Source organism: Panthera onca, chromosome B2, assembly GCF_046562875.1.
Source record: "Panthera onca isolate mPanOnc1 chromosome B2, mPanOnc1 haplotype 2, whole genome shotgun sequence".
NCBI classification, from domain to species: Eukaryota; Metazoa; Chordata; class Mammalia; order Carnivora; family Felidae; genus Panthera; species Panthera onca.
Genome location: NC_138343.1, coordinates 141,602,320 through 141,746,204, shown reverse-complemented (window position 1 = coordinate 141,746,204; position 143,885 = coordinate 141,602,320). Strand labels below are relative to the sequence as shown.

Below are 143,885 nucleotides of genomic sequence, written 5' to 3'. Positions count from 1 at the left end.
CAAATGTTGGAAAGTGCTGCCTAGACTTCTTTTAATTTCATGAAAGGTAATTTTTTTAATGACAATATTTGCCTCCTGCATGTATGCATGTAAGAGAAGTATTTATATCAGAATTATTTGATAATATTTTATAAGCATCCCTAAAATTCACTTTGAAACATTTAAGGATAAAGCTATATTTAGGTCTTAGAGTACTTTAAACCAAAAAATAATCCTCACTCAATTCAAAGTAATGAGTATTATGCTTCAACTAAGGGCTCAATATTACACCTAACATTGTTGGGAAACAAAAAGAATTATCTAGTATGGTTCTTACCCACAAAATGTAAAACCTCTAGATAGAATTACTTTAAAATATATACATAGGGGTGCCTGGGTGGCCCAGTCGGTTGAGTGTCCAACTTCGGCTCAGGTCATGATCTCACACAGTTCAGGAGTTTGAGCCCCGTTTCTGGCTCTGTGCTAACAGTTTGGAGCCTGGAACCTGCTTTGGATTCTGTGTCTCCCTCTCTCTCTCTGCCTTTCCCCAACTCACGCTCTGTCTCTCTCAAAAATAAAATAAACATTAAAATAAAATATATACATAACGTATTTTTAAGTCTCTCTTTTTCACACACACACTCTAACTGCAATCTATATACCAGTATAAAAATGATTTAACAAATAACATCAGTCTACAACAATTCTTTCTTCTGCAAAATGAAAAAGCATTAATCTTGAAACCACTCTCCCAGTACCATAGTTTTCCCTAAGGCCCACATGTATAAACTCTCTTTTATCCAAGCACTGTTGGGGACACATACAGCCAACTCTCTGAAAAACTGTTAAGGCCCTCGGGTTTATTTTCTGCCTCTGTGGTTTCCCACAGTGTCTGTGGTTACATGAACGGTCTTTGGAGCAAGCGTCTTCATTGAAGTCCTGCTTCTACCACTTAGGAACAAGTGACAACAAGAACAATATGCCTAACACTGTTTCTTTAACCATAGCTTCAAACAACAATATCTACCTCACTGGGCTGTTGAAAGAATTAAAGGAAATAATTTATGTAAAGTACTTAGCATAGTGCTTGATGCATAATAGGTACTCAATCAAAAATAGCTCAGGTTTATTAAATGCTTACCACAGGACTAACACTGTGCCTTGTTGGTCTTATTTTTACTGTTACTCCTCATGGGTGCCTTCCATCCCCCACTTGACCCCACCACCACCACCGCAGCTTAAGGGGCTAGTCTCTCTCTCTGCCTTGTCAGGATGGAAATAGTTTCCTTATGAGATTTTAACGTGAAGGTGCATTTACAGCAACCTGTTTAATCTGTTGTGAGTCTGCATTTCGAACTTTTTAAAAAGGTTTCTAATTTTGAAATGAAAATAATTGCGTCTCGTCCAGAAATCTGAGGCAACTGGGAGTCATTCAGAAGATGTGGCGATGAGAGCCCTTCCACTGGCCCTTGTGATCCTGCTAGGTCACCAGCTCCCATTTTGTTGTGTTTGTTGTGTCTCCTTTGGTGTGTTTTGTTGTGTTGAGTTTGTTGTGTTTAAATATTAGAAGATTTCCGGGGCCCCTGGATGGCTCAGTTGGTTAAACATCTGACTTCGGCTCAAGTCATGATCTCGCAATTTGTGGGTTCGAGCCCTGCGTTGGACTCAGTGCTGGCAGAGCCTGGGGCCTGCTTCGGATTCTGTGTCTCCCTTTCTTTCTGCACCTCACCCCCCCCCCCCACCAAAATAAATAAACATTGAAAAAAATGTTTTTAATATTAGAAGATTTGGGGTACCTGGACGGCTCAGTCCATTAAGCATCTGACTCTTGATTTTGGCTCAGGTCAATGATCCCAGGGTGATGGGATCGAGCCCCATGACAGGCTCTGCACTGAATGTGGAGTGTGCTTAAGATTCTCTCTCTCTTGGGACGTCTGGGTGGCTCAGTCGGTTAAGCGTCCAGCTTCCGCTCAGGTTATAACCTCGTGGATCATGGGCCTGAGCCCCAGGTCAGGCTCTGTGCTGACCGCTCAGAGCCTGGCGCCTGCTTCAGATTCTGTGTCTCCCTCTCTCTGCCCCTCCCCTGCTTATGCTCTGTCTCTCAAAAATAAATGAACATTAAAAAAAAATTTTTTTTAAAGATTCTCTCTCTCTCAAAAAAAAAATAAATATTAGAAGATTTGGCAACACATTTGAAGAAATAAACCAATCCACAATAATTGTTAAATGCTAAGTATTAAAAGAAAGTGTCTATCCTATGGCATTCATGATTTGACTCTATTAACTGGCTGTCCTGCAGCTCTAAGGTTCAAGTTTGAGAGAAGCCTTTTACTATCCTGCCCAAGCTCCCAAAAGCTCTGAGAAATATGTGACCTTTCTTCAAAAGTTATGCAATCCTTACATCTGCCTTGGGTCACACTATAAGCTCCCAGCTCAAACTGGATCTGATAGACATCCTGGTAACCGTATGACAACTTGGTTGTGACATAAATATTTTCCACTCAACATTTGGTTGTGCGCCTGTGAAGGAGTGTGGGGCTAGGGCAGCCTCTTAGCACCATAGTACTACTCTAAGGCTGAACCCAAAGACACAAGGGATTGCAAGTCACTACCGTGTGCCAGGAATGGTCTCTGCCCTTCTCTCCCCCACTTCTCTGCAGGCCCCTGCTAATCACATTACTGTAAGACATTTAGATACTGGCAATCCAAAATGTTTCTCTCAAGGCCTCTTTCCTGGTTCCCTCTCACCCAGCATCCCTGGCCACATCGTCTCTCCTTCCTGGTTACAACTTAATTCTGAGCCCAAAGTTTCTACTGGCTCAAGCCCTTTAACCACCGAGACATTCAGCATTGGGATCAGGAAACTGCATCCTGGATATAGAGAGCCAGAAAGTGTCCATGGCAAAGGAGCTAGAGTTTTTGGAGAATAAGATCAAGACTTTTGTCTTTTAATGTGTCCTGAGAATTAAAACTGCCCGTGCCAGCTTAGGCTTTGTTGTGGAAATAAGGCATTTAGAACAAGGGAGGAAATGCCCATGGTCCGCTGTACTCTACATAACTAGCCACATCCAGACCATTTCCCTCAGTTCTGGATACTGTCATATTTTAAGAAGGACATTGATAAGTTACAGCAAACCTGTGAAGGGTGACAAGGACTCTAGAAGCTATACTGTAATGTTACACAATTTTATAAACAGCTATTGAAGAAAATTGGAATGTTTAACCTGGAAGAAACAGAAGAACTGGTGAACTTTGTACGCTTTTAAATTCCTTTCTAATTTATTAAGCTCCTACTTTGGGCCAGGCACATTCCAAATCAAGAGCCAGTTGTGTATGGGCTTACAGAAGGGGATTTGGTTCAGATAAGGAAGAGCCTTGCAGTAGGCTCGTCCATCAGGGAAGTGGTAGCCTTGTAAAGTGGCCTTGAGTGCACCCATGCCTCTCTGTTCACTCTGGCAAGCTGGGCTGGGCTGGGCTGGGCACATGGTCATGACTGTGCCAGCAGTCTTCAAGCTGAGAGCCTCTCCTTGGCTAACTGCATTCTCTTTCCCATCGTGCTGAGTGCCTCCCGGGCAAAAGTAACATCTGGGACAATGTCTAGGGCCAAAAGTACCACTTGACTCACCCTGGAAAAGATGGAAAACAGAAGAAAATGACTTTTTAAAAAAGAAAGAGAGCTTTTGGGACACCTGGGTGGCTCAGATGGTTGAGCATCTGACTCTTGATTATGGCTCAGAGTCATGATTTCAGAGTCATGGGATCAAGCCCCTAGAAGGGCTCCATGCTGAGCATGGAGCCTTCTTAAGATTCTCTCTCTCTTTCTCTCTCTCCTCTGCCCCTCCCCCCTACTCATGTTCTCTCTATCTAAAATTAAAAATTAAAAAGAGAGAGAGAGAAAGAGAGAGAGCTTTCATAATCACCTCCTTTCCTACCCTAGGAGCCTGAGGAGGTAAGGAGGCTGTCATGCTTTGTCTACAACCGTAGACTCATTCTCCTTCCTTCCAATCATGTCATCACTGAGATGGTCTTTTAGGCAGCTCTGAGTTCTGACCAGACCCTGTCTAAGTACGTGAATGTAGTTGAGTACACATTTTTCTTTAAGCAGAGTAGTCTTTCAAAGGGCAAGGAAGTGGCCTTACCTAAGCAACTGTTAAGGCAGGTAGGCACCATTGACTTGGGCGAACGTTTTTGTTTTGTTTTGTTTCGTTTTTCTGGCAACGTCCTACAGGTGCCTCAACTCTGGATATGCAGAATTGGTCTCTGGGAAGGAGGAGTGATCTATGACCTTCCTCCATAAGGCTCTGCAGTAAGGCCTGACTGGCTGGTCTGGGCTGGGGCAACAGAGCAGATGGCGTCTGCAGCCTGAACCCAGGCTAGTCGGGGGGATGGGGGGGAAGCTGGCAGGGGCATCCCCGGGCTAGGCCAGAACCAATTTTGACCCAAAACTCAGGAGGCTGTCTGCCCTCTGGGAAGCTGCTGGGAATAAGAGCCATGGAGCTGGTAGCAGAGAGCTATAATGTTTGAGGCTAAAAACAGGAGGGCTCTTGGGTGGCTCAGTCCATTAAGCTTCTGACTCTTGATTTCAGCTCAGGTCATGATCTCATGGTTTTGAGGGTTTGAGCCCTGCGTTGGGCTCTGTGTTGATAGTGCGGAGCCTGCTTGGGACTCTCTCTCTCTCTCTTTCTCTCTCTGTCCTATACCCCCTAGTGCTGTCTCTGTCTCTTTCAAAATAAATAAACTTCAAAAAAAAATGTAAGTAGAAAAATGAGTTTTCAAAGGAGGTAGGCATGCTCTGTTACATTTACTTTCTCCACATCAGATTCATCCAACATACACTTCTTAATCTAGGAAGGCTGTAGAGGAAGAGAGAGAGGGCATTTCAAAATTAAATTTTTATCTCTACCCAATCCTTTCCTTTTCACCCCTTCTCCCTCGCCATCATTTTTCTTCCTTTGACCATGAATCGAAGATACACTTGGTGACCAGTAAAGTCACTAAGAGAACCAATGTTCAGATATTTCTCTATTTTGGAAGAATCTACCATGAATTTTCTGAGAATATAAGTACAGCAAACATCGTTGGTTGTACCAACAGTCATTCTCCCCTCTTGCATTACTGAACCCCAATGTTCCATGCGCTCCACACCCCAGTGTGTTCCAAGAAGCCTGGCCACCCCCCACTCCCTGACTGGTCAAAGTCAGTGGTCCTTAGTGGATCCCTGGATTGTGAGAAGTAGCACCACCCCCAATACCTGGGAATTGTTAGAAATATACATTCTCAGGCTCCACCCCAAACTTCTTGAATCAGAACCCTTGGTGTGGGGGCCTTAGCTATCTGTTTTAACACCCTCTACAGGTGACTCCCCTGAACATGAAAGAATAATTGGTACAAGTCAATCCTGCCAATTCTATTCTCTTTCTTTAGAAATAGGCAAGTGATCCCATTTGGTCCATTAAGCACAAGGGGTAATCTGTTAGGGAAACCTTTTGGAAACAGCTACTTAGCTCTTAAAAAGAAACATAAGGGCCCCGTTTTCAAGGGATCTGTGGGGTCTGTTTTCATAATAATATGAAATTACACTCATATTGTCTCATTAACGTACACTGGTCTTTTCCAGACGTTACATGGTAGGTGATATCACAGCAGACTGAGTGCAGAGGCAGATATGAGAAACCCCCTGTTCTCTATTAAGCCAGACATTATAGAGGCTTGTAAAAAATGTAAAACAATGCCACTCTTCTCACTACATTTGTTTTGGAAATGGTCGTTTTTTTCCCCCATAAAAATGTGTGATTTATGTTAACACATAAAGGTGTATTAGTATTACAAATAAATTAACAAATAAAGATTTCTATATTTTCTCAGTTTTAATTTATAAAATAGTAAATATTGGGGTGCCTGGGTGGCTCAGTCAGTTAAACATCCGACTCTTAGTTTCAACTCAGGTCGTGATCCCTTGGTTTCATGAATTCAAACCCTGCATCCGGTTCCGTGCTGGCAGCACGGAACCTGCTTGGGATTCTGTCTCCCTCTCTCTCTGTCCCTCCCCGACTCATGGTGTCTCTGTCTCTCTCAAAATAAATAAATAAACTCAAAAAATTTTTAGAAACCAGTAAATGTCAATAGACATAATACATATTAAAAAAACGAAAAACGGGGGGGAAAAAACCCTCTTTTAGGTCCTTAATTTTTAAGAGTGTAAAGGGAAGAAGCCCTTAGGAAATCTGATAACAGCTTTTCCAGGCAAGGATGTGGTGGCTGGGGCTGTTGCTGCCATCTTGTGACCAGAGAGGAACCAACTCATGCAGCGAGTAGGGTGGGGTAGAGAACTGGTTTGTGAAGTAGATTTGACCCTCTGAAGACCCAACCCTGGTGTGTATTCTACACACCTTCACTATCTTGAAGCTTCTTGTTCTCTGAGATGATAAAGCCCCTTCTTGTTTAAGCAATTTTAGGTCAAGTTCCCTATTACAAGCTGAAAAACCTTCCTGACCATTATCATTTACATTTAGCTCTGAGGGCCTCAGTGACTTAAACAGCCATTCCACTTATGTTTCCATAAACAAGATTCGTGACACAAGTAAATGAAGTCAACAGAAATCATCAGCTCTCTAAAAACACAGATCTCAAAAAACAGACAAAACATAATGAAAATATATTAGAACCCACCCACTCTTAGGAAAGTAAACCTTCTGATTAAGACTATGTGCTTAAAACTTTGTAATTTCTATTTTGTATGCATGTTAATTTTTATGATGATGCTAGCCATTTTCAGTTTAACTCAGTAAAAAGCTTAGATTTTGTAACTGCAAATTCTGAGACTAGGCCCAATGGCTACGAATATCTAGTCATACCTATATGATTAAGCACTTCTCCATAGAGAATCGCTTATTAGAAACTCAGTAACTTGTTATGTGTATATATATATATATATATATATATATATATATATATGTATTTTTTTTTTTTTTAAAGGTAGAGGAAGAGAATCTCTGAAAGACTTCAGTATTTAAATACTCTTTAAGAATCAGACTACAGAAGAGATCAGTCCCAGCAACGATTTACTTACGGTAGTAACCTTACAGCTGCAAAATAATGCAAGAGTTTGAAATATTATAGCAGAAACGGCTCATTGTCTGCCAAAAGCCCTTTCAAAAGGACACTTTTAACTAAGTGTCTGCCCAGGTAAGGACATTTCCTAAGCCCCTTCCCCTTCTTGCTCCATCCAGGTGGGGCCATAGATGACTGATGCTTGCCTGCCAGCGGAATGTGAGAAGTCATTAAGTCATTAGTGTTCCTTTCGGCCAAGGCAGTTAAATGAGTATACTTCTCCAAGCTCTTTCTTCCCTGTCTACCAGCTAGATGCAAAGAGCTTGAGACCCCAGAAAACAAAGCCACCTGATGTAAAGGCTCTGGATTTCTGAATTGGTCTTAATGGAGAGCTAACTGCCAACAAGACACGCCTACAATGAGACTACTAATGGAGTGCAAAACAAGTTTCATTTTGTTAAGCCTCTGAAAACTATAGCTGATGCTAACATAGTGTCTACGCTATTTTAAAGCATTGAACCTCTAAGTAGCCACAGAAAAGTTTTTGACCTTCAGAGAAAAAAGAGCAATCTCACGTTTACTATTACTACTGTATTTCCCTCCATCTCTAGTTCCTAGAATAGTGGCAGATAGTGATTAATATGTGATGACTAATTGAATGAATGAATAAATAAATCAATAGATGGATGGATGAATAGCGGATAAATAAATTAAGTGTTCATGTGAAAGATATAATAGTTTAGAATAAAATAATGCTAAATTTTTGCGGGAAATACTTCTCTCAAATATTTGTAAGAAAGGTTAGCATGTTAACTAGTATTATTTCTGGCGATTACTTGGTGAGAGTATGACATGATAGAGAAGGTTTAGCTTGGAAAGGTAATTGGACTAATTTTATCTTGATATTCTCTGATCTATTAAATAAAGTGATTAGATATACTAACAGGATTCTATATTTAGCTATTTTAATAATAAGTGCATTTTTAGATTTTTAAATTATTATTTTAAGAAATAAAAATAGATGACGTAAGAAATCCATATCTCTAAATGGTTTTCCAATTACATGCTAAACTAATCATTCTAAATCAAATACACATAACTATAGGCAAGGTGCTCTACAGGAAATTATCAGCTTCTTGAATTCTGACCTTGCAACCCCAAACACATACAGATAATAATGAATACCAGTTGGTATGACAGTAAGAAAAATATTTGTTTTTGATATTATTAAAAAAACCCTTAGATCCTTTATGAAAAATTTCAAGGGATGAAAGAGAAAATATATGTTGACATTCATTCCTCTAAAGTAGAATTCTAAATATTAATTTTATTTGTCTTAATAGGACTGAAAGATGGAATAGGAAGTTGGCTTGGAAAAAATAAGACGACACAAAGTCCACAGGTTAAATAGTTTTCCTACAAATGATTCTATTCAAAATATACAAATACAAGGGGCCCCTGGGTGGCTCAGTCAGATGAGCGTCTGACTTCACCTCAGGTCACGGTTTTGCAGTTCGTGAGTTTGAGCTCCACATCCGCTCTCTGCTGTCAGCGGAGAGCCAGCTTCAGATCCTCTGGTCCCCCTCTCTCTCTGCCCCTCCCCCACTTGTGCTTGTGTTCTCTCTCTCTCTCAAAAAATAAACATTGAAAAATATATATACAAATACAATACACATATGTGTATGTATTGGTCTTAAATGGTACATGTTTTCTACTAACCTTTCCCAGTCTCCTGAGCAATAGAAGAAATGCTATGGAGAAGTAGACTAGTAGCTTAGCAACCTGAAATTAGTGAGAAATGTCCCCTTTCATTGACTTGATTTTAAATCAAGCTCTCCCAAGGGCAACTATGAGATAAATGACGAAAATATAAAACTCATAATGCTAACACCATGCAATGAGCTTTAGGGACAAAGCTGTATATGTAGTCCACATATTAGGATATTGAGGTTGGTTTGGAAGATATTAATTTTAGTTTGGAATATTCTATCTTCTCCCTGTGATAATTAAACTTGCTTAAGTTGGCTCCTACTGGGATACTTGGCTGGCTCAGTCAGAAGAGCATGGGACTCTTGATATCAGGGACATAAGTTCAAGTTTCATACTGGGTGTAGAGATTACTAAAAAAAAAATAAATAAACTTTAAAAAATAAACAAATAAATAAAATGGCTCCTACTAAAGTGGTAACTATTTGAAGAGATGGATATGTTAATTAGCTTGAATGTGGTGATGACTGACTATATATATAGTTATATATATATATATACATATATATATATAAAACTATATATACTATATATATATATATACTATATATATATATATACATATATATATATAAAACTATATATACTATATATATATATATACTATATATAGTTATCAAATTGTATACCTTAAATATCTTTAATTTTTAAAAAATATATTTATTTATTTTTGAGAGACAAAGAGAATCCCAAGCAGACTCTGCACTATCAGCACAGAGCTCAATGCAGGGCTTGATCCCATGAACAGCGAGATCATGACCTGGGCCAGAATCAAGAGTCAGACACTTAACCGACTGAGTCACCCAGGCACCCCAATATATATAATTCTTAATTGTCAAATATACCTCAATAAAAACAAAAACCCTGCACTTCTAAAGACTATGCAGGTAAAGAACAAGTCAAAAGAAAATAGAGAAAGTGTTTTGAATTTAATAAAGTTAAAACACAGCAACAAAGAATGGCTCTTGCTGGTGAAGACATGGCTCTTCAGAGTCTCCTTGTGTGGGCTTTTTTGTTGTTGTTGTTGTTAACAGTAAAGGGAGTATGGAAACAAAAAGGTAAAATTGAGGTCTCAGGCCAAGAAAGCCTTTGTAAAACCTTCCATACAGTGGTCTCCAAAGAGGGAAAAAATATGCAAAGATACCATTTGTAACCCCCAAATGTGAAGATTATAAAGTAGGAAACCACTTTTTTGCCAATACAAGGTAAATGCCTTGTTTCTCTGGTAGGAATTAAGTCTGAAATCCAAATCAGGTTTATTTATTCCAATATACTGCTTCTAAGGAGAACAAATATATTTTGTAGCAGCATTTTATTCCACTAACATGAGACAAGGAGCAAAGGGAAGACGAATTCTAGGGCATAGAAGGTCCGGATCCCCAAGGCATAGACAAAAGCTTTTGTCCGTGTTTTTCAAATGCTTGGTCAGAGCTCCTCCTACTGGAACGACTTACTCAGTACCATGCTATCAGACGTCTGGTCAAGATTCACATTTTTCACAGATGAAACACAGTGCTGCGTATTCAATAAATCACATATTCCCTCTTTGTAGCGGGGGACAGATTTCTCATTGTGATTTTTAAGAACCCACATCACAATTTCCATGTACCTTACAACTGATAGGTATATTGAGATTTGGTTACCATCTATGTAGAACTTAAGACCTGCCTGGCAGAATTCTAAGTGTTTAAGTATCGCTTTTCATTTAACCCTCATAACCACTATATGAAAGAGGGATTGCTTGATTTCATGGGTGAGGAAACAGAGATACATGTATAGATCTACTTTCTAGGTATTTGACATTTTTAATGGCAATTGTAAATGGCATTTCTAAAATTTCATTTTTCAATTTTTATTGCTTCTATGTAATATATATTGCTAATTTATATATATATATATATATATATATATATATATATATATAAACACAATTGATTTTTGTTTATTGATCTAGTATCCTAAATCCAATTACCAGTTGCCTTTTTTTAAGATTTCATAAGGTTTTCAACATACACAATCATGTTGTCTGTGAACACAACAGTGAATAGAACAGTTTACTTCTTCCTTTACAATCTGCATAGCTGTCATTTCTTCTTCTTGACTTACTGCACTGGCTTGGACTTCCAGTATAATGTTGAATAGAAATAGTAAAATCAGATATTCTTGCTTTAGAAAGCAAGAATTAGGAAACCTTAGAAAGTATTTTGCCATTATATGCTATTTGTAGTTATTCCAATAGATGCAATTATCAGATTGAAGGCAGTCCCATATTTTCCTAATTTGTGGAGAGTTTTTATATCATGAATGAGTGTTACATTTTTTCAAACACTTTTTCAGCATATATTTGATGACCATCTGGTTTTTCTCCTCTATTCTCTTAATGTAGTGAGTTACGAGTTAACATTGATTGATTTTTGAATATTAAACTAACCTTGGTCAATTGGTCATGATGCATTATTCTTATTATATGGTCCAGATTTTATATCTATGTATCTGTAGCTGTATCTTTATATATCTCTCATTCTTATATATTGCTAGATTCCACTGAATAATGTTTTGCAAGTATATTTGTATCTATTCTCATGAGAGGTTTTAGTTGATAATTTTTCTTCTAGTATTAGTTCAGATTTGGTGTCAGGGTTATGTTGGCCTTATAAAATGAATTGGCCTTATAAAATGAATTCTCTCCTCCACTATTTTCTCAGAGTTTAGGAAAGTTATTATTTCTTCTTTAAATGTTTGATGGAATTTCAGTTGGGCCTGGAGTTTTATCTGTGGGCAGATCTTTAATTAAACATTCAATATCTTTAATAGTATAAGTGTTCTCAGCTTTCCTGTCTTATCTTGGGATGGTTTTGATAAATTGTATTTTTTCAAGGAATTTTTGCATGACATCTAAGTTTTCTTTTTCTTTTTCCTGAATAGACCTATGTTTATTAAAGAAATTCAAACAATGATTAACCCTTCCAAAACAAAAAGCACCAAGTTAACTGGTGAACTCTACAAAACATTAAAAAATAAATTATACCAATTCTCGACAATCTTTTTCAGAGGATATAGGCAGAGGGAGTACTTCTCTACTCAGTGTATGAGATGAATATTACCCTAGTATCAAAACCAAAGACATCACAAGAAAATAAACTACAAACTAATATTGCTCTTGCACATAGATGCAAAAATTCTTTTTTTCTTGCTTTCTTTTTTTTAATATGAAATTTATTGTCAAATTGGTTTCCATACAACACACAGTGCTCATCCCAACAGGTGCCCTCCTCAATGCCCATCACCCACCCTCCCTCCCTCCCACCCCCCATCAACCCTCAGTTTATTCTCAGTTTTTAAGAGTCTCTTATGGTTTGCCTCCTTCCCTCTCTGTAACTTTTTTTTCCCCCTTCCCCTCCCCCCTAGTGTTCTGTTAAGTTTCTCAGGATCCACATAAGAGTGAAAATATGTGGTATCTGTCTTTCTCTGTATGACTTATTTCACTTAGCATAACACTCTCCAGTTCCATCCACATTGCTACAAAAGGCCATATTTCATTCTTTCTCATTGTCAGGTAGTACTCCATTGTATATATAAACCACATCTTCTTTATCCATTCATGAGTTGATGGACATTTGGGCTCTTTCCATACTTTGGCTATTGTTGAAAGTGCTGCTATGCATCAGCACTCCTGTATCCCTTGGGTAAATTCCTAGCAGTGCTATCGCTGGGTCATAGGGTAGATCTATTTTTAATTTTTTGAGGAACCTCCACACTGTTTTCCAGAGTGGCTGCACCAGTTTGCATTCAAACCAAGAGTGCAAGAAGGTTCCCCTTTCTCCACACCCTCTCCAGCATCTATAGTCTCCTGATTTGTTCATTTTAGCCACTCTGACTGGAATGAGGTGATATCTCAGTGTGGTTTTGATTTGTATTTCCCTGATGAGGAGTGATGTTGAGCATCTTTTCATGTGCCTGTTGGCCATCTGGATGTCTTCTTTAGACAAATGTCTATTCATGTCTTCTGCTCATTTCTTCACTGGGTTATTTGTTTTTCAGGTGTGGAGTTTGGTGAGTTCTTTATAGATTTTGGATACTAGCCCTTTGTCCGATATGTCATTTGCAAATACCTTTTCCCATTCCGTCAGTTGCCTTTTAGTTTTGTTGATTGTTTCCTTTGCAGTGCAGACGCTTTTTATCTTCATGAGGCCCCAATAGTTTATTTTTGCTTTTAATTCCCTTGCCTTTGGAGATGTGTCAAGTAAAAAATTGCTGTTGCTGAGGTCAGAGAGATTTTTTTCCTGCTTTCTCCTCTAGGGTTTTGATGGTTTCCTGTCTTACATTCAGGTCTTTCATCCATTTTGAGTTTATTTTTGTGAATGGTGTAAGAAAGTGGTCTAGTTTCATTCTTCTGCATGTTGCTGTCCAGTTCTCCCAGCACCATTTGTTAAAGAGACTATCTTTTTTCCATTGGATATTCCTTCCTGCTTTGTCAAAGATTAGTATGGTCGACATCTAAGTTTTCAAATTGATTGGCAAAAAGGTCTGTGTAATTTTCTTTATGAATCTTTTAATGTCGGTAGGATCTATAGTTCAAATGATAGAAAATTTGATAATATAAAATACGATTTGTTCTTTCATATATAAAAAATATTTGCTTTCATTTCTGATATTTCTAATTTATGTTCTCTTTTTTTCCTATCCTTTGAAATTCATCGAGACTTGTTTTACAAGACTGTGTATGCTCTGTCTTGGCGAATGTTGTGTACGCACTTGAAAAGAATGTACGCACATACTTCATTTTACTGCACTTTGCTCTATTTATTTAGTGTGCTTTGCAGACCTTGCATTTTTTACAGACTGAAGGCTTATGGCAACCCTGCATCTGTGACTGTTTTCCCAGCAGCATTTGCTCACTTGGTATCTCTGTGCCACATTTTGGTAATCCTTGCAATATCTCAAACTTTTCCATTATTATTATATTTGTAATGGTGATCTGTGAGCAGTGATCTTTGATGTTACTGTTGTAATTGTTTCGGGGTGCTACTTTTTTTTTTTTTTTTTTTTTTTAATTTATTTTTGGGACAGAGAGAGACAGAGCATGAACGGGGGAGGGGCAGAGAGAGAGGGAGACACAGAATCGGAAACAGGCTCCAGGCTCCGAGCCATCGGCCCAGAGCCTGACGCGGGGCTCGAACTCACGGACCGCGAGATCGTGACCTGGCTGAAGTCGGAGGCTTAACCGACTGCGCCACCCAGGCGCCCCTCGGGGTGCTACAAATCAGGCCCATATAAGATGGCAAACTTAATCGAAAAGTGTGGTGTGTGTTCTGGCCACTTCACTGACAGGCCATTACTCCATTTCTCTCCTTCTCCTCAGGCCTCCCTATTTTCTGAGACACAGCAGTATTGAAATTAGATCAATCATTGACCCGACAATAGCCTCTAAGTGTTCAAGTGGCAGGAAGAGTTGCACTCACTTTAAACCAAAAGCTAGTGATGCAGGCATGTTGAAAGTGGAGATAGGCCAAAAGCCAGTCCTCTCGTGACACTTAGCCAAGTTGTGAATGCAAAGGAGAAGTCCTTGAAGCAAGTTAAAAGCACTACTCCAGTGAACACATAGGTAAAAAGAAAGAGAAACAAACTTTTTGCTGATATGGAGAAAGTTTTAGTGGCCTGGATAGAAGATCAAACCAGCCACAACATTCCGTGGAGCTGAAGCCTAATCCAGAGCAAGGCCCTAACCCCTCTTCAGTTCTATGAAGGCTGAGAGAGGTGAGGAAGCTGCAGGAGAAAAGTCTGAAGCTAGCAGAGGTTGGTTCAAGAGGTTTAAGGAAGGAGGGCTTCTCTATAACATACAGGTGCAAGGTGAAGCAGCAAGTGCTGAGGTAGAAGCTGCAGCTAGTTATGCGAAGATTTAGCTAAGACAATGAATGAAGGTGGGTACACTAAACAATTGATTTTCAACGTAGACAAAACCGCCTTCTATTGGAAGATGCCATCCAGGACGTTCAGAGCTAGAGAAGAGAAGTCAGTGCCGGCCTTCAAAGCCTCAAAGGCTGACTCTCTGTTAGGGGCTGATGCAGCCGCTGACTTTAAGCTGAAGCCAGTGCCCACCAACTCTTCCAAAAATTCTAGCGCCCTTAAGAATTATGCTAAATCTACTCTGCCTGTGCTCTATAAATGGAACAACAAAACCCGGATGACATCACATCTGCTCACAACATGGTTTACTGAATATTTTAAGCCTACATTGGGGCCTTCTCAGAAAAAAAGATTCCTGTCAAAATACAGTTGCTCATTGACAATGCACCTGGTCACCCAAGAGCTCCGATGGAGATGTACAATGAGATTACTGTTGTGTTCGTGCCTGCTAACACAACATTCACGCTGTAGCCCGTGGATCAAGGAGTCACTTTGACTTTCAAGTCTTCTTATGTAAGAAATGAATTTATAAAGTTATAGCTGTGATAGATAGTAATTCCTCTGATGGATCTGGACATGAAAACTTTCTAGAAAATATCCATCATTCTACATGCTACTCAGCATTGGTGATTCATGGAAAAAGTTTCAAAATACCAGCATTAACAGGAGTTTGGAAGAAATTGATTCTGACCCTCATGGATAACTTTGAAGTGTTCAAGACTTCACTACAGATGTGACGGAAACAGCAAGAGAACAGAAGTGGAGCCTGAAGATGGGACTGAATTGCTGCAATCTCATGATACAACTTGAACCAACGGGGAATTGCTTCTTATGGATGAGCGAAGAAAATGGTTTCTTGAGATGGAATCCACTCCTGGTGGAGATGCTGTCAAGATTGTTGAAAGGACAGCAAAGGATTTAGAATATGATATAAACCTAGTTAATTAAAGAATGGCAGGGTTTAAGAGGATTGACTCTGATTTTAAAAGAAGTTCTACTGTGGGTAAAATGTTATCAAACAGCATCACATGCTAGAGAGAAATCATTTGTGAAAGGAAGAGTCAATTGGTGGAGCAAACTTCATTGTCGCCTTATTTTAAGAAATTGCCACAGCCACGCCACCCTTCGGCAACCACCACCCTGACCAGTCGGCTGCCACCAACATGGAGGCAAGCCCCCCCCCTCCGCCAACAAAAAAATTATGATACACTAAAAGTTCAGATGATGGCTAACATGTTTTAGCAATAAAGTATTCTTTTTTTTTTTTTTAACGTTTATTTATTTTTGAGACAGAGAGAGAGCATGAACAGGGGAGGGGCAGAGAGAGAGGGAGACACAGAATCGGAAGCAGGCTCCAGGCTCTGAGCCATCAGCCCAAAGCCCGACGCGGGGCTCGAACTCACGGACCGTGAGATCGTGACCTGAGCCGAAGTTGGACGCTTAACCGACTGAGCCACCCAGGCGCCCCACAATAAAGTATTCTTAAATTAACTACATTTTTAATAGACTACACTTTTAGTAGACAGTATAGAATAAATGTAACTTCTGTATGCACTGAAAAACCAGAAAACTCACTTGACTCAAGTTACTGCAATATTTGCTTGATTGTGGTGGCTGGAACAAAACCTGCAATAATTCTGAGGTATACCTGTATTCTGCATTTGCTGGGTAAAGTATTCTGTAAATATCAAATATCACATATATATATATATATATATATGTTTGGAACTAGAATATAAATGGAATTGGAAATGATATATATTTATGTATTTTATATATATATATATATATATATATATATATATATAAATTTATATCATTTCCAATTCCATTTCAACATTCTAGCCTCCTCCTTTCTGTTCTTTCTAGCCTCCTCCTTTCTGTGTTTGTAAATCTCATATAGCGGGAAACCTGGCTTCTAATATCCTCAATATATCTACTTCTTTGCCCATCCAATTAACTCATTTGCTCAATGTAGCCAGTCTCCCTACCACTCTCACTGATGCCTCCTCCTACCTACCTCTGCACCCTCCCTCCCCTGCTCTGTTTACTCTTCTACCAAAGCCTCAGCATGACATCATTCCCTTATTCCCCCAGGTCCTCAGCCACCAGGGCATCACACCATTGTATGGCACCCTCTCCCTCTCCCATGCCACTTCCTCTAGAACTCTGGGGCATTCTGCATTGTAGGTTCTGCGTAGCACCCCCCTTTTCCTCATTGCCTCACTTCCTCCATTGCCAAAGTTTCTGTGCTAGGAGGGAAGGGAAGAAAAGGATGGGAAGGGAAAAATTAAAGAAAAAAATTTTAAGGTCTTATATTTGGCCATATATTTACTCTCTGGTGTTCTTCATTCTTTCTAGCAGATCTGGGCTTTCTTCTGGTATCATTTCCCCTCGGCTGGAAGAAGATATCTTAGGATTTCCTGAAATACAGGTCTGCTTATGACAATTCTCCCAGCTTTTGTCTGTATGAAGAGAGACAGAACATGGGCAGGGGAGGGGCAGAGAGAGAGGGAGACACAGAATTCGAAGCAGGCTCCAGGCTCTGAGCTGTCAGCACAGAGCCCAATGTGGGGCTTGAATTCACAAGACTGTGAGATCATGACCTGAGCTGAAGTTGGATGCTTAACTGACTGAGCCACCCAGGCACCCCCCACTTTCCACATTTTAAAGATATATTTCTGTTGTCTTCTGGACTCCATTGTTTCTGATGATGTATGTAATGAGTATGTTGTTCCTCTGACTGCTTTTAACATTTTTTCTGTCTTTGGTTTCAGCATTTTGACTATAGTGTGCTTATGCATGGCTTTTCTTTGCATCTTTTCCACTTGGAGTTCCAAGAACTTCTTAGATCTGTGGGTTGACAACCTTCATCGATTTTTGAAAAACTCAGCCATTCTCTCTCCAAATATTTCTTCTTCCCAATCTACTACCTCTTCTCCTTTACACATATGTTAAACCATATGAGGGGCACCTGGGTGGCTCAGTCGGTTAAGCGTTGGACTTCAGCTCAGGTCATGAACTGACAGCTCATGAGTTCAAGCCCCACAATGGGCTCTGTGCTAACAGCTTGGAGCCTGGAGCCTGCTTCAGATTCTGTCTCCCTCTGTCTTTGCCCCTCCCCCACTTGTGGTCTGTCCCTCTCTCTCTCTCAAAAAATAAATAAATGTTAGAAAATTTTAAACCATATGATTTTGTTTCATAGATTTGGGGGGTTCTTGCCTTTTATCCTTTAAAAAAATTTCTCTTAATATTTCAGCCTAGATACATTCTTTAAAAAAATTTTTTTTAAGGTTATTTATTTATCTTGAGAGAGACAGAGATAGCATGAATGGGAGAGGGGCAGAGAGCAAGGGAGAGAGAGGATCCTAAGCAGGCTCTGTGCTGCTAGCATAGAGCCTGATGCGGGGCTTGAACTCACGAAACTGCGAGATCATGACCTGAGCCAAAACCAAGAGTCAGTCACTTAACCGACTCAGCCTAGATACATTCCATTAACCTATTTTCAAGTTCATTGATCCTTTCTTCTGTTGTATACAGTTTTCTGGTAAGACCATTGAATTTTAATTTCTGATGTATTTTTAAAAATTATTTTTAGCTTTTCCATTTTGTTATTTTTATAGTTTCTATCGTTTGATTGAATATCCTTGTTTGTTCATGCATATCGCCCACCTTTTGTACTTGATCTTTTGCCACATTTATCATAGTATGTTAGAGTTCTGTACCTGATAAGTCTAAGTCAGGCATCTCTATGTCAATTTCTATTAATCATTTCTTCTCTTGACCATGAGTCACATTTTGCTTTTTGCATGTATCATGATTTTTATTGTATGATTCGTAGTATGAACAAAAGAACAGTAGACACGGAAAAGACATTTAGTCCCAGAAAAGAGCATGTCACTTCTGACATGCCACTCACTGATGGAAGAAGGGGAGACTGATCGAAAATAACCTATAGATGAGCTAGGTCTGGGCTTTTTTGCAGCTTTAGATTTCCCACGATCTTGATGTTTTGAGATTGGAATCAGGACTTTCCTTTTGATAGGGTTTGGAATCTGAGCACCAGTGAGATTCCAGAAATCTCTTTGTTTTGCAACCCAGCCACCACGTCCATGAAATACAGATCTGTGTGCTTTATAGTTAAATGATAGCCTGGTTGGGGGCTACTAGACAGTTCTCTTTTTTTCTCAAGTCCTATTCCTAGCTTTCTGTTCTTGGAAGGTCTCTTTCCACTCTGCTGCCCTAGCCTCAGTTTTCCAAAGGCTACTATAGTGTACTTGGTAAGGCCAGAAATATACTAGAGGGTTTTCTTTCTGCTCTATTGTTTTGTCCCCAGCCTTTGGACAGACACACCACAAGGTAAAAGTCCAGACAGTTTTAATGGAATTTTTTTTTGTTTATTTATTTATTTATTTATTTATTTAGAGAGCATGAGCAGGGGGAGGGGGAGGGGCAGGGATAGAGGGAGACAAAGAATCAACCCCAAGCAGGCTCTACACTGGCAGTGCAGAGCCCAATGCAGGACTTGATCCCATGAACCGTGAGATCTTGACCTAAGCTGAAATCAAGAGTTGGACACTTAACTGACTGACCCACCTAGGAGCCCCTGTTGAGACAACTTCTTAACCCCATTCTCTGCCTCCAGTCCACATCACTCCAGTTCATTTTCCAGACTCCTAACAATGGCCCCTTTGACTCTTTAACGGATACCAGAAACAAATCTATATCAGCACAAATAAAGGCAAATCATGAAATTATCTCACTTAAATATTTCTGTGGCTTCCATTGCCTCCTGGATGAAATTCAGACATTCTATCATAAAAACACAAGGTCCTACGGTATTTCCTCTCCCAAACACACCCTGCCTGTCCCCTAGTCTTACTAAATAGCTTACCACTCTTTGAGCATGACGCACGTTTGCACACCTAATTCTTTCCCCGTGTTGTTCTTTATGCTTGAAATCCCTCTCCTGTCCTGTTGCCTGACAAGCTACTCATTTTTTAAGCTTCTGAGTGTCACTCCTTGGTGAAGTTTCAGGCAGAATTAGATGTCCCCATCTCTCTCATACAGCATGTTGTACATTTTTGGTATTTATTGTGTTGTCATTGTCCCTCTCCTGCACTGGAGTCCAAGCTCTGTGGCAGCAAGGACTTTATTTCTATCTCCTAAAGCCCTAATCAGTACCTAAAACAGTGCCTGTTTGTTGAACGATGAAATGAAGACACTCCGACCAGTGTGTTGTGAAACTAGTAGGGCTTAGACACTGCTGGTGTCACGTTCAGGCAGAACCATCACTGGGGAAAGCATTTTTTTCTTTTAATAAATGGAAAGCAATTTTAGAAACGTATCGAGACATATCATAAACTATAAATATTTAAACCCAGTGACTCTACATCTAAGAATCTTCCTTAAGGAAACGGTCTTAAATTTTTGTACAATCTATTCATCGTTGTATTATTTGGACACTCAAAATCCTGGAGCCCACTTGCATTCCAGCAGGGAATAGCTAGAAATCGCTAAGTAAATAATGAGATATGAGGATACACTGCAGTCATTAAAATCTATGATTTTTTAAATTTATTTATTTATTTACTTAGAGAGAAAGCGCACCTGCAGTGTGAGGTGGGGAGGGGCAGAGAGAGAGGGAGAGACAGAACCCCAAGCAGGCTCGAGCTGTCAGCACAGAGTCCAATGCGGGGCTCGATCCCACTAATCGTGAGATCATGACCTGAGCCGAAATTAAAAGTCAGATGCTTTACCGACTGAGTCCCGCCCCCAGTTCTCCCAAATCCACGATTTTTAAAGGAAATAGTGGGCATGAAGATTAGTTTATAACACCACTGGAGACACATTTGCATGCATACTCCAGTTCCAATGGTCCTCCAAGGGTTGCCCTGGGCCCTAGCTAAGACCAGGTCCGCTGCTGGAATTGTCCGGGACAGGCAGAGCCAGCAACTTAACTAGAGTGTAAACCAATATCCTTTAAGGGGACCTGGTGGTCAGAAGCCAGCAGGTACAGTTGCTTAGTTTATTTTATTTATTTAAAAAAATTTTTTTTTTTTTTTTAACGTTTATTTATTTTTGAGACAGAGAGAGACACAGCATGAACGGGGGAGGGGCAGAGAGAGAGGGAGACACAGAATCAGAAGCAAGCTCCAGGCTCTGAGCCATCAGCCCAGAGCCCGACGCGGGGCTCGAACTCGCGGACCGCGAGATCATGACCTGAGCCGAAGTCGGACGCTCAACCGACTGAGCCACCCAGGCGCTCCCAGTTGCTTAGTTTAAAAAGTCACAGTGCTGGGGCGCCTGGGTGGCTCAGTCGGTTAAGCGGCCGACTTCAGCTCAGGTCATGATCTCGCGGTCCGTGAGTTCGAGCCCCGCATCGGGCTCTGTGCTGACGGCTCAGAGCCTGGAGCCTGTTTCAGATTCTGTGTCTCCCTCTCTCTGACCCTCCCCCGTTCATGCTCTGTCTCTGTCTCAAAAATAAATAAACATTAAAAAAAAAAATTAAAAAGTCACAGTGCAACCTTACAAAGGGAGATCAGTGGGGCGCCTGGCTGTCTCAGTGTGACTCTTGATCTCAGGGTTGTAAGCTTGAGTCTTACGTTGGGTATAGAGATTACTTAAAAATAAAATCTTTAAAAATAAAGCGGGGGTGGAGGGAGGGTGGAGTCAGTGGCTGCAAAGAAGGCAGAATGGGTGAAAACAGAAAGGAGAGTTCAGGCACTTGCTGTGAACATGGTCTTCTGAAGCCTTGAAGTTGAGATGACTTAAAGCACAGGGTGAAGGCAGACAGCAGTCAAATGACGTGATACGTGCATAATGGACAAAGGACCCAAATGCCACCCTCCAGTTAAAGGCAGAGAGGAAACTGTTCTGGACTATACCATCTGGTGAGATGGGTTTGAGACTGAGCCGCGAAGGAACTCTCTTCAGGTCAGCGGCCTGATGATGGACTTGGGGGAGGAAGCAGTTTGGCAACCAGGAAGTGGGGTGAGGGGCAGGGGTGTTACAAGTTGGGACAGCAGCCTAAGTCATTGAGTTAAATATCAATTAAAAGAGCACGGGCAATGAGAAGACACGACGCAGAGAAATCGTGGGAAATAGTAGGGCGGATTCCACGTCAAGGTGCAGGGTGTTTGAAGGCCAGTTTGGACACTAGTTTCTAGAATGTGGTCCATCTTCCCTAAATGTGTGGCCTGGGATATTTCACTGGGCCAAGGGATGTCCCCAGAGCTGTAGACCACACCTGAGAAGATTTGCAGGAAGTACATCAAAATGCTAACTTTGGCTGGATTAGGGTGGTGAGGTTGTGGAAAATATTTTTATTTTCTTATTCTTGTTTATGACATATTGCTTTTAAAAGGGGAAAATTAACATGTGCAAGTAAGAAATGGACATCTACTGACTCTAGATGCAGTGTCAGGGTACGTTCTGTCATAGAATCTGTATACAATTAGCAAAGGAAGCTGTTTGCTCGTCTGGCATGGCTGGAGGGGACTTGAATGATCTTGTCGGCACAAGTCAGTCACCTCGCTGTCCTGTTACGTGTCATCATTACTCTTCCGCACTGCGGGTTTCCAGGTCACTGCTTACAGTTGTGAAGTCTTAGGGAAGAAGGGGCACCTGTTTTTTCATCCAAAGGCACTGACCAGTAGCAAAGCCAGGTACCTGCCACCTTCTGCCAGGCCACACAAACGCACTGGACAGGGCAGTTCCCTGCTTCCCATCTGTAAAGTGAGGCAGCTCAGAACTTCTTTTGCTAACATAACTTTGACCCTCTTTCTTGTGAAGTAACGAGCCTGGCATTATTTTGCTAAGGTGTCTTTGCTGCTCTGTGGACCGGATGACATTATAAAGTTTCTTCACAGTAACACCATACCCATATCACTCGTCTTTAATCCCTACGTTCCTTCCCAGTTTGGGGTGGCGGCAGAAGGGAGTTTCAAGTCACATGCATGAAAGCCAGTAGGTTGATTCACAGCCACATGACGCGTGCTGGGAAGACCGTCATTGGCCCCCTAATCTACTGTTCGTGTGGCCCCCCCAAGTCAATTTTCAAATCCTCTCCCTTGACCCAGACTGGCTCCCTGGCAGTTCTTCTCCAACATGAATGTGCAAAAGAATCATCTGGGAAACTCGCCAAGATGAGCTTTTGATTAAGTTTGGAGTGGGCTCCAAGGTGAGGTCAACACTGCTGGTCTGTGTGCCACCCTCGTTTGATGAGGGCTCTAGGGCCTTCCAGCGCCCCAAGGCGGAGGCTGACACAAACTGGGGGATCTCAGCGTACTTCCTCCAGTGGGGGTCTCTGCTTCTCCGTGTGCATTGTTGACCCTTGTCAGGACATCCGAAAACACTAGCTTAGCAGCTACCCAAACCTGGCTTTCTGGGGGAAGAAGGGGCCACTGCTGTGGTTAATCTGAGGCTCTAGCTTCATAAGGAGAGAAGGTGTAAGGGGAAGGAGAGGAAGCATTTTGTTAATCAGGTTGAGGTCACGGAGTCCGGGGGCTCCGGGAGTGTGGGGATTCCGAAGGGTGGCTTGCCTGGAGACTGCAAGACGGGAAAAGACCGAGCATTTCCTGTCCCTGGGGTGTCATTATTTTAAAATAAGCTCAACTCGCTGACTTCTTGTGCATTTGGAATTTGGAAGCCCTTCTATAAGGTTTCGCCACCTGACCATGTGTGGATCTCAAGATCAGCTGTTAGAACTAGTATTAAAAAGCTTGAAGAGCTAATGTGTCAAAAATTGCCTTTTTTCTTCCCAAGTATAAATGTCACGTGAGTGAATAATGGGATGGCGGGATGGAGTCACCAAACAGAATAAACTTCTATTTTTTTTTAATGTTTATTTTTGAGAGAGAGATAGAGCATGAGCGGGGGAGGAGCAGAGAGAGAGAGAGAGGGAGACACAAAATCCGAAGCAGGTTCCGAGCTGTCAGCACAGAGCCTGACGTGGGGCTCGAACTCATGAACTGTGAGATCAGGACCTGAGCTGAAGTCGGATGCTCAACCAAGCCACCCAGGTGCCCTGCTTCTCTAATGAGCTTTACTAAGTACCTTGTTGGACCTCATTCAGGCTTTAAGAAAACAAAAGTCATTAAGATCTACATATTTCCCCACATTATTCCTTCCTCGTACTACCCCTCTGCATTAATCCTTTCTAAGGATGCAATTTAGAAAATGTGACCTATTAATTTTATCAGAATTAGAATCCCAAGTCTGTTTATCTTGCTGTGTTAATATTTTTGGCTGGCCTTGCTTAATTATCATTGAATTTTGTTCCTTTCTGTCTTCTGCCAGGCTTTTATTTTCATTTTAGAATTTCCAACACGAACATATAAATCAAAATATCAATTTAGCAGAGAGGAAGAGTACTGCTCATAAAATTTTACCTCTCATAAAATGTCAGATTAAATATGAAGTTCTAAATTATGTTGTATGAATATTTGTTCTTTCTTTTTTTACTATTTGTTCTTTCTTAAGAACACTTAACTTTGCCAAGTACTTGGGATTACACTTGGATATTACAATATTTGTGACTTTAAGATTTAATACTTATGAGACCCTTGCCAGGAACAAGCATGCAAGAGAATTCCATATATATGTATTTTCTTAACTGTACAGCAAATAATCAAATAAGCAACCGATAGGTCAATTGGCATATTTGTGCACAGACTGTAATACAAAACTAGTTTGGATTTAGCTTTGGCGGGGGAGGGGTGTATATATGTCATAAACCAATCAGTTTCAGAAACATGAGAATCAAATAACTCATAAGGATGAAGAGAATTTGATAACAAATTCTTTGAAAGGGAAACTGCAATTTTGTTGCATTTAAACATTGGAAGACAAATTATGATATTCGTAACCGATCCCCATGGTCATAGTCTTTGCCTCATTAAAAATTTTTCTTTCATTTTTATTTCCCTACTAGTCACATATGTTAATTGTAGGAAAAACAAATAGACAATCATCTGTACTCTCATCCAGGTGGAGTTTTGGTTTTGTTGTTTATAATTCCACAGTTTTCTTTGCATAGATACATACATCCATTCAAATTCAAGTATTCTTTCAATGAAATGTTAAGCACTCTGGTAATCAAAAATTGGGAACTTGTACTTTTCTTTAGATTTAACCCATCCATCTGACACCGGAGGGAAATGAGACTTTTGAAGGAGGAAAGTGAAGATTTCATTATTTTTTATATTAATGGATTACATACCACTTAACATTTGACATTTTTTTAAGCTTATTTTTTATTTGAGAGAAAGAGAGCAAGCAGGGGACGGGCAGAGAGGGAGACAGAATCCCAAGCAGGCTCCACACTGCCAGCACAGAGCCCGATGTGGGGCTCAATCCCATCAACTGCGAGATCGTGACCCAAGTTGAAGTCAAGAGTCAGACGCTTAACCGACTGAGCCACACAGGCTCCCCAACATTTGACATTTTAACGAAATTGAAGCACTTTCTCTACTGGGACACTACCACAGATGCTGGTGCCAGCAAATGCTCCTTGCCAGAGTAATCCATGGGCTTCTCAGTCACAAAAGGAAGGGTGAATAATGTCAGCTATGATCGTGGAATAAGACAAGGTATGATAACGGAATGATAGTTTTTAAAAAATGTTTATTTATTTTTGAGAGAGAGAGCACAAGCTGAGGAGTGGCAGAGAGCGAGAGGGAGACACAGAATCAGAAGCAGGCTCCAGGCTCCCAGCTGTCAGTGCAGAGCCTGACGTGGGGCTCAAGCTCCCAAACTGTGAGATCATGACCTGAGCCGAAGTCAGACGCTTAACTGACTGAGCCACCCGGGTGCCCCTGGAATGATACTTCTTACTTTGGCATAATTTTTCATTCAAAAAGGATTTGAGTCTGTACCTCCTACTGACTCCAGAAATTAATTACAAATTTATTTACAGACACAAATCTTCAAAACTTAAGATTATGCTTTTACATTATGTACCCACAGCGACTAAGCACGTCTTCTCTGGTCTTAGAATAGAGCCAAACAAGAGGACAACCACTAACAACCACGACAATGACAATGACCACTGTCTTTTGGTGACCGAATCTCAGTTCAGAGGGTTGCCTGATCAGGATAGGATGAGAACAAAGTAAGTGAATGTTCCCAAGGAACACCTGCAGGGAAGGAGAGCAACAGGATGGCCTTCATTTTATTTTTATCTACATAACGTGACTCCATGCCTCTGAAATTAGGGTATGTGCCCTCCTGGGAAGTACCCTGTCAGGTGCTAGAGAATACTTGATGTCACGGGATAAACATAGCACATCCATCTCAGAACATCAATTTTTCTCAAAAGCTTGAGTTTTGAGGGGCACCTAGGTGGCTCAGTTGGTTAAGCAACCGACTTCAGCTCAGGTCATGATCTCACAGTTTGTGAGTTCGAGCCCAGAGTTGGGCTCTGTGCTGACAGCTCAGAGCCTGGAGCCTGCCTCAGATTCTATGTCTCCCCCTCTCTCTACCCCTCCCCTGCTCACGCTTTGTGCCTCTCTGTCTCTCAATAATAAATAAACATTAAAAAATTAAAAAAAAAACCCAAAACTTGAATTTTGAGTGTTTGCATTTTTGTCCCAGGCACAGGTGATAACTGAAAGCTGCCCTCCATGTTGCTAAATGAGGACTAAATCTGTCTTAGTCTACATAACCTGAGCTTCTTATACAGTATCTGGCAGTTAGTAGGTGTGCAATAAATAATTGAATGAATGAAAAAGGCGTGGATATTAATTGGATTTATTGTACTTAATGTTTTTATATAGACAATTTGGTGAAGATAATACTTTTCAAAGCCCATGATTGTCAATCAGCTGGTTGTGGTGACCACCTCCTCTCTGGGCTGTCCACATCCATCTAGGTGGCTACCTGTTATGTTCCTTTTTTTTTTTTTTTTTTTAAATGTTTTATTTATTTTTGAGAGAGAGACAGAGACAGAGTATGAGCTGGGCAGGGGCAGAGAGAGAGGGAGACAGAATCCACAAAGCAGACTCCAGGCTCTGAGCTGTCAGCACAGAGCCCAACGCGGGGCTCGAACCCATGAACCACAGGCTCATGACCTGAGCTGAAGTTGGGACTCCCAACCGACTGAGCCACCCAGGCACCCCTGTTATGTTTCTACAATGCAACAGTTTTCCTGGCCACAGCTGGTTGGGCCAATGGGCCCTTCCTGGAAAATCGGGCAAGGGACCAAGAGATCTTAGCATCAATCTGGCAGGAATCTTGAACGGACAGATATGAACCTTACAGATGTCGGCCACCATGTTCTCTTTTGAATTTAAGAGTGAGAAGTAGAGAAAGGTGATCCTCGGCTGGAAGGAAGGAGGGTGTGTTGGAGAGAGGCCAGGTCTTTGGTCTTAGCTTGTACATGAAGCTCAGCAGCTCCTTGTCCTTGGGTTTTTGTTTTTGTTTTTTTAAAATCACACACTTAATAATAAATTCTTCCTTTTTTTTGCTTAATCTAACTGATGTGTGTTTCAGTTAATTAGAACTGAAAGAGATGGGGTGCCTGGGTGGCTCGGTCGGTTAAGTGTCTGACCCTTGATTTCAGCTCAGGTTATGATCTCATGGTGTGTGAGATTGGGTCCTGGGTCCGGCTCTGCGCTAACAGCAGGTAGCCTGCTTGGGATTCTCTCCTTGCCTCCTCTCTCTGCCCCTCCCCTGCTCCCCCCCCTTCAAAATAAATAAACAAACATTAAGGAAAAAAAAAAAAGAACTGAAAGAGGTAAGTTTGTATGCTGGTGAGGAAACTTTCAAGTTGTTCAGTACTTATTATTATTATATATCTATTATATATTAAATACATTATTAGGAATTTACCCCCAAATTTATTTGAGAACCAGTGGAGGAGGGGCAAAAACAGAGGGGGACAGAGAATCCAAAGTGGGCTCCGAGCTGACAGCAAAGAGCCTGATGCAGGGCTCGAATTCATATAACATGAGTGAGACATGACCTGAGCCAAAGCCGGACTCTTAACCGACTTAGCCATCCAGGTGCCCTGGTTTAATGTGTTTTATAAGACTGACAAAAGACTCCATTCCATGTCCTATGTGAAGTTCATCCAAATCTCTTGTGAATTCTCCATAACACTAAATGAATTTTGTTTACGTTTCTCTCATGGTCCTGCCTTTGCTGTTTTTCTAAGAAACTAAATTTCTCTTGACTTAACAAAATCACAATGTCCAAAGACCTTGTGTAGGTACAGATGTTTCTGAGAGTTTTAGGGAGATAGAGCAGTGACTATTACCATTACGTAAACAAGTTAGCACTGAATTTTAGACATCCCCTCAGAAAGACCCTGCCTGAGAACTGATCTATTGACATAGCTTAATAATTTGCTTCATTAAAAAAAATTCTGGGGCGCCTGGGTGGCTCAGTCGGTTGAGTGTCCGACTTCTGCTCGGGTCACGATCTTGCGGTTTGTGAGTTTGGGCCCCGTGTCGGGATCTGTGCTGACAGCTCAGAGCCTGGAGCCTGCCTCGGATTCTGGGTTTCCTTCTCTCTCTTCCCCTTCCCCGCTCGGTCTGTCTCAAAAATAAACAAACATTAAACAAATTCTGCCACATGGTAAATACCAAATAAACAAAAGACTAAAACATCCTAGGGTGAACTTATTAAGAGTGCTGCCATTACTTTCCTCCATCCAACTGAAGGATCTAAATGTAGCTAACTTCTGTCAGTAGTAAGATTCTGCAACTATTTGGGGAATCGTTTATTTAGTTAGTGGATTTTAATGAAAGCTGCTTCCTTGCTGGATAGGCTCAGCCATCTCCTTGGCAGTGTAAGGGAACAGGTATGCTGACAGATTAGCTTCCTGAAAATCAAGTAAGACCCCCAAACAAAACCTACTCAAAGTCTCTACTGCACACACAAGGCCAGGGGTTCTCAGCGCTGGCTGTGCATTAGAAACATCAGGAAAGCCTTTAACAAATGTCGATTTTTGGTTCCCATCCTAGAACAATTATATCTGAATACTGGGGGCTGAGGACAGGCATCAGTTTTCATTATGCTCCCATGTAATTCTACACTTGATCTTAGCCAAAAGGCTGAGAAGCGATTGGTCCCATGTAATTCTAATGTGTTCAAGAACTCAGAAGAAAAACTTTCCTCTGAAATAGAAATGCTACTTCCTATTTTTAATAAACAAAATATCATGAAAGCAAAAAAGCAAGTGTCAAAGCAGTGTGATCTCACTGGGACAGGGGAGTGGGGACTGTTCCTATATTTTTAGAAAAGGTCTGAAGAGCATCATCAAATTTTAATTAGGGCTACTCCTGAGTGGTGGGATTATGGATGGATTATATTTTCTTTTTTTGCCTCCCTTTCCAATCTACCTGAGATGACTGTGTATTGCTGGTAAAAAAAAAAAAAAAAAAAGATAACTTCAATTAAAAATAAAGAAGATACCAGTGGACCTTGTCTTCATTAAACAAAAACAGGCTGTGACAAGATTAAAGAGAGCAAAGTAACCAAAAACACAGCAACCAAGATAAAGTCCAAGTTGGAAGAAGTAAGAAACAGCTTTTCATTAAAATCACGTTTAGTGACAAATTTGAAAAGCATTCCTGGAACACAGAAAAAAAAAAAGCAACGAAATGATGACAAAACATAGAAGTGTTAATCACAAAGAATTAGCTAATGAATAGGCCAACAGAGGCATGAAAGTTGTCACAGAAAATTCGTTAAGAACCCTCCTCAAAGCTAAATACACAAAGCACCTGAATTTTGAGAGATGAGGAAGATTCATACATGCCAGGCAAAATATACAAGAGACACACTCTGGTCAAGTTTTAAAATTTCAAGGAAATAAACAATATAGAGGAACAGAGAAAAGGGACAGAGTGATTACAAATGAGAGACAGCTAGAAAAAGAACAGTAAGGTAAAGAAAGTAGGAGAAAGGAGTTGAGAGAAACCCACAAGTTTCAGGTAGAAAAGCCATTCAAAAGAGTAAAATCCAAACTGGACTCGGTAAATATCTGAAGCCGATGAGAAAAATGGTCCATTTGATGGAAATGGATTATGACCCAGGAATTCTATACAAGACTAAACATCAAACACAAAGGCAAAGAGGAATGGCCTGGAAAGAGGACTTCAACCATTTCCACTGTGACCTCAGTCTGTACTTGCTCAATTGATGAAGTTCTTATCTCCAGCTTATTTCTTAGCTCCGACGAAAGACCTGGTGGGCAAAGCATCCTGGGATGGGAACTGAAACGACCCCCTCCCCCAAGCAATAGGGAGGGGAGGGCCCTGATGCTACCAAGACCACACGTGCCTGACTCCAAGACAGTGATGGACCTGACCTTTACTGCCCACCGACCTTTGTCCCACATTTTCTTTACATGAACCCAGAAGTATTTTCAGCACTTTAGAGTCAGACCTTGACATGTTAGTCGGCGTCTTCCCGGTGTTAGCGCCAGTGAAATAAAGCCACCATTTGTCTCTCTGCCTGTGGATTTTTGCCAGCAGCCGAATCTGGTTTGGGACCCTCGGAGCCAGGTGCTCTCCCACCCTTAGGCCCCAGGTCCAGCCTCAGGGAAACGAACTGTTCGGGTATTTCCCAACAAAGTTCAAGCTGTTCAAGAGACAGCTTCAAGATCGGTAAAGGTAGTGGGCCCCCACTAGGCCATCTACCCCGAGCTCCTTTTCTAACAATTTCCCTCCTCCCCCATCTGTTGCTTACGCAACACTTTAAAAAAAAAAAAATGTCGGTAGAGGGGGTGGGCGCTGAAATGTCTCCCTGCCCCCTCATTGTGCTCTTCTAGATTCTAAGTAACCAAACCTCAGAATCCTTTGCTTATGTTAACTTACAACCATCCAAACCAGTTTTTGAGGACAGGTGTTCCTGTTTTCAGAGAGAAACTCAATGACCTGTCTGAGATCCCAGAGCTAGCAAGCAGGGAGCAGACATCTGGATGCAGGTAGTCTCTTAATCACTTTCCTAGAGTGAGAATAATGTATTCAGAAAGCTTATTCAGGGGCGCCGAGGTGGCTCAGTCAGGTGAGTGTCAGACTCGCTTTCGATTCGGGTCACGATCTCCTGGTTCTTGAAATGGAGCCCCTGCTCTGTCAAGCTCTGCGCTGATGGCATGAAGCCTGCCTGGGATTCTCCCTCCCTCTCTCTGTGCCCCTCTCCTGCTTGTAGTCTCTCTTCCTCTCGCTCTTTCTCTCAAAATAAATAAAGTTAAAAAGAAAGGAAAAAGCTTATTCAGTAATCTCACCAACAGACCTTTCAGTGTTCTTTGCTGCAAAGGAGAGCTACGTACACTTGAGAATGTTTATTGACTACATTTGCAAATGCTTGTTTTTCATCTCTATATCTTCCTCCTATCTCTTAAGGCAGGAAAAAGTTAAGAGAATGAGTTAAATCAGAAGGAATCATGTCAGAGTTTTTAGTTTCTTTAGAGGTGAGGTTTATTACTCTACAAAATACACTATTTTCCATCTTTTCAGAAAATAGTAAAATTATGTCAGATCACCTGTTAACGGCTCATATTAAGAGCAGTATAATCATCAATAATTTTGATTACCACCTATAGTGTCTATCAGCAATAAAGGGGAATAGTTTTTATTATCAGTACTGTTCAGTAACTGTTCACTTAAAACTGATTCCTCGATATACATTTTTTTACGTTAACTGGGATGCATACTTAGGATGCCTGAAATTTTAAATAATCACACTAAATTTTACAAGGAAATAAGCGTTCAAGGAATTAAGAATTTTTGAGACGCCTGGGTGGCTCAGTCGGTAAGTATCTGACTCGACTGACTCAGGTCACCATCTCACAGTTTTGTCAGGCGCTGTCCTGGGTTTGGAGCCTGCTTAGGATTGTCCCTCCCCCGCTCACGTGCATGCACATGCACATGCACATTCTCTCTAAAAAAAATTTTTTTTTGACCTGATACAGTGTTTAAGAGAAAAACCCTTTATCAAGAAGTAAGTATAGGGGCGCCTGTGTGGCTCAGAGGGTTAAGTGTTGGATTCTTGATTTCGGCTCAGGTCATGATCCTGGGTCATGGGATCAAGCCTTATGGGATCAAGCCCTGCTTAAAGATTCTCTCTCTCTAAAAAAAAAACAAAAAGAAAGAAAGAAAAAAAGTATAACTCTAAATATTACAATTTTAGTACATGGATATTTATGACTGGTCACCTAACTTCGATCCATTAAAATGATTCCTTTTTGCAGTTAAGAAAATTTAAGTGAATACTACCTTTTCACAATATATAGGACTTTATTTTTAAAAGACAGTAGTCAATTTCTCCACCACCAAGCAACCTGCATCTTGTTCTGGACATCTAAGGCATGCCAAATCAGGGGTGCCTGGGTGGCTCAGTTAAACATCCAACTTCAGCTCAGGTCATAATCTCACACCTTGTGAGTTCAAGCCCCGCATGGGGCTCTGTGCTGACAGCTGACAGACGGCCCATTCTATATTGTGTCTCCTTTGCTCTCTGCCCCACCCCCGCCCATTCTCTTTCTCGCTCTCAAAAATAAACATTAGAAAAAAAAAGTATTAAAGTGTGCCAAATCAAATAAGGTTAACCAGATGCCAAGGAGAGTTTATGAAAAATGTCACTTGGTTCTTTGCTATTCTCTCGTAGTTGGACAAGTCAACTAAACAGCTGCATGTAGGGTTCCTAGTTCACAATGTCCCCTTTTTCTTACTGCAATGTCCAGGGACAGATATTTAGCACTTGCCCCAATACTGTTGAATGAAATAAAAACTTTCCTTCCCATAACACTCTTTGCAATCACTATCCAATGTAATTTGTTCCACACCTTTTAAACTGGGATTCTAAGAAAAGTTTTCTCAAGGTTTCATGTTCCTATTAAGAGGTACTAGATGACAAATGCCCGAGATATAGGACTTAAATATGCCTGAAATATAAGATTCAACATTACAGTACAGCTGGAAACTCTAAAGAAATGTATTTTCTACTCAACAAGTTTTAGAACCAAATGTACCAATAACGCCACAAAATTGTTTGCATTGTTATATGAGAATCAATGTTCTGTGGATTGATTTATATTGGTGGGAGTCGTGATGGATGTAGAGTAGTCCCCCCTCATCTAGGGAATTACATCCCAAGACCCCCAGGGGATGCCCAGCCGAGCCCGATGTATACTGTGTTTTTTCCTATATGTACATACCTATGATAATGTTTAATTTATAAGTTAGGCACAGTAAGAGATTAATAACAATTAATAATAAAATACAATAACAATAAACTGCAATAAAGGTTATGCGAATATGGTCTCTCCCCAAAATATCTTACTGTACTGTCTGTACTTACCCTCTTTCCTCTTGTGGGGTCCTCGAGTGAGATGATAAAATGCCCACATGATGAGATGAAGCGAGGTGAATGACGTAGGCTTCGTGACATAGCGTTAGGCTACTACTGACCTTCTTTCTGAGGATAGTGAGAAGAAGAATCATCTGCTTTTGGGCCTTGGTTGAAGGTGGAAAAGCAAAACTGCAGATAAGGGAGGACCTACTGTACGAAACAGTGGAAACGTCCAGCTTGTGTAGTGAGTGAAAATGGTACACAGGTACTTTGAGTAAACACACTATAGGAGAGAAGAGAACCACGTTCGATAGGGTTCTACACAGTGTCACAAAAGTCCTTTTCTCTCTTGGAGAATTCTCATCACAGGAACCCATCCTAGTTAACACTATCTTCAGGAAGGGAAGCAAAGCCCCTATCAGTGTGATCATTTCTGCCTCCAATCAATCACAAAACTATATATGATATATCTTAACCCAATCATGCCGCTTCCCACAAGACTATCTGTTCCTACTTCTGTTCCTTCTTTAAAATTGAAGTAGTCCGACTTCAGCCAGGTCACGATCTCGCGGTCCGTGAGTTCGAGCCCCGCGTCAGGCTCTGGGCTGATGGCTCGGAGCCTGGAGCCTGTTTCCGATTCTGTGTCTCCCTCTCTCTCTGCCCCTCCCCCGTTCGTGCTCTGTCTCTCTCTGTCCCAAAAATAAAAATAAAAAACGTTGAAAACATTTAAAAAAAAAAAAAAAAAATGAAGTAGAGTTGACCTATGATATTCTGTTGAATTTTAGGTGCGCATAACATATTGAATTGACAGTTACATATATTACAAAATGCTCACCACAGTAAGTCTAGTTATCATCTGTCACCATACAATGTTATTACAATTTTATTGACTATATTCCTTATGCTGTACTCTCCTATAATCCTTCTTTTTAAAATCAGTTTAAACAGGGATTCTCATAGGAAATAAGGCACAAATAAAACTGATGTCTTTAAACAAAACACTTGCCATGATGGGAAAGGAAAATGTGACCAAAAAAGCTTAAACAAGGAAAAACTAAAGCTTGCAGAGCAACAGGTCCCTTTCTCATTTGGTTATCTCTCACCCTTTGCACTTTTTTTTTTTTCAACGTTTTTTATTTATTTTTGGGACAGAGAGAGACAGAGCATGAACGGGGGAGGGGCAGAGAGAGAGGGAGACACAGAATCGGAAACAGGCTCCAGGCTCCGAGCCATCAAGCCCAGAGCCTGACGCGGGGCTCGAACTCACGGACCGCGAGATCGTGACCTGGCTGAAGTCGGACGCTTAACCGACTGCGCCACCCAGGCGCCCCCCCTTTGCACTTTTAAAACGCTGTATTTTTAGGGAAATGCAAAGTGTGGTTCACATTAACATTACATGGTTCTCTTCCCCATCTTCTTCACCAAGACAGCTGGCCGGTATGCAGGCATTACTTGCAAGACATAAATATTACCCAAGGTCCCACCGTGGCATATTTATCTAAATAATCTGTGAAGTTTCTAATTAGAACAGGACAAACCACACCCACACTACAAAACCCCACAATTATTAACAGGAACAAGTGAAACAGGTTAGACGAATAATTTAAAAGCATATTCCATCATATTCTTAATGTATTAAAAAGGTAGGAAAACCATTTACATTAATATTTTAATGTAGGATAATAAAAGGCAAATCACAGACAAGCATTAAAACTTTTCTTTCTTTCTTTTTTTACATTCTAGGGTACACGTACTAAAAAAAAACAGAAGAGGAAAATCTGTTCAGGGGCTTTTTTTCTGAACGAATGACATCATAGGTTTTCCTGTAACATGCATCTAAGCAACTAAGTTTAATCTGTCACATAGGACACTGAATGGTGACAGTCTCTCACATTTGTTTCTTATGATTCCTAAGTGGTCAATATTGAGTATTTTCACTTCTGAGTAAGAGAAAAGGCATTTTGGTCCATTAATTCACCCACTCGCTCCTGGAGGACATTAACCAACTCTGCTATAACGAAGACATGAGTGTCATCAATGTCTTGAATGATGAACTTCTTTCCTAGGGCATTTGATTCATCCAAGTACAGCAGGAACTGCTTCATGGCTGGGTCACTGCAGAGAAAACACATAAAGATGAGACGCCCTGTTGTCAAATTTCACGGGAACAACTAGAATTGGGCTTGTAGAATTTTTAGGAAAATTTATAAGTTCTAAACTGTTAACTCAATCCCTCACTCCCTCTCAAGCACTAATGATCTGTAGACATAGCTTCATTTTAGAACTGCTGGTTCAAGTTTTAGACAAAGAGACCGATGATAAGATTTTAAAAGAGTAGTTTGTCACTGACAAGTGAAAAATAATGTTCAAAGCTTGGTAGTTAACAGGGCCAAAGAGTAACAGGTCCCTTCACGGATTGAAAAAATGAATTTCCTTACTTGCCCATGACCATGACTTTTAAGAAGCCAAAGGATTTTCACTACCTTGCCAGTGAAAAACTTATTTACAAAACCAGTCAAACAGTCACTTTGCAAAAGTCAGAACTGCATTCAGTCTCAGCTTTATCACTTACTTGTATTTAATCTCCCAATATGTATTTGTATTACATGTATTTAATCTCCCAAAGCCTCAAAATGAGGCTACAGGGCAGTTATGAAAATTACAGAATAATGCCAAGAATAGGCTCTGGCTTGCAGCAGGTGCCCAAATTATTTTTCTTCCTTAAAATTTTAAACTTTGTAAGTCTGAACTATCATTCAGAATCTTTAAGGGAAATCCTACCAAAATCTCCTAGAGAATACTGAGCTCAAAGAGATCCAAATTTAATTCTATTTATTTGTGGTTTTCACTCTGTAATGAATAGAGTAAGTCACAAAGGAAAAAGGGATATAATTTCTTGGATTTACAGAAACATATCTGTCATAAAAGCTCCGAATCACACAAAAGGGACACCCTTTAGACCTAATGTACAATGTATTTAGCAAAAATTGAACATAAAAATGTCAAGCTGCATACAATTTTCAAATCTTAGAGAAAATGTAACTTTACAAACTCTTTTGGTTTACTGAGGAATGACAACATCAATTGCAAAGATGCTTTAATTCAAAAAGGGTCAGTGTAATTTCCTGAAAACAAAACCAAATTTTAGTTCCTTCAAGTACAAACCAGGTATGAGCGAAGCTAACAAAAGTAAAGGATTTATGGGGCGCCTGGGTGGCGCAGTCGGTTAAGCGTCCGACTTCAGCCAGGTCACGATCTCGCGGTCCGTGAGTTCGAGCCCCGCATCAGGCTCTGGGCTGATGGCTCGGAGCCTGGAGCCTGTTTCCGATTCTGTGTCTCCCTCTCTCTCTGCCCCTCCCCCGTTCATGCTCTGTCTCTCTCTGTCCCAAAAATAAATAAAAAACGTTGAAAAAAAAAAAAAAAAGTAAAGGATTTATTTCAGTCACTAAATGGGTATGGTTCATGGTGTATTACCTATTAATAAAGCCAAGTCTTCCTGAAAAGATGATTTTCTTAATTATTTCTAGTAACTTACCATTACAATGATTTTATGAACATTTTACAATGTAAAATGATGTGAATAAATAAATAGGTCTGCCCTTATCAGATCTGACACAGATTTTAGTTTTTAAAGTGTATTTATTTATTTATTTGAGAGAGAGAGAGAGAGAGAGAGAGAGAGACAGAGACAGAGACACCGAGACCCAAGCAGGCTCCACACTACCAGTGCAGAGTCTGATGTGGGGCTCGGACTCACGAACCATAAGGTCATGACCTGAGCAGAAGTCGGATGCTTAACCAACTGAGCCACCCAGGTGCTCCAAAACTGACACAGATTTTAAAATTAGTTTCTAGTATGTCTGTCATCTTAGGCTTAGGTTCAGAACACTTAAGTTACACTTGTCCACACAGGTTTCGCAAAATTCAGTTATATTCTATGGTTAAAGTATTGGAATGACCATATTAACATGCAGAATCAATTGGTTCAGATGTAAATTTGCTAAAGTTCACACACTCATTCAATAAATATTTACTCAGCACCTGTCATATGCTAGACCCTATTCTGGTCCTGGGGATTCAGCAGTGAAAAAACAATCCAGCACTCTCCTGTTGGGGTGCCTGTCTGGCTAAGTTGGTAGTGTACGTGACTCTTGATCTCAGCGTCATGAGTTCAAGCCCCATGATGGGCATGAAGCCTACTTAAAATAAAAATTAAAAAAAGGAAAAAAAAAAAAGAACCCTCCCTGTTACTAGAGCTTACATTTACCAGTAGTGCTATGATACACACACACACACACACGCACACGCACACGCGCACATGCACAAAATAGGGAAGCAGGATGAGAACTGGCAGTCATGAAACTGCGAGACTCCCAAATTCAAACAGGGGAGGCAGGGAAGGCCTGACTGAGCAGGTGACATCTGAACAAACACCAGGAGGAGGTAGGGAGTGAGCCACGTGACTCAGGCAGAGAGAAACAGCAAGGCCACAGAGGCTGGAGTGCGGTGACTAAAGGGAACAGAAGTGGGAGATGAGGTCGCCAAGTTCGCTGTAGCTGGGCCAGATCACAAAAGGCCTCAGAGGTGATTTTAGCAACTCTGGCTTTTACTGGGAGACATGATTTAACTTGCAAACTGACTTAAATTTTATTATTATTTTTTGGAACGAGAGAGCGAGTCCATGCATGAGCGGGTGGGGAAGGACTGGAGGAGAGGGAGAGAGAGGATCCTAAGCAGGCCCCACATCCAGCACAGAGCCCAACACAGGGCTCCATCTCACGACCATGAGATCATGACCTGAGCTGAAATCAAGAGTCAGACACTTGACTGACTGGGCTACCCAGATGCCCCCAAACAGACTTAAGTTTTACTTTTTAAAATATTTTTAATGTTTATTTTTGAGAGACAGAACTTGAGTGGGGGAGGAGTAGAGACACTGAGAAACACAGAATCCGAAGCACAAAGCTTCAGATCTGAGCTGTCAGCACAGAGCCCGACGTGGGGCTCAAACCCACAAACCGCAACATCATGACCTGAGCCGAAGTCAGAAGGTCAACTGACCGAGCCACCCGGGTGCCCCAAGCTGACTTAAATTTGAAAAGGAAGGATCATACAGCCTGTGGGGTTGAGAAAAGACTGGGGTGGTGGTAGTGGTGGAGGCAAGGGTGCAAACAGGGAGACTGATCAGAAGGTGAATGCGGTAACCCAGGCAAGAGATGATAATGGTTTGGAAGTAAGTGGTAACGGGGAGATGAGAAGCGGTTGCATTCTAGACATATGTTGAACGTAAAGCCAACATAATTTGCCGAGACTAGAGTCCGACTTTGGAAGAGAAGAATTAAGGGGACTCCCAACATTTTTGGTCAGAGCAAATGAAAAAAATGGAGTTGCCTTTTAGTGAGATGAGGAAGTAGGAAGAACAGGTGTGCGGGGAAGATCAAGAGTGGGTTTGAGGCACGTTGCACTTGAGATAGGTTGGCACCCAAGCGGAAAACTGCATAGGAAAGTGGGCATACGATTCTGGATTTCAGTAGCAAAGTCTGGACTGAAGAGCAAAAGTCAGTCATCGAGCCCCAACAAGGAAGTGAACATAGCAACAGAGAAAAGAACATGGACCAAGCCCCAGACTCCCCAACATCAAGAGGTTAGCAGGAAAAGGACAAATCAGCAAAGCAGACTGGAAAGGAGTGACTGCAGAGGCAGGAAGAAAGCCCTGAGTTCTGCAAGGTAAGTGAACAAAGGACATTTGGGGAGAAGAGGTGATCCACCGTGATAGGTGCTGGTAACAGACAGGTACAGGAAATAAGGATTGAAACTTGACTACCAGACCTTGGCAAGAACAGGTTCAGTGGAGTCACAGGACAGAAATCAGAGAAAGTGAATTTGGACAAGTCTTCCAAGAAATTCTTTTTCACAGAGTGGGAAATAGAGCCGCAGCTGGAAAAGGATATGGGAATCAATAGGTTTTGCTCACCTCCTTCCGGGGGCGGGGGTGGGTGGGTATCACAACATGTTTAGAATGCTGATGGGAATGATTCAGTAGAGAAGGAAAAATTGCTAGAGCAGGAGGAGGAGGAAGGCTGCTGGAAAGCTGTCCTGAAATAGGCAAGGAGGGATGGGGTCCAGTTCCCAAGTAGAGAAGCTGGCTTAAGACAGGAGAATGGATACTTCATCATAGCCAGTGGGGGGAAGGGAAGAGTATATGCTCACAGATCAATGGGACAGACTTGCCGACTTTCTCTCCCGATTGCTTTTCCTGTATTTTTGCAGTGAAACAGGAAAGTTTTTGGAGGTAAAAAAGTTGAAGGTATGAAAAACCACATTCGTCTATTCTAAGAAGTACATTTCCCCCCACATTGTAACATCTCCAAAATCAAGATGACTCTTGCAATCAATGGCATGCTATAGTATAGCTGGTAGTGATTTTTCTTGGAGGCACAAAAAATACCAGTAAGTTTTAAAACTAATGAAATCTTGGGGCACCTGGGTGGCTCAGTTGGTTGAGTGTCTGACTTTGGCTCAGGTCATGATCTCACGGTTCGTGGGTTCTAGCCCCGCATCGGGCTCTGTGCTGACAGCTCAGAGCCTGGAGCCTGCTTCGGATTCTGTGTCTCTATCTGTCTCTGCCCCTCCCCTGCTCACACTCTCTCTCAGAAATAAAATAAAAACATAAAAAAAAATAAAAAAAAATACAACTATCAAAATCTTGAATTTGAAGTAGAACAGCTGTATTAAGAGGGGGACAGTAAAAAGACTAAGAAACAGGGATTTGCTGGCTAGCATTAAGGGTCCACATGAGTTTAGGAGTCGTGAATTTAAAGCCGTGGAGGTAAAGGTTCAGAGCAGGTGCAGAGTGGGACAGAATCACATCTGGTTAGTGTGAGAGAGAGGCAAGGGAGCCAACGGTCTTTAATTGAACGAACCAATGCGGCCTGGAACCATGGAGCCTCAGCGGGCTGAGGAGGACGTGGGGTGCTGTTGGGAAGGTCAGGGGAAGGCGGGAGATCAACGGACCGCAGGCCTGGCAGAGCTGAAGAAATTAGAGCGAGGGCATTAGAGGGAGTGAATGGGCAAGAAGGGGTGGAGGTCAGGGAGACGCCCGAAGTGGAGAGAGTGAAGGGAGGGCAATACTGGCAGGGACAGACGAGGGCCGCCCACGGCAGCGGGAAAGGCTGGGACAGGGTGGAGGACAGGCTTGGGAAGAGGAGGTCAGGAGACTGAGAAGTCAGGGTATTGAGGGGACGATCCACGTGGATGCTGAAATTACCAAAATGCGCAGAGGAGAGCTACTCAAGAGTGACAGCCTTCACGGAAAAGCCTTGAAGGGAAAGGGGAGGGTTAGTGAGCAGGGTCCTCTGATGGTGAGAGCTGTGGGTTTCTATGAAGACAAGTCACCATGTCTGAAGTGGCAAGGAGGAGTAAGGCAGATACCTATCCAGTTTCCTGGCCCCAATGGTACATGAGGTACCACAGAGGAGGCAATGCTTGGGAGGGTTGTGGGAGAAGAGTGCTCAGGAGAAAGCTCGTGCTCCCAGTGAGACAGAAAAAGGGGGCTGGGAGAAGGAAGAGTTCCGAGGGGTGGAAGATACAGGGGGTCCTGCCGGGCTAGGGCTCAGAGGGGTGGAGGCGGGAAAAAGCAGATGACTTTTTCTGCTGCAGGTATCGAGTGTCAAAGTGTCCAAGGGGTGGCCTGGAAATCTGTGGCTTTCTGGGTGACTGAAAACAGGAAAAGTAAGGCTAAAGAGTATGAGAATGAGGGTCTCTGGGCAGGTAGAGACATGAGACTGAAGGCCAACAACAGGCAGATGTGGATGCGTCAGAGCGGGGTCTTCCAGAAAGGTAATGTTATAGTCACGGATTTAAGCAGATACAGATAAACTGCACATTTCCAGGAATTCCCTAATTTTGGCAATTACACAGAATAAGAAATTTTTGTAAACCAGTTAATATGTTGTACATTGAAAAACCTCACTGAGGTAGACAAATTACCAATGATTGACAAAAAGGCTGTGAAACAAAGTTAAAAAGGGCTTAAAGAGCAACTCTAGGGCGCTGGTGGCTCAGTCGGTTGAGTATCTGTCTGACTTCGGCTCAGGTCAAGATCTTATGGTTCATGGGTTTGAGCCCCATGTCCGGCTCTGTGCTGACAACGCAGGGCCTGGAGCCCACTTCGGATTCTGTGTCTCCCTCTCTCTGCCCCTCCCCTGCTCATGCTCTGTCTCTCTCTCAAATAAAAATAAACACAAAAAAAGCAATTCTAGAAAGAAGGGGAGGAGGGGCGGCAGGGAGTAACAAGCAGGTTTAACAGGGTTCTTTCAGTTGCAATTACAGAAATGGAATTGAGGAGGTCTACAGAACAGGGAAATCAAAGCTTCAGTGTCTCTAACGCCATTGTTTTTAAAAACTGTGTTGTTTCCCTAAATGTTTCCTTGCCCATACAAATAAAAGGGGAGTGGGGAATAAAAGAGGACTCACTTAACAGATGGGGGTGAGGGACAGACAGAAATAATCGGCTTTAGTGTTCTGCAGCTGGGCCATTTCCCGTCTCTCCCTTCTCTCTCTGCCATCAGGGGACAGGAAGACTCACTCTCATCTCTCACATGGAGGCCCTGGTGCCCATTTTACCCTCAGGTCCCACAAGAATCTCAGTATTTTCTTTCTTTTTGAGAGAGGCAGAGGAGGGAGAGACAGACCCCTAAGCAGGCTTGACATCCAGCTTGGAGCCTGACACGGGGCTCAAACTCATGACCAAGATATCAGGAGCCTACGCTGAGTCAGACACTCAACCGACTGAGCCACCCAGTTGCCACAGATCTCAGTACTTTCAATTAAAATCATTCAGAGGCTTCTTTGAAGGATATTCTTCACACAGCAGAACAATTTAAAATAGATTTCGGGTCCAAATGTGATAGATTACCTTGTTACTGTCTGAGCTCAGCACATTCACAGAGGACACCAATTTATTCTAGTAATTGGCTGCTCTGAGAGGTTTTAGAGATAGCAAAGGTTAAGTGGTTATAAAGACTAATAGATCCCCAGAAATTTTCTAGATGAAATAAATTTACATTATTTCAACGAAGTGAACCCCAAACAACTGAAACTAAGAAGTGTCAGGGGAGCTCACGTCTGTGCTCTGATTCAGCACGCTGGTGTTTTCAAAATTTTTGCCATTTGCATACGATCCCTGGTATTTTAGCCAGATCTTGTAACACCTGCATTACATATTATTTTTTCTCTAAATTGCTTTTACAGCAACTTAAAAAAAATTTTTTTTAAACATTTATTTTTGAGGAATAGAGACAGAGCACAAGCGGGGGAGGGGCAGAGAGAGAAGGAGACACAGAATCTGAAGCAGGTTCCAGGCTCAGGGCTGTCAGCACAAGCCTGACGTGGGGCTTGAACTCATGGACAGTGAGATCATGACCTGGACCGAAGTCAGACGCTTAACTGACTGAGCCACCCAGGCGCCCCTAAATCAACTTTTAAGCCTAACTTGATCTGGTATGAATCATCAGTCATCCTGATGTGTTTTTTTTCCCCCTCAACTAAATTAAACTGGTCATATACAAACTATTTTTGTGTTCTCCCCCCTCCCTTTTGTGTTCCACTACAAATCATCTTGAACACCAGTGGCAGTCCCCATACCTGGGGAAACACTCCTAACTGACAAATGAGATAGTCACTGGTCAGTGAGATACTGAAATGACTATTTCTGTTATTAATTGCCTCAATTAAACTTTTTGAAAGGAAACAGAAAGCTGTCAATTTCAGACTGAATTCTCAAACATGTACCTAAAAAATATAATTTGTAATGATTCAAAAGGACACTCAAAGCTTAGGGGATCTTTGTTACGAAACACTGAGGGACTGGAATATCTTGCCTGAATACAGGGTTATTTATTCCACTTTCTCATGAAGAGAATCTATGGGAGAGTCTGCTGGTAAGAACAAAGCAAAAAAAACCCCAAGTGCCCATAGACATACTCAGTTAAAAAACTGGGATCAGGGTGGCCTGGGTAGCACAGTCGGTTAGCTTACGACTTTGGCCCAGGTCAGGATTTCGCAGTTTGTGGGTTCAAGCCCCGCATCGGACTCTGTGCTGACAGCTCAGAGCCTGGAACCTGCTTCGGATTCTGTGTCTCCTTCTTTCTCTTCCCCTCCTTCGCTCATGCTGTCTCTCTCAAAAATAAATAAACATTAAAAAAAAAAAAAAAAGTTAAAAAAAATAAAAAACTGGGATCAGGGCTAGTGAGCAAGAAAAAAATGTATCTCCGCCCTGGAGATGTGACGGGCAGATGTCAATCAACCCCTTCCTACATAACCTGAGTATAAAAAGTGATTCTAAAAAGTACTGCGAAGTCTCTCCTAGGATGATGTAGTTAGCTATACGACAGATCACAGAATCACGGGTCACCTGCACAAAATTGTCAGCACTGCCCATACCATCAGAATACTAAGATTGGCTCAGTCAATGGTAAACAATCCTTCCTGATAATAATTAGCTACAAGGTAGAATTCCTTAAAAATCTTATACTTACAATGAGTAGGGTCTTAAGAGAAAGAAAGGGCCACCACAGGAGTCATTACATCAACCAGAACGACTGTCCCAAGTCTCCAATAGGACACACAAGAGGTTTATTGTTAAAAAGACGCAAGACACTAAAGAAAACAACTGGGCTCAGCCAAAGCCCAATCCCCACCTCAGTCAAACAAAATATGTATGATCTATAAAATCACTAACCCTCTCCATGCCTTACGGTCCTAGGTAGTAAGATGGAGACAGTGCCACTTATGTTGCAGAGTTGCTGGATTAGAGACTATACCTAAAACACTTTGCTCACGGTAGATACTCAAATGAAGAGCAATTACAATGCCAAGAGTTTCTGGGTGTGTGAAAGGATATAAGTAGAAAGGTTCAAATGACCCCCTTCTATCCCCATTAAATGATTTGCTTGTACAAAAATGTTGTTCTATTATTATCCTGTGAATACATATATTATTCTAAGACTGCACATGCACAAGTCCTTTTACAGAACTTAACACGACACAATGCTTAGTTCTGTGTTAGAAAGACAGATTACATAAGGCTTATTTGCGTGGGTTCTGAAGCCAGAATACTGTGGTTTAAAATCCAATCTTAGCAGCTGTGTAACCCTGAGCAATTTATTTCTCTGTGCTCAATTTCTGCATCTATAAAATGGGGATAATAATACCTATATCTCATAGGGTTGTTGTGAGAACGAATAGAATATTACCAAGTGCTTAGTACGGTACCAGTAAATGTTCAGTGTTACATCATGAAGGCATTCAGCCCTTTTTATTTAACACTGTATCACACAATATCATCCCAGATCACTTGAAATGTTTGCAAGTATTTTAATAGCTACATTATCTGATTAGGAAAAAAGTCACAATGTTTTAAGTTTTCAATTCCAGTTAATGCAGTATACTATTAGTTTCAGGTGTACAATATAGCGATTCAACACTTCTACTCGACACCTGGTGCCCATCACAAGAGCATTCCTTAACGCCCATCACCATCCATTCTTTATAATTAAGAGTCTATTTCTTGATTGTGTCTTTTTCCTTTTGCTCATTTGTTTCCTTAAATTTCACATGGGAGTGAAATCACATGGCACATTCAGTCACCTACGTTTTTATCTGCAGTTCTGGTCACTTCCTTAGGATAAACTTCTGGAAGGGGAATTACTGTGGTAAAGCATATCAATGCTCCAAAACCTATCACAAATTGCTTTCCGTATTAGGTCTTTTTAAAGACTGTGCTTCTATCACCCATATCCTTAGCTCGGTGAGAGCTGCTTTTTAAAAACTAAGACTGGAAGCCAACATTCACTTCATTTAAAAGCTATTTGATGTAACTTGCCAAAAAAAGAGGTCTGGTGCACAAAGCTTTTTTGTACTGAAACTTGAATCCAAGTTATCAGAACCTATTCTTATCTCCACTATTATCACTGTGCTAACAGAGAAGCTCTAAAGGAACATTAATACTCTGGGATTTAGGCTGAGATTACATTCCTTGGCTCAATTATGTTAACAAAATTCATTCAGTACACAAATATTTACTAAGCGTCGCCCATGTATAGTTTAGGCACTCTTCTGGGTAGCCAAGAAACTTCTGTGAATATGGCCCTTCTAAGAAGCAAAGGGTCACAAGAAATATATAAATGCTGCGAAAGAACAGAACAATGGTAAGACTAGTTTTGTCTTAGTTCTTTTTTAAAGTTTATTTATTTTGAGACGGAGACAATGTGAGTGGGGAGGGGCGCAGAGAGAGAGAGAGAGAGAGAGAGAGGGAGAGAGAGAGGGAGAGAGAGAGAGAGAGAGAGAGAGAGAGAGAATGAATCCCAAGCAGACTCTGCACTGTCAGCACAGGGCCCGGCACAGGGCTCAAATTCACAAAACCGTGAGAACATGACCTGAGCCAAAACTGAGAACTGGACGCTTAACTGACTGAGCTACCCAGGCGCCCCTTGCTTTTGTTCTTAATTGCTTCTCCTAACAGTATAGGTTTAGAAGCCAAACCCGTAAATCTAATAAATACTATTTCTTCAGATTCTTTGCTATTGTGCTGTAAGCTAGTTGGGAATTGCACCTTTATAACAAATCATCTTGCTGAAGCACTTGCCGCACCAAGTAACCAAGATAACGGTCGCCCCAGAGGTCTGCTCTGGCACCCGCAACTGGACAAGGCCATTTGTTGGACACAGGCTGCTTGCTTCAGTACTGCTGTGGTTGGCTAGATTTGGGAAATGCTTAGTGTGAGGCTGGCAGTTGACAGTGGTGGACCCCAACAAAGAGGAAGTTTTCACCAACCTCATTGATACATAAAAACACAAATTTATCAACAACAAATTTCAATTTAGCTTTAGATTTTGGCAGTTGATAAACTTTGTGAGGAAAGAATCTTCTTATATCCTAGTACCTTGATTTTTCAATTCATAGAGTTGGGCCTAATGGCCACCACCATAATCTGACTTATTTGCTTCATTTATTAAAGACTCCAAATCAGGTGAAAGGAACTGACAGAGGTGAAATTTAAATAGGGCACGAAGTTCAGCCATTCTAAGACAGGTGTCAAATTAAGACTCCCTTCTTGAATGAGGCCCTACGTGGCCGAGAAGTATTTTGCCGGCTGCCTGAACAGAATGTGTGGAACAGCGCTATCCATGCCATTATAGATGACCACGTATGGTGATGTGGCTGGAATTTGGAAAGAATCACTGCAACAATGAAAGTGGTTTTAAGAAATTCTTGAGTGGTTTGCCTATGAACTCTAGACCTATGAGATTCTGTACTCCACACACCTATAGGCCCCACACAATCCATGGGTATTATGAAGTAAACAGACTTATGCTCATACTATATTACTAAGAATCTTCTTTTTGGCATCAAATACAGACATGAGGGAGACTGAAGGACTTTTCCAGTTACTGTCCCAGCATGGACACCTGATTGTGGAGTTCCCATCAGCCCTGACCATGCCCTTTATAAACCTATTATTTCTTAAGCCTGGAGTCTTTTCGGAAGATTTCTATCTTTGGGAAGACAGTAACCCTCTTGGAAAATTGTGCAGGCTACACTTTGGAATTCACCTTAAAGGAAAAAATTCAAGTTTTGCAAGGACAGTGTCCATCGGCAAAATAAAACTTTAGTAGTTTTGGTGCAAAACGATTCTGCATAGGAAAACTCATTATCAGACTTAGGCCAGTTAAGTGCTTCTCTTCCCAAACTTTAAATGCCTTTTAACAAGTATCTTTGCATGCACAATTCTGATTTAGGAGACTTGGAGCGAGGTCTGAGACTTTGCATTTCTAACAAGTTCCAGATGATGCTGTTGCTGTTAGTCTGGGGATTACACAGAAGAGCAGAGTGATAGAGGGGCCATTGGAGCCTACGTAGAATTGAGGCTTGGTTCCGTGACAGCAAACTGGGCAGAGAGCTCAGCCAACAGGAAAGAAAACTAACACCTCAGGTCCTCTTACAGATTTATACTAGGTCCTCAAGGCTACAATGAAAGCCTACCACTGAGATTTTAATGAGCCTCCCAGGATTCTGCTCTTTAAAATGCAGTCCAGCCATATTTTTTCAAATTAAAATATAGATCTAACACAATCTTAACCATCAGGCCAAAAGGATTATTTTGGAAACAGACTAAATTATTCTGAGGTATTCTTTCTTAATTTTTTAATACTTATTTTTGAGAGAGGGAGAGAGAGAAGAGCTTGCTGAGTGGGGGAGGGGCAGAGAGAAAGGGAGAATGAGGATCTGAAGTGGGTTCCGTGATGACAGAAGGGAGCCCCACGCGGAGCTCTAACTCACGAACCACCAGGAGATCATGACCCAAGCCAAAGTCAGATGCTTAACTTGACTGAGGCACCCAGGCGCCTCCTGAGATTATTCTTGAATAGGCAGCAATGACAAAGAAAAGAAGGGATGTGGGACAGGATTAAGGAAAAGTAGCAGGGAGAGTGAAACAATGTGATAAAAGGCGTATCATTAGAGAAGGGAATGAATGGTGTGAAACACATGTTCAGCTAAAAAAAAAAAAAAAAAAAAAAAAAGGCAAATTCAAATCTTTGCCTAACATGCCCTTCCTCCCAATAAATTCTAGATAAATGAAACTTTACACATCAACAAAAACTAAAATACAAAAATCCGACAAGAGAGAAGTTAAGATTTATCAAATCCAGGGGTGAAGATCAAACTTAAAATTGGAAGAAACAAAAGGGGAAAAGCGGACAGCTGACACTGTATGTATGTGTATGCCGCATGACTCTGCAGACGATGCTTTTAGGCAAATAGGCCTGAGAGATGGAATGTGGAAAGGGCTCACAGAGACCATCTGAATACAAACAGGCCCATCAGGAGATCCACCTCAAAATATCCAGAGGCCCTAACTGACCAATGGGCTACTTACAACCAGGCAGGGTTACCAAAAAGGGGAGAGAGAATTCCTTCCGTTCCCATCCCCACACCTCCTCATCTTCCTCCTTTAAAAACAGCCTTCACTCTCTCTGCTTGCTGCTCCTGTGCAGTGTATTCCATAAACTTGTATCTCCTTTGCTCTGTCTTGGGTGAATTTCCATCCCCTGCGCCATTGGCTTCCACTCGGTGGTCGCCCCACATGTGGGGGCTCCCATCTGACTGGACAGACACCACATTTAGACACCGTATCCTCTGTGTTAAAAAAACAGTAGCATTGAAAGACCAACCAGGAGAATGTTTCTATAATTACGAAGAAAATTTTTAAAAATTTATTTATTTTGAGAGAGAGTGTGATGGGAGCGCACAGTGGGGGAGGGGCAGAGGGAGAAAGAGTGAGAGAATCCTAAGCAGGCTCAAAGAGCACGGAGCTTGATGTGGGGCTCAAACCCATGAATGTGAGACCATGACCTGAGCCGCAGTCAGACGCTTAACCAACTGAGCCAGCCAGGTGCCCCAATTATGACAAAGTCTTAAGAAAAATACAATACAAAAAAACTAGCTTAAAAGTATTTTCCAAAAGAAAACAGCACTTTGTGTTTAGAACTTATGGGACCCAGATCCTGTCCCCTTGCTTTCCCCAGTGAACACCTCTCCTCTGTGAGTAGTTTGTTCTCATCAACATAAATTCTATTCTCTCCATTAAAACCAAAATAACAAGAACCAGATTCCCTTACCATATCCCTCTTCAGCTTTCAATCCAGTTCTCCATTCCTTTGCTTATTATTACAGCAAAACTTCTCTGAAGATTCTCCACTTCCTCATCTTCCTTTCCCTTTTCAAAGTACTCCAATCTGGCATCTATCTCACATTTCCACTAAAACAGCTCTCATCTTAAAACAAAACAAACAAAAAAACGTTGCCTGGGTGGCTCAGTCAATTAAGGGTCTGACTCTTGATTTAGGTTCATGTTATGATCTCACAGTCCTGAGACAGAACCCCAAGTAGGGCTCCCCGCTCAGTGTAGAGCCTGCTTAAGAGTCTTTATCACTCTCTCCCTCAGCCTCTCCCCCACTGGTGTGCGCATGCTCTCAATAGATTAAATTAAAAAAAGAAGATACGAGAAAAATCACTGACTTCCAGTGTCTTCACCTTATTCTATCTCTCAGGCCCACTCACCTTCATTAAACATCCCCTCTTAGCTTCCCTCCCACGTCACTGGCTCTTTTCTTCTACCCTTGTTTTGTCTCCTTTATTCCAAACATTAAATCAACCGGCACTGCTCACCACTGAGCACTTGAAACGTGGCCAGCCTGTGATTTGGGCTGCAGAAAGTAAACTACACACTGCCGTATGAAAAAAGACCTAACACGATTTTGAAATCTTTATCAACTTTGACGATTTAGGACACGTTAAAATAGTTTGGATACACTGGGTTAAATGAAATGTATTAATTTCACCTGTTTCAATTTACTCTTACCGTGGCTAACAGAAAATTTAAGACAACGTGTGTGGCTCACGTTGTATTTCTATAGGACAAAGCTGCTTTGATGCCGAAAGTATCCTAGGGTTTGGCTTTGCTCCTCCCCCAGCCTTAACATCACAAACAAGTGGAGACAGAGCAAGAACTGGTCCGGTAGTAGAGGTCTTCAGGCTGTGGTACTTGGCCCTAGATAGCCTGCTTTGAAATTCAATGCCGCTCATTAAGGTTTCTAGTTTCTTCTTTGGAACGCGTGCCTCGTTTAAGAAACCTTCAATTGACTTTTGACTTTCTTACTCTTTCAAGACCATAGTTCATGATGGTGAAGACTCAGGCAGACCCTAAATTCTAGTCAATCCCTGAGGGTGGGATGACAATGCAAGTACTGTTCCTCCAAAGAGTGTTGATCTAAAAAATACACCTTCCCTGGAGGCACCTGGCTGGCTCAGTTAAGCGGCTGACTTTGGCTCAGGCCATGATCGCACAGTTCTTGGGTTGGAGCCCCACATAGGGCTCTATGCTGACAGCTCAGAGCCTGGAGCCTGCTTAGGATTCTGTGTCTCCCTCTTTCTGCCCCTTCCCCACTCGCGCTCTGTGTCTGTCTCTCTCAAAAATAAACATTAAAAAAAATACACTTCCCCTGACCAAAACGTGTTGGAAATAATGCCACTTACGCCACTGGCCAGAGACACTGAAATCTGGCACAGGAAAGAAATATACCAACAAAATCTGTTCCACTTGTTATATAAGAAAAATGAAGTTAAGAAAGTTGAAAGACTTGATTCGTTTGGATCTTAAAACAAAAACATGGATTTTAGAGGAGGTATACATACATCAAGATTCAACACGGAGATTTAAATTTCATTAAGTATCAAAACTACTAACCATTCTATCAGCACTCCTTTCAAGACGTTGACCATCTTTTCCAAGTCAGAAGGTGATGACCTTTAAAATGCTAATAAAAGAGATAAGGTGACAATAAATTCGAAAGCACCGACTTCAATATACTTTGGAGATTTGCCTCTGAAATGAGACAAAATGTTTAATGTCAGATTAAAGAGTTAAGTCTATGAAAAACATAGGGCTAACGTTAACAAGACATACAGTTATTCTGATTTTTAACAAAATTAAAATGAGCCTATTGGAACATTAATGCTTCTTGCAAATGCTACCCGAGTCGACCCAAAAGAAAGCAAGCCACCTAAGTACGCCTGCGTACCCAAACCAGGTTTAGAACATGAGTCACAATATTTCTATTCCCACCTGGGCTAATGATAAAAGATACGATCCTGGGAAGCAGGAATCACAGAATGGTAGCTCTGAAAGGGATGGTGAGGCCGACCATCTCTTTTCACAGAAGAGCTAGAGCAAAGGGACAAAGCTAAAGCTCCCGGGTTAAAAAAAAAAAAAAAAAAAGAAGAAGAAGAAGAAGAAGAAGAAGAAGAAAAAGAAAGAAAAAGGGGGGAGAAGAAGAAGAAAAAAAAAAGAAAGAAAGAAAGAAAAAGGGGGGAGAAGAAGAAAAAGAAAGAAAAAGGGAGAAGCCAGGTCACCAGATCATGTGTTCCTTTACCAACTAACTCAGTTTCCCAAGGATCTGCCCTAGGAGGAAAGAAAAAAAATCCCACGCGGCAGATGCGAACTTAATCCTTAAACTTCTCACACGGGATGCGAGCCATTACCTCCCCTATTGAATTCCACGGCTCAATTACAGCGGGACAGCCTCCAGGCCTCTTCAGGAAGCGCCCCGAGGCGGTGCGAAACAGGGCCCGGTATCCCAGTACTTGCAGGACCGGCTTCTGAGTCTCTTCTCCCCCTCCCTTCCTTGGAAACCCACGATTTTCTACGCACCCCACTTTGCCTTCTCGCTGGAAGAACTGACACCACGCACCTCTACCCACAGATCCAGCAGTAACTCCGCCTTGCAGCGTCTGTGCCGGCTACGTCATCGGTCAGCGACGCTCTTGTGGGCGGGGCGCGAGCTGGGCCGAGGGGGCGGGGCGCGACGGGGGCGGGGGCGGTATCACGTGCCGCCGGTAGGCGGCTGGAGGGCTCCAGCTGCGAACCGCCGAGAAGGGTTCGCTGCCTGCCGACGGGGTCGGGGGTGAGCGGCTGAGGGCGGGCCGAGTCCGCGTGCCGGCAGGTAGGAAGGGGAGCCCGGGCTCGTGGGGGCGGGCGAGGGTGTCCGTGAAGCCGGCACGGCGGGGAGTGGGGAGGGCGGCGCCGGGGCACGGCTCCCGACCGACCTGCTGACCCGCCGACCCGCCGCCGGGCTTGAGGGCCTCTCTCTGAGCCTGGGCCGCCCGACCCTTCGTTCCCACTCGCTGCCCAGCTCCGGCACCTCTCTGAGGCCCAAAAAGCACCTGCCGGTACCATCAGCCCCGCCTCGGTAGTCACGGAAAGATGATGGGAAGGAGTAGGAAACAGTCCCCTCATTCAAATCGGCACCTGCCAAACCACAGCTTCTAGCTCTGACCGGAGAGGTTGAATACATTGAATGCTCTTAGATTTTTAAACCCGGTAACGGTCATTTTAAAGTGGAAGACCCCAGAGGGTTCTAAAATTAATTCTTTCCCCAAATTTTGATGTATAGTCTACTAGAGCTCTCACTTTATTTTTTACCATTGGAGGGATGAGCTTCTTGCTTAGGTTCCTTAGGTTAAATTGTACTTCCCCAAATAAGTTAATGCTGCATTGTATTGCTTGGTGTGTTTGTGTGATTTATGAACCCAGCTCTTATATTCCGTTTTCCTCTTTTTAGCCCTCAAATTTTTGCCTCTTTTTGGTTTCGGTATTGCTGCTTCCGCGTGCGTGCTCTCTAGGTATGGTTCTTCCAAAGTGTCCTTTTTTATTAATTTTTTTTAAATGTTTGTTTTTGAGAGAGAAAACGAACACAAGTGGGGGAGGGGCAGAGAGAGATGGGGACAGAGGCTCTGAAGCGGGCCTTGCACTGACAGCAGAGAGCCCAATGCGGGGCTCAAACCCACAGATCCTGAGATCATGACCTGAGCAGAAGTCGAATGCTCAACCGACTGAGCCACCCAGGTGCCCCCCCCCCCCCAATTTTTTTAATTTTTAAGATTTTTTAATCCAAGTATAGTTAACATACAATGCCATTATAGTTTTAGGTGTGAACAGTATAAAAATTCAACACTTTGGTCATCACTGTAAGTGCACACTTAATGTCCTTCACCTATTTCGCCCATCCCCCTATCCACCTCCCCTCTGGCTACCACCAGTTCTCTATATTTAAAAGTCGGTTTGTCTTTTTTCTTTGTTTTGTTTCTTAAATTCCACGTAGGAATGAAATCTTACGGTATTTGTCTTTGACAGATTTATTTCACTTAACATTATACTCTCTAGTTCCAGCTCTGTTGTTGCAAATGGCAAGATTCCATTCTTTATTATGCCTAATAGTCCATGAATAGATCTCGTTTGCTTTATCCATTCACCTATGGATGGACACCTGTGTTGCTTCTGTGTCTTGGCTATCGTAAATAAGCCTGTAATAAACATAGGGGTGCCCATATCTTTTCGCATTAATGTTTTTATTTGGGTGAATACCCAGTAGTGGAATTACTAGACGATACGGTAATCCTGTATTTTTTTTTGAGGAACTTCTATACTGTTTTCCACAGTGGCTGCACTAGCTTGCTTTCCCACCAATAGTGTATGAGGGTTCCTTTTTTTTTTTTTTAAAGTTTATTTATTTATTTTGAGAGAGAGCCTATGTGCGCATGAGCAGGGGGAGGGGCAGAGAGAGAGAGAGAGAGAGAGAGAGAGAGAGAATCCCAAGCAGGCTCTGCACTGTCAGTAGGGAGCCCAATGTAGGGTTCAACATGGGATTTGAACTCACAAACTGTGAGATCTTGACCTGAGCAGAAACCAAGAGTCAAATGCTTAACTCACTGAGCCACCCAGTCTCCCTGAGTGTTCCTTTTATTCCACATCCTTGTCAACACTTGTTATTTGCAAGTATGTTTTCTTTCTTTCCTTTTTTTTTTTTTTCCTTGCATGCATTCTACTTGGCCGTTTGGCCCGAAGCCTACACATTAATCACCTGTGTGTAATTCGAAGCACCTCCTCAAAGTGAACTAGTTCTCATCCTTCGCAGTTACTTCAAAACCTGCTTTTCTTCAGGTGTTTCCCTGAATTGTCCAGATTTAAAATCTCCATCCACTTATTCAGCACACATTTTTGTGCATTTGATATGTGCCAGACACTGTTCTAGACACTGGGAATACAATGATGAACAAGCAACTAATTACAGTGGGAGGAGAAAGACTAAAATCAGCGAACAAGAAGGTAGATGGTGATGTAACAGTGACTGGAAAGACTGCTTTGGTTAGAGGGTGTCAGAATGGCCTCCGAACCCCCAAATCCTATAACTTAGGTAGGTTCTGGTGAGGAATCTGCAAAATGATTGTAATATTTACCTGGCAGAGTAAACTAACAAAGAGCTAAGAAAAGTTTGAGACAGAGGAGTAATGTTATAAAAATATAAAACTACAGCATTTAAAACAGAGTGACAGTAGTATGAGACAAAGCAATGGAATCGAATAAACATCCCAGGAACAAAAGAAAAATATGTGTGTATATGTGTATGTACATATGTAGGCATACATATGCATGAATTTATGAGGTAAGAGAAAAGATCACAAATCAATGGAAAAAGGAAGTTTTATCCAATAGTGAAAAAAATGGGCTTCAGGAAGATTTCTGAATTAAAAAATGACTGTTATATACCAGCAATAACTAACTAGGAATTTTAATTTAAAAAGTTACTATTCATAACAGTATTCAAAACTAAAGGTATCTAGAAATAGATCTGTATAGAGCTGTATAGTCCTCTAGGGAGAAAATTACAATGCTCTATTGAAACACAGAAGACCCAAGTAAATGAAGAGATATACCATATTCATGGGTGGGAGGACTCCATATCATAAAGGTGTCAGTTTCCCCCAATTCTACAAATTCAGTATAGTTACAATGAAAATTGCATGTGATTTTTCACAGAACTTGACATGTTGAACCTAAAATACATATGGAAAGCCAATGGACTAAGAATAGCTAAGTCAATTTTGAAAAAAATGAAGTCTCTTCCTCCCAGATATCAGAACTTAATATGAAGCTATAATAATTAAGACTATTTATTCTTAATTACTAGTATCGATTCAGGGATAGAAAAGTAGTCTGATGGAATAGAATAGAAAGCCTAGAAATGCACCCACATATATATGGGAGCTTAGCATACTACGAAATGATCTTATAAAACCAGGGAAAGCATATGCTATTCACTAAATAATGCTGAAATACATGGTATCCGTGTAGAATAAAGACTAAATTAAATTAGGTTCTTATTACTGTCTGTTCACAATAGTGATTTCCAGATGGATTAAAGACTGCCGTATGAAAGATCTATATAATATTTAGAAAAAAATATATAGGAGTCTGTATTGTTTCCAGGAAAGTTTTTATTTTTCACATAAGATTTACCATTTTAGCTCCTTTTAGGTATATAGTTCAGTGGCATTCATGTTATTGTGTAGCTATCACTACTGTCTATCTCTGGAATTTTTTCATCTCACTGGGAAGGATTTCTTAAGTTACAAAAAGCACCATTGAGGTTGCTATTGCATTATTCCAAATGAAAGATAATGTTGATTTGAACTAGAGGGGTAACAGTGAAGATGAAGAAAGGAGGATGGATTTGGGATGTGTTTTGATGGCAGAGAGCAGGAATTGTGCATGGTTTGGATAGGGGGTGAGGGGAAAACAAGGAATCAGGGGCAACATCTAGTATTTTGCTTGAACTACAAGGTAGATCATTTATCATTTGTCACCAAAACCATTTGCTGTTTGGTGACAATGAAGAGGATGAGTGGAGGAAGACTATAGGAAGAAAAAATAGAGAATTCTGTTTTGGATTGTTAAGTTTGAAAGACCTGTTTGACATGGAAGTGGAAATGTTCCAATAGTGGTTGGATAGATGAGTCCGGAAAGACTGTGGCTGAAGGTGCACCTTTGGAATGACTGGCATATAGATATATTTAAAACTGATCTATTAGAATTGGATTTGGCTGCATTACACAGAAAATAGATGATAATAATAGCTTAACTCTGCACATGATTCCATAGGTGGGCAGGCCTTGGCTGGTGTGGCAGCTCCAAGGTCATCAGGGACTTGGGCTCTTCTGTCTTGCTGTTCTGCCATCTTCAGCATGCTACCTCATGGTTTAGATGGCTGCTTTAATTTCATATGCCACCTGCTCATAGCAAGAAGGAAAAGGAAAGATGAAAAGCATATATTCTTTTTTTAGAGAGCGAGTCGGGGAGATGGGCAGAGGGAGAGAGAGAATCCCAAGCAGGTTCACACTGAGCCTGATCAACATGGGCTCACCTGCTCCATCCCATGAGCCTGGGATCATAACTTGAGCTGAAATCAAGAGTCAGATACTCCACCAAATGAGCGACCCACGTGCCCCAAGGCACATGCTCTTTGAAGGACACTTTTCAGAAGTTGCACAGGACATATCCACTTACAGCCCATTAGCCTGTTTTTAATTAGTGGTCACCTTAACTAGAGGGAAAGACAGGTAGTCTTTATTCAGTTACCTGTATGCCCAGCTACAATTCTGGTGTTTTATTAATAAGAATGAAGAGGAAATTGGATATTTAGTTTCAGTTTGGTTTCTTCTTCAACCAGGGCAGTGAAAATGGTGAAAGCCCTGGTGACCCCCCTGTTGTTAAATTTAATGGAGCTTTTGAATATTTGTTTCATTTGGTACTCATAATCCCTCCCTTTTTACTTTCTGTGTCTTTCAGCATTTCTCCTCTGTTATTAAAATTAGCATTTCATATTTAATGCAATCGCAATCATAATCCCAAAGATTTTTTAAAAATCAAAAATTGACAAGCTGACTTTAAAACTGTGTGAAAGTGCCAAAGACCTAGAATAGTCAGTCTTGAAAAGGAAGAACAGAAACAGAGAACTTGTACTGCCTAGCTTCGAGATTTGTAATATAACTCTAATAATCGACATGGTATGGTATTTATATAAGGATGGACAAATAGATCAATGAAACGCAGTGGAGTCCAGAGATACGCCCACACTTAAATAGTCAATTGGTTTTTCAACCAAGGCACAAGTTAATTCAGTGAAGAAAGTAAAAGGTTTTCAACAAATAATGCTGGAACTGTTGGATATCCATATGGTGGTGGGGGTGGGTGGGTAGTGAAACTATTGCATCCAGTATACAAGAACTAATTTGAGATGGATCAAAAACCTATAAGTAAAAGGTAAAACAAACTCAGGAGGATTTCTGTGGCTTTGAGGTAGGCAGCAATATCTAACATAGGACACAGAATGCAATAAAAAAAGATTTGATAAAAGAGACATGAAAATTAAAACTTCTGTTCATCAAAGGGTATCTTTAAGAAAATGAATAGATAAGTCACATACTAGGAGAAGATGTTTGCAGTATATATGTACATATATCTGATAAAGGATTTGGTTCCAGAATGAGTAGAGAGCTAGTAACTCATTTAAAAAACGCAAACAGTCCAAGTGAAAAATAAGTAAAAGCCTTGGCAGACACTTCACGTACAAAAAAATGAATGTAAATGGCTAACACAAATATGAAAAAGTGCTCGACATTGTTAGTTTTCAGCGAATTGCAAGTTAAAAACACAAGGAGATACTGAGGCACCTGGGTGGCTCAGTCGGTTAAGTGCCAACTTCGGCTCAGGTCATGATCTCGTGGTTCGTGAGTTCGAGTCCCGTGTCGGGCTCTGTGTTGACAGCTCAGAGCCTGCGGCCTGCTTCGGATTCTATGCCTCCCTCTCTCTCCTCCCCTCCCCTCCCCTGCTTGCTCTCTGTCTCAATCTCTCTCTCTTTCTCCCTCTCTTTTTCAAAAATAAACTAAAAAAAAACCACAAGGAGATACTACCACGTGCCCACTAAAATTGCTAAAATCAGAAAGGCTGACAGCATCAAATGGTGGTGAGGATGTGGAACCACTTGAACTCTCATGCTCCTTCATTATTGGTTACAGCGTAAAATGGTACAATCATGTTGGAAAAATATCTGGCAGTGTCTTATAAAGTTACACATATATCTGCCTGGTGACCCAGCAATTCCAGTCCTAGGTATTCACCCAAATGTATGAAAATGAAAATGTATGTCTAGAAAAAGTCTTGTATCAGAATGCTCATAGTAGCTCATGGTAGGCTGAACACTGGTCCCTCAAAGGTGTCCATGCCCCAATCTCTGGAACTTGTGAATATGTTATGTATGTGGCAAAAATATTTAGCAGATGGAATTAAAGTTATAGGACTTAAACTAAATTTAGGTTATCGGAGAGAGCCTAATATAATCACATGGATCCTTAAAAGTGGAATAGGAAAGCAGAAGAGTCCGAGATAAGGCAATGTGGAAAGCATAAGCTGTTGCCGGTTCTGAGATGTAGAAGGCTACCTGCCCAAACCAGAGGGTGGCCCCTGAGAGCTAAGGGTGGCACCTAGACAACAACTAGCAAGGAAACAGGGAGCTCAGTCTGACAGCTGCATGGAACTGAATTCCCCCGACAACCTGAATGAGCCTGGAAGTGGATTCTCCCCCAGAGCTTTCAGTAAGGACTGCAGCCCTGTTAACACCTTGGTTTCGACCTTGTGAGACTGAAAACAGAAAGGCAATCTAAAATAGTGCCTAAGAGTCTGCATATTAATGATCTGCTGATAATCTTAAAATGACATTTTGAGAAGCACTTTTTTATACACTGTTTTTCAATAAATTCACCCCAACATATGATTTCAATTCATAGTATGTACTAATGACTCATTCGTTTGTATGGCTTAGACGTGTTTGCTAAACCCACATAATTTAATAGACCTTTTACATGAACATAAGAACCTTATATTGAAATTGGGAATTCATCCTTCTTCTCAAATCAATTACTCTTCCTGTATTTCCCTATTTTGGTCAATGTTTTCCCTACATACTCAGTATTCCAAACCAGAAACAACCATAACCGTCTCCTCCCTGTTATCCATGACTCTCCACCTCTTATTCAAGTGGTTATCCAATTCTCTTAATAGTTCCTAAATCTGTTTCTTCATCATTCTCAGAGCAATTGCTTTAATTCAAGTACATGTTTCTATTTGAATTATCATTATAAGTCTCCCTATTGGTTTTCCCCATTGCTGCTTTGGCTTTTCTCCAACTCATTTCCGACCTTGTCAAGTTAAAAAAAGATTACTTTTATCATGTTACTCCATTTTCTTAAGGTTAATCTCCCAACAGCTTCCCAAAACTCAGGGTAAACTTTAGACTCCTTAACTTAGCTAAAAAGGACTTTCATGATCTGACTAGCCCCTGCCTTCAGTACTTCCATGTTAGTAATCAACAGAATGAGTTGACATAAAATCAGTAAGGAAGAGAAGACCTAAAAAACACTATCAACCATTTTTCCCTTATAGAGATGTGTAGAATCCTCTTCTAAACAACAGTAGAATATACATTCTTTGCAAGTGCATGTAGAACATTCACTAAGGTAGACTGTATTCTGTGCCATAAAACAAATCAAGTTTTAAAAGAATTCAAAATATACAAAGCCTGTTCTCCAGCCACAGTGGAATTAAGCTAAAAATCAGGGATATCTGGAAATTACCAAATACTTGGTAATTAAATAACACACTTCTAAATATGCCATGAGTCAAAGAAGAAGTCACACTATAATTAGAAAATATTTTTAGGGGTGCCTGGGTGACTCAGTCTGCTAAGTGTCTAACTCTTGATTTTGGCTCAGGTCATGATCTCACAGTTTTGTGAATTTGAGCCCCATGTCAGGCTCTGCACTGACCACAAGGAGCCTACTTGGATTCTCTCTCTCTCTCTCTCTCTCTCTCTCTCTCTCTGCCCCTCCCCCTTGCTTGTGCTCTTTTGGTGTCTCTCAAAATAAATAAACTTTAAAAAAACTTGTAAAAAATTTAAAAGAATATTTTTAATTGAATGAAAGAACACTAGTATATCAAAATTTGAAGGATATGGGCAAAGCAGAACTTAAAGGGAAACTCTTAGTGTTATAAACTAACAGAAAAGAAACCTTAGAACAGTGGTTTAAGCTTCAATTTTAAGAAGTTGGAGAAGGAAGAACTATTTGAAATCAAAACAAGCAGAAGGCAGAGACTAATAAAGATAAGAGCACAAATCAATGAGATTGATAATAGAAAAACAAGGTAATTCAGTGAAACTAAAAGCTGCTTCTTTGAAAATATCAACAAAATTGATAAACCTCTAGCCAGAGAAGCTAAGAAAAAAAGAGGGAAGACACAAATTGCCAAAATCAGGAATGAAAGAGAAGACTGCACTTTAGACCCTAAGACCTGAAAAAGATAATATAGGAATACTACTTAAAGAATACCAGTTCTACACAAACTCTTCCAGAATATAGAAGAACATGGAACACTTACCAGCTCATTTTGTAAGACCAGCATTACCTTGATGTGAAAGCTAAAGACATCACATGAAACTAGAGACTAATATCTCATGAACATAGACATAAAAATCCTTAAAGTACTAGCAAATTGAATCCAACAATATATAAAAAGGATAATGGTGTATCATGACTTCAATTTATCCTGGGAATATTAATCAAGTAATATATTAACAGACTGCAGAAAAATCCAATGTTCACCTTAATAGATGAACAAAATGTTTTTGTCAAAATTCAGTGATTTGGGAATAGAAGGGAATGCCCTCAAACCAATAAAGGACATCTACAAAAAAGTCTACAGCTAACATCATTAATGATGAAAGACTGAGTGCTTTCCTCCTAAGATCAGGAGCAATAGAAGGATAGATCTGCCTCACTACTTCTATTCAGTATTGTTCTGGAGGTCCTATCCTGTGAAGTAAAGCAAAATTAAAAAATAGAAGGCATATAGATTGGAAAGAAAGAAATTGAACTGTTTTCACCGGCAACATAATTGTGTATGTCAAAAATCCCCAACGGTCTCCTACCCCTGCCAAAGAAGTCCCAGAACTAATGAGTTTAGCAAGGTCACAGGTTATAAGGAAATACACAGAATCAGCAATTTTCGTATGCTAGCAAAGGACAATTGGAAATTGAAATTTAAAAAAAGGATCCTGGAAGTACTATTTACATTTGTACCAAAACCCAGGAAATACGTAGGTATAAGTTTTTAAAAATACATGGTAATATTTGTATGCTGGAAATAACCAAACATGGGTGGAAAAATAAAAGATGACAGAACAAATGGAGAGATCATTTATGTTCATGGCTTGGGAAACTCAGTATTAATCTCAGAAGAATTTTTTGTAGAAATAAGCTGATTCTAAAATTTATATGGAAAGGCAAACAACTAGAGTATCAAAAACCATTTGAAAAAAGAACAAGTTTAGATTTTAAGATTATATAAATCTACAATAATCAGCACTGTGTGGCAATGGAAAAAGATTATAGCAGTAGACAACATATACACATGGTCAATTATTTTGGTCAATTATTTTTTGGCAAAGATGTAAATAAAGGCAATTAAATGAGGAAATGGTGTCTTTTCAACAACTGATTCTGAAACAATTACACATTCATATGCAAAAAAATTTCACCCTAAACAGAAGTTCCCTTAGAATGTATCATGAGTCTAAATGTAAAAACCTGAAACTATAAAGCTTGCAGAGAAAGTTATAGGGGAATATCTTAGTGACCTGGGGTTAGGCAAAGACTTCTTTTATGCAATACCAAAAGTATGATCCATAAAGTAAAGATTGATTAATTTGACTTCATCAAAATTGAGAACTTCCACTCTTCCAAAAATACAAGAGAATGAAGACAAGCCATAGACTGGAAGAAAATATTTGCAAATCATGTAACAAAGATCTTTTATCCAGAATATGTAAAGTATTCCCAAAACTCAATAATAAGAAAACAAACAACCTTATTAAAAATAGGCAAAAGAGGGGCACCTTGGTGGCTCAGTCAGTTAAGCATCTGACTTCGGCTCAGGTCATGATTTCACAGTTCATGAGTTCAAGCCCCGCATCATGCTCTGTGCTGATAGCTCAGAGCCTGGAGCCTGCTTTGGATTCTGTGTCTCTCTGCCCCTACTCTGCTCACACTCTGTCTCTCTCAAAAATAAAAATAATAAAAACATTGAAAAAAAACTTTAAAAAATGGGCAAAATATTTTAACAGACTTTTCACCAAGGAATACAGACACGGCAGATAAGCACGTGAAAAGATGCTTAATATTATTGGTTACTGAGGAGATGCAAGTTAAATCAATGATGAGCTATTACTACACATCTGTTAGAAAGGGTAAAATAAAAGCAACTGGCTGTGAATAAAGTTTGGCACTTTCTTATAAAGTTAGAATATATTTACCTTTTGACTCACATCTAGGTTATTACCCAAGTGAAATCAAAGCTAATGTTTATACCAAAAAAATCTGTATGCAAGTGTTTATAGCTGCTTTATTCATAATTACCAAAAACTGGGAACAATCCAACTGTCTCTCAGCTGGGGAATATATAAACAAACAAGTAATATCCATATAATGGAATAATAGTTACTGATATTACTGATATAATAACACAAGATATAATATTACTGATATAATAACACAAGATGATTCTCAGTTGCCTTTTGCTAAGGAAAAGAAACCAGACTCCTAGGCTATGTGCTATATGATTCCATTTATAGGACATTCTTAATAAAGGTAAAACTAGGGTGAGGAAAACAAATCAGTGGTTTCCAGAACTGTGTATGAAAGAGATTTGACAAAAGGGCACAAAATTATTTGAGTTGGTAAGAGTGTTTCATATTTTGATTTGATTGCATTTGTCAAAACTTTGGAACTGTACATTTAAAAGGTGAGGGGTGCCTGGGTGGCTCAGTTGGTTGAGTATCCAACTTCAGCTTAGGTCATGAACTTGTGGCTCATGGGTCTGGACTTGTCTGTGCTTCCCGTCTGTGCTGACAGCTCAGAGCCTGCTTTAGATTCTGTGTCTCCCTCTGCCTCTGTTCCTCCTCCATTCACACTCTGTCTCTCAGAAATAAATAAAGATTAAAAAAATTTTTAAGGGGAATATTTAAAGGTGTATCTAAGTTACCATTAAAAAAAGGTGAATGAACAAATTTTTTTTTTTATCACTTTTCCTCTGAAACTGAGATAACCTGCAGTACTTTAGATAGATAACTTAGTACCACTAATTTCCTAGAGACCAAAATTTTAAGAAATACAGATTTCGACAGTGGGGAATTACTGAAAGATTTGAAGCAAGGGAATAATATGATTAAATTTAAAAAGTTACTTTTAGGGACTCCTGGGTGTCTCAGTTGGTTAAGTGTCCAACTATGATTTCTGCTCAGGTCGTGATCTCCCAGTTCATGAGTTCAAGACCCGCATTGGGCTCTGGGCTGATAGCGTAGAGCCTGCTTGAGATTCTCAATCTCTCCCTCTCTCTGCCTCTTCTGTACATGCATGTGCTCCCAAATAAACTTAATAAAAATAAAAAGTTACTTCTAGGCAGCACCCTTGCTTCATGCACATGAAAACTGTAGTTAAAATGTAATGGAAGAACTTGGAATTGTGAGAAGGAAGAGAAGAAGAAACTCAGAAGAAAGTAATAGCACTGAGGGAAGGTTGAAGCATTTGCAGGATTATTACAAACTGATAGAGAACTTAATTACTTGGACCTAAGTTCATGTAGAGTTAAAGATGATGTCTAAAGGCATACACTTTGGGGCACCTGGGTGGTTCGGTCAGCTGAGTGTCTGACTCTTGATTTTGGCTCAGGTCATGATCCCAGGGTCATGGGATCAAGTCCTGCGTCAAGCCCCTCATTGGACTCTGTGCTGAGTGTGGAGCCTGCTTAAGATTCTCTGTCTCCCTCTGCCCCTCTCCCTTGCTCATTTGCTATCTCTAAAATTAAAAAAAAAAAAAAAAGGCATACACCTTCAAGGAGATAGGAATTAGAAAATTTCTTCCCATTAGACTATAGAAATAGTATTGGAAACTTCCTTTTTTTTTTTTTTTTTTTTTTTTTTTTTTTAAGAGAGAGCACTCAGGGGAGGGGCAGAGGGAGACAGAGAGAGAGAATCTTAAGCAGACTCCATGCCCAGTGCAGGACCTGATGCTTGGCTGGATCTCACAACTGTGAGATCATGACCTGAGCCAAAATCAGGAGTCAGACAGCCAACTGAGACACCCAGGTGCCCCAGAAATACCCTTTTTACTAGGAACATGAAAGAGTGGAAATTTGTACTCTAAATCTGTACCACATATGTCTGTGGGGTTTGTATTAACATTGTCCTGATAATGCTGGGAACCCAATTTGAGAAATCTATAAATTGGTAATACCTGTCCTGTTTTGGCTGAGAAAATTTGAATTGCTATAGCTCACGGTGATAATAGGATTCCCACCAGAGATACTCCCACTGAAAATGAGCTCTCAATCAAAGATTACAAAGAATTTAAGCAAACCACCAAGAAGCCAGCCCTAATTATTAGAAATAGTGGTTCTAACAAACTTTAAGATAAGCTTAAAGTGTAAAGGAATGTTCAGAAACCATATGTATCAGTTAGCTAATTGCTGCAGTTTAAATTCCCCCAAAGCCTAATAGCGAAAAGAACCATTTTATTATTGCTTACAAGTCTAAAGTTTAGATAGGGGGTTCGTAGGGACAGCAAGGAGTGAATTAGTCTGGGATGCTCTCACATGCCTGGCAGTTGGTACTGGTAGCTGGGCTAATGGGGATATTGGACCACGTTTCTCTTATCCAGCAGACTAACTGGGCATCTTCACATGGTGATCACAAGGATCCCAACAGCAGCAAAGACAGAAGCCTCAGTGCTTCTCACGTGTCTGCCTGCATCATTTTTCTGTGGTCTTACGGCCAATGTAAGGTATAAAGCCACCTCCCGAATCAGTAGAGGGGGGTACTGCCAAAACCAAAAACTACCAAAAAATTAAAAAAGGAATAACTTGTGACCATTTAAGAAAAAGGACACCTGTTGGGATGAGCACTGGGTGTTGTATAGAAATCAATTTGACAATAAATTTCATATAAAAAAAATAAAAAAAATTAAAAAAAATTCTACCATACATTAAGACAAAACAAAATAGTGTGTCAAAAGGGAAGAAAAAGCAGGCAAGATGAGCCAGCTAGAAAGTTTAAAAATAAAAAAAGTTACTGAAATAGTGGATAGATGAATGGAAGCTTAAATACATTTTTAAAACGAATTGGTGAATTGGAAGATAGATCTAAAGTTCTATCTTGACCCATAATGTATATCAGAGAGATAGAAAGAGGAAGAAATTATGGAAGAAGTCGAGATTTAGAGAACAGCAAAAGAAAGTCAAACGAGAAAAAACTGAAATTTCTCAGCTGGAGGGTATAGCATGAGGTAAAAAAGAGAGCCATAAATGGAAGTCACTGGAACACTAATCTTTAAGGGTCAGGTGGAGATAGCCCCACCCCACTTGTAAGCCCAGTAATGGCAGGGGCCATACTTATTCACATCTTAAGATTCCATCCCTGACGGTTGATAGGTGCTCAGTACATGTTGAATGAGTAATGGGATGGAGCAGCCAGAAATGTGAGAATAAAACCAGAAGGCCGGGAGTCATAGTAGCTAGAGAAGGAGAGAAGTCAGACGCTTCAGAAAAAAACAAGAGGAGGACTGAAAAGTGGATTTAGAAACAAAGATGTCACTCACTGCTGACTTTCGGGAGTGCTATGTCAGTGCTAGAGAAGGACAGTGGAGAGAGAATCTTAGGGAAGGTGAGAGGAGAGGCACTTGGAGGGAGGGAGGTCCCTCCCCCCCAGTCATTTGTGTTCGTGTGTTGATGGGAGAACATTGGAAATCCGGTATTTGAGGGAGGAGGCGTAGGAAGAGCTGAAAGAAAGGGAGTGAGGATTAAGACAAGAAAAGCGTTTCTAGTGAATGAGTCAAGGTCCCTGTGGAAGTGAAAGAGATGAGACCCAGGACAAGATTTCCCCTTGGAAAGGGGATGAGATGTTTTCCTCAGAAACTGGGAAGAACAGTGCAGAAGATCCATTTGGAATCTGGAAAAGGCAGCACAGATGTGTATCATTTGTAGGCCAAGGTGGATTGACCAGAGAGTCAAGAACCTGATGCTTTCGGGCACCTTACTGGCATGGGCCCCTTTGAGTGCTAGGAGTTACCAGGATTTGTAATGTCCTGAGGGGAGAGGGGATGCCAGATTGTGGTCCAGAAACATTTTCCACAGCATTTCTGACAAATTGCCTCATGAAATCTCAGAAGAAAGATATGAAAATTTCTAAGACTTCAGTCATTTGTTATCATATCTTTTCTCATTCTAAATAGCTTTTATTTTAGAACCTAATTTGGCATTTGTGATTTTGTGTTGTTTGTTTGTTTGTTTGTTTTTTTAAAGAACTTCCCCACCACCTTCCTCCCCATGTGAATAAATGTTAGGCCCTTCATTACCTGGATCTATCCTTGCTTATAGGTAAGGATAAGGATAAGGGCAGAAGTTGAGGGAGTTTGTAGTTTTAACTTTCTCAGTGAAATAAGAGACCATTTGAGAAGGACAGAGGTAGGGAGGAGGCTTCGCAGGGAATGTGGGTCATTTAGAGCGGTCGTTGTGGGGACAAAGAGAGAACAGATTAGGGACAGCAGAAACGATTCTGAGAGCCCGCTCCCGATTTGTCTTATTCTCCCCAAACCACTCTCCCCCACTCCACCCCATTTTGGCTGTCCACTTGTAGAAAGAACACATGTTTTCAGATTAGGGTTGCAGGCTACTAGAAAGAGGAGGGGTCTAGCACTGTTGAGGGAGGAGGCAGAGAGTGATGTACCACGGGGTCAAGGCAGGGTGGGGAGAGAAGCACAGCCACAGGACAGGCTGCTCACTCCCAGATGAGGGAGGGATGGGAGGTTAGTTGGGGCCGGAGAGCAGAGAAATCAAGACTCAGTTGAGAGAGAGTTAGAAATGAAGCGGTTTATACTGGAGAGAGCTGCCAGGGCCAGTGAAGTCACCTGAGGAAACGCAGAAGGAAATAAGAGGACGACATACATTTCCAGTAGACTCTAATTTATTCCCAGGATTTAGTAGAAGGGAAGCCTGCTGGGGGAAGCGGGGAGGTATGTGTAAGTTAACAATATAAAGCTTTTTAGGCCAGAGAAGTAATAGCAAAGAGCGTTTGTGTAATGTTTTATAGTTGACTGCTTTCCTAGCGTCAAGATTGAAAGAAGCCATAGGTATTATTGCTCTGTATTTTTGTTTTACTCAAGTTCTCATGTAGTAATTAAAATACAAATCTATACACAAACTCAAAGTAGTTTACATTGCCTTCTGCCCTGGCTTCACGAGCATCTACTTCATTGCAGCCTTTATATCATCTTTACCATTATCCTTGTGTCTCATGGAGAAGTAGTAGCGACCCGTTAAAAAGGTGAGAAAATACGAAACAATGACCTTTAAAGCAGTGACCTTCACGAGTTTACCTTTTGCCTAAATCAGTTGGCTTAGTCATCAGTTGATGTACTGGAATTATGAGAAAAAATATAAAAGTCTTATTTTGTGTTATCTCTAACGGATATTTCTTACATATACACGCCACGTAATTTCCCCCTTATCACTATAAAGCTGCTAGAACTTCTATGTTCAACCAAAGGACCTTTTCTCACATGAGTCCCTGAAGGCACTTTCCTTTCTTTTCCTTTATAGCAATCACAAAAGAAGAGCAGTCTTGTCCAAAAGCAATCTGATAATGATTCCAGAATACTGAGTTGTTCTAGAAACTATTGCATCATATTTCGATCATCTTTACTCAGTTGATGAAGTAGTTGAGTGACAGTTCTCCTTCTCTGATAGGATGCCAACAGCTAACAAAGGATTTTAAACCGTGTTGGGTACATCCTGAAGTAGCTAGAGAAAAGCAGAATGCTTGCAAGGGTTCTAAGTATGTCTTCCATTCAGAGCACTTTTCATTTCTCTAGGGCCTTTGGTCATCATAGGTAAATATAAATATCTTTATCCATATGCATATATATATATATTTTAACAGACATTGAAAAAATTTTGAATTCATATATCGACATTCTGATTAATAATCTGTATTTTGCTTCCTACGAATCATTGTTCACAGTTGGACTCAGTTTGAAGAATAGTCAAAGTACTACCAAAGTATTATTCTAGTATGTCTTTTTTAAGGATGATATTTCTTTTTTAATTGAAAAGTTTTTTTCCTGGTCTTGAAAAACCGAAGTCTGTAGGCAGTCCCAACTGTGATTGTGGCGTGTTCTTATAGTCGAATGTTTTAAATTAGCTGTCAAGTTAAATATGTTATCATTGTTCTAAACACACAGAATGTCCCTGGCTGCTTATTGTATCATCTGTTGCAGAAGAATAGGAGCCTCAACTCCTCCTCCCCAAAGCACCACGTACTGGAGAGACATCAGTGAGTACAGTTTCAACAACAGTATTTCATATGGAAACAGTGATAGAATTATGGCTGAATTCCCCAGGGGGTTCACGAAAAGTTATTTAATCCATGGTAAATCTCACATTTGTTTCTGTATTTTCTATACCAATGGTGCACCCCGAATTTGTGGGCCCAGAGCCATGCCATGCATATTCCTTTCTCTTGAGAATCTTTTTCCTCCCCTATGTTTCCTGTCAAATTCATGCTCATCTTTTCAAACTCGAGTATCACCACATTCTCACTCAGCAGTAAGTTTCTGCAAAAACAAGTGCCAGACACATGTACTGCGTTCTGGGAATTCAGCGGTGAGCCAAGAAGATCGTGTACTTGCCCTATGGGCGGTTAGGGTCTAGTGCTGATTTAGTATCTTTATTTGTAAATCTTTATTTACCTATTTATTACTAACCTTTATTTGTAAAAGAGAAGATAGGCCTAGATCATCTTTCATTCATTTGGCAAATTATTTATTTACCATTTACTCTATGCCAAGTACTATTCTAGGCCCTTACGATACAATATGGATTGAGACAAAGTCCTGTTTTCAGGGAGGTTCTGTTTGCTCTGTAAGATAGATCTTTTTTTTGGGGGGGGGGGGGGATGGGGATAGGTCCTTTTCATCTAGAAAATTTCCGTGATTCTGTTTTTTTTTTTTTAAGTTTATTTTCAGAGACAGTGAGTGGGGGAGGGGCAGAGAGAGAGAGAGAGAGAGAGAGAGAGGGAGAGGGAAAGAATCCCAAGCAGGCTCTACACTGTCAGCCCTGAGCCCGACGCAGGGCTCAAACTCACGAACCACAAGATCATGACCTGGGCTGAAATCAAAAGTCGGACACCTAACCGCCTGAGCCACCCAGGTGCCCTGTGATTGTGTATTTTAAACATAAAAAGAGGGTGGGGAGAGAAAAGGGAGCTTTTTCTCTCATCATTTCTAAAGGATAAACTCAAGAGTAGTGAGAAAAGGCTGTGAGACTGTATTCTGTTCCCAGGGCCTAGTGAAAAAGAAACATAGCAAGTGGTAGCGGTAGAGAAAGCAGAGAGTGGCTCCCAGGGCCTCCAGGGTGAGTGTGGAGGGAAGGCAGTCCAGGAAGCCATCTTGGAAAGAAAAACATCCTAGAGGATCTGCACAGTCAGGAAGCTTTGTCTCAGCTTTGGATCTCATCCCTGCAGACCTCCTGGAACTGTCTCCTTCCTGGTTCTGGAACCACTACTCAGGTCTTAGAGTTTGGGAGGAATGTCCATCTTCCATGCCTGATGCCTAGAGAAGTCAGTTGAGGAGAGTTCCTTATCCCTCAGTAGGGAGGGGAAATATGTTGTCAGCAGCCTAAGTGGAGAGTCTGACAAAGGGCCACCTCTACACATCCAATAAATTAAAGGTTACGAAGGTTTTGCGGACTGGTGGCAGACCCTAACCATCTTGGGTAATGCATCAGTTAAGGTTGTGTTCAGTGCATGCAACAGAAGCTTGACTACAGTGGCTTCAATTAGTAAAGTTTTCATTTTTCTTACCAATTAGTCAAAACAGAGACTGTTTAGAGCAGGAATTGCAGTTTAGCAATCCTCCTATCTTCCTGCTCCGTTATCTTTATTGTCCTCATGGTCACAAGATGGTTGCTGAATCTCTAGACATCCAGAAAGCAGAAAGGCCAAAAGTCATCTTATGAAACCTTGTCTCTGTATTTGGAGAGGGATCTCTACTTACGGACTTGCATTTATATCTGATTGGCTGTAACTGTGTTGCATAGCCAGCCCTAGCTGCCAGAGTCAGGAATTCAAATATTTTTAGATAGTAATCAGGTTGTGCAGTACAGATTAAGGGGCTTGTGTGCATCAGATAGACAACTATCTGTGTTTTCCACTAGGAGTTCTTTTTTACATTAAAAAAATATTTTTATAAGTAAACTTGAAGAATGTAACCATTATTTTTAATTGGGTTATGTACATATGGCACTTACCCAGCAACTATACCATAATTACTTTGGGAAAAGTCACTTTGTGTCCTTATGTCACAAGCATAATCCCTTCAATATAGCCCTAGTAGTGATAGAACTCTCCCCATCCTTCTATTTTACTGGTTGTGAACTAAAAGGAGTCAGAAGGCAAGTTAGCTTCATGGCTGTCACATTCAGTGGAAGCACTGTAGGCCTGGCATTATCAGTAGTGCAGCAGGTCTAGGGTCTCTGATTTGCTGGGAATGACAGAATAAGAGATACAAGAAGGGGAGAATAGTGTGAAATGAGAAGGAGTATGAAATGCAGATTATATTTTTTTACCCAGTGTTTTTTGGTTCGTCTGCATCTGGGGTTAGGAAGCCTTGTGTTGGTAGTAACTGATCATGTTCATGGAAGAATAGCAATGACTTCTTATCCAATTGTATAATATAAGGAGAGACACTTGCCTATTTCCTGTCACATTTTAAAAATGAAACTCATCCCATTGACTTTTTTCCTTTCTTTTTGAAGGAAATATAATAAAGTTTACTGGATCACTTATTTTAGGGTAAGTATCAACTGTGAAATGTTAATTGGCTTCTTTATACTACTATTTGAAATCTCAGTGGAAGTGATTTCCAGGTAGCATAGGGTGGCAAATAGGGTGCAGATTTTGGAATTAGGTGGATTAATCACTGGTTCGACCCCTTCAGTGTTGTCTCGATTCAGTTACTTTACTTTCTGAGGAGTGCCTTATCTTGGATCCAAGGGTATGGGAGGCATTCTACCCACCAGGCATTGTTGCTCTGGGGAGAGCACTTGACACGCATACAGAGCAGGTGCTGGTTAATTAGCTCTCGTGCACCTAAAATCACATCTCGTGTTGAGTTCTAAAGTGGGTAAAAAAGGTGAAAATTGGCTGTAGCCAGAATAATTTTTGAAAACCCTTTAAGTCACCATAGAGCTCTCGTGAAAGGAAATTGAGGCTGAACTGAGAAAACCAACAGATTGACATCTTCCATCTCATGCTCTTCAGAGGCACATGCTTAATGAATAGAGCGACTTTCCTTCCTTTTTTTGGGGGAAAGGGGGGTGTATATGTTAATATATGTCTAATACAATTCTCTATTTGTTAATACTACTTTTTTTTTTAATATTTTTATTTATTTTTGAAGGAGAGACAGACAGAGCATGAGTGGGGGAGGAGCAGAGAGAGAGAGGGAGACACAGAACTTGAAGCAGGCTCCAAGCTCTACGCTGTCAGCACAGAGCCCGACACAAGGCTCGACCTCACGAACTGTGAGATCATGACCTGAGCCGAAGTCGGATGCTTAACCGACTGAGCCACCCAGGCGCCCCGCTATACTACTCCTTTTTCACTGTTATATAGGAGATCATATAGATATATATACACACACATATACAACTCTTAGGTGCTAAAACTATAAAGGAGGCATATTTGGCCTTTTATTCAAACACATACATTTCTCCATGACACCAATGTAAGGCAAAAGACAGATGATTTTTCTCTTTGAATCATTCCAGGCAAAAGATAAATGTAATACACTTTGTCTATTTTGCAATCATTTCGCAGGAATATAGTGAAAATTAATCGCATAGTTTCTAGTAAAGAATTTTGTCTTTCATGGAAAGCATGATAAAAATACTGAATGCATTTGCTCTTTTTGGGTGCTCAGATAGTTCCCCAAGAGAGGAGAGGATTCTTCAGGACCGTCTATTTCTCTGGTGCTGGCCAGGGTCTGGCCTTTCTGTCTTGCCTGCTTTAACTTTAGGGTGGAAACCAAAGATCAGAAGGATGCTTTCTATAACTGATGTCATGAAGCCCTGAGTCCAGACAGTGCAGCCTTTGTGTCTGGATTTCGGGAGCGTGTAGGTCAGTCTGATCAGGGAAAAACCCCTTTACTTCCTTCATTTTGGGTACATAACAAAGAACGTTGTATTTCACATTTAAAAATTGACTTTAGGAGACTTTAAGTTGACTTGAGGCTCTTAGGAAAGGAGAAACTTTCATATGCTGGTGGTGGGAGTACAGATCGGTTTATCTTTTTGGAAAAACAGTTTGACAGTATCTAATAAAGGTGAATAGTATATAGTCAGAAAGTCTGTAATTCTACTTCTAGATGAGTATCTTAAAGGAACAAATCCACATGTGTTACAGTGTAGATGTGTAAGATGTGTAACAGGATTGTTTGTAATAGACTCAAGCTAGAAATTCCCTGAATGCCCATCTGTGATAGAATGGGTAAGTTGTGTACCCATACAATGTCTGCATCACAGACCGTAGGAGAATACAAATGCACAAACTACTGATACATGCAACACCAGGAATGAATCTCACAAACAAGAAGCTGAGCAAAAGAATACGTAACAGTGTGATTCCATTCCTATGAAGTCTGCAGACAGACAAAACTAAGCTCTGTTGTTTAAGGATGCGTGTATAGATGGCAAGCTATAAAGAGAAACAAGGACATTATTATAATAAAAGTCAAAATGATAATTAGCTATAGAGATGAGAGAGTGGGTCAGAATCAGGAAGGGACGCACTGTGGGCTTCTGAGGTACTGTTAATGTTCTGCTTTTTGCCTGGATATTGTAATTATTATTATTCGTTAAAATGAATAATAATTCATTTATTATAATGCATTATAATAATTATTCATGAATGACAAATATATACATTTATATATGTGTACATAAATATAGTGTATATTATATGCACATTACTGTATATATATTCTATTTCCCAATAAAAAATGAAAAAGTCCGCTGCAAAAAGCTTAATAATATACTGGCTCACACAACAGTGTATATATTGAGGGAACTTCTGTTTATTATGGGGTGCAAATTGATGGTGTGTATAAAACTTTTTGTTCAAAACACGTTTTATCTCACTCAGTGTTTACTAAGTACTATTTTCCCATCCTATTTTGGGAAATTCTGCCCTTTTACCTTTTTTCACCACTTACAGGAAATAGTCTTCTCAATCTACTGGTTCAGGAGCTGGGCTGTTGTACAGGTTGGGCCATTCAATTTATGTGATACTCAATAATCTGATGAGCTCCATAACCAATATAATTCTGTTATTCTGTCATGTAAAAAAAAAAGTGACTCATGTTACATTTACATCATGTGTTTATGATGAATTTCTTGTTTCTTTTTAAGCGGTTCTTTATTTCTTACATATGAAGTTCTGGCTCTGAAGAAGTCTTTGACATTAGATACTCAAGTAGTAGAAAGAGAAAAAATGAAGTCATACATATATTTGCACACAGTTTCTTTAGATAAAAGAGAAAATTATGGTAAGTTTATGGTAAAGTAATCCCATTTTTGTGAAAAATGGAAGCTAGTTATTAAATTTTAAGATGAGTGTTTAAAACACAATATTAACAAGATAGGTTCAGCTGATTCTAAGAATCACCAAAGCCTGTAAGAACCACATTCCTAAAGATTAATGGAAGGCCAGATTTTTGACTTCCATGTTTAATTTGGTTTGCAATTCTTCTGTAACTAAATGACACGAAGATGAGCTGGCTATTTTAGTCTAACTTTGGAATTCCACACAGTAGTGAAGGTCATCATTTCAGAGGTTGGCCCTCAGTTTGGCAAGTATAAAAATATGATTTTTGTTACTTAGATATGTTTCTGCTTTAAGGAATTTATTCATGCAAACTAAAATCATCTCATGGATTCATAAATATGAATACCAACTTATTAACAGAGGGCAAAAAATCTGTCACAGAGGCTGGAAAACCTGTCTTTATTAGAACATTCCTGTTCTCCATATTTAGGTCACATGGAAACCTAATTAGTAACCAGACAGTTGTTTGGTGAACATGAAATTTTAGAGCAGAGGCATACATATCTTTTCATCAAGATATGGGTAGCCTGATGAGTCACTGCACTTGACTTACAGCTGCCTGTTCCTACATTGTTGGCCAGAATAATCATGCCTGGTAGTACATTATGTTCCCTGAGTGGGACAGGTTCTGGTTTTCCCTGTCTGTAGTTGTCTGTGTCACCACTCTGTCCTGTTTGTATTTATTATTATCTCACCTGGTGTATTACAATTTCAATTACACAGATAATTTTTATAGTTTACAATTTATCTGTATCACAAAGATAAATCTCATTAAGGTATCCCCAGATTTCAGTTTGAGAAGGGCTATTGTTAAGGGACATTTTCCTGAATGTAGTTAAACCTATGTTGGATGTGAGGATTTTTGTTAGCTTTAGTGAGTGTTTTTGTTTTTGTTTATTTTTTACTTTTTTCCTGACTTGGAGAGAAGTCTTATTTTGGGATCTAGTGTTCTGTGTTTGCATAATGGTTTTAGTTGTTTTGATAGTTATAATGAAAGAGAAAAATGCTATTTTATGTTTTTCAAAAAATTTGTAGCTTATATATTTCTCTTTGAAGTATTAGAGCATAGGATTAAGCATATATACTTGGTTTTATCTAAATTTGTAATCATTTTAGGAATCACTTACCAGGCAAGAAAAGAGCTTCACAAAGCAGTAAGAAAAGTTTTGGCAACATCAGCCAAGATACTGCGGGGCCCATTTGCCGGTAGGTACCAAATATTTAACTTGGAATCTTTATCAGTATCTGAAAGTCATTTGGTGATCAACTTGAGACCTTTTTTCTCCATCTCTTATACTGACATTTATTATAGACATGGAAGGTTGAGTGACATTATTCTCTTGGGCTCTATTTAATTTTAAGGGCTTGATGGACAGTTTTCTTCCACTTTGTGGATGTTTTGTTGTTAGATAGCAGTAGGGGAATATTGAGACTAAATATATCCTTTTATCTTGATGAGTGTTTCAAAATTTTAAATTTGTTAGAAAATCACTCCCATGCTTTCTGATCATGAGAAATTGCATCAATAATGTAGATTTTATAATCAAGCAAATCTACACTGTGGAGTTAGCTATGAAAGAGCTTACTCAATCTCTTTACAAAGTTGGCATCATGAAAAAGGTGAGAACATTTTTAAGAATTAAAAGATACTAGAGGTGCCTGGGTACCTCAGTGAGTCAAGCATCTGACTCTTGGTTTCGGCTCAGGTTATGAGCTGACGGTTTGTAGGTTCGAGCCCCGTGTTGGGCTCTGCGCTGGCAGCATGGAGCCTGCTTGAGATTCTGCCTCCCTCTTTCTCTGCCCCTCCCTTGCTCGCTCACTCGCAAAATAAATAAATATTTTTTAAAAAATAATTAAAAGATACTAAAGAGACTTAATCAAATCCCGGTTTTTAAAAAACAGCTCTGAAGATATTTTGGGGACACTTGGAGAAATTCGAATATGGAGTTAGGCTGGATTTTAGATGGTTTTGGAAGATTTTTGTTTTAGTGTTCTTGGGTGTTATAATGGCATCGTGAGTATATAGGAGAATGCAGGCTTATTAGGAGATAGGGTTGACTGAGAAAGGGTGAAATGTTACGTCTGCAGCTTCCTTTCACATGGCTTAGAAAAAAATACACGTGCATATAAAGTAAATATGGCAAAATAATAAAATTGATTAAATATAGTTGTGGTAAACATATGGATGTGAGTGTATTTGATTCTATATGTTTGATATGTTTCATAATAGAACAGTTTTTAAGGAAAAAGAACAAGAGACCACTTTGTGAAAGCAACATAGTATATAAAACAAAAGGACCTAATAACATACATAATAAATATAACAAAATACTATGGCAGAACTGAGAACAACCCTGTCAGTCATTATCAATACCTGGAAATGGATTTTACTCTGTTATTGTGGATTTCAAATCCTTGCAAACTACCATCTTAAATAAGCGAGAGGACACAATGTTGTTTTAACTGTTCACACTGTTTACGTGGTCTTGTTCTTTTTTCTTTCCGCAAAGACACTTTTAGTACCATCGATGTGGAGGATCATGAATGTGCTGTGTGGCTGCTCCTGAGGAAGAGCCAGTCGGGGGACAGGACAGCGCGATTGCAGGCCGTACAGGAGATGTCGGAGACCCACCACTGGCATGGTAATGAGCCCCTCTGTGCACCTGCCCCGCCACCAGCTCGTGCCTGACCTCTGATATAAAGGGAAAGAAAGGAGATGCTAGGAAAGGAAAATAATTCAGCATACATTAATATATATAAAAATTATTTTCAAAAGTTTTTGAAAGAAAGTCCGGTGATAGAGAAAGTAGGAAGCCTGCTGGCCTGGTAGCCGGATAAGGTTGGTTAAGAACAGCCTCAAAACTGGGGAAGATCTTTCTATTTGTGTAACTTTCTACCGGAATGAAGTTTTGCTTGATTAGAGAAACTCTTGGTACCGATTAGCTATAGCCTAATGTTGTATTTGGATCTTCTTTTAGTTCCTATTTAATGACATATTTTAATCACTCGCTGCACCACACAGTTATATTTGCTTTCACTTTGACAATCTGCTTGGCTCCAATCCTAATAATTGGTTAAATGTACCTGATTTGTGTGTGTGTATTTTTAAAGGAAGATTTAAAATATTTACTTGTATTTAACAACTGCATCTTCTGTAGTATAAGTACATAAGCAAGAGTTTAGATCTGCTCTGATTACAGTGACTAAAGTGTACTTTTTTAGTAGAGTTATCTTATAAAAAGGGTAAATAAAAAAGAATAATGTTATGGGTGCCTGGGTGGCTCAGTAGGTTAAATGTCCAACTTCAGTTCAGTTCATGAATTTGAGCCCCACTTCGGGCCCAGTGCTATCAGACATATCCTGTCTCCGTCTCTCTCTGCCCCTCCCGCACACTCTTTCTCTCTGTCAAAAATAAGTTAATTAAAACAATTAAATAAAAAATAATGTTTTCAAAGAAAAGTGTCAGAATAAGATCTCTGCCTCTATACATCCTAATTAATTGATTGGTGGGTATAATTTTAATAACGTACAATGTAAGCTTACTTTGAAGACTTAGAATAGAAATCTTTAAGAAAAAAAATCTACCTTCCAGGATTCCATTTCAGATTTACTATATCAGAAAAATCAGAGTTGGAGCCCTAGCATGTAGGTTTTGGAAAAGTTCCCCACTTGATCTTGAAGAACTCACCCATTATTAAAAATAATGTCTGCTTCAGTGGTCGCAGTTTTGTTTACAATACATAGCTCAGTCCATTTGGGCTGCTATAACACAATACCATAGACTGGGTGGCTTATAAACAATAGAAATTTATTTCTTAAAGTTCTGTAGGCTGGAAAATATAAGATCAGAGGGCCAGCAGATTGGTGTCTGGTGAGGGTGTGCTTCCTGGTTCATAGATGACCAGCTTTTCACTGTGTCCTCACGGGGCGGAGGAGACAAAGGATCTCTCTGGGTCTCTTTTATAAGGGCAGTAATCCCAGTCATGAGGGCTCCCAAAGACTTCACACCTCCAAATACCATGACATGGGGGCTTAGGTTTCCATGTATGTATCAGGGGAGGGGGGACACAAACATTCAGGGCAATACATAAAGGATGGAGTGGTGAAATCATGAAGACTAAAACAAAGTACCACCATCTGGAACCTCACATTATTCATGGACATCACGTAATGCCAAAGCACCATCCTGTATCAGGGACAGTAGATCTCAATGCAACCTCAGGTTTTTTGAGTAGTGAGCAAAACAGTTTTTAAACACTAGAATTATTACCAAAAAAAGGAGAAGTTAAATTGGTTCTGACCTATCGATTTTCACATTTGAGGTTCAGTTCTTCAAAAGGTTAGTTAGATTGTGATATGCCTACATATATGTTGAGGAGAATTGTGAGATCAGTCCTGGAAATGTTGGACATCTGGCTTACTGGTATCGTAAAGGCAGTTGACATTGTGAACAGAGACTTGGGAAATTTTGAATCATAAACTTGTAGTTTAAAAGTTAAATTGTTTATTTAATTCTTGAAACAGCTATAAGCCAACTTGGGTGCTAACAACATACGTTTACAATAGATTACCAGTATAGGATAATTGCTCAAGCCTGTGATCTGAGAACTCTTATCGGTTTGGCACGAAGCAAAGAGAGTGATCTTCGTTTTTTCCTGCCACCACCTCCTTTGCCATCTTTAAATGAAGTAAGTAAATAAAATAATCCAGTGAGTGAAAAAGAAATTAACATATCACATCTTCACTCTGAAGGGTGCAGAGTAACCTTTCAAAAAGTAGTTTGAAAAAAAACCAAAAACCCACCAGTTTGTTGTCTACTTTTCACAAGCAGGTGAACTAGATATAAACCTGAAATTGTAGTTTCTATACCAAGATTTCCTAGTTTATCAGGAGATGTTGTTTCTCTTGTGTTATTTTCCCTTTTGGGTATTGGAAGCCTCTATACACCAGACGGTAACTTCATAGCCTATTAACATCGATGAGTTGGTCACTTGTTCTAATATTGCTATAGATCAGTTTTTCTCAGCCTCAACACTCCTAACATTTTGAGATGAATAATTCTTTGTTGTTGAAGATTGTTCTGTACATTATAGGGTGTCTAGCTGCATCCCTGGCATCTACTCATTGGATGCCAGTCGCATCCCCAAAGCTGTAACAACCAAAACTGAAGATATTGCTAAATGTTTCCTGGGGCTCAAAACAGCCCCTGGAAAACCACCACATGTAGATACTAATGTATCACTTTGCATAGATATTTACTAACCACTACATGTAGATATCAATGTGGTACTCCTCATAGTTGTTAAATACTAACCACTAATAGGTATTAGAGTGTGCTTCTTGAGCAGCTTTTCTAGGCCTTCCTAGAAAATGAAAATCAGAAAACTTGCAATCAGTTGTTGAAAATTAGAAAAATGAATATGCTAGATGTAAGTTATTAGAGAAAATGACTAATGAGTTCTGGATTTTAGAAGCAAGAACATAATAGAAGAAGAAAGAGTATAACAGTCCATTTTAAATCGAGAGCTAAACTGTGCAGTTTTTGGACTGAGGTAGCAGACACGGAAGTCCAGAACTCAAAGTTAAGTGATGCTCATTTACCTGGGTGGGTGATGGCGTTTCAAGACTAAAAGCACCAATTTATCTCTGCTCTTTTGTTTTGTTTTGATTCTTTGGGTACTTTTGTTGTACTCTGTTGTTGAGCTTAACTATGGGGCATTGTTTCTCTTTTTATTCCAGGATACTTGCATTGAAGAAGAGCTCAGACAGTTGCTGGCTTCTTTACCTCAAACCGAGCTAGATGAGTGTATCCAGTATTTCACATCTTTGGCTCTGAGTGAAAGCAGTCAAAGTCTAGCTGCTCAGAAGGTTAGCTCATTTATTCATTGAGTAAATATTTTGGAGTGCCCACCCACCCTTTCTAGGATCCTGTGCCAGGGGCCAGCATTCAGAACCCTAGAAGAGTCATCCATCCAGGAACAGAATAAACATGGTGACTCCTGGTTGTATTCCAGGCACTGGGCCAGGTGTTAGAGATGGTGGGGAGACATGTAAATAAACAAAGTCCCAGAGTGTGTAAGAGAGATACAGGTTACTTCCAGAGCCTTTCACTGTGCTTAAGAGGTCGTTTAAGCCTTCATGGAGGTGCCTCTGAAGTTAAATCTTAAAGAATAAATAGATAGTAATTTACAAGGTTTTAAATATCACCTATCTGCTCCTAATGCCTAAAGTGATTTCTCTACTCTTATGTTCTAACTCAGGCTCTGGATTTGAATATTCAACTTCCTGCTTGATGTCTTTGCTTGGATGTCTAATCCAAGTCCCAAACTCAGCACGTTCAGCCCACCATCTCCACTAAACTCTTCCTCCTCTACTTCCATTTCAGTAAATGGGGCAGCATACAGGTCGTTGCTTAAGCTAACGGCTAGGAATTCTTGTTGATTCCTTCCTTCCGTGTTCAGCCAGTCCGTGGTTCCTGAAAGCTGTCCCTTCACATGTAGCTTGAGTCCATTTGTCTCACTGTCTGCAGTGTAGCCACCTTCTCCTGGCCACCGTCATCTCTTTCTCAGACTGTCCTGTTCTTTCATCTTGACTTCTGTTCTTGCTTTCATTTTTTAAATAATTTTAGAATCTCTTTCTCCTATTATTTTAAGTTCATTGAGGTGTTAATTCCTGTCTGTGGTGGCATCAACTCTTATGTTGGATTGTGGATTAATATGGGTCATGTGTTTTTACCGTGAGCTTGTCTTTAGCCGAATGGATCATTTTCTGTGTGAGTCCCAAGTACCCTGGATTGTAAATCTGTCCCCGCAGAGCAGTTTTTGTGTTCGCCCCTGTTGGATACGCCAGGAGGTTCACTGTCACTGGACTAGTTTGATATGAATGCCCCGGTTTGGGATTCCTGTGGCACATAGGAAGTATAAATTCAGATACATCTGTAGAGGGCTTAGTGTTGGGGTTAATTTCTCATCCAAAGCCCCAAACAGAAACAGGCTTCCATAGGCTGGTGAGTAGAGTTTTTAGGCTCTCTTGGAGGAGGCAAACTTTTCAGGGCTCTGCCTTTCTAAAGGGATCCCAGATCTAGTTCCCACTGAATGTGACATCCAAAACCACATCACTTGCACTGAACGAGGAAAATCCCATCTGAGGAGCCTGCAGGCATCTTACCTCGGCAGTCCTGTGCTTCCCACTTCTGCTGCAAGTTCCATCTTCAGTTCTCGCAGAGGTTCTGCTTTCTTTCTTCTTCCCATTTTCTTTAGAACTTGGCTATGTTTTAAAATAGTTTTGTATTGCATTTCATCAGACATTTCTACATGTTTGTAGTGGGAGGGATTCACTTAGAAGCCAAGTTCGCCATCTTGCTGGATCCAGAAAGCTTCCTTATCACATCTCCATCATCTCAGACTCCACAGCAGGCTCCTTACCTGTCTCCCCAGTTCTGCGCTTTCACATCAGCCAGAGTGATTTTTACAAAAACATGAATTCGATCCACTCATGTTCCTGCATTAAGCCTTCCGAATGGCTTCCCATACGTGTCGAGTCTGAGCCCTTCTTATGATCAGGGCATGGACTGGCCATTGTTTATCAGAGTGGCTGCCCCTTGGAATGGTAAGGAAGTTGACAGGAAAGGGACAGTAGGGACTGCTGGCCAAGGCCATGGCTTCTGGGCAGAAATGAGGTGGCATAGTATATCAAACGACTTTCTCTCTCTTGACTTAGCAAAATGTTAAAAAATGCTATAGAAGGTGACAGAACACTATAGAAGTTAGGATGATGTTAACTCAATAGTAATAAGCAAAAGAAAATCTATTGTGCTGAAAAAGAACATCAGGCCAGGTACCAGGAGCTCTGGCATGGGGACGAGGAGAGGAGTGATGCTAGTGGGGACAGAGGTCAGTGAGACACCTGTGGCAGAGAGCAGGGAGGCACATCCACCCCATTGTGCTTACTACCCTGCTGATAACAGTTTGGTTCTGTCAAAGCTCAAGCTATCAGAAGCTGGACAAGGCCTGCTGAAAGTGAGGCTGTGCTCCCTGCCTCCCAGATGAAAAGGGAAGCCTGAGAACGGAGAAGGGTCCAGATAAGGAATTTACTCAGAGTGAGAGGTGCATGGTCTTCAGGACACCAGCAGCACAAGCAACAAAAGACAAAAACACACAAATTGGACGTCATCACCATTAAAAATGTTTGTGCTGCAAAAGACACTATCAGGAAAGTGAAAATACCCAGTTTGGGAGAAATATTTGAAAATAATTTTTATCCAAAATATACAAAGAATTTTTAGAATAAAAAGACAAGTAACCCAATTAAAATATTAGGCAAAGGATTTAAACAGATATTTCTCCAAAAAAAAGTATATAAATAACTAATAAGCACATAGAAAGGTGCTCAACATCATTAATCATTAGGGAAATGCAAATCAAAACCAGAATAAAGATGTCACTTCACACATAATGAGATGGCTGTAATAAAAAACATAGGTGGGGCACCTGAGTGGCTCAGTAGCTTAAGTGACCGTCCAACTTCAGTTCAGGTCATGATCTCGCAGTTTGTGAGTTTGAACCCCACGTCAGACCCTGTGCTGACCGCTCAGAACCTGGAGCCTGCTTCGGATTCTGTGTGTGTCTCTCTCTCTGCCCCTCCCCGACTCATGCTCACACACGCGCTCTCTCACTCTAATAAATAAACATTAAACAAATTAAAAAAAAAAAAGATGGGTAACAAGTGTCGGCAAGTATGTGGAGAAATTAAAACCCTCATACACTGCTGGTGGGAATGAGAAATTATGCAGCCACTGTGGAAAATGGTTTGAAAGTTCCTCAGAGTTAAACAAAGAGTTACCATATGGACCCAGGAACTCCACTCCTAGGTAGACACCCAAAAGAATTAAAACCGTATGCCCACGCAAAAACTTGTACACAGATACTCATAGCAGCATTATTCATGATAGCCAAAAAGCGGAAACAACCTAAATATCTATCAGCTGAGGAATGGATAAACGAAATGGGAGTCTATCCACACAATGGAACATTATTGGCCACAAAAAGGAAAGAAGTACTGATACATGCTACAACGTGGATGAACTCTCAAAAGTCAGACACAAAAGGTGACACATTGGTAACATACTAGATGGTACCCCTTATGTGAAATGTCCAGAACAGGCAAATTCAGAGAGAATGGGAGTACATTAGTGGCTGGGGCAAGGGGCAATAGAGAGCGACTGCCAGTGGGCTCAGACTGCCCTCAGGTGGATCAGAGTTGGGAGTCTGTTTAGGCTACTACCCTCAGGACACCACGCTCTGATTCACTTGGATGAAGCCTCTGCTGTGCACGCCAGTTATTTACATCCAGTGAACGGGCCCACAGCTAAAGCAGTGGGAGGAGGGGATGCAGGGGGAGAGAACATAAACCCTTCAACCAAAATGGCTTTTCATGTGGGGGCGCCTGGGTGGCTCAGTCGGTTGAGCGGCCGACTTCGGCTCAGGTCATGATCTCACGATCTGTGAGTTCGAGCCCCGCGTCGGGCTCTGTGCTGACAGCTCAGAGCCTGGGGCCTGTTTCAGATTCTGTGTCTCCCTCTCTCTGACCCTCCCCTGTTCATGCTCTGTCTCTGTCTCAAAAATAAATAAAAAAAAACGTTAAAAAAAAAAAAAAAAAAAAAAACAAAATGGCTTTTCATGTGCGAGGCAGTCTTACTCCAAAGGTGTGGGGTGCCCTGCGGAGCACGTGGAGAGCTCCGAGGAGATGGCACGCACAGCTGAGCCCACCGATCGCCACTATGCAAACTTTACACCCAGCAGTTTAAAGACCCTAGGACTTTGTGTGTGTATACCTATGCGCGTTCATAATTAACATATACTGTGTGTATGTGTTCTTTGATATTTACAACCCTGGAGATGATGTAGGTTTCCTGCCATCTGAGATGCCCCCCTCCATCTCAGCTTATTTTATTTTCTTTTTTTAAAGATTTTATTTTTGAGTAATATCCACACCCAACTTGGGGCTCGAACTCACAACCCTGAGATCAAGAATCACATGCTGCACCAACTGAGCCAGCCTGGTGCCCCTCAGTTGGCTTATTTTAAACAAAATCTTCCCCTAAACAAAGTGATGTCTGAAAAAGTAATTCGTGTGACCTTTTAACTGCATTGACTTGACTCTATTCCAATCAGTATATTTAGGTATCACAGATCACAGTGGAAATGATGAAACTGATATTTACTCAAAACATTTCGTTCTGCTGGGCAGACTACATGCACACATAGATCTATCCTTTTAGTAGAAATTTCAAAAAGAAATTGTTTCTGGCACTTAAAAAAAAAATGAATGCTTTGTGATTAATGAAGTACTTTTGATTTTTCATTTGGAAGGTGCTGCTTTCACCTCGATTTGCCTCCCTGTCCTCTGAACACTTTTTTTAAAGAGTTTTTATTTAAATTCCAGTTAGTTACCATACAGAGCAACATTAGTTAACATACCGTAGAATACTAGTTTCAGGTGTACAGTGTAGTGATTCAGCACCTGCATACCTCACAGGTGCTCATCACAGCAAGCGCCCTCCTTAATCCCCCTCACCTACTCCCCCAGCCCCCCACCCACCTCCCCTCCGTAACCACCAGTGTGTCCTCTAGTGAAGAGTCTGTTTCTTGGTTTGCCTTTCTTTCTTTTTTACCCTCTTCTGCGTGTTTGTGTTGGTTTTTAAATACCACACATGGGTGGTATTTGTCTTTCTCTGACTTCTTTATTTTGCTGAGCATTATACTCTCTAGCTCCATCCCTGTTGTTGTAAATGGGAAGATTTCGTTCTTTTTGATGGATGAGTAATATTCCGTTGTACATACACACATGTATATGTGTATTTATGTATGTGTGTATATATGTGTATATATACACACACCACATTGTCTTTATCCATTGATTAGTTGATGGGCACTTGGTCTGTTTCCATAATTTGGCTATTGTAGATAATGCTGCTGTACACATGGGGGTGCATGTATCCCTTTGCATTAGTATTTTTGGATTCCTTGGGTGAATACCTACTAGTGCAATTGCTAGATTGTAGGATAGTTTTATTTTTAATTTTTTGAGGAGCCTCCATACTAGCTTCCACATTGGCTGCACCAATTTGCATTCCCACCAACAATGCAGGAGGGTTTCTCCTTCTCCACATCCTCACCAACACCTGTTGTTTCTTGTTTTGTTGAGTTTAGTCATTCTGACAGGTGTGAAGCGATATCTCATTGTAGTTTTGATGTTGAGCATCTTTTCATGTATCATCTTTTCAGTGGCCATCTGGATGTTTTTGGAAAAATGTCTATTTGTGTCTTTTGCCCATTTTTAAATTGGATTATTTGGTTTTTGGGTGTTGAGTTTGATAAGTTCTTTATATGTTTTGGACACTAACCTTTTATCACATATGTCATTTGCAAATATCTTCTCCCATTCCATAGGTTGCCTTTTAGTTTTATTGATTCCTTTTCTATATAGAAGCTTTTTATTTTAATGAAGTCCTAATGGCTTATTTTTGTTTTTATTTCCCTTGCTTCAGCAGACATATCTAGTAAGAAGTTGCTACAGCTGATGTCAAAGAGGTCACTGCCTGTATTCTCCTCTGGGATCTTAATGGTTTTATATCTCACACTTAGGTCTTTCATCCATTTTGAATTTTTTTGTGTGTATGGTGTAAAAAAGTGGTTCGCTTTCATTCTTCTGCATGTCGCTGTCCAGTGTTCCCAGCACCAGTTGTTGAAGAGACTGCCCTTTTCCCATTGGATATTCTTTCCTACTTTGTCGATGATTAGCTGTCCATATAGTTGTGGGTTCATTTCTGGGTTCCCTATTCTGTTCCATTGGTTTACGTGTCTGTTTTTGTTCCAATACCATGCTGTTTTGATTACTTTAGCTTTGTAATGTAACTTGAAGTCCGGAATTTTGATGCCTCTGGTTTTGTGTTGCTTTGCTTTGCCTTTTCAAGGTTGCTTTGGTTATTTGAGGTCTTTTGTGGTTCCATACAAATTTAAGGGTTGCTTGTTCTAACTATGTGAAAAATACTGTTGTTATTTTGATAGTGATTGCATTAGGTGTGTAGATTGCTTTGGGTAGTATAGACATATTAACAACGTTCTTCTGATCCACGAGCATGGAATGTCTTTCACTTTCTTTGTGAGCTCTTCAGTTTTTTTCATCAGTGTTTTATAGTTTTCAGAGTACAGGTCTTTCACCTCTTTGGTTAAGTTTGTTTGGCAAGAAAGAAGTAAAATTACTACTTGCAGAAGACATACTCTATGTAGAAAACCCAAAAGACTCCACCAAAAAGTGGCTAGGACTGATACACAGATTCAGTAAAGTCACAGGATACAAAATCAACGTACAGAAATCTGTTGCAGTCCTTTTTTTTTTTTAATGTTTATTTTTGAGAGAGGGAGAGAGAGCGCATGCATGAGTGGGGAAGGAGCAGAGAGAGAGGGAGACATAGAATCCAAAACAGGCTCCAGGCTCTGAGCTGTCGGCACAGAGCCCGACACGGGGATCAAACTCACAAACCGTGAGATAATGACCTGAGCTGAAGTCAGACGCTTAACCAACTAAGCCACCCAGGCGCCCCAAATCTGCTGCATTTCTATACACCGATAATGAAGTAGCAGAAAGAGAAATTAAGGAATCAATCCCATTTACATTTACAACAAAAACAGTGAGATCCCTAGGAATAAACCTAACCAAAAAGTTGTACTTCTTTAATTAATGTTGAAAAAAATATTTAATTTCATTTCTGAAGCTCTATCTCATCAGACCAGTAAGCAACTCCATCTCAGTTATTCTCCTCCCACTACCCCTGTCTAGTCAGGCTTCTCCGATTTTTTACTTGCCAAGAAGTTGGGAGTGAAGAGATAGGAGGGGTGTCCATCTGGTTTTTAGAGATCTGTCAGACCTGCCTTGTGGCAGTCTCTAAGCACCCTTAAAGGGACAGTACGCTGCTTCTATACGAAACTGCCTCCTCACTGAGGTAACGCAGCCTTGGCAGGTGTCCCACACAGCTGTTGGGTTCCAGGGCATGGCTTCTTCACCTTTGTTAATCGCCATGGACCCCTTTGGTGATTTAGTAAAGTCTGTGAACTTGTTTGTAGATGCATAAAACTCAATACACAGGATTATAAAAGAAACCAATTATATGGGATACCGTTACCAAAAATAATTTTGGTATCATGTATTTCTTGTTCATGCATTAAACAACAGGAAGAGACCTGTAAAATGGGAAAGTTGAAGTTTATTTTTAAAACACTTTAACTTTTGGGGTGCCTGGGTGGCTCAGTTGGTTAAACATCCAGCTCTTGGTATTGGCTTAGGTCATGATCTCACGAGCATGAGATCAAGCCCTGCGTCGAGCTCTGCGCCGACAGTGTAGAGACAGCTTGGGATTCTCTCTCTCTCCCTCAGAGCACTACCACAAATGAGATGTAATACGAAAATATCTGTACTCTCTATTGCCGACAGTCACACAGATTGTTACCATTACTATGGTTTATTGTCTGTGTTTACAAAATTTCTGTTAGATGTCGGGAAGATAAAGATGTAACTTTTTCTCGTCCAAGCATACACCCTACCGACCCTGAATTCTGTCTACTCCAGGCCCTTAAGAATGACCCTGGGTCTGCAACTCATGCTTTAGAATGAATGCACCGTTTCTCTTTTTTTTTAAAGTTTGTTTATTTTTTGATTTAGAGAGACAGACAGTGCCAGCTGAGGAGGGGCAGAGAATGAGGGAGAGAGAGAATCCCAAGCAGGCTCTGTGCAGTCGGCTCAGAGCCCAACACGGGGTTCCATCTCACAAACCATGAGATCACTCACTACCTGAGCCGAGATCAAGAGTTGGACACTTAACCGACGGAGCCACCCCGGTGCCCCTAAACACACCATTTCTAAGCCCAGTTAGTTCGCATAAATTGCAGAGTTCTGAGGTTGTCAGTTTTTATGCAGAAATGCCAGGGATTAGCTTTTACACACTTTAAAACAGAGGGTCCCACAATAAGAAGCAGTAGCAAGACTCTCTGTCCCCCTGCTCTCCACCCATCCCGGCAGTGATCTGCCTACTCTCCTTTTGTTTTCAGATGTCACATCTCTTGGCAGCTTGCCTACATCTGTCTCTTCACTACTACCTTTCTGACCGTCCCTGCCCTCCTGCTCGTTCTCCCTCACGCTCACTGTATTCCAGCCACGCTGGCCCTCACTCTCCGTTCCTTAAACTCTCTACCTGCTCGAGTTCTCTCTGCCTGGGATTCTCTGCCACCAGCGTGTCATATGGCCGCTTTTTCATCCTTCAGCTTGTCAGCTCCTCAGAGAGACCTTCCTCTCCATCTCAAATGTTTAGTGCATTTATCGCCCTTCGTAGCATTTATCCCATTGTGTAATTATGCTGTATATTTATCTGTTTGCTTATTTAATTGTCTTACTCCCTTCCAGTGGTCGATAATAATGTCCCTAGTACCAAATACAGTGCCTCCCACACAATATGTTCTCACAAAATATTTATGGAATAATGGATGAATGAATTATGACATTGCTAAGGGAGCCAGCTGTGCACGAATTTATATATGCTTAAATAACAGCTGGTATATTTCTGTTATGAGTCAAAGTATTTTTGCATGGCAGACAAAAGTGTAGATAACTATAAGGATATTGTTTAAAAGGAGCATAGGTTATATGGTAACAAGGTATCTATTATGTATGAAATCATTGGCCATTATAAATTTGTTGAGATACATTTGAAAAATACCACGTTAATCCAGAGTAATGTTGTGTCTCAAATTGAGTATGATATTTACAAAATGATACATAAAATTCTTTGTTACACTTACGACTAATATAGAATATGGATGTAAATTCTTTAGTAACTTTATTAGTTGACATCCCTCTTCTGCTTTGTTACTTGCCTTTTGATTTTTATACCTTACCCTTTATTTTTAACATTGTCACTCTCTTTCTTTTCCTCTGCATTTCTTTCATTCTTAAGAAATTGTTTTTTGGTTGCACTTACAGAATTTGATGTGTGGCATTTCTTAAATTTTTACGAATTTATGTAAACTTGCTCTGTCTTAATCTAGTGATAAAGCAGCAGTAACCTACGTATGTTTATTTTCATGTTAAGAATTAGAATATATTCCATATGCTCACACCACGAGTTTATACCTTTTATTTATTCCTTTTTCTTGTGTTTTTAACTGCCACACAATCTGCCAGTTCATAAATAACTTAGAAGCTTTGCCAATGAGGTTGGAATTGGAACTGTATTTTTATTTCCCACTTAGAAAATGATCAAGAGAAACGTAAAATCCTAGGTAATTTTTTTCCTTTTTTATTTACTTGGAGCATTTAGCTTAGAAAGAGGTCAGGTGATTTGGGGGTGTGTGGTAGGGAGAAGGATTTGGGGGAGGCAGGTTGTGGTGGTAAATCTTTTAAGAAAAGTTCCCCAGCCCCCAAAGCCCACCAGTTCACTGTTTACCCTTATCCCTGCTAGAGGAGAGAATGACTCTCAATGAATTAGTCCCTTGCCAGGCCTCTACTTAAGTAGCATAAACGTTTGAGATCTAAGCATGTTTAAACTTGGAAAAACAGAATGTGACATCAAGAGAGGAGGGCATGAGTAAGAATTATAGAATGATCAAACATTTTGAATATTTACTGGGTTTGCTGAGCCATGAGCCCTATAAATTAACTCAAAATGGAGAAATTTATGGATTATATTTCCTGTAGGAAACACTGGGCTTTCTATATACATTTTTGAAAAACATTACCTTGTAGTTGAGTTCTTTTGCCAGCAGGTGGCCTGTATGCACACAGTTATGGCCCCTCGTGCAGATACAAAGCACTTCAAAGGAGATGCAGTAATGTCTTCTTTTCATCCCTTCTGTCTCCCTCACCCAGTGCACATGCACGCACATGCACACACACGCACACCCGTTCACAGTTACACATACTCTTTACACATATTATAGCATGCAGTACACATTCTTCTGCCCTTTCTTTTTCTCACTTACGGGTTCATCTTGGAGATTGGTATATGCCAGTATACGAGGAGACTCAAAAATTTTTATATTCTTTTTTTTAACGTTTATTTTATTTTTGAAAGAGAAAGAGAGGGAGGGGCAGAAGGGATGGGGGGCAAAGGATCTGAAGCAGGCTCTGAGCTGACAGCCGAGAGAGCCTGACGTGCGGCTCGAACTCATGAGCCATGAGATCATGACCTGAGCTGAAGTCAGACGGTTAACCAGCTTAGCCACTCAGGTGCCCCCCAAATTTTTATATTATCATAGCATTCCATTGTACAATGGTACCATCATTACTTAACCAGCCCTCTGTTGATGGCAGTAGGTAGTGCTTACAAAGACTGTCACCGTGAACAAACCTGTACCTGTATTACTCTGCCTATGTGTGTCTCTCTAGGTTGGATTGTTGAAGGGCACGGGCGCTTGTAATTTAGACAGCTGTCCTTCAGTTGTCCTCCGTAAAAGTTGCAGGGTGATGGGAATGCCTGCTCCCCCACCCCTCTGATAGATGAAAACTATCCTTTCTCATGGTGTTGCCACACATGCCTCTCATTATAAGTTGTGTTGGGCATTGTTTCGTAGATTTCCTTTCCTAGGAACTTTCTGCTTATGACTGTTGCTCATTTCTCCATAGCATTGTTGATATTTTTGCCACTGATTTGTAGGGGATTATTGCATACTAGTGACATTAGCGTTTGACCTGTGATGATAGTTGAAATTTTCTTTTCCCAGTTTATTCTTATATTTTGCTATTAGGGCTAATGCACACTCCTCTTCTGTCTTCTGGCTTTCCTAACCCTTCTGTTTATTCTTCCATATGATCTTGAATTTCAGTTTAGGAAGAGTTAAAAGTTCTCTGATCATTGTCATTGTTTGTCTTCATTTTATATTTTTCCAGCAATGCCTTTTCTCTTTTTTATTATTTTGATTAATAGACTTCAGGTAGACTCCACTACCATCATCTGACAGTGGAACATTATGGTCAACCCTAGGCTTTTCTTACTTGGTAAAGAATTGTGTGTCAGTCTTCATACTTTGAGAGAAGAGGACACAGAAGGAAGAAGTAAGGAAGATGCAAAGATCTCCTCCTCTAGAAATGATCCCTTATGTTTTCTGTTCTAGTAAGCAACAACTTGCATAACTAGCTCCCTTTCAGCTTCCAAAATAGGTTGTGTATAATACAGGGATTTTTTCGTGTGTGTGTGTGTGTGTGTCAAACAAAAAATATGAGTCACTCTTCTCAGTAAACATTTTAATTATCTTTCAGGGTGGCTTATGGTGTTTTGGAGGAAATGGACTTCCTTATGCTGAAAGTTTTGGAGAAGTTCCTTCAGCCACGGTGGAAATGTTCTGTTTAGAAGCTTTGGTAAAACATTCTGAGGTAACTTGCATTTTCAAAATGTGGTTTACTTTTTATGATCGCAATAAAAAAATTGTACATCATGGTTCATTCAAGCGAAATAATCCTCATTTTTTATAAAAGAAAAGAAGCTTTTTGCTTATTTAAAAATTTTCTTTTTTCCCCATTTAGTTGTAGAATTGATAATCATGACTTAGCACCGATACATGTATTTCCTTTTGCCAAGTATTTCTGAAAATGGATTTAATCTTAATTGCACATAAAGAAAGCAACCCATTGTTTAAATATGGCGTTGAACTTTGAATTACGCTATCTTATGCTACCTTTCTCAGATCTTTTTTATAAATAATATTACCAGGTAGTTAATTTCCAGTAAAACATCTGCCAAAGAAGCCAATATAGAAAAAAGGTAAATATTTGGATGGCCATACTCTTGAATTTTAAACAGAGCTTATATTAGTGGTTTTTAAGTTTTTTGGCATGTATGACAACTTTTCTGTCATGATCATAGTTTGATTTTAAAAGAAAAGAGCAACAGACTTCGTGATGCTCAAACATGAATGCATAAAAACCACTCAGGAAGCATGTTTGAAAGCGCACATTTCCTGGTCACCTCTAGCGGCTTCAACTTAGTAGTTGTGGGCTGGTGTCCGGGAGTTTGTGTTTGTAACGGGCATCGCTGGTGAGGCTGCTGGAAGTAGTTCATCCCGCAAAGTGAGGAACTCCATTCTAGAGATTTTAAACTTTCCAGTTTAATTTTGAGGACCATTAGACGCGGCTCAGGAGCATAGTGGTCTCTGGTCATCTTTAGTTCCCACCAGTGGAGTTAGGAATTGCGTACAAAGCAGAGGTATTAGTGTTGTAGCTCAGAAGGGCACATGGGAAAATAATGCTAGAGGTTTTGTAGCTTATGATCAGTTTCTGAAGCATTAGATCTGTCTTCAGGAGAAAGTACAGTGTGTGGAATACCTTTATTACATTATCTCACTGACATAGGTCTAAAGGGCTTTTAAATGCACTTAAAATGTGATCAAATTCAGTAAAAATTTAGAGAATGAAAATTGTTGCATATACAGGACACAGCATCATGAGTGAGTACAGCTAGTGATGGGAAGAGGCCAAGGCCATGCCGGTGACCTCGGCACACTGCGAGGGCTTGTTGGTCAATACTGTTGCCTTTCCATAATATTACGTATTTCCTTTGGCTGTATTTTATCCCTTTTCTCTATTAAAAATTCATATCCCCTTTCTTTCCTTTTTATTTTTATCATTTGATCTTTCTCTTTAAAAAATGTTTCTGACTCCTGAGTTTTGGGAGAGCCCCAGACCTGTGGACTTGTGTGGGCTGGTGTGCAGGGCGGCACATGGTGCCATTCTCTGGGAGTTCTTGTTTGCAGAAGCAAAAGCTGCCACTTGAATGGGGTTTTTCTTCCCATTATCAGGTGGCAGGTTTCTCGGTTAGAGAATTTTTTTAAGGTAATTTCAAGCCAGTCAAAGTATCACTGTAAATTGAAACCATTCTAGGGGTGCTGGGGTGCCTCAGTTAGTTAAGTGTCTGACCGGCTCAGGTCATGATCTCGTGGTTCTTGGAACCTGGAGCCTGGAGCCTGCTTTGGATTCTGTTTCTCTCTCTCTCTCTCTCTGCCCCTCTCCTGCTCACGCTCTCTCTCTCTCTCTCTCTCTCTCTCTCTCTCTCTGTCTCTCAAAAATAAACATTAAAAAAATTAAGATAAAAAAATTGAAACAATTCTATAATAATGACATTGTCAAGTTACATCCCACCAAGAGCTACGCAGAGTAAGAGTAAACATTTCAGAAGCCCTGGTGAGATGTGCCTTAATTTTTTTCAGTGATTTTGAAGCACCTCCCGCATAGATAGGAATTTGCTTATTTATTTAAGTGAGCTGCGAGGAGAGTTTTGGGTGGTCTCTCTGGGTCTCTGTCCTTGAGCAGGAGCCCCTAGCTGTGCCGTCAGCGTGTTGTGTCACCTCGCTAGTGAATTTGTGCAACATACGGTGAGCTTTCATTAATTTATCGTGCTAGATACCCACACACTGTGATGAAATTGAAGCAAATGGAGGCTTGCAACTACTTCAGAGGCTGTACCAACTTCACAAGGATTGTCCCAAAATACAGAGAAATATAATGCGTATCATTGGAAACATGGCTTTGAATGAACATCTTCATTCTACTATAGTTCACTCAGGTAACACCGTTATATACTGAGTATTTTGGATCCGATCCTTTGTTCCCACCTCCACCCCTCATGATACGTTAATCGTTTTATTTATTTATTTATTTAATGTTTATTTTTGAGAGACCGAGCACGAGCAGGGGTGGGGCAGAGAGGGAGGGAGACACAGAATCCAAAGCAGGCTCCGGGCTCTGTGCTGGCAGAGCCTGCCGAGGGGCTCAAACTCACGAGCCGTGAGATCATGACCTGAGCCAAAGTCAGACGCTTAACTGACTGAGCCACCCAGGCGCCCCACAATACATTAATCTTTTAATAGACTTAACACTTCGCTTAGGGTTAGTTATGGGTCTTTAGAGCATATCGTTTTAGTAGGGGCATGGAATTGCTTGGGACTTGTGTACTACACGCCTGAGATCATCGGTGTGCGGACAGTCAGAGGAGGGCAGTTTTTGCCTTGACGACCATCTAATGGTCTACATCACCTTTGATAGGATTCGGTTGACCCAGAGTACGTGTACTCAGTATAATTAGTGATTTTCCCCCTTGCAACTAATCAACTGACTGTGGGGAGATACTTAGGACCATGCAGATATCCAGCTCCTCATCTCCTGAACTCCCCTGCCTGATCCAGTCTTCATCATGATGGTTGCAAAATGATGATTTTCTAACTGCAGCACGCCCTCCCCGTGTACTTTTCAGCATTTGGCATTTCCCTGTAAGCACGAGCCCTTCCTTCTCTCTCCTTCCATCTGTCTCCCTTTCTTCCCTCTTGTCCCTCCCTCTCTCGCTCTCTCCCTCCCCATCAGTATGGGCACATGGATTCCTGGTTGTTGTTTTTTTTAATGGTTTATAACTTATTCCTGTACTTAACATTAGATGCCAGATTGTTTCGGTTTTGGTCAGTGGGAGCCCGACAAACCGGCTCCCTGTGTCCTGGCAATATGCCCACCTCGTCTGGGGAGGCATTCCTTATTACTGTCTGAATAACAACATGTTCCAGGCTCCTTCCTCTGAGGAGAAGTGCAGATTGATCTCAGTGCAGATTGATTTTTAGAGGCCAGGATCTGGGTGCTCGGTGTGCTTATTGTTCCTGGAGTGTCTTCGCTTCTTGGCTCTTTCAGTGGAAAAAGCAAGGTGGTAAATATCAGGACACACACAAGTATGCATTCATATGTGCACATATACGTGCATATGCTCATAGTTGTTAGAGACTGAGTTTACGTTTTTTCTTGTGTCAGTCTCTACTTTTTTTGTTTGTTTACATTTAAGAGTGTTTTGATCAATAAAAGTTTTTAATTTGATGAAGTCTCATTTGGGATCAGCAAACTTTTTCTATAAAGAACCACTTCCTATGGGCTTTATTTGCTCCACTTGTTTAGGTGCTTAAGGTAGAAACTTAGATCCTAATTTTAACCTCTTCTTGTTTCAGACATCTATTACTGTGTATCAAACACAAAATTCATTGGTTAAAATAGTGGTCCTGTATTTTCCTTGTGAATCTGAAACTTGGGCCAGCCTCTGTGGCTTCATGCAGCACTAACTGGGGCAGCTCGGCTGCGGGATGGAGGGTACACTTTCATGATTGTCCCTCACGTGGCTTGCATACTGGTACTGGCTGTCAGGTAGGAGCCCAGCTGGGGCTGGGGACATTGGCTCCTTCCTACATGCGCCTCTCCGTGCAGCTTGGGGTTTCTTAAAGCATGATGGCTAGGTTTCAACAGCAAACGTCTCAAGAGAGGACCAGGCATACGCTCTTTTTTGCCTCTTATAAAGCAAGCATTGGGAGTAATTTCTGACCTACTCACTAAGGCTAGCTCATATTCAAGAGGAAGGGCTCTGGAAGGGGTTTAGACTCATGACCTCTTGATGGACAATAGTGTCAAAGCATTTGAAGACATGTTTTCAAATCACTACAATTATTTTTTAATACGAGTATTTAAAGCTGTAAATTTCCTCTAACTTGATTTAGATGGATCCCTCAAATTTTGAATATACTGTATTTTCATCATTATTCAGTTTGAAATATTTTCTACTTTTTCTTGTGATTTTTTGCTTTGTCTCATGGGTTACTTAAAAATGTGCTGCATACTTTATAAGTATTAAGGGTTTTCTAGATATCATATGTCCGTGATTTCTCATTTAATAGTCCATGTGTTCAGAGAACATACCCTGTAAGAGTTTAGTCTTTGGAAGTTTACTGAGACTTATTTGATAGCCTGTTTTGTGGTCTGTCGTGATGCATGTTCTGTGTGTGCTTGGAAAGAATGAGTGTTTTGTAGTTGTTGGCGAAGTGTTCTGTATGTAACAATGAAGCCATTGCATTGCTCAAATCTTCTCTGGATCTTCATTGAGCTTGGTCTCGTTCTCAGTGAATTACTGAGAGATGTGTTGAACTGTAATTGTGAATGTCTGTTTTCCTTGTAGTTCTACCAGGTTTTTCTTCCTAGCAAATTATTCATTTTTTATTATTAAGTGATGTCTCTACCACTGGTGACACTCCTTTTCCTTAAGTCTACTTTACCTGGTATCAAAATAGCCACACTGGCTTTTTCTTTTTAAAAAAATTTTGTTATTGGGGTGCCTGGATGGCTCATTTGGTTGAGCATCTGTCTCTTGATTTTGGCTCAGGTCATGATCCCAGGGTTGTGGGATCAAGCCCCACAAGAGATTCTCTCCCTCTCTGCCCCTCTCTCCTGCTCGCACATGCTCTCTCTCTCTCTCTCTCTCTCTCTCTCTCAAACCAAGAACATTAAAAAATTTTGTTATTGAAGTATAGTTGACATACAGTGTTATGTTAGTTTCAGGTGTACAACATAGTGATTCTACAATTTTATACATTACACAGTGCTCACCATTGTAAGTGTAGTTATCATCTGTTACCATACAACATTATTATAATATCATTGGCCCTATTTCCTATGCTGTTCTTTTTGTCCCTGTGACTGATTTATTTTATACCTGGAAGTTTTTACTTCTTCATCTCCTTCATGTATTTTGCTCATCCCCCCACCCTCCTCTCTTCTGGCAACTGCTAGTTTGTTCTCTGTATTTATGGGTCTGTTTTTATGAGAGTTTTTGGTTTTTGGTTTTTAGATTTCACATATAAGTGAAACATATGGTATTTGTGTTTCACTTTCTGACTATTATTTCGCTTAACATAATACTCTCTAGGTCTATTTATGATATCACAAATGGAAAGATCTCATTCTTTTTTATGGCTGAGTGATAGTCGATCACACACACACATACACACACACACACACACACACACACACACACACACACACCTTCTTCTTTATCCATTTACCTGCTGATGTATTCTGTTTTTTTCCGTATCTTGGCTATTGTAAATAATGCTGTAGTAAACAAGGGTGCCTGTATTTTTTTGAATTAGTTTTTTCATTTTATTTGGATAAGTACCCAGTAGTGGAATTAAAGGGTTATATGGTATTTTTGTTTTTAATTTTTTAGTAACCTCCATATTGTTTTCAACAGTGGCTGCATCAGTTTACATTCCCACCAACAGTACATGAAGGTTCCTTTTTTCCCCACATCCTCACCAATGCTTGTTATTTCTTGTCTTTTTGATTCTAGCCATTCTGACTGGTATGAGGTGATACCTCATTGTGGTTTTGATTTTCATTTCCCAGATGATCACTCTGGCTTTTTCCTATGCTTGCTGTTTGCAGCCCTATCTTTTATCTTTTCCTTTTCCCCTTCTTTTGCGTCCATTTTTCTGTGACTTTATTTTTTTTTAATATTTTAAATGTTTATTTTTGAGCAAGAGAGAGAGAGACAGAGTGTGAGTGGGGGAGGGGCAGAGAGCAAGGGAGACATAGAATCTGAAGCAAGCTCCAGGCTCTGAACTGTCAGCACAGAGCCCAGTGAGGGGCTCGAACTCACAAACCCTGAGATCATGACCTGAGCTGAATTCGGCCACTCAACTGACTGAGCCACCCAGGCATCTCTCTGTGACTTTAAAAGTAAGTACATCTTTTATAGACAGCATAGAGGTGCATCTTTTTTTAAATCCGGCTTGATCTTTTTTAATAGGGGTGTTTTGTCTCGTTACCTCTAATGTATTTATGAGTATTGTTTCCTTTTTTTCTTGTTTACGGACTTTTTTGGGTTACTTGAATATCTTTTACATTATGTTCTTTCTCCTGTTTCTGCTTTTTATATATTATTATTTGTGTGTTTTTTTACTTGATGGTATCCTTATCACAGTCTGTCTTGAATTAATATGATACCACTTTATCTATAGTGCGAGATTCTTACAACAGTATAGTTCACTTCCCACCTCTTGCCATCCTTTCTGGTATTGTCTTAATATATTTTACTCCTCCATTATGTTATAGACTTTGTGATACATTGTTGTTATTTTTTAAGAGTCAAAGACTAGAAGAAAAAAAGAAAGTGATTTTTGTTTATTTACACATTTATAGTAGTCAGCTCTCTTCCTTCTTTTCCTACATTTACATCTGATACAATTTCCCTACAGCCTAAAGACCAGGGTGTGCTGGACAAATTCTCTCACCTTTCATTTTCTGAAAGTCTTTTACTTCGCCTCTATTTTATTATCCCAGGAAAGAGATTTTCCATGGATAAAGAATTATTTGTTGGCAGTATGTTATTTTTTCTGTCAGCACTTTAAAAATGTCATTCCATTCTCTCCTAACTACCACTGTCTGATGAGAAGTCTCTCATTCCCATTTTCATTCTCCTGTATGTAACTTGTCGTTTTTTCTCTGGTTTTGAAGTTTTTATGTTTGGTTTTTAGCAGTTTGACTCTGAAGTGCTTGGTTCCTTTTTTATATTTATGCTTCCACTGAGCTGACTGAATCTGTGGGTTGATGTTTTTGATCAGATTTGGAAAATTTCCAACCAGTGCATCTTAAAATATATATATATTTTTTGTCCCTTTTTGGTCTATTCTCCTTTTGGGGCCTCAGTATATATATGAGACCTCTTGATTCTGTTCCACAGGTCATTGGGAATCTGTTGATTTCTTTTCAGATATTTTTTTTTTCCTCTCTGTGTCTTACTTTGGATGATTTCCATTGACTTATCTTCAGTTTCTTTAATGGTATAGAGCCTTGATCAAATCAGTATTTTATTAAAAAAACAAACCCACACTCTTCCCATAACTGACACTTGGCTCTACCCCAAGTCCTCAGTCCTCTCTGGTGATGTCAACTTGTACTGGACAGTCCACTAAATGCCTTGGTCTCTCAGTCCCTTGCCCTTCTCATCTCTGTCGACTTCCTTCTCTGCTCCTGATTGTCTAGCACTCTGTTCCTGTGCCACACCTTGTCCTTGTCATTGCCTGAAACCGCTGCACTTAACAAGTCAGTGACTCACTTCTGAGCACTGCTTCCTCTCGTTCAAGCCTGTGTTTGCACCTGCTGCCACAGGGCCTGTTTTTCTTCTCTCCAGGAGTCTGTCTCCCTGACCCCTTTATTTTCTCTTTCTTCTTCACCTCACTCCTGAGCCAGCATATCCATGCTCCGTGGTCTGTCATTTCCGTAACACACTCTTCAATGCCCCGGAACTCCCCTCCCCTTCTTTCAGCACACCCTTGCTCAAGACCCCAACACTAGATAAAGCCTACTGTCCGCTGCTTCTGTGGCTGAGCATAGACTCATGGCAGATGGGTCGTCATCTTCAGTATCGCTCAGCAGGCCTTAATATGCTTAGCAATACCTATTTAAGTCCCCTCCACCTTCCTCAGCCCGTTCATATGCTCTATCCCTCTTGGCAGAGGACCTCTCCTACTTCCGTGAGACTGCTGAAACCCTGAAAGGAGTGTTCCCTCCGTTTCCCACTACCAAAACCAAACCCACCTTCTCCTTTTCTGCTCTTGAAAATAGGAGAAGGGACATCTCTTAGGAGACCTCTAACTGTGCCTGGCTTCTGGCTCCTTTCACTGTCTCAGGAATTGCTAGCCTTTCTCGTCTATGTGGTCAGCAGCTCCCTCTCAAAAGGAGCCTTCCAATCAACACACATTAGGGGGTAATGTGACAAACTAGTCTCAGTACCACATCCCCCTTGTTTTTCAGCCTCTCTTCTACTCTTCCATTTTATGTCTAAACCTTTCAAAGAATTATCTGTATTACTTTTTGCTCAGCTCCCATTATTTCTGAATATTTCAGTTTGAATTCTGCTGCCCTACCCTGTTTTATTTTTTCTTGAGGTACCTGTAGCTTTACCTGTTCGCGCGTGTGTGTGCGTAAATCTTTTATTTGTTGTTTATTTCTTTTTTTTAAAATTTTTTTTTAACATTTATTTATTTTTGAGACAGAGACAGAGCATGAACGGGGGAGGGGCAGAGAGGGAGGGAGACACAGAATCGGAAGCAGGCTCCAGGCTCTGGGCCATCAGCCCAGAGCCTGACGCAGGGCTCGAACTCATGGACTGCAAGATCGTGACCTGAGCTGAAGTCGGACGCTCAACCGACTGAGCCACCCAGGCGCCCCTGTTGTTTATTTCTGAGACAGAGAGAGACAGAGCATGAGTGGGGAAGGGGCAGAGAGAGAGGGAGACACAGAGTCAGAAGCAGGCTCCAGGCTCTGAGCTGTCAGCACAGAGCCCGACGCGGGGCTTGAATTCACAAACCGTGAGATCATGACCTGAGCCGAAGTCAGTCGCTCAATCGACTGAGCCACCCAGGCGCCCCTGTAAATCTTAATAGTATCAGGTCTGTAACTTCTTTTTAAGTTTATTTCAGAGAGAGAAAGAGAGTGCCTGCGATGGTGGATAGGCAGAGAGAGAAAGGGAGAGAGAGAATCCCAAGCAGGCTCCACACTGTCAACACAGAGCCCAATGTGGGGTTCAGTCCCACACACTGTGAGATCATGACCTGGGTTGAAATCAAGAGTTGGACACTTAACCAGCTGCACCACCCAGGTACCCTACAGATCTGTAGTTTTTTACCATCCAGATTTACAAAAGTTAAAAAGATGTTGGTAATATCCACTGCTGGTGAAGGTGTGTGAAAACTGCTCCTCTGGTACATTGTTGGTGGGGATGTAAATTGATTCAGTTTTTTGATGGGTACTTAGTAGTACCTATTAAAAGAATGTATATACCATTTGAAATAGTAATAATACTACAAAGACTCTCCTACCTAAATACTCATGAGTGTTATTGAAGATTTGTATATAAAAATGTTTATCAGTTGTTTGCAGTATGGAAAAAATGGAAACAACCCAAATGTCTGCCAGTAGCAATAATGGTTAAATAAACAGTGGTATATTCCATCCATGTTAAATGCTATAGTTAAAAAGAATAAAGCTGACGTATATGGAGAGCATTCCAAGAGACGACACGATCAAATCATGGAACAGTAGGAATAGTAAGATTCCATTTAGGAAAAAAAAATGCATGTAGAGCCACAGTGTATGTGTATAAATGATAGGCATGCGACTGAATTTTTTAAAAAGGTTTGGAAGGGTGTCCACCAAACTTTTAACCATGGTTACTTCTGAGGATATACATGGAACTGGGAAATGATGGGAGTGCTAGAGTGGGAATTTGATTATTAAGTGCTATTTTTTAAATATAATTTGTTAATTTGTCAAATTTATTTATCAAATTGGCTAACATACAGTGTGTAAAGTGTGCTCTTGGTTTTTGGGGTAGATTCCCATGGTTCATTGCTTACATACGACACCCAGTGCTCATCCCAACAAGTGCCCTCCTCAATGCCCATCACCCATTTCCCCCCGCCCCCCATCAACCCTCAGTTGTTTAAGAGTCTCCTATGGTTTGCCTCCCTCCCTCTCTGTAATTATTTTTTCCCCTTCCCCTCCGCCACGGTCTTCTGTTAAGTTTCTCAAGATCCACATATGAGTGAAAACATATGATATCTGTCTTTCTCTGACTGACTTAGCATAATACCCTCCAGTTCCATCCATGTTGCTGCAAATGGCAGGATTTCATTCTCATTGCCAAGTATTATTTCATTGTATATATCAACCACATCTTCTTTATCCATTCATCAGTTGATAGACATTTAGGCTCTTTCCATAGTTTGGCTATTGTTGAAAGTACTGCTGTAAACATTGGGGTACATGTGCCCCTATGCATCAGAACTCCTGTATCCCTTGGGTGAATTCCTAGCAGTGCTACTGCTGGGTCATAGGGTAGGTCTATTTTTAACCTTTTGAGGAACCTCCACACTGTTTTCCAGAGCGGCTGTACCAGTTTGCATTCCCACCAACGGTGCAAGAGGGTTCCCGTTTCTCCACATCCTCGCCAGCATCTGTTGTTTCCTGAGTTTTTAATTTTAGCCACTCTGACCAGTGTGAGGGGCTATCTCAGTGTGGTTTTGATTTGTATTTCCCCGATGAGGAGTGACGTCAAGCATCTTTTCATGTGTCTGTTGGCCATCTGGATGTCTTCTTTGGAAAAGTGTCTAGTCATGTCTTCTGCCCATTTCTTCACTGGATTATTTGTTTTTTGGGTGTTGAGTTTGGTAAATTCTTCCTAGATTTTGGATACTAACCCTTTATCCAATATGTCATTTACAAATATCTTTTCCCATTTCGTTGGTTGCGTTTTAGTTTTGTTGATTGTTTCCTTTGCAGTACAGAAGCTTTTTATCTTGATGAGGTCCCAATAGTTCATTTTTGCTTTTAATTCCCTTGCTTTTGGAGATGTGTCAAGCAAGAAATTGCTGTGGCTGAGGTCAGAAATATTTTTTTCCTGCTTTCTCCTCTAGGGTTTTGATGGTTTCCTGTCTCACATTCAGGTCTTTCATCCATTTTGAGTTTATTTTTGTGAATGGTGTAAGAAAGTGGTCCAGTTTCATTCTTCTGTGTGTTGGTGTCCAGTTCTCCCAGCACCATTTGTTAAAGAGACTTTTTTCCATTGGATATTCTTTCCTGCTTTGTCAAAGATTAGTTGGACATACATTTGTGGGTCCAATTCTGGGTTCTCTATTCTAATTTGTCGATGTGTCTGTTTTTGTGCCACTACTATACTGCCTTCATGATTACAGCTTTGTAGTAAAGGCTAAAGTCTGGGATTATGGTGCCTCCCGCTTTGGTTTTCTTTTTCAATATTACTTTGGCTATCCGGGGTCTTTTGTGGTTCCATGCAAATTTTAGGATTGTTTGTTCTAGCTTTGAGAAGAATGTCAGTGCAATTTTGATTGGGAATGCATTGAATGTGTAGATTGCTTTGGGTAGTATTGACATTTTAACAGTATTCTTCCAATCCATGAGCATGGAATATTTTTCCATTTCTTTGTCTCGTCTTCAATTTCCATCATAAGTTTTCTATAGTTTTCGGCATACAGATAGATCTTTTACATCTTTGGTTAGGTTCATTTCTAGGTATTTTATGGTGCTTGGTGCAATTGTAAATGGGATCAATTTCTTGATTTCTCTTTCTGTTGCTTCTTTATTGGTGTATAGAAATGCAACTGATTAATGTATATTGATTTTGTACCCTGCGACTTTGCTGAATTCATGGTATCAGTTCTAGCAGCCTTTTGGTGGAGTCTTTCGGGTTTTCCATGTAGAGTATCATGTCGTCTGCAAAAAGTGAAAGTTTGACTTTTTCTTTGCCAATTTTGATGCCTTTGATTTCATTTTGTTGTCTGATTGCTGATGCTAGGATTTCCAACACTATGTTAAACAACAGTGGTGAGAGTGGACATCCCTGTTGTGTTCCTCATCTCAGGAGGAAAGCTCTCAGTTTTTTCCTACTGAGGATGATATTAGCTGTGGGCTTTTAATATATGGCTTTTATGATGTTTAGGTATGTTCCTTCTATCCCGACATTCTTGAGGGTTTTTATTAAGAAAGGATGCTGTATTTTGTCAAATGCTTTTTCTGCATCAATTGACAGGATCATATGGTCCTTATCCTTTCTTTTATTAATGTGACGTATCACACTGATTTGCGAGCATTGAATCAGCCCTGCAGCCCGGGAATGAATCCCACTTGATCATGGTGAATAATTCTTTTTATGTGCTATTGAATTCAGTTTGCTAGTATCTTGTTGAGAATTTTTGCATCTGTGTTCATCAGGGATATTGGCCTGTAATTCTCCTTTTTTGTGGGGTCTCTGTCTGGTTTGGGAATGAAAGTAATGCTGGCTTCATAGAATGAGTCTGGAAGTTTTCCTTCCATTTCTATTTTTTGGAACAGCTTGAGAAGGATAGGTATTAACTCTGCTTTAAATGTCTGGTAGAATTCCCCTGGGAAGCCATCTGGCCCACGACTCTTATTTGTTAGAAGATTTTTGATAACTGATTGATTCAATTTCTTCACTACTTACCGGTCTGTTCAAATTTTCTATTTCTTCCCGTTTGAGTTTTGGTAGTGTATGGGTGTCTAGGAATTTGTCCATTTCTTCCAGGTTGTCCAGTTTGCTGGCATATAATTTTTCATAGTATTCTCTGATAATTGTATTTCTGAGGGATTGGTTCTGATAAGTCCATTTCCATTCGTGATTTTATCTATTTGGGTCCTCTCTCTTTTTTTGAGAAGTCTGGCTAGGGGTTTATCAATTTTGTTTATTTTTTCCAAAAACCAGCTTTTAGTTTCATTGATCTGTTCTACTGTTTTTTTGGATTCTATATTGTTTATTTCTGCTCTTATCTTTATTATTTCTCTTCTTCTGGTCTTGGGGTTTCTTTGCTGTTCTGCTTCTGGTTCCTTTAGTTGTGCTATTAGATTTTGTATTTGGGATTTTTCTTGTTTCTTGAGATAGGATTGGATTGCAATGTATTTTCCTCTTAGGACTGCCTTTGCTGCATCCCAAAGGGTTTGGGCTGTCATGTTTTCATTTTCATTTGTTTCCATATATTTTTTAATTTCTTCTTTAATTGCCTGGTTGACCCATTCATTCTTTAGTAGGGTGTTCTTTAACCTCCATGCATTTGCAGGTTTTCCAAACTTTTTCCTTTAGTTGATTTCAAGTTTCATAGCACTGTGATCTGAAAATGTGCATGGTATGATCTCAATTCCTTTACATTTATTGAGGGTTGTGTTTTGACCCAGTATGTGATCTATCTTGGAGAATGTTCCATGTGCCCTCGAGAAGAATGTGTATTCTTCTGCTTTAGAATGAAAAGTTTTGAATATATCTGTCAAGTCCATCTGGTCCAGTATATCATTCAGGACCATTGTTTCTTTATTGATTTTCTGCCTAGATGATCTGTCCATTGTTGTAAATAGAGTATTAAAGTCCCCTGCAGTTGCCACATTCTTACCAATAAGACTGCTTATGTTTGTGATGAATTGTTTTATATATTTGGGGGCTTCTGAATTGGGTGCATAGATATTTTTTATAATGTTTATTTTTGAAAGAAAGAGAATGAGAGAGAGCGTGTGCGCGCACACACACATGAACAGGGGAGGGACAGAATCTGAAGCAGGCTCTAGGCTCTGAGCTGTCAGCACAGAGCCCGACATGGGGCTCAAACTCATGAACCCTGAGATCATGACCTGAGCCAAAGTCGATGCTTAACCAGCTAAACCACCCAGGTGCCCTGGGTTCATAAACATTTATAATTTTTAGCTCTTCTTGATGGATAGACCCTGTAATTATGATATAATGCCCTTTTTCTTCTCTTGTTACAGCCTTTAGTTTAAAATCTAGTTTGTCTGATACAAGTATGGCTACTCCAGCTTTCTTTTGACTTCCAGTAGCATGATAGATGGTTTTTCATCCCCTCACTTTCAACCTGAAGGTGTCCTCAGGTCTAAAATGGGTCTCTTGTAGACAGCATATAGATAAGTCTTGGTTTTTTTATCCATTCTAATACACTATGTCATTTGATTGGAGCATTTAGTCCATTTACATCCATGGATGTAGATATGGATATGAAAGATACGGATTTAGAGTCATTGTGTTATTTGTAGGTTTCATGCTTGTAGCGATGTCTCTGGTACTTTGTGGTCCTTGAGACATTCCACTCACAGAGTCCCCCTTAGGATCTCTTATAGGCCTGGTTTAGTAGTGATGAATTCCTTCAGTTTTTGTTTGTCTGGAAAAACCTTTATATCTCCTTCTATTCTGAATGACAGGCTTCCTGGATAAAGGATTCTTGACTGCATATTTTTCCTATTCAGCACATTGAGTATTTCCTGCCACTCCCTTCTGGCCTGCCAAGTTTCAGTAGATAGGTCTGCTACTACTCTTATATGTCTACCCTTGTAGTTAAGGCCTGTTTGTCCCTAGCTGCTTTCAGAATTCTCTCTTCATCTTTGTATTTTGCCAGTTTCACTGTAATATGTTGTTCAGAAAATTGATTCTTGTTACATCTGAAGGGAGTTCTCTGTGCCTCCTGGATTTCAATGTCTCTTTCCTTCCCCAGATCGGGGAAGTTCTCAGCTATGATTTTTTCAAGTACACCTTCCATCCCTTTCTCTTTCTCCTCTTCTGGAACTCCTATGATATGGATATTATTATATTTCATTGAATCACTTAGTTCTCTAATTCTCCCTTTGTGGTCCAGAATTTTTTTTTCCTCAGCTTCATTTTTTTTCCATAATTTTATCTTCTCTTTCACTTATTCTCCCCTCTGCCTCTTCAGTCCTCACTGTCACAGCCTTTAGTTTATTTTGCACCTCACTTACAACATTTTAAAATACATCATGACTATTTATTAGTTCCTTGATCTCTGCAGCAATAGATTCTCTGCTGTCTTCTATGCTTTTTTTCAAGCTCAGCGATTAATCTTATGACTATTATTCTAAATTCTTGTTCAGTTATACTGTTTATATCTGTTTTGATCAATTCTTTAGCTGTCATTTCTTCCGGGAATTTCTTTTGAGGAGAATTCCATTTTGTCATTTTGGCTAGTTTTCTGTCCCTTATGTGTTTTATTTATTACCTACAATTTTTTGTAACTTTTTTTTTTTTTTTTTAATTTACATCCAAATTAGTTAGCATATGGTGCAACAATGATTTCAGGAGTAGATTCCTTAGTGCCCCTTACCCATTTAGCCCATCCCCCCTCCCACAACCCCTCCAGTAACCCTCAGTTTGTTCTCCATATTTATGAGTCTCTTCTGTTTTGTCCCCCTCCTGTTTTTATATTATTTTTGTTTCCCTTCCCTCACGTTCATCTGTTTTGTCTCTTAAAGTCCTCATATGAGTGAAGTCATATGATATTTGTATTTCTCTAATTTAACTTAGCATAATACCCTCCAGTTCCATCCATGTAGTTGCATATGGCAAGATTTCATTCTTTTTGATTGCCAAGTAATACTCCATTGTGTGTATGTATGTACACAGACACACACACACACACACCACATCTTCTTTATCCATTCATCCATTGATGGACATTTGGGCTCTGTCCATACTCTGGCTATTGTTGATAGTGCTGCTATAAACATTGGGGGTGCATGTATCCCTTTGAAACAGCACACCTGTATCCCTTGTATAAATACCTAGTAGTGTAATTGCTGGGTCATAGGGTAGTTCTATTTTTAGTTTTTTGAGGAACCTCCATCCTGTTTTCCAGAGTGGCTGCACCAGCTTGCATTCCCATATCCTGTATGTGTTTTAAAAGCTTGTTATGTGTCCTGCACCTGCAAGCACTACTATATTAAAGAGGGGTCATACATTATCCAGGGACTGGTCCTTCAGGAGATGGTTTTTGGAGTGTATTACTTGCTTTCTGTTGTGACTCTGTTTGTTTTATCTCCCTACTCATAGTGATGTTTTGGACCCTCCACTAGGTGTGCTTTGATTTGTTGAAGTAGCCCTGGAAAAGAAAACAAAGTACAAAAAACAAAACAAAAACAAACACACACACAAACCCCCCACAAAACACCAGCTACAGCAAACAACAGGGCAGGGGCGGTGTTGATGGAAGAGGCCTTATCCCATACAAAGAGAGAAATGACGGGGGCAGGGAACAAGAAAAGAAAAGAAAATTGACCAGGTAGAGACACTATATGACTTAATCCAGAGAGAGAGGAAAATAAAGCAGCTATAGAATGGGAATAAAGAGAATCGATTCAATATGTCTGCTTAAACAAACCAACAACCAGAGTAACCAGACTAGAAGAGGGAAGAAATAAGGTGAAAAGGAAGAAAAAAAAAAATGTATATATGTATATATACATATACACATATATACACATATATACATACATATACACATATATGCATATATATGTATATATATATATGTGTGTATATATATATAAGAATATATATATATATAATATATATATAATAAGAATATATATATATATAATATATATATATAATAAGAATATATATATATATAATATATATATATATAAGAAGAATATATGCATATATATATAATAAGAATTGTCCGAGAATTAAATCAGGAAATGCAAAACCGCTGGGTGCCTTGGAATCACTGGTAGCCCTTGCCTGGAGGAGGGGCCATCTGGTTCGTCAGCGTCAGTCCCGCTCCAGTGGGTCCGCTGTTACCAGGCACAGAGGGGCGTGGTTGGGAGTAGGTGGGCCCCGCCTCCCCTGCTCCCCCCGCCCCCCCGCGCTCTATTCCCTGAGGCCCCACCTTGTTGGTGATGGGGAGAAAAATGGCGACACCCCACTCTCTCCTGCACAGACTGGGTGTCCCAAACCACTCTATTCAGGCTGTCCTCACAGTGCCATGGGCGTGAACGAGGAGGTTTGTCCCGCTCCGCTGACTCAAGCACCTCAGCGATAGGCTGGGATTTAAACCTTGAGGTCTTAAAGGGTCCCGCTCCGTGCTCCCTGGTTCCGGGGAAGTGCCGCTCTACGCCACCAATATATGGCCTCTGACTGGCGGGCACAGGCAGTCTTTGTCCTTTAAATGGTTATTTATATACCTTCTTCCCACAGCACTCCAGGGAGGGGATTGCTTTCTCCCACTGTGGACTGTGCCTCCGAACTAGGTACCGAGCCAGGGGCTGGCTCCCCTTCTCCCCAGTTGCGCAAACAGGGCAGCTGGCCCCAGTCCTGAGAAAGCCCCGCAGTTAGAGATTGGATCTTTGTGCATCCTGGTCTGTGGTTTTTCTCTTGTCCGGATACAGTCCTACACTTCCCCAGACTCTCTTCTGCAGAAGGGGATCCCTCCCATCCGTGCCTACCTGCCTGTTTTATCATCTCTCCCAGTTCGCTATCATGCACCTGTGGCCTGCCAGGTTGTCCCCGTGGGCCCCTGGAGATGGAATCTGTCACTCTGCAGCCCAGACTCTTGGATTTCAAAGTCCTTTGGTCTCAACACTGCTGTGTTTGAGGGACGAGGAAACTTCGGGTCCCCCTACTTTTCCGCCATGTTGATTTCCCGTTATTAAGTGCTATTTTTAAACAATTGCTTTTATAATGAACATATATTCAGATGTTACAGAATTTAGAAGCATTGAATCTTAAAGACACAAGTTTTCCAAGGGGCATTTGATGTTTTATAAAAGGTGAAGCATTGTGAAAATAACTTTGTCAACTAAAAAAAGCCATAGAAATGGCTTGCACCTTGCTTTCTGTTGCGTTTCCTTTCTTGGGACTCCATTAAAAATAAAGCCATCTTTTTCAATGTATACCAGTAATATACCTGTGTATCTCTACAGGTAGAATTTCAAAACATTCTTATATTGTTATTATAAAGCATTCTTTTTTTTTCCCCCCTTATTATTTTTTTTAATATATGAAATTTATTGTCAAATTGGTTTCCATACAACACCCAGTGCTCATCCCAAAAGGTGCCCTCCTCAATACCCATCACCCCCCCCCCCCCCCCGCCCTCCCACCCCCCATCAACCTTCAGTTTATGCTCAGTTTTTAACAGTCTCTTATGCTTTGGCTCTCTCCCACTCTAACCTCTTTTTTTTTTTTTCTTCCCCTCCCCCATGGGTTTCTGTTAAGTTTCTCAGGATCCACATAAGAGTGAAACCATATGGTATCTGTCTTTCTCTGTATGGTTTATTTCACTTAGCATCACACTCTCCAGTTCCATCCACGTTGCTACAAAAGGCCATATTTCATTTTTTGTCATTGCCACGTAGTATTCCATTGTGTATATAAACCACAATTTCTTTATCCATTCATCAGTTGATGGACATTTAGGCTCTTTCCATAATTTGGCTATTGTTGAGAGTGCTGCTATAAACATTGGGGTACAAAGTGCCCCTATGCATCAGTGCTCCTGTATCCCTTGGATAAATTCCTAGCAGTGCTATTGCTGGGTCATAGGGTAGGTCTATTTTTAATTTTCTGAGGAACCTCCACACTGCTTTCCAGAGCAGCTGCACCAATTTGCATTCCCACCAACAGTGCAAGAGGGTTCCCGTTTCTCCACATCCTCTCCAGCATCTATAGTCTCCTGATTTGTTCATTTTGGCCACTCTCACTGGCGTGAGGTGATATCTGAGTGTGGTTTTGATTTGTATTTCCCTGATAAGGAGCGACGTTGAACATCTTTTCATGTGCCTGTTGGCCATCTGGATGTCTTCTTTAGAGAAGTGTCTATTCATGTTTTCTGCCTATTTCTTCACTGGGTTATTTGTTTTTCGGGTGTGGAGTTTGGTGAGCTCTTTATAGATTTTGGATACTAGCCCTTTGTCCGATATGTCATTTGCAAATATCTTTTCCCATTCTGTTGGTTGCCTTTTCGTTTTGTTGGTTGTTTCCTTTGCTGTGCAGAAGCTTTTTATCTTCATAAGGTCCCAGTAATTCACTTTTGCTTTTAATTCCCTTGCCTTTGGGGATGTGTTGAGTAAGAGATTGCTACGGCTGAGGTCAGAGAGGTCTTTTCCTGCTTTCTCCTCTAAGGTTTTGATGGTTTCCTGTCTCACATTCAGGTCCTTTATCCATTTTGAGTTTATTTTTGTGAATGGTGTGAGAAAGTGGTCTAGTTTCAACCTTCTGCATGTTGCTGTCCAGTTCTCCCAGCACCATTTGTTAAAGAGACTGTCTTTTTTCCATTGGATGTTCTTTCCTGCTTTGTCAAAGATGAGTTGGCCATACGTTTGTGGGTCTAGTTCTGGGGTTTCTATTGTATTGCATTGGTCTATGTGTCTGTTTTTGTGCCAATACCATGCTGTCTTGATGATGACAGCTTTGTAGTAGAGGCTAAAGTCTGGGATTGTGATGCCTCCTGCTTTGGTCTTCTTCTTCAAAATTACTTTGGCTCTTCGGGGCCTTTTGTGGTTCCATATGAATTTTAGGATTGCTTGTTCTCGTTTCGAGAAGAATGCTGGTGCAATTTTGATTGGGATTGCATTGAATGTGTAGATAGCTTTGGGTAGTATTGACATTTTGACAATATTTATTCTTTCAATCCATGATCAGGGAATGTCTTTCCATTTCTTTATATCTTCTTCAATTTCCTTCATAAGCTTTCTATAGTTTTCAGCATACAGATCTTTTACGTCTTTGGTTAGATTTATTCCTAGGTATTTTATGCTTCTTGGTGCAATTGTGAATGGGATCAGTTTCTTTATTTGTCTTTCTGTTGCTTCATTGTTAGTGCATAAGAATGCAACTGATTTCTGTACATTGATTTTGTATCCTGCAACTTTGCTGAATTCATGTATCAGTTCTAGCAGACTTTTGGTGGAGTCTGTCGGATTTTCCATGTATAATATCATGTCATCTGCAAAAAGCGAAAGCTTGACTTCATCTTTGCCAATTTGGATGCCTTTGATTTCCTTTTGTTGTCTGATTGCTGATGCTAGAACTTCCAGCACTATGTTAAACAACAGTGGTGAGAGTGGGCATCCCTGTCGTGTTCCTGATCTCAGGGAAAAAGCTCTCAGTTTTTCCCCATTGAGGATGATGTTAGCTGTGGGCTTTTCATAAATGGCTTTTATGATCTTTAAGTATGTTCCTTCTATCCCGACTTTCTCAAGGGTTTTTATTAAGAAAGCGTGCTGGATTTTGTCAAAGGCCTTTTCTGCATCGATTGACAGGATCATATGGTTCTTCTCTCTTTTTTTGTTAATGTGATGTATCACGTTGATTGATTTGCGAATGTTGAACCAGCCCTGCATCCCAGGAATGAATCCCACTTGATCATGGTGAATAATTCTTTTTATATGCCATTGAATTCGATTTGCTAGTATCTTATTGAGAATTTTTGCATCCATATTCATCAGGGATATTGGCCTGTAGTTCTCTTTTTTTTACTGGGTCTCTGTCTGGTTTAGGAATCAAAGTAATACTGGCTTCATAGAATGAGTCTGGAAGTTTTCCTTCCCTTTCTATTTCTTGGAATAGCTTGAGAAGGATAGGTATTATCTCTGCTTTAAACGTCTGGTAGAACTCCCCTGGGAAGCCATCTGGTCCTGGACTCTTATTTGTTGGGAGATTTTTGATAACCGATTCAATTTCTTCGCTGGTTATGGGTCTGTTCAAGCTTTCTATTTCCTTCTGATTGAGTTTTGGAAGAGTGTGGGTGTTTAGGAATTTGTCCATTTCTTCCAGCTTGTCCAATTTGTTGGCATATAATTTTTCATAGTATTCCCTGATAATTGTTTGTATCTCTGAGGGATTGGTTGTAATAATCCCATTTTCATTCATGATTTTATCTATTTGGGTCATCTCCCTTTTCTTTTTGAGAAGCCTGGCTAGAGGTTTGTCAATTTTGTTTATTTTTTCAAAAAACCAACTCTTGGTTTCGTTGATCTGCTCTACAGTTTTTTTAGATTCTATATTGTTTATTTCTGCTCTGATCTTTATTATTTCTCTTCTTCTGCTGGGTTTAGGCTGCCTTTGCTGTTCTGCTTCTATTTCCTTTAGGTGTGCTGTTAGATTTTGTATTTGGGATTTTTCTTGTTTCTTGAGATAGGCCTGGATTGCAATGTATTTTCCTCTCAGGACTGCCTTTGCTGCGTCCCAAAGCGTTTGGATTGTTGTATTTTCATTTTCGTTTGTTTCCATATATTTTTTAATTTTTTCCCTAACTGCCTGGTTGACCCACTCATTCGTTAGTAGGGTGTTCTTTAACCTCCATGCTTTTGGAGGTTTTCCAGACTTTTTCCTGTGGTTGATTTCAAGCTTCATAGCATTGTGGTCTGAAAGTATGCATGGTATAATTTCAATTCTTGTAAACTTATGAAGGGCTGTTTTGTGACCCAGTATATGATCTATCTTGGAGAATGTTCCATGTGCACTCGAGAAGAAAGTATATTCTGTTGCTTTGGGATGCAGAGTTCTAAATATATCTGTCAAGTCCATCTGATCCAATGTATCATTCAGGGCCCTTGTTTCTTTATTGACCGTGTGTCTAGATGATCTATCCATTTCTGTAAGTGGGGTGTTAAAGTCCCCTGCAATGACCACATTCTTATCAATAAGGTTGCTTATGTTTATGAGTAATTGTTTTATATATTTGGGGGCTCCGGTATTCGGCACATAGACATTAATAATTGTTAGCTCTTCCTGATGGATAGACCCTGTAATTATTATATAATGCCCTTCTTCATCTCTTGTTACAGCCTTTAATTTAAAGTCTAGTTTGTCTGATATAAGTATGGCTACTCCAGCTTTCTTTTGGCTTCCAGTAGCATGATAAATAGTTCTCCATCCCCTCACTCTCAATCTAAAGGTGTCCTCAGATCTAAAATGAGTCTCTTGTAGACAGCAAATAGATGGGTCTTGTTTTTTTATCCATTCTGATACCCTATGTCTTTTGGTTGGCGCATTTAATCCATTTACATTCAGTGTTATTATGGAAAGATACGGGTTTAGAGTCATTGTGATGTCTGTATGTTTTTATGCTTGTAGTGATGTCTCTGGTACTTTGTCTCACAGGATCCCCCTTAGGATCTCTTGTAGGGCTGGTTTCGTGGTGACAAATTCCTTCAGTTTTTGTTTGTTTGGGAAGACCTTTATCTCTCCTTCTATTCTAAATGACAGACTTGCTGGATAAAGGATTCTCGGCTGCATATTTTTTCTGTTTAGCACACTGAAGATATCGTGCCAATCCTTTCTGGCCTGCCAAGTTTCAAAAGAGAGATCAGTCACGAGTCTTATAGGTCTCCCTTTATATGTGAGGGCACGTTTATCCCTTGCTGCTTTCAGAATTTTCTCTTTATCCTTGTATTTTGCCAGTTTCACTATGATATGTCGTGCAGAAGATCGATTCAAGTTACGTCTGAAGGGAGTTCTCTGTGCCTCTTGGATTTCAATGCCTTTTTCCTTCCCCAGTTCAGGGAAGTTCTCAGCTATAATTTCTTCAAGTACCCCTTCAGCACCTTTCCCTCTCTCTTCCTCCTCTGGGATACCAATTATGCGTATATTATTTCTTTTTAGTGTATCACTTAGTTCTCTAATTTTCCCCTCATACTCCTGGATTTTTTTATCTCTCTTTCTCTCAGCTTCCTCTTTTTCCATAACTTTATCTTCTAGTTCACCTATTCTCTCCTCTGCCTCTTCAATCCTAGCCGTCGTCGTTTCCATTTTGTTTTGCATTTCGTTTAAAGCGCTTTTCAGCTCCTCGTGACTGTTCCTTAGTCCCTTGATCTCTGTAGCAAGAGATTCTCTGCTGTCCTCTATACTGTTTTCAAGCCCAGCGATTAATTTTATGACTATTATTCTAAATTCACTTTCTGTTATATTATTTAAATCCTTTTTGATCAGTTCATTAGCTGTTGTTATTGCCTGGAGCTTCTTCTGAGGGGAATTCTGCCGTTTGGTCATTTTGGAGAGTCCCTGGAGTGGTGAGGACCTGCAGGGCACTTCCCCTGTGCTGTGGTGTCTAACTGGAGTTGGTGGGCGGGGCCGCAGTCCACCCTGATGTCTGCCCCCAGCCCACCGTTGGGGCCACAGTCAGACTGGTGTGTGCCTTCTCTTCCCCTCTCCTAGGGGCGGGATTCACTGTGGGGTGGCGTGGCCCGTCTGGGCTACTTGCACACTGCCAGGCTTGTGTTGCTGGGGATCTGGCGTATTAGCTGGGGTGGGTAGGCAAGGTGCACGGGGGCTGGAGGGGCAGGCTTAGCTCGCTTCTCCTTAGGTGATCCACTTCAGGAGGGGCCCTGTGGCAGCGGGAGGGAGTCAGATCCGCTGCCGGAGGTTTGGCTCCGCAGGAGCACAGAGTTGGGTGTTTGTGCAGAGTGAGCAAGTTCCCCGGCAGGAACCGGTTCCCTTTGGGATTTTGGCTGGGGGATGGGCGGGGGAGATGGCGCTGGCGAGCGCCTTTGTTCCCCGCCAAACTGAGCTCTGTCGTCCGGGGGCTCAGCAGCTCTCCCTCCCTTTGTCCTCCAGCCTTCCCGCTTTCTGAGCAGAGCTGTTAACTTATGACCTCCCAGACGCTAAGTCGCGCTTGCTGTCGGAACATAGTCCGTCCGGCCCCTCCGCTTTTGCCAGCCAGACTCGGGGGCTCCGCTTGGCCGGCGAGCCGCCCCTCCGCCCCGGCTCCCTCCCGCCGGTCCGTGGAGCGCGCACCGCCTCGCCGCCCTTCCTACCCTCTTCCGTGGGCCTCTCGTCGGCGCTTGGCTCCGGAGACTCCGTTCTGCTAATCTTCTGGCGGTTTTCTGGGTTCTTTAGGCAGGTGTAGGTGGAATCTAAGTGATCGGCAGGACGCGCGGTGAGCCCAGCGTCCTCCTATGCCGCCATCTTCCCTCTCCCATAAAGCATTCTTTAGAACATTTTGAAGGGACATTTTTTTTTTGATGTTACAAATTTGAATATTGTTAAAAAATGATGATTCGGTCTGAGACTTCTGGGTTATTAAATACTGGCCGCCTATCATCACACTGATCCTTAACACTTTTGCCACGGAGCGTGGGAGGAGGACATGGGGACAGCTGAGTGCCTGCTGGGCTTGGTAAATGCAGTTTTTATTTGGATTTATTTATTAGAACCTTCTTCCGGCCCAAGTAACTTGACTGAGGTTCCACAGCATCGGTAGGGGACAGAAATTTTAAGCCCAAATCTTTCTGCCCTCAAGGTCCATGTTGTATTATTTTAAGTTATATAAATAACATGTGAATAGATTCTCCTGGTAAATAACTTCAGAGAACATAGAGCAAAAAAGTTAAACCCACCTTTTTACGGAGCCCTCCCCAACCCACCTCCCTCCTATGAGGTGATGACCAGGCACCAAACTAGGTGCCTTTATAGGTGTGTGTGTGCATGCGTGGGCATGTGTTTACATGCACTTCCATACATATTTATGTGCAAAAAGTGTCATGTTTTAAGTACCAAAAACATGAAAAATAAATGAAGCCATATTGCACATAGTATGGCTTTGTGTCTCTTTAAAAAATAATGTTTTGGGGGCACCTGGCTGGTTCAGTCAGTACAGCATGTAACTCTTGATCTCCAGGTTGTGAGTTTAAGCCCCACGTTGGGTATAGAGATTACCTAAACAAATAAACTTAAAAAACAGCCCATACTGTAGCCATATTGTAGTATAATCCTATGTTGTTGAAGAAAAAAAGTGCATTATAAAGTATATAGCATGTATATATTAGGGGCACCTGGCTGGCCCAGTTGCCGGAGCCAACTCTTGATCTCTGGGTCTTGAGTTTGAGTCCTATGTCAGGGGTAGAGTTAACAAAAAAAAAGGTCATTGAGAAGTCAAATAGCTGTCAAATACTGTGAATCTCTGAGCTGAGAAAAAAACGTTTCCTTCCTGAACCCCATGTTTTACAGACTTTCATATATCAAGCACTATTACTTTTTTAATATTATCTTTTAAAATTGAAACCTAATGTACAGTGTTATATTAGTTTCAGGTGTACAATATGTTCACCCATTGTACGTTACTCAGTGCTTATAAGTGTCCTCTTTATCCCCTTCACCTGTTTCTCCCATCCCCCCACACCGGCCCCTCTGGCAACCATCGGTTTCTTCTCTATAGCTAAGTCTTTTTTTTTAGTTTGTCTCTTTTTTCTGTTTTCGTTTCTTAAATTTCACATATGAGTGAAATCATATACTATTTGTCTCTGACTTATTTCACTTAGCAGGATACCCTCTAACTGCAGCCATGTCATTGCAAATGGCAAGATTCCTTTTTTTTTTTTAAGGCTGGGCAATATTCTGCATATATACCACATCTTCTTTATCCACTTATCTGTGGATGGACACTTGAGTTGTTTCCATATCTTGCTCTTCCATATTATAAATAATTCAGTATACATAGGGGGACCTATGTCTTTTTGAATTAGTGTTTTTGTTTCATTTGGGTAAATACCCAGTAGAGGAATTACTAGATCCTATGATAATTCTATTTTTAATTTTTTGATGAACCTTCGTACTGTTGTCCACATTGGCTATACCAGCTCACATTCCCACCAAGTTTCCTTTTTTTTCCACATCATTGCCAATACTTGTTATTTCTAAGCAAGCTCATTATAAAGAAATCATTTCTTATGTGCATTAAACACTGCTAATGTGACTGACAATCGGGATGAAATAACTAGTATTAAAATTACTGAGTTTAATAATTCTTGCTGAAAGCAAAATACCCTATTTTCTTACCGTTGATGACATCTCTAGTCATTGCAACTTTTGTTAGATTTTCTAAATAAAGAAAATGGCTCTTAAACCCCTACCTTCTTTGAGACCTCCTATAGAGGAGAGGGTACCTGGCTTGGGACATGACGTGCTGTGGGACCCAGAGGACCTTAGGGCAGAATGGAGTTGGAGTAGTCGCTCTTTTCTGTGAGACAGACGCTGGAGTCTGCCTTTCTCCTGTTATTTTCAGCCAGAAACCGCTCATAGTCTGAGATGGAGTAGCGTCGGCATTTAGGAGCTTGTTCTTCTCACCAGGTTGGGTTTCTATACTGGCAGAAGCAATGAAGTCTCCCCGCATAATGGAGGCCTCACATGCTGCCAGAACCCTGGCTAATCTAGACCGAGAGACCATGCAAGAAAAATACCAGGACGGCGTGTACGTACTACACCCCCAGTATCGCACAAGGTAAGAAAGCAAATGGTGTCGCTTTGTCTCCTGTGGGGAGGTAAAGCCTAGAGGGCTTATCTTTTTATTTTATTTCTGCGTAATTTAGATGTTAAATGCCTTACAGATAATCCTGGTAACCTTATATACTGACTCCGCTTGTCCATAATAACCTCAGAAGAATTGCAGGCTGTCATGAAAGTATGGAACTGGCTAAATTATCAGCGTGATTTTACACCAAGGGCCGGCCTTCAGTAAGATAGTGTTCACCTCCTGGAGTGTGGCCCGCTTGAGTTTTGTAATGTGGGTTGTTTGTTTCACTGCTGGGTTCTTGGAGTTCTGAGTTAATAGCTGATTAGGATTGTAGAGGTTGGTTTGCATGGAAGGAGATAGGACACTCTATGCAGGCAATCCTATTAGTCTGGTTCTAGAACTCAAAAGGACTGCAGAAAGTTTATGCAAGTTATAAAATCATGCACTAGAAGGAAGAAGTTGTAATAAATTTGACTCCTACTCCTTAAGGTTATATCTGGTCACCATTTCCAGTTGTATCATTGCTGAGATCGTAAATATAGAAAGGACCACAATGAAAAACTTACATATTTCTGGGATTTTTGTCAGGTACTTTATGTATTTATTTATTTAGAATTTTTTTAAAAAGTTTTTATTTATTTTGAGAGAGGGGGAGAGAGAATCCCAAGCAGGCTCCTTGCTGTCAGCGCAGAGCCCTTTCGCAGGGCTCGATCTCAACAGAACCCTGAGATCATGACCTGAGCTGAAATCAGGAGTCAGACCCTTAACCAATTGAGCCATCCAGGTGCCCCTTGTCAGGCACTTTAAAATAATACCTCAGAGGAGTGCCTGAGTAGCTCAGTCAGTTAAGCATCTGATTTCGGCTCAGGTCATGATCTCATGGTTTGTGGGTTTGAGCCCTGTGTCAGGCTCTGTGCGGACAGCTCAGAGCCTGGAGCCTGCTTTGGATTCTGTGTTCTCCCTCTCTCTCTGCCCCTACCCTGCTCACACTCTGTTTCTCTCTCTCTGAAATAAATAAACATTAAAAAAAAATAATACCTCAGAAAAATAGTAAAAACATTTAATTGAAAAACGGATTGCCTGGATAATTCCAATTTATAAACAAATAATATGGAAATGTATTTTATATGTATTGCATAATTGTGCGGGTACTATAAATAACTTACAAGTAATACGCTATGTCCAGTTTTTAAAAATGTCCTATCTAAAGACAATAAATTACTTTAAAATCTCATTTCTGCTAAACATTTCCCTTGATAAGTTTTAAAAAATCTCTCATGCATACTCAACTTGAAACTACACTAACTTAATTTCTTAAATACTTTTATTGATTTGTGGAGTATTCTCATGAAATTCTTTGGAGGGCAGTCTATGACATATGTCGCTTCATTAGTCACCAAACTTTTCCAGTTGACTTTGGTTGGTCCATTGGCTGGATCTGTGTCCACTTTTATAGAGTAGCAAGCACGCTCCATGTCTCTGTGCCCAGACTCCTTATAGGGATCCTCGGCGCACCTGTGCTTACACGGCCTGCCTTCATGGTTTTATTTGCTGTCATATAAGCTTGCTAAGCACCATCCACAGAGTGCTGTGTAGATTCTTTCCCAAGCAGTAATGCGTTTATTCTGCTTCTTTTTAAAACTCTCTCCCCCGTCAGTCAGCCCATTAAAGCAGATGTCCTTTTTATTCATGGCCTTATGGGAGCAGCATTCAAAACATGGCGCCAGCAGGACAATGAGCAGCTTTTAACTGAAAAGATTTTAGAGGACGATGCCAGGTATACAACATGTTGGCCTAAGGTAAGGAAGTGCTGACTTTGGTTAGGCCACCTTCTTCATGACACATTGGTGTCTCCAGCTGTCAGGGCCTCATTGTGATTTGCTTATTTTTCTCTTTCTACTGGGATTTTTCTTCCGTGCAGATTTTCTGTTCCTTGGGGACATTCGTAGTATATTCCTGAACAGCTCGGCTTGTCACCCTGCCTTCTGTTGTGTAATTTCTGATCAGGGTGTGGGCTATAACTCTCAAGGAGTATTTCACTAAGTTAAAAAATGGGTGAAGGCTAGTATTTGTTCACTCCTATTAAAAATATAACCCATAACACATTCATAATAGTTAGCTAGTTCTGTGACTTTAATAATTATAAAAACAGAAATACTTTGAAGAAATAATTCTACTTTGGATTTCCTTGATGACATTTCTTCTGAGAGCCTTAACTCTGAGATGAATGCGTCCAGTGGAATATACCTAAAGTTCAGTGAACACGGTTGTTGCACATGTGCAGTTTCTTGGACTTTGTCCCACCGTGGCTTCCTCACCTTCACAGAGGCTTATCCCGCAAAGAATGGTTTGCACTTGGTCTCTAGCAACACTGAAGTACGATAGACCCTGGGTCCACAGACAACTGTGACTCAATTAGTATCTCTGAGTTCCAGGTCAAATCTTCAACCATCATATTCTCTGTGCTGAGATCATAACTTTCTAGTAAGTGCTCTCCAAAATCTAATTTGATCTGGATTCCAGGAACTCCTTGCTTTTGGCTATAGTGCATTAAAATTGAGAATATGTTCTGGAAATTTGCATTGGCCTTATGCTTATAAATATTGGTGCCACCTTGTGACCAGAGACATAAAAAGATAAAACGTTGGAACTGGTTTTCTAGTCACCTTTAAACTTTATTCTAACGCTATGTTTATTAGTCGTCAGTATTACAGTGACCTTTAGTTACAGGTATCAATTACTAGGAAATAACTGAAGCAGTGGAAATTCATATATGTTCTTTTGTACCTTTTAATTATATAGACATGGTTGGCAAGAGACTGTCCTGCTCTCCGAATTATATCTGTGGAGTATGACACCAGCCTGAGCGACTGGAGAACGAGGTGCCCGATGGAAAGGTAACAGAGGAAGCTGTGGGCTGGGAGGAAGGGCCAGGGTCCAGGCCACAAGTGGACCCTCTGGGGTGGGGAGAGGGGCTTTAGCTTTTGATGCCACAGGCAGAATTTTATTATGAAAACCCTAGCCTTTTTTCTCTTCCTTCTAGAAGGAGTTAGTAATATATAAACAATGAAATAGTATAAGGCTTAGATACAGCGTCAATGTTGGATTCCTAAAGTGGTTCATTTGTAACTATTCTCATAGTAAGGACCAGTGGATTCTATAGCAAAGTCTCCTTTACTCTCAGAAGTAAACGTGAAGCTTTTTCCTTTCGTGTTCACAAGTATATTGACTAAAGGAAGCAAAGAAAAAGATGCTGAGCACTGTAGGCTCCCGGTGTCACTTGTAGGTCACACGTGCTGACTGTATATACATGAAGGAGCCCTGGACCTCTTGGCTCCGGGACCAAGACTGTAGCTGATTCTACCTCTGACCCACTGTGTGATCAACAAGCCATCTAACTTGTCTGGGAGGCTTGGTCTGCAAATTGAGAGAGTTGGTCGGAATCACTGTTACCAAACTGATTATCACTGGTGAACGGCTCCCACTTAGGTGCCAGAGAAGTGTTCTGAGGGCCAGTGGGCGAGAGCTCAAGGGTCCTTCCCCATTTCACCTGGAGGAACTCTGACAAACCTTTATTGCAAGGAAAGGATTCTATATCTATAGTTTATTTTTATTTAAAAAAAAATTTTTTTTAATATTTTTTATTTATTCTTGAGGCAGAGCATGAGTGGGTTAGGGGCAGAGAGAGAGGGAGACACAGAATCCGAAGCAGGCTCCAGGCTCTGAGCTGTCAGCACAGAGCCCGACCCAGGCCTTGAACTCATGGACCGTGAGATCATCACCTGAGCTGAAGTCGGACACTCAACCGACTGAGCCACCCAGACACCCCTAGATAAACAGTTTAAAACTACCAGACTACATAGTTTTGAAGTTCCCCTCTTGCTTGAAAATTACTTTGAATTTTCTGATTCTGATAGCTTTCTGGTATTTCTAAATAACCAAAATGATGAAAGCTTAATGTTTGCAGCATAAATACAAGTAGAACTAACCAGCAATGGCAGGTGACCGCATAGGTGAACTCACAAGAGACAACATGGTGTTATTTTCAGGCCACATAATGAGAAAGGACACACATCCTAAGTGGTGGGAGCAGTTGGTGCGAGACCCGAGCTTGACTTGTAAAAATTGCCACACGCATATTAGATGCTCAACCCCTGCTTGTTGAGTAAACGAGTGGCCTGTTCTGGGCCTAGATATTCCCAGTTATGCCAGTGTGACTAAGAAATGGGGAATGAGCAGTTGTAGAAATCAAGCAGAGAGAATAGGGGTATTCCTGACCCCAAAATGTAGTGTATGGTATTGGCCCAAAAAAGTTCTTGTCTTAAAAAATTGGAGAATGAAATTTGTGGCGGGGAGGCAGTAGCCCCAGGTTATTCCTGCTGGTTTCTTTTCGTTCAGGAAGTCCATTGCATTCAGGAGCGACGAGCTTCTGAGGAAGCTCAGAGCTGCTGGTGTTGGGGACAGGCCGGTCATTTGGGTGTCACACAGCATGGGAGGTAAGTACGTTTCATCGCTGTGAAGCCAGCGCTGTGAGGCTGTTGGAGCTGAGTCACCCCAGCTGTTTCACTTAACACTGGCCCTTTCCCCCCAAATTAACATTTTTGGCCGTGGCTAAGTTTTTAAATTACTCTCCTCTCCTTCCCTGCTATTTGTTTTTCCAAAAGGGGACCACAAGGAACAGGAGTTTGACAACATCATGATTTCATGTAGTGAGAATCAGTAAACAGCAGAAGCAGTCTATGGCTTATATAAGCCTGACCATAAATATCCCTCAGCATTCCTGGCTGGTCCTTGTGCTCCCCGCTTCCCTGCTCCCCCGACCACTGCGGAGCCCACAGCCCCAGCCCCAAGCCTGCTGAAGGGGAGGGGTGATGGCATCTGGGACCTGGTGTGGGCTTGCTAAGCAACATCCCCTGCCCCTCCCAGGCCACTCCCCACCCCCTTTCTCTGCGAGTTTTCACCAGCTGCCCTGCAGTGGGCCTTGTTGCAGCCTCTGACCTCGTTTATCTGACGAAACGCTCAGGATTGCAGACTCAGAGTTGGGCTTTTTCTGAGAGAAAGGAAGATGTAGCCGTTTGTGTCCGCAGAGGTCTACTGTCACCATCTAAGTGACCTTTGTGTTGCATCATCAGCTTCAAGCCCAGGGTAGGAGGACAGAAGAGATGGTGCCTTCCTGGGTGCATTTGCCTACGGAAGGTTTGTTTTCCTTGGGGGTTAAGCTTTAGGGGACTCTCTTTTGAATATTAGTACTGTCCTCATGGTGTGGCCATTAGTGGGTCACTGTGGGCAGGATGGGGAGACTAGTACTGCATATGTACTTCATTGATGGACACCCCAAATAGCAATGCCCGGCACTCCTTCTGTGGGACAGTGCATCCTGTGATAGAAGATCTGCATTTCAGGTGAGTTTGTAGAATCTTACCTGTTTGTAGGCTTGTGTTCTATACAGTTGGCCCTGGGATAGCATGAGGACTAGGGGCACTAACCCCCGCATAGTCAAAAATCTGCATATAACTTCTGACTCCCCCAAAACTTAGCTACTGATAGCGTACTGTTGACCAGACGCCTTACTGATAACGGTCAATAAATATGTCTTGTGTATGTATACCGTACTGTATTCTTACAATAAATAAGATCATGAGAAGATATATTAACAGTACTGTACGAAATCCATTATGAGTGGACCTGTACGTTCAAACCATGCTGTTAAAGGGACATCTGTATTCTACATTATCAAGTGCTAATATTTTAAAGCCCTGTCTGTTGGACTATAGAGAATTGTTTAAACTTTTAAAAGAAACATCTTTTTTTGTGTATATGTTCCCTACCACCACCCCCCTGCCCCGCTTTTTTTTTTTTTTTTTTTTTTTTAGAATAATGGAAGGAAGAAAAACAGCTCATGCATTCTTTTTCTTTGTACAACTAGGTCTTCTTGTCAAAAAGATGCTGTTGGAAGCCTCTAAGAAGCCAGAAATGAGTACTGTTATAAACAATACCAGAGGAATAATTTTTTATAGCGTCCCTCATCATGGATCCCATCTGGCTGAATACTCTGTTAATATTCGCTATCTTCTCTTTCCCTCCTTGGAAGTCAAAGAACTCAGCAAGGGTAATATTTACCTTCTGTCACGAAGGGAATTGGGATTGTATTATAATATTAGTTATACAGGACAAGGAGGAAGAAAGTGTCTAACTTGGCTATATTATTCCATTTTATTATTTGCACTTGGTCTTAGCCAAAAGGCCAAGAAGTGATCCCATTTTATTATTTGTATACAAATCATGTTTAGACTGTCATAGAAAATTTTTAGTTTAGGCTTGATTTTTCTTTGATACTTTCCCTTAAGCCATTATTTGCTCAAATATGACAATTTTAATACTATCTTAAATATTTAAAATTTTAAGTATTACTCCAAATTACCAACGAACTGCTTTTTTCCATGAGTTCAGAAGGTCAACTTATTAAAACGTAAACAAACTTAAGATTTTCAGGATAGTAATTATAATGTACTATCTTTATTTTGATTGATAAGCATTTTCTCTTTTTCTGGAACACCTATTGATCACTTTGGAGCCCCTGGCTGAGCCTTAATATATCACTTGTCTTTTTGTTCAGATTTGCTCTCCTGCTTTATGGAGAGTTACTTCATCTTCTAAACCTTCTATTGAACTTTATTTTTGGAAGTTGTTTTATTTTCCACAAACTCTTTCTTGTTCTGACTCTTTTGAAATCATTTTAACGATACTAATCAGAGGTTTTTCTTAAAGTTCTTTTCTGTTTCTTCACTGAGTTCTGTGTCTTCTGTGCCCAGGTTTTTTTTTCCCCCCTTTCTTTTCTTTTTGTTCACCAGGTCTGTCTCTTTTAGGTTGTAGGGTATCTTCTAGGATATGGTCTGTCCTGGTTGCCTTTTCCTAGTTGAGGTTGGGGGACAGGCACTCTGTGATTAGAGACAGGCTCTGTTGATGGGAGGTTGGGCTTTAGGGTGAAGGTGCCAGCCAGCACACTGAGGGACCCCTCAGTCCCACATACCACATTGCCCTACATACTTCCAGTCAGCCAGTAACATGTGGAACCTCTCCCTCTGCCTGCTGGCCTCTGTCAGTTCTGGGGTGGCTTTAGCTCTTTAGTCTCATCTTAATGGCTTCTTGGGAAGGAGAAAAAAGCCACGAACTTTCATCAGGACCCTAATTTTCTCTTTAGTACATTTTATTATGAATTGGGTAAACAATTTGTCACAGTCTTGTTTTCTGTAATTTTACAGATTCTCCTGCACTTAAAACACTACAGGATGACTTTCTGGAGTTTGCTAAAGACAAAAACTTCCAGGTGCTGAATTTCGTGGAAACACTGCCAACTTACATTGGTAGCATGATTAAACTGCATGTGGTACCTGTGGAATCAGCAGGTATTCACTCTTGCGAAATTTGTTCCCTATGAGATGCCTAGTTGGTGGTACCTATATTTAATCGGAAGCAACCCGTTTTTATGTTCAGCTTCTCAGCTAAGGAGACAGTTTTAAGAAGATCTAGATTCTATGATTCTTTTCAGCTATAGATTAAAATTTCTCTGCCAACATACAACCTTGGCATTACTCCTCTCCATCCCTGCATTTAACTGACTAGCTGGCCAGGGTTCATTGGCTGCTTCTAACTTAGCCATAACCAGTGAGCTCTGTCGCATGAAAGTAAGAATACAGAGCCCTTCTGTCCGAACCAAAGGAGCATTTCATTTAACAGGCTGATGATTGATTTGTTAAAGGTTTCTACATGCAGCTAAAAGTGTGGAAGCTTTAGTAAATGGAGGATTGTATTTTTTTTTTTTCCATTGGAATCTTAGATGGGGAATATTCAAACACCAGTTGTTTTTTTTTTTATAATACTGGAAATAACCAATACCTGTTACTGTGATGTATTATAATGTATCACAGGCTCTTTGAGGCCCAAATCTTAATTCTCTTTATAGCCTCCGATATTACTCTGTATGTAGTATATAACCCACACATTTCCCTTCTTGAACCGCTTTTCCCTCACCTGGTCAACTGGATCACCTCTGATACAGGGCTGGGTGCTATCTGGTGGTATTTGGCCATACTGAGGGCTCTCAGGGACAGTGTGGATCTGGAGTGCCTGGCAGATGGTTCTTCAGCCTGTATAAACAAGTTTTGTCCTAAGTCCATTATGTATTATCTAAATAAAATGAAAGGCTTAATACTCTTTAGTGGAGCCTAAAGAGACTTTACCGCAAAGTAATACCCCATAGGGTGAGGAGTTCATGGGTTGAAGAACTTAAAAAAAGGACTTTGGAACTAGGACCTCTTGTCACTTCCAGCTAGGTGGACTTTGTTAGGCTGAAACATCAGAAACTCTGTTAGATCTCTCAAGCACTAAATCATCTTACCCTGGTAGAGTGAAAGATGGATCCCATGTGAGACGTTCCCATTCTTGTCAGGATAAGGGAGCTCGTTATGAAGTATAACAACATAAACTCTAGAAAAAGAGGTGGTTAAAAGAACCGTGGAATAATCTAGTAATAACATGCAAATATGTAAAGGTTTTGAGGATGATACTACTCAGGTTCTGTTCACTGTTAGCAAGTAGGCCAGAACACATAAATTCTACAAAGAGTTTATGAAAAGCATAAAATTATACCTAAGAATCCATTCTCATGTGATTAGTCACATGTAGTTTAGCAATGGTCACACTTCCGGTTCCTTTATCTTTTTAGAGTCCATTAGCACCACCAAATCACATTTGGAACCACCCAACTGTCCTCGTGCGGTATTGACAGGGGAAGCCTGTATTTTTACTTAGATTTTGACATTTTTGTTTTCTTCAGATTTAGGCATTGGAGATCTAATTCCTGTGGATGTTGACCATTTGAACATTTGTAAGCCAAAGAAAAAAGATGCTTTTTTATACCAGCGTACCTTACAATTCATCTGTGAAACTTTAGCCAAAGATCTTGAAGACTGACCGTTATCTTCTTCCATTTTGCAAGAAGTTTGGTGTTCTCTTTCTCTTTTAAAGCTCTAAGCAATCATGCAAACATATTCCCTATGGCATCACTGTGGTCTGAAGCATGTTGCAGGCAACAGCCTATTCTCATTTCATGCACTGAAAAGCACAAACCTAAAGTGGCAATCAGAGAATGAAGGGCTAGACTGGATTCTTTTGATTTAAAAGAAATTCCATGTGCACTGGCTTATGTTTTGCAGCGTTGGCCCTGCTGCAGGGAGCAAGCTGCTACGGACAGAGACTGCCTTTTGTCATCTGTGACTGTCTCCAGCTCATACCAGGAGGAACACTGATGGTTTCTCAAGGGAGAGCAATCATCACCTTCCATAAAAATGCCATTTGGAGAGTACCTAGACTAGAGAGGAAACTGAACTATGGAATATAATATATAGAATATAAATATTTTTTGTTCTGGGTTTCCATGTGCTATAAATTTAAAAATATATATCCGTGTAAACCTTTGTCTAACATTAACTGTCAGACTTGTCATCCATGGGCAGTTCCTTATAAGTTTTTATTTTCATATTGCTGAGAATAATTCTCTTTTTAAAAGAATTGTAGCCTCTAGTAATTCTTTCCAGATTGCAGCTACCTATACTTGTAATTTTTCCCAGATAAGGATAAAGTAGCTAATCCATTATATATATATATATATATATATATATATATATATATATATATATCAGCAGTACTTAGTATGAAGATTCTCTGATTCTCTTTAGCTAAGTAAAATAGACCTTTCTTTCATGCTCATTTGAAAGTTGCATCAATTGACCTTAAGCATGTAAGAAATATGAAATCACGTTAATGACTTTTTAGTTTTAAATAACAGCATTAAGATAGAAATCACATAATATTGATCCTTTTAAATATACAGTTGATTTTTAGTGTATATACAGAGTTGTACGACCCTCCCCACTATGTAATTTCAGAACATTGCATCGTCCCCCAAATTAACTCTATACCCATTAGCAATCACGACTCACCTCCTTTCCCTTCAGCTCCTGCCAAACACGAATCTACTCCCTCTCTCTATGGATTTGCGTATTATGGACATTTCATATAAATGGAATCCTACAATGTGTGGCCTCTGTGTCTGCCTTCTTTTAGCATAATGTTTTCAAGGTTCATGTATGATGTAGCATGTATCAGTACTTCATTCCTCTTTATGGTCAAATAATGTTCAATTGTGTGGAGATATACATTTGTTTATGCATTCATTGGCTGATGATTATTTAGGTTCTTTTCACTTTTTGGCTATTATGAATAATGCTGCTGTAAACATGTACTTTCCATTCTCTTGGATATAAGGAGTGGAATTGCTGGGTCCTTTTAAACCTATCTTTAGCACTTTGAAGATGGTAGACATTTGTAGAATGGGATAACCAAAGCTAAAACTATAAAGTACAGCATCTGAAGGTAAACTCTCAACATGTAATTATGAACCAACCTAACAAGTGACTTAACCACTTGTTTTATTATGTAGATACAGTGAATGTAAGGATTAGCTAGCAATGGTAAGCTGACAATAAATACTAGCTAAGGGAGATCGATTTGCAGCTCTTAAAAGCTGCAGCCTGAGGCTCAGACTTCTAATTCAGCACACCTCTAGAGGCTGTGATCCTCCATGGAGACTGGGGAGGCAGATGGGAACCATATCTGCATTCTCCCTCTGGCCCATTTTAAGTCCCTGGTGTTTCCCTGGGAGAACCTTGCAAGCCAGTGCCCTGGCTTTTGGGGCTGCTACCCAGAGAATGCACCCCTCAATTGCTCGGCTCTGGTGGCCAGCAGGGCTTGTGTTTGCGGGTCCCTCGGGACTACAACAAACACGGAAACCAGTCAGGGCTCAGCACAGGCAGAAACCCCCATCTTGCAGTCTTCCCCTAGAAAAAGTCTATTTACATACTTTAAAAGCCCAGCTTCCAGTCAGCCTACATCTAGGTACTGATAGATCCTCCCCTTTGTAACATTGACAGGTTTTGGCAGATTCCCAACTAGTAGCAGATATTAAGAACAAAGAAGGTGGTTTAGACAGTCTCAAAGGTTTGAGAGATAATCAAGAACTCAGACTGAATGGCAAGTTTTGTCTAAACAAGACCACTCTGTCAAGACTGGGAGAAGTGGCTCTTTGATCTAATGTACAGAAACCAACAGAGTGTTGAGGAAAATGAATAAACATGAATATAGAAGATAAAACTTGAGAAATAGATCTTAATAAGATGGAGATAAGTAATTGACCTGAAAGAGTTCAAAATAACGATTTTCATGAAAGACAGAAAATGTAATCAAGTACCAAACAAATCACAGAGCTGGAAAATACAGTAAGAAACTGACCAATAGAGTGTTTCAATGACAGACTAGACTGTGTGGAAGAAAAGATCAGCAAACTCAAAGATGGCAGTGGAATTCATCCAATCAGAGGAACAAAAAGAAAAAAGAATGAAAAAGAGTGCTGTTTGGGACTTATGTGCATTATAGGACTCCTTGAAGGAAAAGAGAAAGGGACAGACGGCTTATTCAAAGAAATAATGGCTGAATTCTTCCCCAGCCAGGAAGCCCAGAGAATACCAAATAAGATGAATCCAAACACATCCACACCAAGGCACATAATTAAATTGCCAAAAATTAAAAATCAGAGAATCTTAAGAGTAGCAAGAGAAAAATCATTATGCACAAGAGAACACCAGAATACTATTAGATTTTTCAGCATAAACTTTGCAGGGCAGAAGGAGGTGGCATAATATATTCAAAGTACTGAAAGAAAAAAATTGGCAACCAAGAATACTCTACCTGGCAAAGTTCTTTGGAATTGAAGACCTAAAGAATTTTCCAGACAAGAAAGAGCTTAAGGAGTTCATCACCACTAGACCAGCCTTACGTGAAAGGATAAGGGAATCCTTCAAGCTGAAATGAAAGGATACTAATTAGTAACAGGAAGACATATGAGGGTATAAATCTCACTCGTAAGGGTAAATATGTAATTAAATTCAGAATACCCTAATGTTATAATAGTGATGGGTAAATCACTTGTAAATCTAGTATGAAGGTTAAAAGACGAACTAAACTATAATTTGTTAATGGATAGACAACGTAAAAATACGTAATTTGTAACATCAAAAAAATAAAATGGGAGGAGTAAAAACAGAGCTTCAGTAGGCATTTGAACTTGTTAGTTTAAACTTATAAATATGTTTTATGTAAGCTTCATGGTAACCTCAATGCAAAAACATAGTAAATACACAAAAGAGAAAGCAAAAGGAAAACAATTAGATCAGACATGGACTTACTATTGCTATCTTATTAACAATTACTTTAAATATAAATTGATTTCTCCAATCAAAAGAGTCGTTGAGTGGATTGGAAAAAAAACAAAACTATATGCTGCTTATAAGACACTCACTTCAGCTTTAAGGATACACACACACACACACACACTGAAAGTGAGGAGATGGAAAGAGATATCCCATGCAAATGAAAACCAGAAAGCCAGGGTAGCTGTATTTATAGCAGACAAAATAAACTTAAAGCTAAAGATTGTAAGAAGGGGAAAATGTCATTATATAATGATAAAAGGGCTAATCCAACACAGAATATAACATTTGTAAATATTTACAACATAGCACCTAAATATATGAAACAAATATTAACACACCTGAAGAGTAAAATGTACTGCAATATAATAGTAGCAGGGACTTTAATACCCTGCTTTTCAACAACATATATATCATCCAGACAGAGAATCAACATTGGACTTAAATGACATGTTAGACATGTAAGATGGACTTAACAGATATTTACAGAACATTCCATCCAACGGTAGAATACACATTGTTCTCAAGTACACACAGAACATTCTCCAGATTAGGTCATACATTAGGCCACAAAACAACTCAATAAATTTAACACTGAAATCTTATCAAGTACCTTTACTGACCACAATGGTGTGAAACTAGAAATCAATGAAAAGAAGAAAACTGGAAAATTCACAAATATGTAGAGATTAAAGCAACTGAATAAGCAGTGGGTCAAAGAAGAAACCAAAGAAAAAATACCTTGAGATAAAATGGAAATACAACATACCAAAACTTGGATGTAGGAAAAGCAGTTCTAAGAGGGAAATTTACAACAAAAAATGCCTACATTAAAAAAGGTTTTTCAAACAACCACCTTTATATCTTTTTTTAAATTTTTTTTTAATGTTTATTTTTGAGAGACAGAGACAGCATGAGCGGGAGAGGGCAGAGAGAGAGAGGGAGACCCAGAATATGAAGCAGACTCCAGGCTCTGAGCTATCAACACAGAGCCCAACGCGGGGCTTGAACTCACGAGCCGTGAGATCATGACCTGAACTGAAGTCTGATGCCCAGCTGACTGAGCCACCCAGGCATCCCCCGACCTTTATATCTAGAAAAAAACAAACTATGCCCACAGTTAGTAGTAGGAAAGAAAGATCAGAATGGAAATAAATAAATTCTTAAAAGAGCAATGAAATTCTTAAGAGCTGGCTTTTGAAAAGATAACATAGATAAACCTTTAGCTACTCATAACAAGATAAAAGGGAGAGAGGAGCCATATAAAATTAGAAATGAAAGAGGAGGTCCTTCCGCTGGGGGAGCCACTGAAGAGCAGCAGTCATGGCTCTGTGCTACCCTATGGCCATGGACTCAGCAAGGTGTACAAGGTGAACCTGAGCACAGCCGCTGCTGCAGGCACCTCACCAAGCACACCAAGTTCATGTGGAAGATCCAAGAGGTGTGCAGCATCGCCACATAGGAGTGGCATGCTGTGGAACTGCTCAAGGTCTCCAAAGACAAGTGCGCCCTCAAGTTCATCAGGAAAAGGGTGGGGACATATATCTATGCCAAGAGGAGGAGAAAGGAGCTGAGCAACATCCTGGCAGCATGAGGAAAGTGGCAGCCAAGAACTGAATTCCTCCCCTTTAAGTAATAAAGCCTTTTTGGAACTTAAAACACACACACACACACACACACACACACACACACACACACAGACATTACAACACCACACAAATACTGAGACTCATAAGATACTAATAGGAAGAATTATTAGCCAATAAAGTGGACAACCTGGAAGAAATGGATAAAATCCCAGACATAACAATGTACCAAGACTGAATTGTGAAGAAATAGAAAATCTGCATCGAAACAGAAAATCCAAGTACTAGTAAGGAGATTGAATCAGTAGTCAAGATCCAACACAAGTCCTGGACCAGATCATTTCACTGGTGAATTCTACCAAATACTTAAAGAGGGATTAATACCAAACCTTCTCAAACTCTTCCAAAAAGTACAAGAGGGGGGACTACTTCCAAACTCATTTTATGAGACCAAAGAAACAAAAACCTGAGAAGGACACAACATCCCTGATGAAATAGATGCAAAAATGGTCAGAAAAAAAATAGCCAACTGAATTCAACAATTAGATCATGCATGCACCATGATCAAATGGGATTTATTCCAGGGATTTGAGATGGTTCAACATCTGCAAATCAATCAATGTGATACACCCCATTAACAAAATGAAGGAAGAAAAAACATTCGCCAAAATTCAACATTCATTCATGATATAAAACTCTCAACAAAGTGGGTAGAGAGGAAATGTATTTCAACTTAATATGACAAGCACACAGCTAATATGAAAAGGTGAAAAGTTGAAAGCATTTCCTCTAAGATCAGGAACAAGAATACCCATACTCTCACTCTCACCACTTTTTTTTTTGGGGGGGGGGGTCATCTTTTATTCAGCATAGTATTGGATATCCTAACTAGAGCAATTAGGCAAGAAAAAGAAGTCATCCAAATTGTAAATGAAGAAGTAAAACTTCCTATTTGCAGATGACATTTTATTTAGAAAACTCTAAGGACTCCACCAAAAAAACTTTTAGAATAAATGAATTCAGTAAAGGTGCAGGATACAAAATCAATATACAAAAATCAGTTATATTTCTATACACTAATAACAAACTATTAGAAATTAATTTACAATTACATCAAAAGGAATAACATACCTATGACTAAATTTAAATGAGGAGGTGGAAGATCTATACACTAAAAACTATAAGACATTGATGAGAGAAATAGACACAAATAAATGGAAAGATATTCCATGCTTATGGGCTGAAAGACTTAGAATTGTTAAAATGTCCATATTACCCAAAGCAATCTACAGATTCAATGCAGTCCCTATCAAAATTCAAATGGCATTTTTCTCAGAAACAGAAAAAAAGACAACAGATCAGAATAGAGAGCCCAGAAATAAACCCATGCATATATGGTCAATTTATGGGAAAGGAGCCAGAATATATTGATGGGAAAGGTAGTCTCTTCAATGGATGGTGTTGGGCAAACTGGACAGCCACATGCAAAAGAATGGAACTGAACCACTGTCTATACCATACACAAAAATCAACTCAAAATAGATTAAAGACTTGAATGTAAGACCTTCAACCATAAAACTCCTAGAAGGAAACAGAGCTGATAAGCATCTTAACATTGGTCTTGACAATGATTTTTTGGATTTGATACCAAAAACAAAGGGAACAGAAGCAAAATTAACAGTTGGAACATTATCAAACTAAAAAACCTCTTTCTGCACAGCAAAGGCAGCCTACTTAATGGGATAAAATATTTGCAAATCACGTATCTGATGAGGGATTAATATTCTAAAAAATATAAAGAATGCATACAACTTAATAGACAAACTCATGAGACCAACATACAACTTAATAGTAAATATCAATTTGATTTCAAAATGGGCATTTTTTCCAAGGAAGACATAGAAATGGCTAACAGGTGTATGAAAATGTGCTCAACATTACTAATAATCATCAGTTCAGATCAAATTCAAATCAAAACTACAATGACATATCCTTTCATGTCTATTAGAATGGTTATCATCGAGAGAGAAGAGGTAACAAGTGTTGGCAAGGATGTGGAGGAGAGGGAACACTTGTGCACTGTTGGTGGGAATGTAAATTGGTATGGCCACTATATAAGACAGTATGGAAGGCTCCTTTAAAAACTAAAAACTACCATATGATCCAGCACTCTTATTTCTGTATAAATATCCAAAGAAACGAAAACAGGATACTGAGATATGTGCACTCCCAAGTTCATTACAGCATTATTCACAATAGCCAAGATAAGGAGACAACCTAAGTGTCTACTAACAGATGAATGGAAAAAGAAGATTTGGTATATACATACAATAGAATATTATTCAGCCATGAGAAAAGAAGAAATTGTGCCATTTCTGATTACATGATGGACTCTCAGGGCATTATAGCTAAGTAAGCCAGACAGAGAAAGACAAATAGTGTATGGTATCACTTATATGTGGAATCTTAAAAAAAAGGGGGGGGGTCAAACCCATAAAAACAGTAGAAAAATGGTTTGCCAGGGGCTAGAGGTTGGAAGAAATAGGCAGAGATTGGTAAAAGGGTACAAACTTCCAGCTATAAGATGAATAAGGTCTGAAGATCTAATGTAAAACATAGGTACTATTCAAATTTGCTAAGAGTAAAACTTCAGTGTTCTTACACACACACACACACACACACACACACGACATGTGAGGTGATGGATGTGTTAATTAACTAAATGTGTTGATGTGTTAACTAGACAGGGGAAATCCTTTCACAATATGTATTTGTATCAAATCACCACAAGTATACTTTAAATATCTTAATTTTATATGTCAATTATGCCTCAATAAAGGTGAAATTAATTTTTTCATTAAAAGAATTTTAAAATATCAAAAGCCTTAAGAATTGCATATCCTGTTTATCTTCAATCAAGTCCACTTCTTCTGTTTCTATTTCAGATAGTTCATTATATTCCTTCAAGCAGAACTCTTCAATTGTTTGACTTCTTTTTCCCATATATGATTAATTACCAAATGCTGTCTTATTTGCTTAAAATGTACCAGAATCCTTTTCCATTTCTACTGCCAGTCTCCAGTTCAGGTTTCACATTTGGCCTGAACTATAATAACCTCTTAGCTGGCTTCTCATTATTATAATAAAAGAGAAGTGTAATTCAGTGAACACTTACTGAGTACCTATGTACCAAGTGTTGCTTTATGTAAGAATATGAAGTAGATTCAGTCCAATCCCTGTCAAAATTCCAACGGCATATTTCACAGAACTAGAAGAAAAATTCTAAAATTTGCAGGAACACAAAAGCCAGAGCAATCTTGAGAAAGAACAAAGCTGGAGTTATGACACTCCCTATTTTCAAACTGTATTACAAATCCACAGTATTCAAAACAGTATGGTACTGGCACAAAAACACACAAACAGATCAATGGAACAGAATTGAAAGCCCGGAAATAAACCCACACATACATGGACAGTTAATTTATGACAAAGGAGCCAAGAACATACAATGGAGAAAGGATAGTCTCTTCACTAGATGAGTTTTGGAAAACTGGTCAGCAACATGCAAAAGAATGAAACTAGACTCCTATCTTAGACCATAATACAAATATTAACTAAAAATAGATTAAGAATGTGGATATAAGACCTGAAAGCATAGAATTCCTAGAAGGCAGGTGGTAAGCTCTGTGGCATTTGTCTTAGGAATGCTTTTGTGGGCCAGACTCCAAAATCAAAGGAAACAGAAGCAAAAACAAATAAATGGGACCACATCAAACTAAAGTGCTCCTGCACAGTGAAGGAAATCATCATCAAAATGAACAGGCAACCTACTGAATGGCAGATGATAACTGCAGTCATACATCTTATAGAGGTTCATATCTAAAATATATAAAGAACTCCTACAACTCGACAACAAAACAAACCAATTAAAAAATGGGCAGAGGATCTGAATAGACATTTTCCCAAAGAGAACATACAGATGGGCAACAGGCACATGAAAAAAATGCTCAATATAGCTAATTATTAGGGAAATGCAAACCGAAATCACAGATTATCACCTCACACCTGTAAGAAAGGCTATTGTTAAAAAGAAATAACAGGTGCTGGAGAGAATGTGGAGAAAAAGGGACACTTGTACACTATTGGTAGGATTGTAGATTGGCACAGCCACTATGGAAAACAGTATGGAGATTCCTCAAAAAAATTAAGAATTGAACTAACATATGATCCAGGTGGGGTGCCTGGGTGGCTCACTCTGTTAAGTGTTGGACTTTGGCTCAGGTCATGATCTCATGGCTTGTGAGTTCAAACCCCACACTGGTCTCTGTGCTGATAGCTCAGAGTCTGGAGCCTGCTTCGGATTCTCTCAGTCTCTGCCCCTCCCCGGCTCATGCATACACACTTTATCTCTCTTTCAAATATAAATAGACATTAAACTTTTTTTAAAAATACTAAGTTTAACATATGATCCAGCTGTTCCACTACTGCATATTTATCTGAAAAAGGAGACAACTCTAATTCAAAAAGATATATGCACCCCTATGTTCATTGCAGCATTACTTACAATAGCCAATGTATGGGAAGCAACCAATGTCCATTGACAGATGAATAGATAAAGACGTACACATACACATGTTGGAATACTACTCGGCCATAAAAAGAACGAAATCTTATTGGCAACACAGATGGACCTAGAGCATATTATACTACATGAAATAAGTCAGAAGAAGAAAAATACCTTTTGATTTTACTCATACGTGAAATTAAAACAAAACAAACTCAGATACAGGGAATAGTTGGCAGTCTCCAGAGGGGAGGTGTGTTGACGGGTGGGTGGATGAAAGGGGTTGATGGTAGGGTGATGTATGGTAACTAGACTTTTGGGTGTATCGCTTTTGGGTGTGTTTTATATATACACAATAGCTTTATTAGCCATACTAGGAAAAAATCATAAAACTGGTACAAAGTGTGAACACTATTGAGAGTGAAAGTTAAACCCAGTTTTTATCTTTATTTTAGAGAGAGAGAGAGAGCGAGAGAGAGAGCGTGAGAGTGCAAGGAGAGGGGCAGAAGGGAAGAGAGAGAATCTTAAGCAGGCTCCATGCTCAGCACTCAGTACAGAGCTTGATGTAGGGCTTGATCCCACAATGTTGGGATCATGACCTGAGCCAAAATCAAGAATCAGACACTCAACTGACTGAGCCACCAGGCGACCCTCCAGTTTTGATTTTAAAATCTATGCATGTTTGTTTCAATATCTTCATAAAACATTTCACATCATTAATTTTATAAACTGACAAAGTCACAAGAGCAAATAGTCTAGGACTTTGAAGCTGATCTTACAATTTAGAATTTTTCTCCTCAATACCTAATTAAAAGGAGAAAAAATAGGAAAAAAGAGGAAAAGTAGGAAAAATAATTCAGCAGCAAATGATAAATGAAAGGACTAAAAGCTCATGCCATTAACTTTGAAAACTGGTGGTTAAGAAAAATAAGTAATATTAGGGAAGGTTAATCAAAACAATCTTGAGAATTTTGATGATAGTTCTGTATTTTGTGGAAAAAGAGGGGGGAACATAGTGCTGAGCAAAGTTAAGGAAAAAGCCTTGAGGTTGGAAACCTCATCTATCATTGAAAATGTTAAAATACTCAAAAATTGAAACAGCAAGGCTTTGTTTTCTAAAGCCCTCATGAAATAAGATGTTATCACTCTAAGTGAAGTGGACCCTAGCATAGTTACAAACCTCCAAAAGATGCACAAAAGGCCAGATCTTCTAACAAAGACAGCATAGGACTCACCGCAGCTATGCTGGAGGGGCAAATTTGCCCCTTCCTACCTTCAGATAAAGGAAGAGAGAATGAGTGGTAATGTCAAACATGAATGGCCAAAAAGGAGCCTCAGATAAGGAGGGAGAGTTATCAGGACAGTTCATCCTCCATTTAGGTCACATGGATCTAGATGAAGTTTATTACGCACAAGCAGGATGAAAAGAAATTACATGACACAAACAATAAAGCAAAAAACAAACAAAAACCACTCAAGTATATATAGATGTCTGAAGGTTCAGTTCTAAAAGGAAACATAGTCCCTGAATAACAGCAAAAAGTGACATATAGGGAAAAAGGCAGAGAGAGAGGAACAAAATGAAAACCAAATCAGCACAATTATAGAATAAAATAGAGACCATGTAAAAAAAATACAGACAAGGATGAAAATCCTCTTAACACAGTGATGGCTCCATGGATGCAGAACCACAGTAAATACAGAAAGAAGATAAAATAATTAGAAGGTAATAGATTAAAAGTTGTTCAGTTATAAAGGCAAAAGACTTACATTGCCAACATAAACTCAAGGCAATAGGGACCCATGTGCCTCTTCTGACAAATTTGCTTATTGACTAAATCCAGGCTTACAGAGAAACAAAGGATGAAAATACAGCACTTTATTTATTAAAAAAATTTTTTTAATGTTTATTTTTGAGACAGAGAGAGAGAGGGCGACAGAGCATGAGTGGGAGAGGAGCAGAGAGAGAGGGAGACACAGAATCCGAAGCAGGCTCCAGGCTCTGAGCTGTCAGCACAGAGCCCAACGCAGGGCTCGAACTCACGAACCATGAGATCATGACCTGAGCTGTTGGATGCTTAACCAACTGAGCCACCCAGGCACCCCCAAAATACTGCATTTTAGGATCCAAACAAAAATCCTAAAAATAAGCAAAAAACTTGTGTTAGAAAACAGTAGCTTTGGAAAGCAAGAATTGTGTACTCTGCTAAATTGCCCTTGAAATGGCTACAAAAGCAACGGAACAATGTGCTGAAGCCTAAGGAACTCAGAGAATATTGTTAATCAGTTCTTGTAGTTTGATCCTCTTAGGTTCACTTCTGGTGAATTGAGTTTATTATGTTACTGTACCTTACAAACAGATAATTTTCTAGGATAATAACGTTAATAATTATTTCTTGGTCAATTTGGGGTGAATTTTTAGCTTTTCATATTTTTTCTAGAATAAGTTTTTATGAGTTGTTAATTTGATACACATTTTATTCTAAAACGGAGGCTCTGTAGAAGTCAAAAATTCAAATCATAGCCACTGTGATTAGTCAAGTTATTGCAACATACATAAGCTAGAGTATATCTTAGAAGAACAAAGATAAGTTGAAATACCAGTGGAAAAGGAATCTTAAAAATTAACTATAAACTTCTGCTTTCAGTAATAGCAGGCTAGATAATTTGGAACTAACTCCCAGTGAGGACAAACAATAAATCTGGATGAAATGTTTTTCAACTGATCAAAGTGCTAACACAAAAACTATTGACAAAATAGAGGATAAGGCAAGAAACCGGAGAGGAAACCAGCAGTTGGAACTACTTTTGCTTGAGGCAAGGATGCCACTGACACGTCCGGTTGCCCCTCTGCTCAGGTATTTACAAAAAATGTCCCCTGTGATAAGTTTTAAAAGGTCCTTCTTCCTCCAGCACATGGCTTGTGACATAGAACAGGGGTTATATTTCTGATCCCACTTACCCTCCTTAGCTGGGCATCTTTGTGCAAGGCCCCACTTTGAGGTCATTTGCAGAGCCAAAAGAAACAACAGAGATTGAGCTGTGATTTTTGGCGAATTTCCACGGTGAAGGGGACAGAAGTCAAAGGACAGGGTTGGCCAAGGGATCTGATAACTCCACACATTCATTAAGCTGGGACTGCAAAGGGCTATAGATATAAAATAAGGATGACCTGGAAGTAAACATCCTGTGTTCGTGACTCTTGAGTGGTCCAGGGAATCGCAAACTATAATTTGAATCAGAAGATCCCATACTGGTAGTGTCCCCAGACATCCGAGAAAGGAGGAAGATACATTCATACCAGCCCTTAAATTATTCCCACAAATACTTTTCCAAATGGCATAGTCAATAAACAAAGATAACTGGCATACAAGGAGATAACACAAATGGGAACAAATAGCAAAATCCCTCTCTTCAAAAAGTTCTGAGAACTATCAGATATAGATGATAAAAATACCTGTGCTTATTATTACTTTTTCAAGCATACAAGGTTGAAGTTTCTCTAGAAACAGGAAACAAGAGGTGCCTGAATGGCTCAGTCAGTTAAGCATCCAGCTCTTGATTTCAGCTCAGGTCATGATCTCACGGTTTGTGACATCCATCCCTGCTTGGGATTCTCTCTTTCCCTCTCTCTCTGCCCCTTCCCTACTTGCACACACACTCTCTCTCTCAAAATAAACTTAATTTAAAAAAAAGGAAACTATGTAGTTACTTAGATTTTACAAAGTACCAAAAATAGCTTCTAGAAAAGAAGGCTGAAATTACATTAGATACAACTAAAGAAAATTAGTGAGGGGTGCCTGGGTGGCTCAGTCAGTTGTCTGACTTCAGCTCAGGTCACGATCTCGTGGTCCGTGAGTTCGAGCCCCGCGTCGGGCTCTGGGCTGATGGCTCGGAGCCTGGAGCCTGCTTCCGATTCTGTGTCTCCCTCTCTCTCTGCCCCTCCCCCATTCATGCTCTGTCTCTGTCTCAAAAATAAATAAAAACGTTAAAAAAAATAAAAAAAAAATTAATGAACTGGAAGAGAGGTCAGAAAAATTATTCAGAGTTCAGCAGAGACAAAAAGATGGAAAATACAGAAGAGAGACTAAGGATATAAGCAAGTAAAAAGATAACAAATTCCATTATATATTTCATTAGGGTATCAGAAAGAAAGGAGAAAAAGAATGTCCCAGAGGTAGTATTTGAAGAGATAATAGTTGAAAAGTTTCCAGAACTGACACCAAACCACAGGCCAAAGAAGTTCAACATATCCAAAGGAGAGCAAATAAAAATAAAGCCACATCTGTACACAACATAGTGAAACTGCAGAAAAGCCAAGACAAGAGCAAAAAAGTTTAAAGGAACAACACTTAAGATTGCTGCTGTTGAGAAGTCACCAGTCGATGGAAGACATTGCAATGGGATCTCCAGGATGCTGAAGGAAAACTCTAGATTTATACTTTCAGTAAAAATGATAAGACATTAAAAATATTAAGATGAGATAGATATTTTATATAAATTAAAACAGTTTACCACCAATAGACTTTCAGTGATGGAAATGTGAAAAGATGCACTTCAGATAGAAGGTAAATAAATGATCTAGCCAGGGGTGCTGAGATTTAAGAAAAAATGTAGTGTGAAATAAGAGGCAACTATCTGGATAAACTAAATAAAAATGGATTGTACAAAACAAGAACAATGGCGAATGGGTATTAAAATATGTACTATTTAAAAATATATATACAGCAACTATATTTGGGATGGCATATATGGGGTTATAGTGTTCCAAGGTCACTGTCCAATTCAAGAGGAAGGTAGACTAAAAGTTAACATTAAACTTGGAGAATTTAATGGCACTTGTTGTAATTTCTAAGATAACCAATAAAAATGTAACCAACAAAAATGGTACAATGACTTATAAATTAAGAGAAAAAGAGGAATGATAAAAATCCAAAAGAAGGCATTAAAGGAGGGGAAAAGAAACAAAGAACAGGTAGTACATAGAGAAAGTATAGACAACATGGTAAAATTTAACCCCAAATATAGCAATTATTACATTGAATGTAAATGGACTAAATATCCCAGTTAAAAGATAAATATATCAGGCTAGATAAGAAAATCACATTCAATTATATGCCATTTATAATAGACCCGTATCTGAAGCCTGAGGGCACAGAGAGGTCCGAATTTTAAAAGATGGAAAAAGACAGGTCATGCAAATGCCAAAAGCAAGATGGTGTAGCTATAGCAGATAAAACACACTGTAGGGCAAGAATTATTAGAGAAAAAGAGGGTCATTTCATAATGAAAAAAGATAAATTCACTAGGAAAATAGTAAATTTTAATTGTATATATAAATGTGAATATATGGTCTAAAATTATATAATGCAAAAATGGAGAAAACCAAAGGAAGAAATAGACACCGTGGGAGATTTTATTATATGTTTCTCGGAAGTGATAGAACAAGCAGGCCAAAAAAAGAGGGGGAGAATATAAGATTAGAACTACATGCTTTCCAGACTTGACCCACTGAAATATTTAGAGTACTGTACCTAAGGGATGGAGAATATACATTCTTTTCAAATTTGACCAAATGGTTGAATGGGCTAAGCACTGGTCTCAAGAAATTAGAAAAATGAACACCAAAATAAAATAAAATAAAATAAAATAAAATAAAATAAAATAAAATAAAATAAAGAATTTAAAAATAACACAAATTAGTTAAGTAGAAAACAAACATAAAACAGAGTCTCAACAAAACTAGAAGTTGATTCTTTGAAAAGGCTAATAAAATTGACAAACCTCTAGTAGGACCACTTAAGAGAAAAAGGCACAATTTATCAGTATTGGGAACCAAAAGGAGTTATCACTATAATGTAAACATTAAAAGAAGATATTATAAATACTTTTAGGTCAGTAATATTAAATTTTAGATGAAATAAAAAATTCCTAGAAAAATACAGCTTACCCAACTGGTCCATGATGTAGAGAACTTGCTCGTGAAGTAGAGACTAGTAGTCCTATGAATATTACAGAAACAGAATCAGTGACTTAAAAAAATCTTCTCCCAAAGAAACTACAGACTTGGTTGACTTTACTGGTGAACTCTACCAAAAATCTAAGGAGAAAATAATTCCAATATTGAATCCTTCCAGTTAATAGAAAAGAGCAGACCCCCCAACTTGCGAGGTTAGTGAAACGTTGATACCAAGGACAGTACAAAAGAGAGAATCTCAATTATGAACATACTTGTAAAAGTCTTAAAGATACTGACAACCTAAATCTAGTAATAGTTTAAAAGATAATATAATCTGTCCAAGTTGGATTTATATCAAGAATGTAAACTTGTTTGGCAGTGAAAATTGATCAGAGTAATTCACCGTATTAACCAACAAAAAGGGGAAAAATTAATCCTCAATACATGCAAAAAAAAAAAGTCTGATAAAATTCAACTATTCATGAAAAAGATACATTTAGCAATCCATGAAGAGAATTTCCTTAACCTAATAAAAAGGGTGTCTAAAGAACAAAAAGCAAGAGACATCATACTTAATAGCAAAAATATTAACACTTTCCTTTTGAGGAGAATGTCTGTTATCAACAATTTTATGTAACATTGTGCTAAATGTTCTAGCCAGCTCTATAAGGCAAGAAAAAGGCATAAAAAGGTACAGGGATGGGAAAGCAAGAAACAAAACGTGTTTGCAGGTGATAAGCTTGTCTACATAGAAAATCCAAAAGAATCTACAGAGACCATATTTTATCAATTTTATGACACATTAAATTTTATGACACATTAAAAATTATTTTAACATCTGTAATTGGGCTGCATCTCACAATAGATGAACAGTTGTAATTAAGTCGGAAGCCTCTTATCTGTTCGGGCTGCTATAGCAAAACACCAGAGGCTGGGTGGCTTATAAACAACAAACATCTATTCTCACAGTTCTGGAAGCTGGATGTCCACGATCATGGCACCAACATGGGCATGTTCTGGTAAAACACCTTTTCCAGCTCATAGCTGGCACTTCTTGCTGTGTCCTCACATGTGGAGAAGGTGAGAAGTCTCAGTGAGGTCTCTTTTATAAGAACCCTAATCCCAGGGAGCCTGGGTGGCTCAGTCAGTTAAGCGTCTGACTCTTGATTTCTGCTCAGGTCATAATCTCACAGTTCCTGAAATCGAGCCCCACGTCAGGATATAGAATTCTCTCTCTGCCCCTTTCCTGCTCATTCTTTCTCTTACAAAATAAACTTAAAAAAACAAACTCTAATCTCATTTGTGAAGTCTCCACCCTCATGACCTAAGCACCTCCCAAAGATCCCACCTCCTAATTCCATCATCTTTGGGGGTTAAGATGTATCTCAACATATGAATTTTGGGGGGACACAAACATTCAGCCCATAGAACCTTAAGAATAATAGTATATATATGGTATATCTTATAATGGTATAGTATAGTATGGTATATGGGTGGTGTGTTAGGTATACTGAAATACAGTAAATTGTTAGAATTTCATGAGAGTTTAACAATGATGTAGTCAACACACACACACACACACACACATTTTGTATCCTACTACTAAAAAATTTTTTATTCTATCTTGATGAACACACTTCAAAAACTAATACTGCACTTGACCATAGAGCAAACCTTAATAAATTTTAAAAAGTAGATGTTTATCTAGGTAGGGCATATTCTCAGGTCACGATCCAAAAAATTTGGAGTAAACAATTTTTAAATGCCAAACAAACCCTTAACTACTGGAAAAGTAGTCTCCCTTGGATGAAAGAGTAAATAAAAGCAAATTAAACTAGAAAGTAATGAAAAGGCAAACATCAATTTCATGCCAAAATGCATAGGGTGCAGTTAAAGCTATAATCAGGAAAATACAGAAGTTTAAATGTCTTTACTATTAAGTGAGAAAGACTAAAGATAATGAAATCTAGTGCTTTTAATTAAGAAATTAAGAAAAGGAAAAAATAGGAAAACACAAATTTAAAGAGGCAAATTAAAGATAAGTTGAAGTTAATGGAAAATGTTTAAAAAAACCAACAGAAAAAAATGAAATAGGCTGTATAAATCCCAATGTTATTTGAAAATGTCAATAAAATTGAATAACCTTGAGAAACCTAATTAAAGGAAATAAGGGGAATGGTTTGTTACTTAATAAATGGTATATGCAGTATAACTATCTCTCAGCAAGGTGATGTTGGCCCTCTACCTCACTCCATTTATAAACTATATTCCAAGATGCTTTGAAGACTTGCTATTAGCCTAAACAAACCCTGCAATCCTAACACTCTAACACACAGATTTATGTAGGTAGTTCTGCTGCCCACTACTTCTATTATACACAGAATAATATCCTAAACAGTCATTTACGGTCCACTGAAATGCTTTCCCATCAGCTAACATCTTTCCCATGTACATAGACCCACTTTGCTATTTGTCAAATTCCTAATCCTCTCCTCTCAAATATTTCTTGACCTCTGTTCACAATTAATTACTTCTATCATTTGTACTCTCCTACCTCACTGAGATAGAGGTTATTATACAGGCATAAACAGTTTGCCCTATATGACAGTGAGTTTCAAATCTCTCTTCCACCACCTTGGAAAAGGCAGGCATTGTAATCAGCTGTTTCCTTCCTGCCCATCCAAGTCACAGAGCTGTGCGTTCAGATTAAGTGAATTCAATATCGTACTTACTGGTCAGGAGAGACTAGCCAACTTTACTATTTTGAGAT

The 143,885-nt window shown here is 40.1% G+C and overlaps 2 protein-coding genes and 1 long non-coding RNA gene across 9 annotated transcripts; 1 reads left to right on the top strand and 2 right to left on the bottom strand.

Annotated features, from left to right (window-relative positions):
- Positions 1–34,605: 34,605 nt before the first annotated feature.
- Positions 34,606–51,382, bottom strand: GTF2H5 (general transcription factor IIH subunit 5). 3 transcript variants are annotated; one of them, XM_060617009.1, is made up of 3 exons: positions 51,315–51,382; positions 50,312–50,381; positions 34,606–35,118 (listed from the first exon to the last, which is right to left on the bottom strand). In XM_060617009.1, exons 2-3 carry the CDS (start codon positions 50,344–50,346, stop codon positions 34,938–34,940), a joined length of 216 nt encoding a protein of 71 aa, XP_060472992.1. In that variant the 5' UTR covers positions 50,347–50,381; positions 51,315–51,382; the 3' UTR covers positions 34,606–34,937. The 3 variants fall into 3 exon arrangements, with proteins under 3 accessions (XP_060472992.1, XP_060472990.1, XP_060472991.1); XM_060617007.1 differs by having other exon boundaries at positions 51,275–51,362; XM_060617008.1 differs by lacking the exon at positions 51,315–51,382 and adding an exon at positions 51,106–51,268.
- A 60-nt stretch (positions 51,383–51,442) lies between these two features.
- SERAC1 (serine active site containing 1) lies at positions 51,443–126,775 on the top strand. Of its 3 annotated transcripts, XM_060617005.3 has the most exons (18): positions 51,454–51,566; positions 52,185–52,245; positions 67,804–67,895; positions 70,376–70,412; positions 73,028–73,164; positions 74,340–74,429; positions 75,734–75,865; positions 77,790–77,911; positions 78,963–79,091; positions 90,531–90,644; positions 92,667–92,829; positions 116,518–116,668; positions 118,338–118,479; positions 119,483–119,577; positions 121,079–121,176; positions 122,607–122,789; positions 123,943–124,086; positions 125,517–126,775. In XM_060617005.3, exons 3-18 carry the CDS (start codon positions 67,805–67,807, stop codon positions 125,651–125,653), a joined length of 1,965 nt encoding a protein of 654 aa, XP_060472988.2. In that variant the 5' UTR covers positions 51,454–51,566; positions 52,185–52,245; position 67,804; the 3' UTR covers positions 125,654–126,775. The 3 variants fall into 3 exon arrangements, with proteins under 3 accessions (XP_060472987.2, XP_060472989.2, XP_060472988.2); XM_060617004.3 differs by lacking the exon at positions 52,185–52,245 and having other exon boundaries at positions 51,443–51,566; XM_060617006.3 differs by lacking the exons at positions 52,185–52,245; positions 70,376–70,412; positions 73,028–73,164 and having other exon boundaries at positions 51,443–51,566.
- LOC132667798 (uncharacterized) lies at positions 55,465–67,199 on the bottom strand. 3 transcript variants are annotated; one of them, XR_009605368.1, is made up of 4 exons: positions 67,113–67,195; positions 66,940–66,979; positions 66,472–66,559; positions 55,465–55,689 (listed from the first exon to the last, which is right to left on the bottom strand). It is a non-coding gene; the product is annotated as an uncharacterized LOC132667798 (long non-coding RNA). The 3 variants fall into 3 exon arrangements; XR_009605367.1 differs by lacking the exon at positions 66,940–66,979 and having other exon boundaries at positions 67,113–67,199; XR_013555833.1 differs by lacking the exon at positions 66,940–66,979 and having other exon boundaries at positions 66,472–66,556; positions 67,113–67,182.
- Positions 126,776–143,885: the final 17,110 nt, after the last annotated feature.

Coding starts and splice junctions, on each gene's coding strand:
- GTF2H5 (XM_060617009.1), bottom strand. CDS start 50,346: ATGGTCAACGTCTTGAAAGGAGTGCTGATAGAATG. Junction 35,119..50,311: donor AAAGGAGTGCTGATAGAATG/GTTAGTAGTTTT, acceptor TTTTCTCTGCAG/TGACCCAGCCATGAAGCAGT.
- SERAC1 (XM_060617004.3), top strand. CDS start 67,805: ATGTCCCTGGCTGCTTATTGTATCATCTGTTGCAGAAGAATAGGAGCC. Junction 122,790..123,942: donor AGTCAAAGAACTCAGCAAGG/GTAATATTTACC, acceptor GTAATTTTACAG/ATTCTCCTGCACTTAAAACA. Junction 124,087..125,516: donor GGTACCTGTGGAATCAGCAG/GTATTCACTCTT, acceptor TGTTTTCTTCAG/ATTTAGGCATTGGAGATCTA.